This window comes from Pseudonaja textilis, chromosome 3 (assembly GCF_049901715.1).
Source record: "Pseudonaja textilis isolate UNSWEBS1 chromosome 3, rPseTex1.2, whole genome shotgun sequence".
NCBI classification, from domain to species: Eukaryota; Metazoa; Chordata; class Lepidosauria; order Squamata; family Elapidae; genus Pseudonaja; species Pseudonaja textilis.
Genome location: NC_141992.1, coordinates 25,397,688 through 25,524,381, shown reverse-complemented (window position 1 = coordinate 25,524,381; position 126,694 = coordinate 25,397,688). Strand labels below are relative to the sequence as shown.

General features: G+C 38.8%; 2 protein-coding genes across 4 annotated transcripts; both read left to right on the top strand.

The window, feature by feature from the left end:
* The first annotated feature begins 12,030 nt into the window (after positions 1-12,030).
* On the top strand, positions 12,031-19,077 carry MANBAL (mannosidase beta like). Of its 2 annotated transcripts, none has more exons than XM_026697575.2 (3): positions 12,031-12,127; positions 13,927-14,123; positions 18,369-19,077. In XM_026697575.2, the coding sequence occupies exons 2-3, from the start codon at positions 13,974-13,976 to the stop codon at positions 18,474-18,476; spliced, it is 258 nt and encodes an 85-aa protein (XP_026553360.1). In that variant the 5' UTR covers positions 12,031-12,127; positions 13,927-13,973; the 3' UTR covers positions 18,477-19,077. The 2 variants fall into 2 exon arrangements, with proteins under 2 accessions (XP_026553360.1, XP_087785200.1); XM_087929074.1 differs by lacking the exon at positions 12,031-12,127 and adding an exon at positions 12,191-12,430.
* A 16,099-nt stretch (positions 19,078-35,176) lies between these two features.
* Positions 35,177-118,108, top strand: SRC (SRC proto-oncogene, non-receptor tyrosine kinase). 2 transcript variants are annotated; one of them, XM_026697568.2, is made up of 13 exons: positions 35,228-36,169; positions 83,602-83,847; positions 85,046-85,145; positions 89,880-89,897; positions 104,639-104,737; positions 106,608-106,711; positions 109,315-109,464; positions 110,988-111,143; positions 112,513-112,692; positions 113,357-113,433; positions 114,388-114,541; positions 114,867-114,998; positions 116,184-118,108. In XM_026697568.2, the coding sequence occupies exons 2-13, from the start codon at positions 83,610-83,612 to the stop codon at positions 116,390-116,392; spliced, it is 1,617 nt and encodes a 538-aa protein (XP_026553353.1). In that variant the 5' UTR covers positions 35,228-36,169; positions 83,602-83,609; the 3' UTR covers positions 116,393-118,108. The 2 variants fall into 2 exon arrangements, with proteins under 2 accessions (XP_026553354.1, XP_026553353.1); XM_026697569.2 differs by lacking the exon at positions 89,880-89,897 and having other exon boundaries at positions 35,177-36,169.
* The last annotated feature ends 8,586 nt before the right edge of the window (positions 118,109-126,694 follow it).

The window sequence follows — 126,694 nt, the reverse complement described above, 5'->3', positions numbered from 1 at the left end:
ATTTTTTTTATGTTTTCAATACAGGGATCTGATGAATGCAGATTAATAAAATTTTAACAGTTTAAAGCTTGGGTTTTCAGGCTCTGTGTTTTTAACCGCTTAATCTATTGAACTCTCTTTCCACCATCAATTCTCCTTATTTTATATTAAGGCTATAGAAATATAAATCATTCTGTGATCAGTTTGAGAAATCTAAGTAGCAGCATACAGCTGACCTAAGCTGGGCCTGTTTAGTACTTGGATGTGACACTATCTGAGAAGTTCAGGGCTATTAGTTTGACTGGAGGGAAAGACCTTGTCTCAGAAAAAGGCAACAGCTAGTCTAAAAAAGTGCTTTTTGATTGCTGTTGTAGACAAACAGTTCTGCTACAAAGCAAAACATTTTTGTAACTAAAAGGAAAACTGCACGGACGCAATCATCAGGTAGGGCATTTTTCTGTTTTTTAATTCTTTCACCCAGGGATATAGGCAAGACTGGGATGTTGAAAAGATACCCCAGAAGAAAATTATAGGAAATCTCTTTTGTAGTTTAGCCAAGAAAACTACACAGACATCTTCATAAAATCACCAGGATTCACACTTTTTAATGTCTTTTCATTTGTTCAGTTCAAGAGATAGGCACAGCTATGTCTGAAGCTCCCTCCTGCCCAGCCCACTCCTGCAAGCAATGTTGAGTTTTCCAAAAAGCAGTTAAATGACTTCTATTAGGAGGGAGGTTTGATCCAATCATTCTGCAATTTCAGAAAATAAAGAGAGGACTTTATACACTTCCCTTCCTACACAGTATTAACTGATTGTCTAACAAAATGTTATCAGCGTTCAGAACCAAAGATGCTACAGTATTGTTATTTACATTTTGAGAATTTAAAGTGGCAAAAATTGTAAAACAGTCATGTTTGTCCATGATGGCAAAAATCACAAGGAGTTTGGAACCTTTTCCAACTAATTGTATTAAAAGACATAAGCTTTCATAAGCTTCAGGTCCTTTCGTTGAAGGCATAATCATCATCCCACAAAATTAATAAAATGTTAGTTGGAAATGATGCTATCAAATTCCTTAAGCAGCAGAGAATACTGTGATATGAAGAGGGGAAAACAAAAAAAAATCCTCTTTTGAAATAGATATCCCAAAAGATAAATTTCTCCCTGTTAATTGATTGCACTTCTGACTTGCATAATGTAAACACAGAGAAAATAATAATGACGGGAAGAAAACATGATACAAGTCATTAAATTACCCATGAAGTGTGTACTGTTTTTGGATTGCATTATGAATAAATGCATGTCATAAGGAATATAGTCCCAAGTGTACCATCTAGTTTGAGATAAATGGAGATCTTTTTTTGTTTTGTTTTTTAATGTGAGCTACAAGAGGTCTACGATGCTTTGCCTATGCTTTTATGGACCTGATGATAGTATATTCACTGAAATGTCAGTTTCATGCTTTACTTTCTAAATAACACATAACTTCATTTTCTTTTTGCTTATTGGCATTTTCTTCTACATAATATAAAAGCATACATATTTACTTATTATCTGGAGACAAGTTTTATTTTTTTTAAAAAAAATGTATCTCTAGCTATAAGTAAGTCTAAATTGGAAAATAAAATTGTTCTGGGAAATGTTATCCTAGACTGTACATTAGATTTATCAGAATCCAATTATTAATATTGATATCTGCAATTTGTTTCCCAGTGTTTACAATTTTGATAAAATTTGGTTAATTTTCAGATCAGTAAAGCTAGAATTGTAACTTTACTCAGTCTACAAAATCTACAATTTCATTTTTACCCCATGAAATAACAACATTGATTGCATTAACTTACATTTTCCTTTGGGAATGATGTACTTTCAGGTCTATAAATCGTTGTCCTTTCTTGTAAATTTTCTGTTGTTCGTGATATTTGATGAAATGGAGGGAACTTAGTCCAGCTCTTTTGAACTCTAGGAATTTCCTGGTCTTTTATACTTTCATGTCTTCATCCAACCTGCAAATTCCTGAACGTCAGAGGATCAATTAGTTTCCAACCATTCCAATAAGCCATATTTAGAATCTCTTATCTTACAAAGAGATTTACAAACGGGCATTGGTAGAGGGGCTGAAGTGTCTGACATGCAAATAATCATCCTCACCACTAGTTAGAATAATGCTACTGGTAAATTTTGCATTTCTGAAAAACACCCATTTTTAACATGAAAGCCAACTATGGATGGAAAATTAACCATTAGTATCACCTCCTGCCTTTTTTGTAAAAAGATTTGTTTCTAATAATATATTGTATTGCTCAAAATCATCAGAATTATCTTCTTTGCCTTGGTGCTGTGGTTATATGAAAATGCATTAGTTTTTTGCAAATATCAACAGCATATGATTATCCAGTCCAACTTTCTAGAATAGTGAGCATCTAACCTCTCCTTCCCTCCTCTCCCCTCTTCCCCCTCCTCTCTCTCTCTCTCTCTCTCTGTGTGTGTGTGTGTGTGTGTGTGTGTGTGTGTGTGTATGTGGATCTTTGGTTATTCGGGTTTTCTCCCGCGTAAGATTGGAAGTATCTAGGCAACGTTTCGATGAAGTCTCATTCATCATCTTTAGGCTTCTGTCTTCGGCTCTGTGCTTCTCAGAGATATATATATATATTTGTTGGGTATATGGATACACCAACTAGTTTTGGGTGAATGAATATATAAACCTAGGTCTAAGTGTTTGTAGCTTTAAGCACAAAAACTCCAATGTAATGTGATAATTAAGGGTGCGGTTGCAAGCAGCAGTAATAAGGCAGTGAGAGAGACGTAACACTTCCTGGTCTTCCTGGTTGCTGGTTACTGGTTTGCTGGTCCCTGGTTACTGTTTTCCTGGTGTTACTGGTCGCTGGTCTCCTGGTCTCTCTGATCTCTGCTGCCTGCTGTTTTACTCCTGTATGAGACGTCTGCTTGTTGGCTACTGTGCAAGATACCTTTTTTTCTACTGAACAAAAGGACTGTTTACTTGGTGAGCTGTGCATACTCAGCGTTGTCTTTGAGAGAAAGGTATCGGGAGGAGAAGATTTACAAGCAGATAAAGACATTGTATTTATTGTTAATGGTCTAGGTAACTGGATGGATATACTGGATAATGACATATGGACTGAATGACACTTCTTAATCTCTGTGAATTAAATAACTATTTTAAAACTACAAACAGTGTTTTTGTCTCCAGTGTGTGTATACTCTTGGGCCCAGCCTCTCTCTCATTTGGCTGCCTGGCTTGACTGCTGCTGTGCACTCTGCTTGGGGGTTTGTCCCCAAACACCTAACATTGGTTATGGGCCCAGCAGTGAGCACAGTCTAGCTAACCAGGTTATAGCAGTGAGAGTTGGAGTGAGTTGCACATTACTGTACAAAACTGTTTGTTGAATAGTTATTTATCTGAAGAGCAATGGCACAAGTAGATTTGCCAAATCTGTCCATGATATCCAGATTAGATGGAACAAACTATGTTTCATGGTCAATGAAATGTAGTTTACTTCTACGAAGAGAAGGTTTGTGGGACATAATAATAAACCCACCAGATGTATCTAACTTAGATCCTAATGATGAAGAGGATGCCAAAAAGATACAAGACTATGAACGAAAAAATGAGCAGGCTTTGTGCATCATAGGACTGACTCTTTCAGACCAGCAACTGATCCATATCCGTGGAGAGTTAAATGCTGCAAATTGCTGGGAGATTCTCAAGAAGATTTATGTTCAAGACAGTGTAGGAGCTCATATCAATCTTACACGGAAGCTGTTTAGAACACATCTTGAGAAGAATGGAGACATGTTAACTCATTTAAACTGTATGAAAAGCATTTTTCAAGAATTACAAGAAAAAGAGCTTATATTTAATGAGTTGCAACAAGTATACATCATACTGTCTTCTTTGGATCGAAGCTATGATGATTTTGTGACTGCTTTAGAAGTATTGCCAAAAGACAGTTTATCAGTAACTGAGATTACCGGCAGGCTATTAGAAGAAGCCAGAAGAAGGTTTGAACGTGACCAGCTGAGAGAAGATAAGCCTAATGAAGAGAAATTATCTTCAAAGCTTGAAAGAAACCAGCTATGTAAAGCAAAGCACCCGGAAGAAGAGAATTTATCTTCGACGGCATACACAATTAAAAAGTGTTTTAATTGTGGAGGCAGAGGACATTTGGCAAGATTCTGCAGAAAAGGAAAAAGCCAGAATGTAAGGAAGCCAAAGAAATCCTTTGAATTAGCCACGTTCAGCAACTGTGATGTGAAGAATGATATATGGGTGGTGGACAGTGGTGCATCCCACTGCATCACGAGAGATAAGACAAAGTTTATAAAAATGTCTACAAGCTCTCAGCATATATCACTCGTGAATGGCTGGCACCTCAAGGCCAAGGGTGAAGGTATTGCATACTGTCCATGCTTAAACCAGAATATAAAAATGTTGTATGTACCACAGTTAAAGATGAACTTACTTTCTGTAAGAGAATTAGCTAAACTAGGTTATGTAGTTACATTTAAGGATAATAAGTGCATACTGGAAAAAGATAACAAAAAGGTAACTGCAGCTTTAAATGGAGCATTATATGTCTTACATGATAGTAAGAAAGGGGAGGCACAGACTGTATTTAATAATATAAAGCCTCATAATGAATGTATCCATTTATTGCATAGGCGTTTGGGGCATGTAAATTTTAAAATGCTAAAACGTACAGTAGAGTTATCTGAAGGAATAAGGTTAAAACCCTGTGATAAGTATTTGCGTTGTAATGTCTGCTGTGAAGATAAGAGTAAAATATTGCCTGCAAATAGGCTAAATGGTTTCAAAACTAAAGAACCTTTAGAAGTAGTATTTGCAGGCATTATAGGTCCAAAGAAACCCAGTATGGGGGGTGCTCGATATATACTGAGCATTATGGACCATTACTCTAGATATGGGTTTTGCTACCTAATGAAAAGCAAAACTGAAACATATCAACATTTCTTCAACTGGTTAAAATTTGCAGAAAGAAAGACTAAACGGCAACTGATAACCTTGGTGACAGATAATGGTACAGAATTTGTTAACAGCAAATTCCAGAATAGATTAAAGGTAGCTGGAATAGAGCACAAGAAATCTGCACCATACAGACCACAACACAACGCATTTATAGAGAGAAGAGGCCAAACACTACAGGCAATGGTTAGAACAATGTTAACTGATTCTGGATTACCTGATTCTTTGTGGGGGGAGGCTGCAATGTGTGCTAATAACACATTGAACAACGTTGTTAACTCAACTACTGGTGAAATACCATTCACCATGTGGCATGGCAGGAAGCCTGATCTGAGTTACCTGCACACATTTGGTGCACCAGCATGGGTGCATATCCCTACACAACTCAGGCGTAAAGGGCAACACAGAGCTAAACAATTCTTCTTCGTTGGTTACCAAGCTAACCATAGGGCATATAGATTTTGGGAGAAAGGCACATCTAGGGTGTTATGTAGTGCTAATGCCCAATTTCTAGAGCACGTAGGATGGGATAAGTTAGAACAGGATAACAATAAAGAAGTGATTATTGAATCCTATAGAAATCCCATTAATTATCCCTGTAACTTTAAGAATAAAGTAAAGAGAGAAGTACAGGAAGAAATTGTGCCCATAGAAGAAGAAATAGAACCAATAGCTGAGAAAGATGAGGAACAGGAACAGGTAGTAACACACAAAAGTCCTCATACAAGCCCTGTAATTCCCAGAAGAACTACACGTATATCTAGACCGCCTGATAGATACCAGGCTAACACAGTGTGCCAGGTAAATAGAGTTCCATATACTGTGGAGGAGATAAAAAAGTATCCTTCTAAAGATAAGGAAAGTTGGTATGCAGCAATGAATAAGGAATTGAAATCCTTGAAGGATATGAAGGTGTATGAAAATGTGAGATTACCTGTAGATATAAAACCCATTGGCTGCAAATGGATTTTTAAGATAAAAACTGATAAAGATGGAAACATAATCCATAAGGCAAGATTAGTAGCCCAAGGTTTCAGACAAAGTGCAAATGACTATGATGAGGTATTTGCACCTAGTCTTAAAGCAGCAACATTAAGGGCAGCTTTAGTGTGGGCAGCAAGCAAGAAGTATATAGTTAACCATCTAGATGTGGAAACTGCTTACTTGCATGCTCCACTAAGACATACTGTATATATGAAAAAGCCTAGTGGATTTAAAGGTGAAAATAATAATGATTGTTGGTTGTTAAAGAAGAGCCTCTATGGTCTTAAACAATCTGGCTATGAATGGAACCAGTATATTGTAAAGGAACTGAACAATATAGGGTTTAAAGCTGGTTTAGCCGACCCATGTCTATTTAAAAGGGAAACAGATGGGAAAATATCATTATTATTATTGTTCACTGATGATATTGCCTTGATTACTGAGACTAATGATGAAGCAAATAAAATAATAGCATCATTAGCCAAGAAAATAAAAATCAAGCAATTAGGGGAGATAAAGAGATATCTAGGTTTGAATATACTGAAAACACAGAAAGGTTTTAAGATATCTCAGGAAGATAAGATATCTAAATTGCTAATAGATTATAAGATGGAACTTTGTAAGCCTGCAAAGACTCCAATGAGTCAGGATATTTGCAAAATGGATACTCAAAGTCCCAAGTTTGATAAGGTATTATATCAATCTTTGATTGGTAGCTTATCATACATTAGCAATTGGTCAAGGCCAGATATAGCTTTTAGTATTAATCAGCTGGCACGACATAATAATGATCTGCTTCAATGTCATTGGATAGCATTGAAGAGAATCTTAAGATATCTTAAAGGAACATTACACCATGCACTGTATCTAGAACCTAAAGGTGATCTCATATTGAGTGCTTATGCAGATGCTAGTTTTGCATCAGAAAGAGACACAAGAAAGTCGACTTCAGGAACAGCCATAATGCTGGGTAAGACATTAATAGGTTGGAAGTCAATAAGACAACAGCATATAAGTTTGTCTACTATGGAGGCAGAATTCTCCTGTTTATCACTATTATGTACTGAGTTAATTATGTATAAACAAATGTTGAATGATATGGGTATAACTGTAAATTACCCTATAGTTGTACATGAAGATAATCAGGCAGCAATTCAAATGGCCACAAATATTGCAGTAAAAACTAGGAGCAAGCATACAGATTTAAGGTATCTAAACGTTAGACAATCTGTACAGAGTAAATTGATACAGCTAGAGTACTGCATGTCGGAGGACAATATAGCTGATAATTTTACTAAAGCCCAAGGTGCCATTAAGCACCTAGAGAGTTGTGAAAAATATGGGTTTAGAATGTAAAGGTATTATATATTTATATCACCCAAAAGGGGAGAATGTTGGGTATATGGATACACCAACTAGTTTTGGGTGAATGAATATATAAACCTAGGTCTAAGTGTTTGTAGCTTTAAGCACAAAAACTGCAATGTAATGTGATAATTAAGGGTGCGGTTGCAAGCAGCAGTAATAAGGCAGTGAGAGAGACGTAACACTTCCTGGTCTTCCTGGTTGCTGGTTACTGGTTTGCTGGTCCCTGGTTACTGTTTTCCTGGTGTTACTGGTCGCTGGTCTCCTGGTCTCTCTGATCTCTGCTGCCTGCTGTTTTACTCCTGTATGAGACGTCTGCTTGTTGGCTACTGTGCAAGATACCTTTTTTTCTACTGAACAAAAGGACTGTTTACTTGGTGAGCTGTGCATACTCAGCGTTGTCTTTGAGAGAAAGGTATCGGGAGGAGAAGATTTACAAGCAGATAAAGACATTGTATTTATTGTTAATGGTCTAGGTAACTGGATGGATATACTGGATAATGACATATGGACTGAATGACACTTCTTAATCTCTGTGAATTAAATAACTATTTTAAAACTACAAACAGTGTTTTTGTCTCCAGTGTGTGTATACTCTTGGGCCCAGCCTCTCTCTCATTTGGCTGCCTGGCTTGACTGCTGCTGTGCACTCTGCTTGGGGGTTTGTCCCCAAACACCTAACAATATTCATTCATTCATTCATTTCGGGGGTATTTCTATGTATGGTATTCAGCTTTGTTCGGGTATTTTCCCACATCATTATAGTTGTAGCGATGTAGACATACATACACACACACACACACACACACATATACACTTACTATATAACTTACAACCACAATTGAGCCCAAAATTCATATTGTTAAGTGAGACAGTTATTAAGCAAATTTTGTCTCATTATACGACTTTTGTTGCCACAATTGTTAAGTGAATCACTGTAGTTGTTAATAAGACAATTTGTTGAGTGAATCTAACTTCCCCATTGACTTTAGAATAGAATAGAATTCTTTATTGGCCAAGTGTGGTTGGACACACAAGGAATTTGTCTTAATGCAAATGCTCTCAGTATACATAAAAAAGATACATTCGTCAAGAGTCAAGCAATCAAATCATACTAGGAAACAGTCAATATAAGGATACAAGCGGCAAAGTTACAGTCATACAGTCACAAGTGGGAGAGGATGGGTGATAAGGAGTGATGAGAATATTAATAGTAATAGTAGTGCAGACTTTGTAAATAGTTGGATAGTGTTGAGGGAATTATTTGTTTAGCAGAGTGATGGCTTTCGGGGAAAAACTGTTCTTGTATCTCGTAGTTCTGGCATGCAGTGCTCTATAGAGTCATTTTGAGGGAAGGAGTTGAAACAGTTTATGTCCAGGATGTGATGGGTCTGTAAATATTTTCACAGCCCTCTTTTTGACTCATGCAGTATACAGGTCCTCGATTGAAGACAGGTGGGTAGTAATTGTTTTTTCTGCAGTCCAAATTATTTTCTGATGTCTTTGTCTGTCCTGTTAGATTGCAGAACCGAACCAGACAGTTATAGAAGTGCAGATGATAAACTCAATAATTCCTCTGTAGAACTGTATCAGCAGCTCCTTGGGCAGTTTGAGCTTTCTGAGCTGGTGCAGAAAGAACATTCTTTACTTGTCAGAAAATCTCAAAAGGTGGTAACATGACACCAACACACTGCAATCATCACAAATATGAGTCAGTTGCCATTCAACTTAATTTTGATCCCTTGACCACAGGGATGCTGCAATGGTCATAAGTGTGAAAATGGTCATAAATCACTTTTTTCAGTGCCATTGTAACTTTGAGAAGTCACTAAATGAACTGTTGTAAGTTCAAGTGCTACCTGTATATTGGTTTTTGTTGCCTCTACAGACCAAGGTTATTTGAACTGGATCTGTCCAGTTGCTCTGACAAGTTCTGTTGATTAAGCAATGACATTTGTTTGGACTCCAGAAGTGTAACTTCTCTGTGGTTCTGCCTAATTAGTGTTTTCAAGGCCTTGTAGACTTGACTTTTTGCCTTAGCCTTTGGGTAATTAAAGCCCATTCTGAGTAGTGCGTGTATGATTCTCAGTTGTCTGGTTTTGCTATCTTGTTGTTTGTTAGTCTTTATTGTTCTCCTGTTTTATTGTTATTTCCTATGTTTTTACTTTGTGAACCACCCAGAATTACTGAGACTGTGATAGTATACAAATTTAAGAAATAAATTAACTGTCCCTCTAGTCTTCTGATTTCTATTTAATATGCACTCAGACAAGCTATCTGAATGAGAAATTTTAATAACAGGGATATAGACAGGGCTGTGCAACTCTTTTAAAAGATAAATATAGGTATGAAAAAAAGAATAAGTTCATTGTATCTATAGTTTTGAGGTATAGAGAAAGTGGAACTCTAACAAACCTGGAGCTTTTTTGTGTGAATAATTGAGCCAAAGTCAAAGGTTATTCTGTATATCTCTGTTTTAGCTATAAACCATTAGCTTATCAGTTACTGAACCACATTCCTAGATTCTCATGCCTTTCTGAGGTCTTGAATACACAATGTTTATCTTTATACAATTATCTGAAGGATTTTTCTCTTTTTAATAAAACACAAATCTGTTGCATTTTAAAAGAGGCAAAGAAATGTTAATTTAGGATGGGACACTTTTCATAAAAATCAGTAGCATATCACGTCATACAAGAATTGCTTGAAATGCTGGAAGTCATGCATAAAAAAAGGAAGATACCTGTTATTTTGAATACCTGAAGCAGTAGATTCAACATAGATTCTCCCGTTCAGCCTTTATAATCTATTAAGAGTTATGTCTCATGTTTGTCATATATTGATGAAGAAATAATCTGTGATAACACAATTTTCTTGTTTCTGTAATAAAATGGTCTTGGGTCAAACTTTTTTATTGATGTGTGTATTGTATGCTTCCGTTAGTAATATAAATATCATACAATATGAAATATCTATGTAATATATTATTCTGTCACTTTCCAAAGACTTGCCTTTTTAGAAGACCTATATAGGACGTTTAATGGACCTCATGCTATAATCCTTGAATTCCACAGATTTGCTCAAGAATTGAGATCAGAATTAGGCTATGTAATGTAAGTTTTGTTTGCCAAATTAGCTTGTCTTTTCCAAGAATCATTCTTGTTTCATGGCCATTTTTTTCTTAAATGTTTTCTATATTCTCCATAATAAATGTCCAGCATCTTTTTTTAAATACTTGAGTATAATTTAGCAAAGGTTTATGTTATTATTTTGATTATTGTTGTCTGATATAAGTCTTCATGAAGTCATTATAACTATAATTAAGTAAAACAGAAGCTTCTATTACCTAAGTAAGAAATGTTTATTTGGGAAAAATAGCAAAAAATATTAAGAATTAAACTTGTGGAGAATAGAGTGGTTATTGCTGTTCAACAGCAGATGTCACTGTTTAATAATTATTTAACCATTCCAGCTGTAACACTTTGTTTAAGCTGTTGTATTAGCTGGATCTTTGTATTGTTGATTTTAGTTATTATTGAAGTGATTGTATCACCTACCCAGGATTTTGCATTAGTCACAACATCTCAACCACAGCTGTCAGCAAAATCATAATGATGTCAATCTCTTACAAACTCTTATTTTGATATCCTGTTTTTACCAGATGCTTTGAAGACATTTAAAGATATAATTTGTCAAATTCATGACTGGCCAGATAAAATAAGATTTGTTTAAAACGGAATTCCTTCACATGCCATAAATATATCTATTGCAACTTATAGCCACTTGATAGTTAAAGCTACAAAATACATTGGGTCATGTATATGTATTTATGTTTCTCTTTATAACTTTTTATCTCTTATGGATAAATCCTGGACTTTTGTGGTGTCTGGATATAAGGTAATATTTGAATAAACATAAAAAGAAAAATATCATTCTTGACTGATTTCACAATTTGCCTAAATATGTCTAGCTTCACTATGTAGAATTCCAGAAACGCAATAATTCTACTTCCAAATCTCATCGGAAGGATTTTAATGTGCCCTCTTTCTCTCTCATAATTCTGGAAGGGGAAAGGGTGCAGAATAAGGAAAGCAGGATAACATTCCACCTTCTTTGCAAGCTCCTGCTTCTCTGTTTCCTCCATTTCCCCCACCCAAACCTGTCAAGAAGTAAAAGAGAATCATTGGCCAGAGTTCTGGCTTGGTAACCCTCCATCTATTCTAGAATTGTATTCTCTTCTTTGCCGCCGTTTCATTGCATAGGATCCGAGTTCCCTGCTTCAACCCAAAATAACGCCTTAAGACAGAGGTCTCCAAACTTGGCAACTTGTAAGACTTGTGGACTTCAACTCCCAGAATTCTCCAGTCAGCATAGCCAGCAGAGTTGAAGTCCACAAGTCTTAAAAGTTGCCAAGTTGGGGGACTCCTGCCTTAAGGTCGAGCAAGCAAACAGAAAGGCTATTCATAGGGCGGGTGGTTCCACGGCTCCAACTGTCTCTCCCCCCCACCCCAAATCCGTGAGTGTAGGAGCCCCAAGGACCCTGGTTTCATAATATTTGGGTCGGTTCTTCCCCTTAACCGCTTCCCCTGGTTGATGATGCTCCATCGGGTCTGAGAAGTCAGTCTGGCAAAAAAAAAAAAAAAACTTCGCAACGCCAGCGAATGACGGGAAGATGGAATAAGGGGCGGGGCTATCTGGGCAACGCGTTGCTACCGGCCGTTGCTAAGGGAGGAAGTACTTCCTGGGGGATCGGAAGTGCTTCCTGGTAACGAGGTTGGATTTGAGTGGGAGGTAAGAGGGTCGCTGGGCGAGCTTAATAAGATTCCTGGAAGTCTGGGGCGGCGGGCGTGAGAGATTGTAGCCCCTCGTTTGAGAGGGAGAAAAATGGTGGCTTTTCTATAATTTCTGTCTATTCTGGCTCTAGTCCAGCCAGATTTTATTGATCTGTGCGAGATCGCTTTTCGCTTTTCTGATGGGTTTTTCTTTTTCTTTTCGTTTAACCGCCTGAAATAAATCCTGAATTTCACCTAGCAATTAGTCTAATGCTTTCCCAAAGGGGAAAAAACTCTTAACGGCTGTAATTTTACTGGTAGGGTATATATATTTTTAAAGTAACTTCTAGCAATGGGTGGGATTGAAAGTAAGTGAGGAGAAAATCTATCCTTTCGTAAATAAATGTCTCCAAGAGATTTTTTTTTTAAGAAAATGCACTTGGCATTTGGGCAGATAACTTAATTGTTGGTCGCATACAGTTGGCTCTGGTCTTCCTGTTTTAAGATTTAGAAGATTTAGAATAACAGAGTTGGGAGGGGCTTTAGAGGTCTTCTAGTCCATCCCCCTGCTCAGGCAGGAAACCCTATACCATTTCAGACAAATGGTTGTCCAATCTTTTCTTAAAAACTTCCACTATTGGAGAATTCACAATTTCTGGAGGCAAGTTGCTCCTCTGGTTAATTGCTCTAACTGTCAGGAAGGATCACTTTAGTTAAACTATTTAAATTGCTTCCATTGGTGGAGATTTAATAGTTTATTTTTAAAAATAATTCTGAGGGTTTTTTATGTATATAATACTTGGGTGGCAAAACACTACAAAACTAAAAGGTATAGACCCTGTGGTGAGTGCTGAGCCTAGAAAGATGCTGTCGAGCCTTCAGAACAGGAAAACATGAGAAGAGTCAGCATGGAAGGCTTAAATGTTAAATGAAGCTTTTGGTGCCATTTTGACTGTTCTCAAATTCCTATTTGATACCGTCCAGTTACTTCTTGTACTTCTGTGATGTATTAGTGTTGTGCTTGAGAATTCTGCCTTATCATCCCAGCTTTATTCACCCTCTATGTTTGGATTAAAATTCCCATATCTATTTTTAAGCAGATATTCCAGAGAAGCTTGCTCTTTGTATAAAAATAGACACAGATATCATCCCTCTATATTTTTTAATATATGCATTGAAATGGTTGCCTCAGAATTTGTATTTTGATAATAGGAGTTGTATTGACAAAAGGCAGGCCATTATACAATTTACCAAATGCAATCCATTTAAACAGGAATTTAAATACAATTTGGAATTAAAAACCAACAATTAAAATAAGCATCATTAGAGTCAGTGAATTCGGATCAAAAAGTCACTGCAATGGCAAAACTTTTACCTCGGTAAAGAGAGAATAAAATTAATATCTTAGGGCATATGTACTATAAGACAAAAACTGTAAGTATCCTAATCCTAAATAACTCAGGAATTTGAAGCTTATAGCTGGTTTTTTTGATCACTCCCAGTAATGGACTGATAGTAACCAAGGAGGAATAGGGTTTGCCAACCTGACTTGTTCCACATGTTTGTTGGATTTCCATGGAAATAAACTTCAAAGTGCATGCTAGCTGAGATTTCTAAAGCCTGGAGTCCAACACATCTGCAAAGTACCCAATTAGTGGAGTACTAATCAGTATTGGAGTACCCAATCAGTATCACACTCAAATAATCAACACTATTCTGACCGTTGTCTCATCATTTTGCGCTTTAAGGAGTACCTGAATGAAACTTATGGCTTTATGGAAAAAATGCATATTTCAACAGAACTTCTTTTCTTTGCAGAAACAAGGCAATCCAATTTTGTTGGAAGTGTACTTAAGGACTTCACTATGGCTGCTGAGTTGGATTTTTCACCTCCTGAAATCCCAGAGCCCACATTTATGGAGAACATCTTACACTATGGCCTTTTCTTTGGTGCCATTTTCCAGCTCATTTGTGTTCTGGCAATAATCCTTCCTGTTCCAAAGACGTATAAAATGGTAAGCATTTCTTGTAACTTACTACCAGTTTGGCAACAATCCGATCTTTACCTCTCCCCCCTCCCCCTCAAATATGCTGTTTTTTTCTTTTATTCTTTAGTGAACAGAGACGTCCGTTGAGAGGTATTTCGTCTATTAGAGTCTTTCTGTGCATAATAGGAAGCTCATGGCATCCCAACAATTGCAGCTGTTTCCTTAGAACAGAAATATGGAAAACCTTTTTTAGCTGAAGGTGACCACACTTTTAAATGTAATTTTCCAGAGAAAGCACATGGCAGAAGTGGGTATGACCAAAGTCAGTACAGGCTTATACTAAAACTGAGAGTAGTCAGCATTTCCATTTCTTCTTGCTTCCTTCCCCTCCCCTAATTCTCTCCTCTTCTCTTATTTCATCAATCATCTATTTCCATTTTTTTCCACCAAGCTTATTGCCATTTTTATACTTCTGAAGGCAGATACTTTTATTTCCTCCAATACTTTTATAAGGTCTCTCATCCACACTCTGACCTCTTTTGTTCTTCTCCACATCTCTCTTTTCTTTTTTCTGGGAAGAAAGGAGGGGAACAAAATTAAGAGATTTAATCCAATTCAGTGACAATCATAGTAGAAAATTAACATAAGGAAAGAGATGGCCAGGCTACATACAGATATCTGGCAAACTGAGAGGACTGTTCTTAATTTAAAACATCTTTTAGCCAGGAAGTGATATAGCAAATGATTCCAGATTAGGGGAAAACACAAGACTCTAGCTGGGCAAAAATCAGGGTTCTAATCACTAGGCAAGACTCTGGTCATTGTTATGTTTTCTTATATACTTCTTGTACAAAAATTAGTTGCATATCATGAATTATTTGTTATTGAGATTATAGTTCATTTCCCAAAATATCACTGACAACATCACGATTCTGTAATTGTCACTTTTATTTGGTTTCAAAGTATGAATACCTAACCAATCTCTGAGCCTCCTCTTAAAAATTAAAGCAGGATTTTCAGAATTCAAATTTTGAATAAGATTAACCTTGTGCACTTGATGGCTTGATGACACAATTATGATTGTAACTGGTGATTTAAAAAATAGTCTCCCTCCCTCCTGTTTCAAATTTATTCCAAATATCCATGTTTTTAGCAGGACTGTTTTTCTCCCTTTGCACCTGTCTTCAGTAAGCATAAATTGTTTTAATTTAGTCCCAAATGCTGAGTATTATGCCAACTAGCTGAGGAGTTTGCAATTATGAATTATTTAGTAGCAAAGAAAGCAGTTTTATTGTTTGAATGTAAAATAAGTCAACTTTCCAGCAAATAATAAAACATTAAATTTCCCCATTGAAAAGAATATAATGCAGCTATAACATTTTTGGCAGGAATTTATTCCATAAGTTACAAATTTTCACATAGAAATTAACCGTGTAATTAACTAATATGGAGTTCCCACAAAGATTTATATTTTATAAATGTATTAATCTTTCACATACTAGTTTACATTTCCTTCCCTTTAAAGAAATAAACCTTGTTTATTCCCCCCAACAAAACCCACACAGCATACATAAATGTATACCCACTCGAATTGTTTAATTATGAGGTGCTTGAAACTTGGTTAACTGTATATTGCTGAGTTAGCAAGGTGCCTGGCAGAACTGTTGGATACATTCATGGTTTACCCAATGTAATGACTGCATATTAAAAAGCTTAATTGCCAGAGAGTAGGAGAGCCTAAAGCTGTTTTCTTGTAGTATAAATTTTAAGAATAAAATGATATTATTAGATATGAGCAATTGGATCCAGTGAAGGACATTCGAAAGTTACAATCAAGCTAATACCTCAAAAGATATATTTATTCTCTGTTGGGGTTGACATTACAGTAAATATTAATTTGTAATTTTAAAATATCCAAAATTGAATTCCTTGAGATTGTAAGAATCAGTGGGCTGCAGAAAAGAGGCAAATAGAATTTTCATAGCACCTGATTGGGGCTTAAGTTGTCCTGGGAATCTCCTGGTGATGAACAATCATCCTTTGCCATGCACTATTTCCAATTTAAAATTCATTCTGATTATTAAAAGGAAGCATGGATATTCTTTAGTTAGCATAGTCATTTTATCTGTTTCCATATTTTCTTTTCTTTATTCAGAAGCATTTAAACTTTGCACTTTTAAGTCTCTGAATGATAAATGCTTTTGCTTCTGTTTGTCCAAAGGATTGGTGTTTCCTGTGGGTGATTCACCTACCTTGGCATGCAAGTCCACTATCCTTTGTTGGAAGGACACATAAGCAAATTGCCCTAGCCCTGTAACATAGGAGAGATTTCAGTCAAATCCATAAAGATAAAGATACTGGCAGGTTTTATCCCCTTTCCAGCAAAGTAAAATTTGCATTGCTTTCTAACAGGCTTAAAATCAGCAAAGAGCCCTCTGCCAGTTTTTATGCTTTGTTTCCAGTTGGCATACATTAATTGTGGATATCTTTAGAATCCCCCCAAAATTTATATCAAAATGTGTTTAATGAGGAAAAACAACCTGTGAATTTAGCTTCCTCTAAAAATGTCATGAATGTGTATGAGTTTTTCTTTCTTTCCTTTCTTTCTTTCTCAAGATGATACTTTGATTTCAATAAAAACTCTTCTCCATATGTTTCCAAAAATTTCCCACCAGGTTTGTAAACTTATCAGGCATTATGTACCAAAGTAGGCTAGACAAAGGTTGGAGGAAATATTTAAAATTGAAGCTGATACTGAAGTCATAAATTTTGCATAGATAGAGCCTAAAAATATCATTTTCAAATGAATAGTTTGTATTCAGTGTTCTGCTAATTTTGGACACGTACTAATCTTTGTTAACACAAAACAAATAACGCATCATGAATTACTAGATTATAATCTATAAACATTTTTAAAGGATTTACAGAAAGCCAACACAGTCAGGATTACTGAATTATCTCAGGTGATAATGCTGTTCCAAAGGGCAGGTGCTAGGATAGATAAGGCATGCTTCTTTGGACTCACTAGGTGGCAGTGTTTCGTAGAGGTGATCCAAAGCATGTCCACCCTTCAAATCCGAGGGTCAGCCAGAAACAGAGATAGGTGGCAGCACAAATAACAGCGCGTCTGTCATGAAGGGCTTTTTGAGTGATAACCATGAAGTGCACCAGGAACTTGTAGATCCCTAATGCAGCTGTGTAGTACTGATATTGTATAGGGTACTTTTGAGGATCCATAACTATACACACCATTGCATTTTGGACCAGTTGCAGCTTCTTGATGGTGTTTTAAGGGGAGCCTCATATAGCATGAATTACAGCAGTCCAGTCAGGAAGCGACTCAGGCATGACTGACCATGAGTAGGGCTTCCGGATCCAGAAATGGGGGCAACTGGTGCAAAAGGTGGATTTGTTTAAAGGTCTTTCTTGGTCATGACTGCCAGCGCGAACTGCTCTTCAGGTGGGAATAGAAAACCCAAGAGGACTCTATCCAAAAAGATAGATAGTCTCTAGATTTAGGGAGCCTTAGAACCCACAGCCTTTCAGTCTTGTTTGGGTAAAGCCATTTACTGCTATCACCTATTAATCCTCCCCCGCTTCACTTTGTTCTGTTGCTCTTCCATTATTATTTATTATTACTTTTATTTGTCGAGCATGTATTACATAACAGATATAAGTAGCGTTAGGACAGGGACAGTAGGCATGTTGCTTATGCACACCCCTTAAAGACCTCTTAGGAATGGGGTGAGGTCGACAATAGACAGTCTAAGGTTAAAAGTTTTGGGAAGAAACCATAAAGTCAGAGTATTCCAGGCATCGACCACTCTGTTGCTGAAGTTGTATTTCCTGCAATCGAGTTTGGTGCAGTTTACCCTGAGTTTGTATCTATTATGTATCTATTATTATTTTATATGTAATATGTACCTTATTATTTTCCCAGCTTGGCTAGAAAGCTGTGCTGATAGGCACTCATCACCTCAAAATACAGATGTCCAATGTTAAGACTGTAGGGTTTTTGTTGTTTTTAAAAAATGACATTCATAAAAGCTTCTTCCAAATAAAAATATCTAGGGTCAGCCTGAATAAACTTTTTAATTACATTTTCTGTGTAAAAGATATAAAACATGCAGTACTTAGAAGTACAGTGCATTTGATTTTATAAATGATTCATGAGCACGTTTCTCCAGCATTCTTATGTACCAGCAAATAAAAAAGATCTACGGCCTATCCACAAAATCATTAATGTTCTGTTTCCCTTAATGAACTTAACAGGATACTGAAAGCTTTGAAACGAAAACTGCTGAAGTAGTCAAGAAACCCAAAATTGCTGCTATCTCAGTGAACAAGAAGCTCAAAAAAGAAACAAAGAAGAAACGATAAAGTGATATCATGATGAAATTTTCATAGCAACCTTATGGCAACAAGTCAAATTGCAGTGAAGAGGATGTTGGCGAAAAATGAACATCCAAATATATTTGATAAAGCTGTCCTTATTCTGGTTTTGAGGAAGTAGATAACACTTTCTAAAATGGCTTCAGGTTTATTGTTTCATCTGATCTGTAATAAATAACCTGTAAGGTTATAGTGAGAAATATCTTACAGTTTGGTTCAGTAACAGGAAAACAGTCTTTTCTTTGGGCAATGTTTGAGGGACAACTGGATGATAGACATGTCTCATCACATCACTCTTTTCCATTTTTTAAACAGAGGGATCAAAGACTCTACTACTTTTGTATGTTGTTAATATAATTGGTTATATTATTCTTTCATTTTGTTTTATTGAAAAACAGTCCTAATAACTGTCTGGATTTTTAGCTTTCTTTGAATTTGAGAATTGTTTGGCATTTTATTGTTTCCCTATTCTTGGGTATAATTAAACCAAGTTGTTTAAATTCTCCATAAGCTTGTTGGACTGAATAAATGAAAACTGTGACACGAACAAAAGATGAACATTTGTCTGCCAATAAAATACATCTCAGAGCCAGTCTGGTGTAGTGGTTAAGGCATCAAGCCAGAAACTGGGAGACTGGGAGTTCTAGTCTCACTTTAGGCACAAAGCCAGCAGGGTGACTTTGGGCCAGTCACCAAATCTCAGCCTTAGTAGGGGACAATGGCAAACCACTCCTGAAAAACTTTGCCAAGTAAACTGCAGGAACTTGTTCAAGCAGACTCGGACAAGTGGACACAATCAGAAGTGGGGGGGGGGAACCTTTGTAGTGATATCAGCAAGTCAGTTGCAGATCTGCTACTAATAAACAAAATGTACCTCTAAGTGAGATAGCCTCTGTTGTGCTGTTGCTAGCAAATTGAAGACAGAATTGTGGTGTCTGTGTAGCCAAAACAGCTACTGAGAACCTAGAAGCATCTGTTCACATTCCTGGGAAAATTTCCAAATCTGCAGATGGGAAAAAATTAATTAGATAGAAACTAACCCTGAACAAAAAAATATTCCATGCTGCCAAATATATATATTTATGTTAATATCAAAATATACAATCTGCTATGCTAGGTGTCTGCCCCACCATCATATGATGTTCCACAGGCAAGCTTGCTTTGGGCAGACTTTATTATGCAATAGGTCAAATGTGTCACGTCTGCCATGGGATCCATGAAGCTGGATCAAACCAGTCCAGTGAAAAGTAGTGCCTTCCATGGGATAAGAGAACAAACCCTTCTATGCAAACATTATGACGTATCAGTAGGAGGAGCCTGAGAGTTCAGTCCCAAGCAGATGTTTCTCTCGTAGGTTGCAAAGAAAAGATATCTGCTGCAAACTCCACATAGGCATCAGGAAGGGCATCTGACCAGTAAACAGTCAACTCAATTCTACCCCAAATTAAGGGACTACATGGTCATAAAAAGTAGGAGTGAGAGAAAGTTGGGTGACCTGCAACCCCTTCAGGATGACCCCCTCTGATTCAGCCATGGGGCTGTCTGCTTCCACAGCCATTTCTGTTTCAACTGCCAGAAAGTTTTTTTTTCAGCCCTGCTTATGGGATTCCTAAATGTTTCCTTTATGAAACATTTCCCAAGGCCACTATTCCTACTGATCTCAGACCTAACAAAAAGGTTTTCCAATACCATTTGTGTCAGGAGAGCAGGTGACAAAGACTCTTCACCTTGTATCCCACTTTAAATTCAAAGTTCAGGATGGAGATACTGAGCTTAAAGTAGTGTTTCTCAATCTTAGCAACTTTCAAATGTGTATACGTCAGTTCCCAGAATTCATCAGTCTTACTGCATAAGTGCAGTGAATAGTCCTTTGCCAGGGTAGCAGCATAAAGGAAACTGCCAGGAGAACAAAATGCTTGAGGAACAAATAATTGCCAGAGAAGTGGGAAAGAGCCTGTGGAAATGCAAAAAAAAAACCCACCTCAATTTATTTTGTAAACTGCATAAAGAAAAGCTCAAAAAAGAAAACCTGGCATTAAACTAACATACTAGAACTTGTACCTTACTTCATCAAACACATAGCAGTTTATCCACTAGATATTTGGTGAAATGAATAGCAATTCATGAAATCTTGTGCCTTTTATAAAATTGATTAGGCAGAAAGGGTCCTTATTAATAAACTGATTTTGGGACTCTTGTGCACGCAAATATAGCTGTTGCATGTTCAGTCTCTTAAACATTCCTTTGGCTTAATTATTTCTTAGTATTTTCATTAGCAGAAGTACATTAGTATTTTAAAGAATAATTGTTATACCTGATACATGAGCGATGGTGGAAAATTCCAGAAGACACCAAAGTTGTGGGCTAGATTTAAAAGTTAAAAAACATTCTCTGAAAAAGGCAATAGCAAATGAACTCCATGTTCTTTCCAAGGAAAGCACATAAATAGGCCACGAAATCATCAGGATTCAGATTCCACAAGAAGGATATTTTACTTAAAATACAATGGAACCTGGAACAAACTGAAAACACATTTTTTTTTAGCTTCTCTTTGTCTGCTTATAAGATAATCCTCAAAGCCCCTGAAATCCTGCTACTCATAAATAATTGAAATTGACAAAATCAGGAATATCATTTCAACTCCAAAGGCTGAGAAGTTTTTATGTACTGATTAGTACTTTCCAGCTTCTGGTCTTTTTAATTGAGGACATTTTAACCCTCTGGGTAAAATAGTCACAGCAGCTAATAAAATCATCCAGATTCTATAGCAAAAGTCAACTTCCAATCTTCTACTTTGTGGCCCACAGATTTTAGAGGCTTTTGCAAATCTTTCAAGGGACATCATCCCCAGCCAATATTCTCAATAATAGCAAGACCAGATTAATTTTTCTTTCTCCATGGGATAATTGTATTCTAAGGTGAGATGAGAGCAGTAATTAAATGCTCCTGGAGGAGTGCTCTCTTCTATTAAATCTCTCCCCACTCTCCTTTTGGAGGACCTATTTTGGAAGTTCCCAGTAGACAATGCCCAGATTTCTGCACTGGATTCTGGTCGACTTGACTTTTCTCCCTCTCAGCAATAACTAGGATAATGGCATTTTCCATTAAGAGAAAATATATTTGTGTATTGAGGATTCTTCCCTTCTCTTCCCTTTGCAATCTGCTTTTATTATGTTTCATTACATTGCTTTCTGTTGGCTGAAATTGATTATGTTAACAGCATGTCTTTATGCGGCTCTTGTTCTGGCCATAAGGTCCCTCAGGAGGCTCATGACCCATAACCCTAGGGGCACAGTTCGTTTAAATCCTGATTAATCCTTTTCAGACCTTCTTTACTTTTGTTTTGGTGCACTTACTCCCTGCCTTGCATGCACCCAGGCAGACAGTTGTTCCTGGAAGAGAGAGAAAGCAGCAGCTTGGGGCTGTTTTAAGGCAGGCAGATACCTGCCCTGGCTTCTTCAGGACTCAGAAATAGATGGTTTAGAGCTGTTTCGTGGCTGCTTGATTGGCTTCTTCTGAAGCAAGAACCCGAAGCTGTAAACAATTTATGAAAATAAAAATATTCTCCTGACACAGATGTGTGGTTTTAAATTCATTCATTTGATTTATAACCTACCTGATTCCCAGAAGTATTAAAAAAAATTGTCTGGACAAGAGTAAGGGGCTTCCCATGTGAAAGCTCTTAGCAAACCTCAGCCATCAATGTAATAATATTGGGGAGCAGTTTCACTAATGAGATCCATACTGTAGTTCAAAATAAATATAAGAGTTTTCCTGGATTAATCCAATACTATATAGCAAACCATTATGTTAGCACCAATCAAAATATTCAACCTTTACTAATGGCTTTATTCACAATTCCTGTTTTGCTGAGTTGCTGATGCTTTAGTGTCAATTCATCTTGTCATTATATGATATTGAGAATAATGGTGCTTATAAGACCCAATTTTAATAAATGATTTATATTAAATAGTATATCCTAGTATGATTTGATTGCTTATTGTACCCTATGACTATCATTAAATGTTGTGCCTTATGATTCTTGACTCTTGATGAATGTAACTTTTCTTTTATGTATACTGACAGCATTTGCACCAAGACAAATTCCTTGTGTGTCCAATCACACTTGGCCAATAAAGAATTATATTAAGTTTTACAGGGAAGTTCCAAATAAGCCATCATATATCTTATATTAAATACATTCCTTTGTTCTTCATGAAATCACTCATATCCAAAGGTCCAGACAAGAAAATGGTATATCTATAAAATTAAAATCTCTGTTACCTTACATAAACAGACTAGGAGGTACTCCCTCATTATGGAAGCTCTACATTTATCAGGTGAAATTGTATGTTCTCCTGTTATATGCAATTATTGTGCTCAACAACACCACTGTCTAGTGCTTTGCACTAAAAGCAAACACACACAATTTTGCTTAATAACTTCTAGTTTTAAAGGCTGTTCCCTAACTTGTAATATCCAGGGTTCTTAAGACATTTATTTAACTTTGTTGGTGTTTGATATGTAAACTAAATCCTGAACTGAATCACTGAATTACTGCTACTTGTATTCAATTGAATCTTTTCTGGCTTTAGTATTTGAAATCATTTAGTTAGTCCACCTGGAATCCTTTGGGCTAAAAACATGTACAGCACCATAAGAGTTAGTATAATTCTGCATCTAATAATTAAGGGCACAATGACCTCATTCACATGGTATGTTAGGCCAGGGATTCTTAATAATAATGGTTTATTGGGGAAAAAAAACTATTGGGTAGTTTCAGGTATCACACTAAGGAGATGTTATGAATTTCAAACCAAATTAAAAGTTAATGAAAAGCTGAGCAACACTCATTTTGTAGTTCCCTTTGCACTACTATACTCAGGTTTTCAATCACACAATTATTCCAACACAATTATAATTTGGAAAGAAATTATATAAAGGATCTCAGGATTCTGTCCATCTGTCCGTCTGCCAACAGAATAGCTGTCCAAAACTGAAGGGGGTCAAATTTGTTGAGGTTACAGAAGCCAACAAAGGAACAAGTTTGAAAATGGGGCAAGTCAGATAGGGAATTCTGAAGGAAAATGATCCCCTCCTCCAATGCATCTCTGTGGGAAAGGCAACTAGGCAGCCTCTTGCACTCTTGGTGATTTTGTTCCAGGTCACCAAAAATTGAGACTAAGGTAAATGATACATACTGTAATAAATTAAAAAATGTCATGGGATATGGATGCTAAATTCCTTGCAACATGGTGAAGATGAGGTTGATCATTATAATATGTATGGGTGATGCAATGAAAGGCAATTAAATGGCTCTGCCTGAAGGAGGTAGATCTTTGTTATGTAGAATAGACTGGTCCAGGCCTTATGGGCCATTAACAAAGGTGGGAAGGACTGAGTTTCTGTCTTCCTTTTAGGGAAAATATTCTGCTGTTTTAATATTTCCTAAAATACTTTATTTTCCTAGGAGAGGGGTGGGTGTTAACTTCCTACAATATGACAGAAAGCGAGGCAATAAAACCTTCTACCCAAACTAGATTGGCTGGATTTAAACAATATTAATAAGCCAAAATGAAACAAACCACCTAGTGCAATATACCCCAACCCTCTTTCCATGAAGAGAATCGTCTTTGCTACTCATTTCCAAGTTATCTTGGAGCAGGGTTTCAACCTTGGCCACCTTAAGCTGTGTGGATTTCAACTCCCTGTTTGGAGAATTCTGGGAGTTGAAGTCCGCTCAGCTTAAAATGGCCACGATTGAGAAACACTGTCTTGGAGGAATCAATGCAGACTCACAAGAGAACAACCTACAGGCTACTGTTGACAGAGGGAAAACTATGATTAAATGCCAACCTGCCCGACATTTTTCTATTGTGTCCATTGTGCATTTACCAGAGCAGGTCCAGGCCAAACTAATGAGTCATGACTCATGACTGCTAGAGCCAATGAGAGAACAAACTTCCTTTTCCTCTGAGCCTTCTTTTAGTCACCTTGGCTGTTTCTTGAGTCATAGTTATCCAGGCATGTAGGTACATCTGCTGTTTGATGGTAACCTCTTTGATTCCAGAATTACATTTTTGTACTTCTTAAACCTTTAGGATGTTAAAAAATCAGAGGGGCACATGGCATACTACAGCATACAACAAAATCACCTCTGAATTTGTTCATTGGAAGCACCCTATATTACACTCTGTTGTGGGAAAGCTCTGACTTCTTCCAGAAGAGAACAATATGGTAGCCAAACATGTGATAGCCAAACATCACCAGAGGTCTGGTGGCATCTTTTCTGACTAATAAATTTCATTTAAAAGGCACTCTGTACATTCCTGTAAGCCACAGCTTACTTCATCTGAGACTTCTGATGAACTGCATTTGATGAAGTGAGTTTAGCGCACAAAGGTTTGTTCCTTTTAATAAAATGTGTTAGTCTGAAGAAGCGTTCCCTGAAGAACTGACTTGATGACACATAATCAAAGTTACCCTCACTTGAAGAGCTATTTAGTCTTGTGAAGAAGGGCAAGAAGGGAAAATAAGGCACCTGAATTTGCTCATCAGAAGGTAAAAAAATCATTTGACTAAGTGTTCCTCCCTATCTGTTGCAAGATGTATTTTTCCATATTTAAATTACAGTATTCATTTACAAACATGCACTCATGCATAGAAATGGATATATGCAGATTTTATGCAAAACTGCCTCTTGTCATTTTTGCCTCTTTGTTGATATTATTGTATTGACATGGCATTGGCATGGATTATGAAATAAGTCACTACCACATTCATGTGGCACAAGTAACTATTGTTTCTCTGTCCAACTCTCATACAACACACTCATCAGTAAATCTACTGCATAGATAGAATTTGCACTCCTCACTGGTCTAAATATGGGTGAGTAGCTTTAGGTTCACTACATATATCTTGCAAACGCAACCTCTCCTTCTTTAAAAATGGTTCAGGAGGTCCACCTTATGTAAAATACTTCTGGACGGCTTTTAAATGAAGATGGACTGCTGACAGCACCCACCTTTTACTATAAAGCACATAAGTTGATTATTTACTCCTGAGCTCAGTATTTAGTGATCAGTTTAATAAACACCAAAGAGTTTGGAAGTGCATATGATATGCAGCCCTCCAAAAACTGGTTTTTTCCAGATGTATGGGACTAGTACACTCATCATTCTCAATCAGAATGCCTAACTGACATGGTATTTTACTGGACAGCATATGAACATTAGAAGCCCTGCTTAAACTCTCATATCCTAGAGAGGGCCGTGATGGCAAACCTATGGCACGTGTGCCGGAAGTGGCATGCGGAGCCATTTCTGCCAGCACGCAAGGCATCGCTTGGAAGAGATGCACTGCACATGCGTGCACCTCCCGACAGCCAGCTGATTGTCAGGTATCTGCCATGCATGCACGGGGGCAGTGCACGAGAGACATGCATGCATGCACAGAGGCACGTGGTGCGTGTGGGGGTTGCACCTGTGTTGTATTATGGATGCAGGCCTGCGTACTTTTGGCATGACAACGAAAATGCCCTATGGAGATATAGCTTATGAGCCATGGTGGTGCAGTGGTTAGAGTGCAGTAATGCAGGCCAGGGATGGGATTCAAATTTTTTAACAACCGGTTCTGTGGGCGTAGCTTAGGCGGTGGTGGTCCTGTGACTGGGTGGACATGGCTTGGTGGTCATGTGACTGGCTGGGCGTGGCCAACTCAACATCACTCACATCAAGACACGCATCTCCTTGCCTGGCCTCTCATGACTGTGGGATGCTGCAACAGTGGTAAGTGTGAAAAACGATCATAAGTCACTTTTTTCAGTGCCATTGTAACTTTGAATGGTCATTCCACACAAACGAAGTACCAGGACAGGAGGGGAAAAAACTCCAGAGAAGTTCCAGAGACAGGAAGTCTAGTCTTGCCAAGAATGTAATAAGGGTTAATGGAGAGGCAGTTTCTCTAAGCAACACCAGAATGTTTCCTTCCTGCCTTCCTTATAGGATTAGGGCCAGTAATTGCTGTTTACAAATACTGAGCCAAAGAATGTGTTAAAGAGGTTGGCTTTAATAGTGTCCTCGTTGCAGTCTTTACCATTAGGTCCTTTCAGGGGTGGGATGGACCTTGAGTCTTTTAGTTTGTTGTTTACAAAATTGTAGAAAGCACGGATGGAATTGGTGCGTAGAAGGTTTTCTTCTTATGTAATGTGATAATTGGTGCATTCCGTTTTTATTTGGTGGCATAAATTTTTGTATCAGCTTTTGAAGTTGGCAACGTGACCAGATTTGTTTTTCCACCAAAGTGATTTCTTTTTGGATTGAAGCTTCCTTATTGTTATTGTTTTTTCTGGTTTGAGGAGTTGTTAATGGTACTTACAGTTTGATGACTCTTTTGACTCATCTGGCATTTCATTACTTTTCCATCTTTGGGCAAAAGCTAACCTCGCAGCAGTGGTGACATGGACTATTAAATATATAATATCTTTATTATAGTCTCCCACATTAATTTCCAGTAAGAAAATTTCAGGTCTAAATTCTATTTTAATTTTTGAAAAAATTATTAAACAAAAAAGAAAAAGAAAGACATTTAAAAACAATCCTTCAGTCTTTCTTCACAGGGCTTTGTTCGGTTCCCTGTTATTCACAATGCCCTTCTCTGAAACTATTCTTCAGTGGTCACTCTAACTTTTCTTAAAGAGCGGCGGGCAGAAATAGATACAGTATCTGTCCACAATAGAATAAAGGGATACAATTGCTTCCCTTTGAAAATTATACTTATGCTAACGAAAGGGCACATTTACAATTCATATCAAGTTGAATTCAATGCCTGGTGACTTCATGGACCACAACCAGACAGTTTTCTTGACAGAACAAAACCGTACTGCCATTGCCTTATCCTGGTGTGTGTTTATGACTTCCCAATCTAGCCCACAGCCTTTGAATTCCCTGGTGGTCTACCATCTATGTACTAATTAGGCCTGACCTGCTTAGCTATGCCAAGGAAATCAGCAGAACTTGAAATCGGGGCAAAAGGCAATGATGCTTTATTTTAAATTCCAGAATTGGGAGACATGTAGGCACAGATCCAGGGGTGGGCTGCTGAGGGTTCGCAGGGGTCCAGGAGAACCTCTAGCTAAGATTCTGTGCAGTTCGGAGAAGCCCCAAATCCCACTCCTGGCTGGCCCCTCCCCTCCCAGGAGTCTCCACATGGCCTGTTTTGGATGCCGGTAAGAGCAGAGGCTCGGGGAAGGTGAAAAACGGGCCTCCTGGAAGTTTGGGAAGGCCGGAAATGGGCCTGTTTCTGGCTTCCAGAGAGCCTCCAGAGCCTGGGGAGGCTATTTTTGCCCCCCGCTCCGAGGCTCGAAGAAAGCCTCCAGAGACTGGGGAGGGCAAAACTGCCCCCCCTTGGTGGTGCAGGAAGCCGATTAGGCCATGCCCACCATGGCCACACCCACCCAGCAACCAGGCAGTCAAACCTTTGCTACAATTTTTGAAGCCCACCCCTGGAATAGATCTCTCCCCTTCCCTCTCTCTCTCTCCCCCCTCCCTCCCCATCTCTCTCCTACAAAGCTGATACAAAATGCTACAAAGTTTTGATATAAACTTTTAATACATATTCTTCTGCAATGAACAGGGCAATACAAATGAAATTATAAAAACTATGGTAGGAAGAATATCTTTATGAAATGTAGCAGGGAACCTGGCAAGGAAAATCACAATTTGTGGTCATGTCATGCTTAACAATCACGGGGGGGGGGGGGGGGATGTAAAATTGGGTGTGGTCATGTGATGCCTCATTTAACAACCGCACTACTTACCAACGATTTTTATACTTACAATTGTGGAATATGTACCTGTATTAAAACGATCATTCGCAGAGGGAGATGGGAATGTTAAGGAATATGAAATATAAATAACTAAAAACAAACAGCTATTAAAAATAATGCAAATCTCATAGTGCTTGCTGTAATATAGACTCTTCACAAGTCTTGAGCAGTGTACATTGGAAATTTTTTAAACGAAGTATGTTTGAGGTCAGGTAAGAGTCAATCTCGCTTTAGTGATGGGGGGGAATTCTAGATGAAATCGAATCAAACAAAGCAAGTCTTTTTTTCTGGTCATAGACAGGCATTGGAAAACTCCAGTAATGAAGATTTATAGGAATGACCATGCAGGGAGGCAAATTCAAAGGTAGCAGAATAAGAGGGTAGAAAATAGGGAAGCAGACTCGACTTTTTCTAAAATATTGGCTAGTCACTAATAAAAGAGAAGGAAAGGAGAAAAGGCTTTTCTTCTTAAAGTCAGAGTCACATGAAGTATAACAATACAACAGGAACACCACAGGAATATAAATGTTTCATTAATAGCTTTCAAGCCCAGACAAGTCAGGCAGGTGCTGCCCCTGCTGCAATATGAAAACGACTAAAACGTTTTAACCTGTAATGTCACACTAACCTGTAATGTCACTACAAGACAAAAAAAGCAGCTACAGATGATCCCAACCTCAATGCATATCTATTCCATGTAACCCTTTTCAACTGATCTAGGAAATATTATGATTAGTTCAGTTACTGTGGCTTTTGCAATCCAAACATGGAACTGCAGGTTGAATGGAATGCTATTTTGAAAACAGGGATTAGAAAATGAGAGGTGTTTTTATAGTGCAATTCCAGCTATCACAATCTGCCTGCTTTTTCAATCTTCAAGCAGAGGCCTCCTCCATCAACTCTTACCTATTGGGGGTAAACTCAGGGGTTAAATCCTAGACCTAGACCATCCATCGATAGGCACATGCTCTGCCACTGTGATGCAGCTCTTCCAGCTTTAGGATAGCACTGGAGGACAGGCAGTCTGCTGCAGCAGCCAATGCATAAGGAAGTTACCAAGAGAGTGTCTAGCATGAATAGCTTCAGTGAGTAGCATGCTGGACTCTAATAATGGGAATAAAACTGATTGTTTTCCTATGATTGCTCCTTCCTGATGACTCAGTGACACATCATTGGCTTTTGGCACTGTTAGGAGCAATAAATAAAAGGGGCTAAGTAGTGAAAACAAGGAACCAATGTTTCTTTTTCATTTTTCAGGGGTGGAGTGGAGTGGAGTGGAATAGGGTAGGGTAGAGTAGAGTAAGGGTAGAGTAGAGTAGAGTAGAGTAGAGTAGAATGCCAAGTGTGATTAGACATACCAAAAATTTGTTTCTGGTGCAGAAGGTCTCAGTGTACATGCAAAACAACAGAGCAATTTAAAAAAAAAAATTATTTCCAGTATGTATCTTGCTCTCTGTTTCCTCCAGAAATCCCTCCTAGCATACTGGGATTTGTATTACTGGTCTGATAGAATAACAAATCTATGGATCAAGGATCTAATCAGAGGTTAGTTATCCCAGTTTGTTCTTTTTAATAGACAGGAAGTTAAAAAAGGAAAATATAAGATTGAGGCTAAATTGGGGAGTAGATTATTGCAGAGATTCCCAAAAGATGGATTGGCTCCACTTCTATACACCACCTGCAGCTTCTTAACAACTTCTGATGTTAAGAATAAACCTACAATGTTGAAACAGTCTTGAAGGACAGAATAGCCCTATGATTAAGATGTGTGATAAGTGGCATTTTTAAATTTAGTTTTAAGTGTAGAATGTCACAAATTCATTTTCTGTTCTCTTTTCAAAAAGTTACATGTGAGTAAAAAAAATTGGGAACTAGTAACCAGCTTCAGCTTTATCTCAATCCTACCTATCACAAAGCAATGAGATAAGAAATATGAGGAATCTCTCTTGGGAACTGAATCTCTGATCCAATGCGGCAAGTTGAGAGAATGGCAGAAGGCAAGGAAAATTCTAAACCCAGATTCTACACTCAGACAAGGAAGACTTCTTCTGTTTTTTTGATATGATAGACACCCAAAGCTACCTTTCCTTAATTGGTGTGGGGATTACAGTGTTTCTTTATTCCCTGAAGTGACATCTATGATTACATATAATTTTTTTCTCAGCTGTCATAAATATTGAATTTTGTAGTATACTGTAATTGTTTTCAATTGGTATCTTCCCTTGTCTTTAGAACCAAATTGGGGGTCTGACCATCTAACCTTAATATAGAGACACAAAAGAGCCTTGTTTCAATTTAAAAAACAATTTCCCAATGTGCTGTCCTCTAGATGTCTCCATGTGCTATCACCGCTCTCCAACGTGGCTATGCTGGGATCAGTTTTAGAACCCATTTCATCAGGTCAATGAAGATCATGAAATTGTATCATAATGCTTCAATAAGGCACCACACGCCTCTTGTTGCTGAAATTCATATGGCTGCCCCTTTGGGAATATCTCTTACTGAAGAGTTAACAGCTCACAATAGATACTAGAGAAGCATCTATTGGGAGCAAACAGCACACATACAATCTTATTCTATGTATACTGAGTTCAAAGAGATCTTCTGCTACATAATTATGCATAAGATTCTAGTCTTAACATGAGAAGGAAAGGCATTTTTGTTAAGGCAGTTTTGAGAATCATCAGGCGCTTCAATAAGCTACACAGCATGTCTGTAACATTCTGAATCAGAAACCTGTAAATCTGTAAAACCACTGATAGAGACATATAACACATTTCCAATTATGATAGCTATTTCATACAGCATTTCTGACAATTATAACTGTTTCAGGCACTGGTTTTTAAGCTCTGTCATGTGGATTCGTGTGGTATTTCAGAAGCAAGAGTCAGAAGGTGGAGAGACATATGGGATTCCTGCACTTGTAGCTTAATAAATAATACTAAAACTGTGGGAGGGGAATGGGAGCGGGACATATGCATTTTTATAAAATTTGATACTTGGTTGTTATGATGGCTTCGGCTTTGTTCTGCAATACTCAAAAGCAGTTTAGTATTTATGTTTCAATTCTATTTTAGCATGGAGGTTTAGGGCAACTTATATTTGAGGTCTCAAATAAACCAATACAATAACCCTGTATGGTTTTCACTCATACAGAATGCTTTCCTATTTTTCATACTTTGAGATATCCTTGATGCTCTTTGAGTTTGGTAGTTTTCTTGCAGACATTTCATAACCCAAACTGGATAACACCATCAGTACTAGTAATGTTATCTCATTTGGGTATTGAAATATCTGCAGGAAAACAATCAAGCTCAAAGAGCACCCAGAACCCCTCATTTCAACCCTGAGCTACAAATATTCTCCTTTATTGTTTTTCATTCTTTGCCATTCACAATATTAACCACAATTTGAAATTCCCATTGAAAGAATTGGGATGTCAGAGCCTGGATTAAGACATGCAGCTGCAATTTTGCCCATCCTTTCTCAATAAATTTGATAATACAGTGTATAATATACTGTATATAAGAACATAACAATACCATTTGATCTAACCCTTTGAATATGGAAGCAAATGCTTAGATGGAGCATAAGAGCAGATGTCCCAAAGGTGTTTTTTCAGGAGGCAACTGGACTTTCTTGTTTTTTCTTTTGAAGACATTTTGCTGCTCATCCAAGAAGCTTCTTCGGCTCTGACAAGATGGTGGAGAATGGAAGGATTTACATTCCTTGCAGACAGCTGGTAATTCGCCATCTTTTAGAGGGTCTTTGAAGCACTTGGAGGTTTATCTATGTCCCCAGGGTCACCTGAGTTCCTGTGGTCTGCAATTTTTCTCAGGGAATCCATTCCTATTCCCATACCATTCAAAGGATATTCATCCCAAATTGTATAGCTAAAAGTCTGTAGAGTTGCCTCCTGAAAAAGCACCTTTGGGACAACCATGACCTGGATGACTGAGAATTTCTACAGACATAAGAGCAGATGCTGTTCTAAGAACAGTGAGCCGCACTCTACTAACCTTAGTAGACATGCATAGAAAAACAATGTCTTTTGTTCATCTATGAATAATACTATTTATGTATCCATGAATAACAGAGAATTTCTCATGTTATTGCAGAACTCAGAATTATAGGTTATAATATAGAAATTGTTATTCCTATGTCACAGATGGGAAGCTGTGGTAAGAAAAAAATGAATTGCCTTAAGCTATCTAGCAAGTCTGTTACTCATCCTGTTAATATGCTGTTTGTAATTCAGTCTCTGACTGAACTACCGGCAATATATTAGGTCAGTTCAAAAAAGCTTTCCACTTAACTCAGTTGCATTGGCTGCTAAATACAGTTAAGTTTTTAGAACAGAATTTCATTAAAGTTCTTACAGATGGGGTGTGGAGGTCTTATACTTATTTAATCATAAGGTTGCCAAGGAGTGTGTGGGAAAATCTTTCCCTCTATAATAACCTAGTATTCTGCAGCTTTCCTGGTTTCCCAGGCTTGTTGAAATCCAAAGGGAAGTCAAACCCTTTGAGAGAATTCCCATTGGGGCTACTTAGACTGGGAACTGTAGTCAGGAGCGTTATAGAAAAATATGCATCCCAAAAACATTACCAACAGCTGCAAACTCTGCATCTCCAACCATCAAGCCAGTTTAAAATTTTAATTCAGAGAATTTTTAAATGCACTATCAAACCATTTCCCCCAAAGCAAGAAAATTGAATTTGGGAAAAGGACATTTTCAAACATTGATAGGCAGATCCAGCAAAATGCAAGTATTGTCATCCTTGTTTAGCAACCTCAGATGGGATCAGCAATGCAGTTGTTAAGCAAATCAGTTGCTAAGTGAAACATCATGATGCTATGACCTTACTTCAGGTTTACTTTGCAGAGCAGTAAAAGTCATAAATAGAAGGACGGTCACAAAATTACTTTTTCATTACTATCTAACTTCAAGCAACTGGTAAATGAGACAGCCATTAAATGAGTAGTATAGGTACTGGGGCATAACTTTTGTTTTAAATTGAGGCTTAATTCCTCTTGAAGTTTTCTTGGAAATATTTTATGCAAATTCTCTTGCAAAGCCCGGGACTAAACAGGAGACTTTCTACATGTAAAGCAAATGTTTTATTGCTCCTCCTATGCCATTTAACCTGGTAAGAAGAATCTGAAAGTGCCTGAATTACAGGTAAAGGGTAGTTTCTTTACTTTTTCAGTAATTGCTCCCTCAACAATTCTTTTTAAAAGCTCAGGAGCAGAAGATTTAGTAACCTTGGAACAAATCAGCCAGCCGAAGTTGTAGTTTATTGACGAATTATAATTAGATCTGTTGTCTTCAAGAGGCTGCTGAACCACACTCCCAGAGGTCCCAATCAACAGAGTTAGTGGTTGAGGAATTCTGGGAATCGTCATTCATCATCTGGGCAGACTGAGGTTCCCATCCCTAGAAGGTTATATGTAATTGTATGGGATGCAAGGCATCTCTGCACACAGCTCTGGACGATCTATTGCCATCATCTCTTTCGGATTCAGCTCTGGTGCATCCAGAAAGTACATAAGGTGATTTCTCACTAGGAATACTGCGTGTCTATGGGGCTTCTGACAGGCAATTTCCCTAATGATGACACACTTACTTGTCTGTTTCATTCTCAGCCTCTCCCATCTTTCCATAGCAGTTCAGTCACGGTGTTTTGCAGATCTGTAAACGCAGTTAAGATGAACTATCCTCTGTGGTTTTGTATCTGCTGTTCTGCCCTTAGGGGGAGGCAGGGATCACCAGTAACATGGACAGAGACAGGACTAACAATGTGGGGAGTGATTGAATAGTGTTATGCTTTCCTATTGCTCATCTGGAGGAGCAATGAAGATGTTATCAACACCACAATAATACCATGATCCACACAAAACGTTCCATCACCATAAGATAGGTATTTCCAATCTGCTATGGAAGTTGTGGGTACGTCAGCCTTATAAGGTAGACCAGACTAAAAACCAGACACAGTGCATACCTAAAGTTATTTTTATTAGAAAGAGTTACCGTAACTGAATGTTGCAAGCCTGGATGTGCTTCCCTTCCCCCTTTTTATATCTTCATTAGAATTAAGAGAGCATTGGGGCTGACTTTCCCATAAACCACTTTCCCAGCCTGGGCTCAATTTTCCTTTATCTGATTGTTGCCTTGGTAGCAGATCTTCCCTCCATCCTTCAGGGCCATCCTTCTTGACCCACTCCAGGAAGTGAGACAAGAAGGTCAGAGCATCAAAGAGCTGCCCATATTTACCTGGAGCGTAAATGCAAACAGACCCTCCCATCAGACAGATCCGACTTGGAAGTCAAGCCCAGAGGGGCTGTGAAATGGCCCAACTTCCTGGAGGAGTGACCCTGAGGACAAATAAACCTCCAAGTGCTTCAATGATCCTCTAAAAAAAAAGACTGCAAAAGTCTGCAAGGAATGTAAATCCGTCCATTCTCCACTATCCTCTCAGAACTGAGGAAGCTTCTTGGATGAGAAGCGAAACGTCTTCAACAGAAGAAACAAACAAGAAAGTCCAGTTGCCTCCTGAAAAAGCACCTTTGGGACTTCCTGGCTGACTTAGCCTGGAGAGCGGAGGGTCTTTAGGATTCCAAGAAGGCCGCCCGCCAGCCTCAAGGGGGAATGGGGGTCACCCAAGTGCAACATCCAGGCGCGTCCCCGACCGCATCTTCAAAGGCGGCTTCCAAGCCAGCTTCCTTCGCCCTTTCCGGCAGCCGCCGGCCCACAGACACAACCACCCCACGCCTGTATTTGCGGACGTCTGTGCTTGGGTCACAGCTACGTCATACATTCACTCCAACTCAACTCTCCCAGCCACCTCCAGCCGGAGGTGGAGAGGAGGAGGCGAAGGATAACGGAGGAGGGAGGGAGAGGTTTCTCTCCCGAGCCCCCCCCCCCGCCCCTTTTCTTAAAAGCTGCTTCCGGTTCTGCTGCTGCCATCTTCTCTCTCTCTCTCTCCCTCTTTTGAAGGCGGGAGGGAGGCTTTTGAGGACTTACAAATGAAATAAAGGCGGGCAGCCGAGGGAGGCGGGGGCAAGGAAGAGGAGGGGAACGGGAGAAGCCCGCGGTGACGCGCCAGCGCTGGGTGCCGCGGGGCCGGCCGTCAGGAGGAAGCGCTCGGGCTTTCGTTCGGGAGCGCCGGATCCTTCTTACGTCGGAGAGGCGCTGGAAGGACTTGCGGGGCGCGAATCAAACTCAAAAGGGGACGGCGTCTGGGCCGCGGGCGGGCGGGCGTGGACCTCGCGGGCTGAGCTCACTTCTCGCAACCCGTCCAAGTTCCAATCCGTCTGGTTGTCAAGCCAGCCGCCCGCCCGTTTCTGGGCTGTGAGTCGGGAAGAGGTCGGGGCAGCGGCGGCGTTCAAAAGACATCTCCAACCCGCCCCCGGTGTCCTCGCCGGCAACGTTGTTTTCTGGAGGCGTTTCCCTCGCTTTTCTTCCTTCCCGGGCTCGCTCCGCACAAAGCCAGCGCTTGGGTTCCGCTCTCCCGGCTGCCCCCGCCCTACCGCCTCCCCTCCTCTCCTCCCCTGCCTGCCTTCCCTTCTTTTTTTGGCTTCTTTTCGCGCGATGGGCCAGAGAAGCTCCCGGAACGACCCGCGGGCCGTCGCCTAGAACTCCGGCCGCCTTGCCTCTCCTGCCGGCGACTGCGCCTTTCCTGCCTCAGCCGAGTCTCCCCCCAATTCATTCTTCTCCGTGGCCGAACCGGACTCGGCAGGAAGAAAGGAGAGGGACACAGAGAGAGAGAGAGAGGCGAAAGGCGGGGAGGGAGAAGCCGCCCTCCAGCTGAGCTCTTGTGTTCCTGCTTCCAGGAGCCTGGAAGAAGAAGGGAAGGTAAGCGACAGCCGGGGAATGGGGAGGACACACGCCGTTTTATCCGGAGGGAGAGAGCGGGGCCGCCGCCTTTCGCTCGGTTGCGGAACGCGCTCGGACGAAACCGGGCTGCGGCTGACTGAGCGATCTTGGTTAATAGCCTGTTCGGAGAGAAAAGGGACGAGCGAAAGGAAAGAAGATCGGAGGCGAAACTCGAAGCGCCAAGCGGGTGTGTGTGTGGTGTGTGGTGTGTGGTGTGTGGTGCTCCTTGGGTGACTGTCCTCCTGTGTTGAAACGCCTCGTTTCTTTTACGGTAAGCGAGCGAATCTCTCTCACCGCGGGGGGGGGGCAATCGACCGCTGAAACCTCAAAGGGCTTTTTGAAAAGGAGGCCGGGGGAGGGAAGGGGAAAACTAGCGTTTTAACCCGTTTGGACTGTTGTTGTCGTTGTTGCTCAGCGCCGGGCTTTTGTCTGGAGGGGTTCCGTCTGAAAGAATGTCGCAGCCATCCGAGAGAATTGCCGGCGGCCGCTCGATCTCAAGTCGGCGGTGACTTCGATTCCGGTCCACTTTCTTTTGTTACGATTCCGGTGTGGAGCGCGGTCCCGCGATAGATCAGGTTCGCTTGGGTCAAGGAGCGATTTGGTCTTACGGAAGGGAGAAAGAAAGAGGGGTGCGGGGGGAGTTGGTAGCGGCGTCTGAAATAGGAAACGACCATCAAATTCGTCTTGTTCGGGTTTTTTGTTTGGTTTGTTTTTGAAAAGACTTTTCCCGGGGGACTTCGGATGAAAACATTCGTTTTCGCAGGGGCTTTGGAGAAGGGGAGCCGTCTTGCTCTCTCTATGTTTATGCAGTCCTAGGATCACCTGGGAGCACGGCTTTCTCCTCCACCCCCACCCCTTCTCCCCCGACTTCCTTGTCTCTTAACCTGGTCACGCCTTAAACCGGTAGGTAAGATTAAAATCTGGTGGGAAAGGAGGGAAGATTGCTTTTAATGCAGCCGTGAACTGGACGAGCGCAGCTTTTGAACTTCTGCTGCTTTGTGTCTGAAGCACGCCGGGGTCTCGTTAATTCCGGGCGACGCCGAGACGGTTTCTTGAGCCACGCAGGTTGGGCAATGGAGCCTTGGTCCAAGACTTGGGGAGGGTGGGGGGGCAGAGGAGGACGAGCGGAGTGTGCATAGAAATGGCAAGAATGGAAGGTGGGAGCTCTGTCGTTTCTTTGGCAGCTTCGAGAGAGGAGAGAGAAGCTGGCAGGTCCGGCTTTGCTGGGAAGAGTGCCGACGTTGGATCCCTCTGAATCGTCTCTTGTCAGAGCTTGAGATCTGATTTTCCTGGAGCTTTCTTTGAGGCTTTCATATTGGCTCCTCTTCTCCCTCCCATAACCCCCCCGGTTTGGTAGACAAACCTTCAAAGCTTCCTGCTCTAAAGTGTGGCTTTGCTTCTCTTTATTAAGGATATGGAGGAGGTTGCCTGTAAATCCTTAACCATACAGAGATGAAACAATACATGAAGTGTTAATACCACTTTATAATGCCTTGGTAAGGCCACACTTGGAATAATAGTGCATCCAGTTTTAGTCGACACAATGTAAAAAAAAAAAAAAGATGTTGAGTCTCTAGAAAGAGTGTAGATAAGAGCCACAAAGATGATTAGGGGACTGGAGGCTAAAACATATAAAGAACGGTTGCTGGAATTGGGTATGTCTAGTCTAATGAAAAGGAGGACTAGGGGTGATATGATAGCAGTGTTCCAATATCTCAGGGGCTACCACAAAGAAGAGGCAGTCAAGCTATTCTCCAAAGCACCTGAGGGCAGGACAAGAAGCAATGGGTGGAAACCAATCAAGGAGAGAAGAAACCTAGAACTAACAAAAAATTTCCTAACAGTTAAAACAATTAATCAGTGGAACAATTTGCCCCCAGAAGTTGTAAATGCTCCAACATTGAAAGTTTTTAAGAAGAGATTGGATAACCATTTGTCTGAAATGGTATAGGATTTCCCTGGCTAAGCAGGGGGGTTGGACTAGAAGACCTCCAAGGTCCCTTCCAACTCTGCTATTCTATTCTAACGCGCACCACTTGGGGTGTGGCGGTCTTTGCACTACTTGGCTGTTGTAAATACGACTGACATAATATATATATACTTATTTATAAGATTTTTTAATCTTGCATTTAATACTTTTATAATACAGAGTACTGAATGTATCTAACACTCCTTCCTCCTCCTATTTTCTCAAATCTTTGCATTGTATTGGATAATCTAAAAAGTAGATTAGTTAAAAATACATGTTTGCTTAGATGAGCGGCTGGTTACTCTTTTTTCTCAAGTTCACTTTTACTGCCTTCAAGAAAAGTTACCTGAGAGAGTTAGGAACACCCTAGGATGACATGATAAGTGAGGTGCTCACTTATTGGAGGGAGAACTGTCAAAAAGTTAAAAAGAGGCATACAGTAGAAGCCCTCCATTCATGGAAGCTTGGATCTAAACAACTATTTTCTGTAATAGAGGCTTCCTTGTATGCTTACATGTACATGTTTAGATGCCAAAAGAAGGCACCTTTTGATGCGTCTTTGGTCTGGTCAAGCTGTGGCTTAGAAAATAATTCTTATAAAACTGGAGAATTCTGTTTAGATATATGACATGTATCTATGTAAATTTGTGTAGGTGCCTTGGAGTCAGTATTGACTCCTGGTGATCATCTGGACTAGTCCCTGAAGTTTTCTTGGCAAGATTTCAGAAGTGGTTTGCCACTGCCTTCTTTCCAGGGCTGAGAGAAAGTGACTGGCTTAAATCTCCAATTGTCTTCATACCTAAAGCCGTTCTAGGTGGTTACTCCACAATGGGCTTAGCATCCTCTTGTCTTATATAACAGCCTCCTATCACTAGCCATTGTTTAACTGCTGGAGTTTATGAAAATTATTGTCCATGGGATCTAGAAAGCGCCAAATTTGATATTGCATAGTAAATTGCACAAGCACATTGGCTGAAGTTGGGCATTGGCCTGTCTTGAACTTATGGGTCTTCTATTTCTGATACAAAATCAGCTGTCCCATCCTACATTTAAAAAATGATAATGAAGATGGTCTGAGTTCACATACTATAAATGTCATGTGTTTGATAAAGAGCGGCACATGTTGGAAAGAGGAAGTTAACCAAAGCTCTAGTATTTTAACTACTGACTTTTAATTTAATCTGTGAACTTGGATTTGCTTTTATAAAACCACTTAGAATAAGACCATTGTAAAAACCCTGATCTGTAAACTAGACAGGGAATAGAAAAAATATCCCCAAAGTATGCAGAGGCGAACCATTTTCATATTATTGCTAATAAAATTAATTGGCAATTGCCATGAAAACACCAGATCAAGGTTTTTACATAAGAGGGACCATCAGACTGATGAAGTGTCATAAATCTCTGTAAAGAATATTAGCGATATTGAAATAAAAGGCTGTTTGAAATAAAAGTTTGTTTCAGTAGGCTGACCCAATTGTGCCATCAGCTAATAGAGTCTGATTCACACATATATTCTACTGTCTGATCAGAGCATTGCTTAGCTGCCTATTTCTCCTAATCATTAAGTCAACTGGTTTATTGTGAGATATTATATTTGAGGTGTTTCTAGAACCAACCTAGCTCCAGACAATAGGACAATCCAGTAATAGGACTTGAAATTCTGCACTTGAATAGAGTGATATGATGCTAGCTAAGAAAATTCCTCATTTACATGTCACCTCCTCCAAGTTAGAGGAGTTCACTGAGAGTACATAGCACTCTGGAATTGACACTGGATATTTATTAGTTGAAATCATTACATCATGAACATTGTTGGCCACCTTTGTATAAATAATTGTATAAACCTCTTTGAAATGTAGCCACCCAGAGTCATTATTTGAGATGTGCAGTATGTACATTGAATGGATGAATGAAATAATAGCTTGATTGTCATTACGTTATTTTTAGGTAGGTAGGTAGGTAGGTAGGTAGATAGATTAGATAGATAGATAGATAGATAGATAGATAGATAGATAGATAGATGATAGATAGATAGATGAAGTATTCCCTTTAGAAATAATTCTATGCTATTCCTAGCTAGCTCTGGTTTTCCAAGATTCTTGAGAAAAACAAGGGATTGAGAATAATTCATGATTGTTCTAGCTATATTGTAGCTAGTTGCAAAGTTACCAAACAGCTGAAGTTTTTTTCTTGGCTTTAAATCAAGAGTGAAGAAAAGTTTGTCTTGTTCATAATTGTATATTCAGCTATATGTCTAAGTTAGAAATACAGATCCAAAATTCTCTATTCACTATAGTCCCAAAGGTGTTTTTTCAAAAGGAAACTGGACTTTGTTTTGCTTGAAGATGTTTCACTTCTCATCCAAGAAGGTTCTTCAGAACTAAAGCTTCTTGGATGAGAAGCAAAATGTCCTCAAGCATAACATAGTCCAGTTACCCTTTAAAAAAGCACATTTGAGACCACCATGACCTGGATGACTGAGAATCTCAACAGAAATTTATTCACAATAGTAATAGTTAAAAATAGAGTGTTGCTAATATTTGCTTTGGAGCATCAAGATTGATTTTAAGCATTGAGTTTAATTGGATGCCTCAATTTAGATACATATGAAGAAATGCCTTTCTCTAAAACAAATTGATTTGTTTGTCTATTTGATTTGAACATTTGAATTGAATTCCTGAACCAGCCTTAGGGTTTCTTCCCCAAAAGTCCATAGTTAATATGTCAATTCTCAGACATCCGGGTAGCATAGTCATGGCAACTGGATTTCTTTTCTTCTTGGTTCAAAATATTTTGCTGCTTATCTAAGTAGCTTCTTCAATATAAGCATTTTAATTGTTGTTTATCCACCTATATTCCATTATTATATTTGATTCATTTGTATTATCACCTTTTAAAGTATAAATAACAATAAAATGGAAATATATTAAAATATGTCAATGAGAAATTTGCAGGCACATCGAGTGAAATAATAGGTTTTTCCTGCTGGTTTTTTTTTTTGTTTGTTGTTCCAGCAGTTGTAATAAGGAATTACCCTCAATTATTCATTATTTGTCATTCAGCCAGTGGTATCTTGAGGTTCCCATATTAAGATATGGGGAGGAGAGAAGATCACTAATTGTTATAGCTTCAAGGATTGGTAGGGTTCTAAAAAGAGACAAAACTATTACCAAATCAACAAGGCAACTGTTAATTTTCCAGATACTTTCTTGGAGCAGTCCATGGAAGAGCTCGCTTTCATCTCCGGGGGAGAGACTAGAGTTGCATCCGTATAAAAGTTTATCTAAATCAATTTTCACAAATCCTTGCCATTTTCTAGATATGGTAACTCCCAGAAATTCCAACCAGCATTCCTTTAAACCAGATTAGCAGGGAATTCTAGGGCAGGGGTCTTGCCATATCTAAAAAATGCCAGATTAGAAAAGTTTGATTTAGAACAGATTCCAAACTGCCTGGAGTTATTTGTTTTTCATTGTCCTCTGTTTCAAATGCTTTTGAAGAAATTTAAGCATCATCTTCAGAGAACAGGCCCTAAATTATTGATCTGATTAAGCCATAGCATTATCTGGGCTCTTTCTGTATAATTTAAAGATCTATCTGTCTAGTAAGGGAAAGTAACGGAAGATGAATGTTTACAATATGATTTATCTGCTGTAAAATGATTAGCTTTTCCTGCTTTTAATACTTCAATGATAAGTACACTGACTATTGTTTGGAATTCTTTCTGTATTTGCCTAACTTGACAAGTGGGGAAAAAAACAGTTTGATCAGTAGAGGTACCAAAAAAAGGTTACAACTTTTGGTCTAGAATTCCAGACATTTATTGTTCTTTACATTTCTCATATGAATGCTCTTTGAAAACACTACAGTGATACAGTGTGCTGCAAACTATTTGCTTTTGGTGCCATTGTTGAAAAGCAAATGCTGCATTATTCTGACTCAGAAACAACTGAAAAACAGATGACCACTGGAAAGTCCATTCTGATTTTTCACAGATGAATTCTGGAATTTCCCTCATCAAGAGACAGTTTTAAATGGTCTAGAAGTGTTCATTTACAATAATCAATTATATGCTTTAATTGTGGCTGTTCACCTGTATGTATCATTCAGCTCTGGGTGGAGTTCATCCATGAATCCATAATCTTGTGGATAAAGAGGAAAAGATGCAGAGAAAGATGCAAACATTTACTGTATCTGAATTAGAAACATTGGAAGTTTGCATTAACTTGTTTTAAGTATAGCTGCAGTACAGAGGCTGTTTTTACACAGCATATTTAGTAGAGTTAAAGGCCTATTAATTATTATTATTCTCCAAGAATGGACATGATCAAACAGAAGGGGAAAAAAAGTGACATTCACATAATATAGTAAATTGGGTTAGTCTTTAGCTTGCTTAGGTTTTTCTGAAAATTTGGCTCCTCTTCTTTGTTCAGGATATAATGTATTGTGCAAATACAAATAATGGGTTAATTAGTTTAACCTGTTGTGTAGATACAGCTAAAATGCTGCTCCAGTCTTAACTTTGGATTAAGTAATTTAAGATTTTATATCTGGCTTGTCTACGTGCAAGTTTGTCCAGAAATATTTCCACCAGTCCAGTTTAGCTTTCCTTGACTTGACACCCCTGAATATGCATATTGGTTATGCTTGCTGGTGGATTATGGAAATTATATCCAATAGATTTGGAGGGTTGCCCAGTTCAGAAATGTTGATCTGGTTTATCTGTAATCTAGTTTATCTATATAATATAGTATATCCACAGTCTTTGCAGTATTGCCCCAATTCTTGAATTGATTAATTACAATCCAGAAATATGGTTGATCGAGAAGAATAATGTAATAGTGGTAATTCCAAACTGAACTTCTAATTACAGGTAGTCCTCAGCTTACAATAGTTCATTTAGTGACCATTCAAAGTTACAGTGGTGCTGAAGAAAAAGGACTTATGGCCATTTTTCAGACTTACAACATTGCAGCATCCCTGTAGTCACGTGATCAAAATTCAGATGTTTGGCAACTGGTTCCTATTTATGACCATTGCTGTGTCTCGTGATCCCTTTTGGAGACCTCCTGACAAGCACAGTCAATGGGGAAACCAGTTTCATGTAACAACCGTGTTACTAAGTTAACAGCTACAGTGTGGTGCACTTAACAATTGTGTCAAGAAAAGTCGTAAAACAGGGCAAAACTCACTGAACAAATTTTTCACTTAACAACATAAATTGTGGTCATAAGTCGAGGACTATCTTTAATTTCTGCTCTTTGAAAGAATTTTTACCTTCTTCTCTAGCTTGATGATAGAATACATACGACTGAGTCAACATACAAGTTGTTTTGCATTGCTCTTGCAGAAGTCTGATAATATTTAACCAAAAGATGATTTGCTGACCAGTTCTTTTGCTTTTCATGCATTCTTTTTTATTCTGACTTTACCTTGTTATTTGAGATACCTCAGCCAGAAGAGCTTTCTGAGGCATGTGACATGACATGGAATCATGTTCTCTATTAGCTTCTATGATGGTTCCTGGGCTTCCACATTAGCAGAAATATCATTGTTGAAACTCTTGCTGTGTCGTTTCCGTTCACTTCATTGAAGCTTCCTACTTCATAAACTTCAGTTTAGCCAATAACCAATAAGTTTTTCTTCTGCTCTAATTAATGACCACAAAACTATAAGAAGTACCTTTTTTTAACCATGTATTTGTATATGGGATGGGGATGGTGGAGAGTAGTTCTCGAATTAAGCTGCCTGAATTTCAGTGGAGTTTCTTTTTATATATATATATATGCTTAACTTCTGCCTCAGCCTCTCTTTTAAAACTGTTCCTATTAATGGCTGCAATGTTTTTACCGGCATCACTTGAGGAAACTTGAAAAGCTATCTAAAGATCTATTGCTTCCTCTGCACTCTCCATTGCAGCTCAGTTTTCAAGTTTGTGCCTTATCTCAGAATTAATTCCCGGTAGAGATTACGTCCGCAATTCAGTTCTTCCGGACTTCTTTTACAAAGTGTGGCAAAAATGCTTTCTTCATGCTCCCTCCTTGAGCTGGTGTTAAAAACTACTCAAGAATGCTCTTCAAACCAAGTCAGTGTGTGTGTAATGTAATGTGTGTGTGTGTGTGTGTGTGTGTGTGTGTTTATGTGTATCTGTATTCACTTTGCTAGAATGAAACAGTAGTAAACATTCCCATTTTCTGGGAATGGACCACAATTCTGCGGAAGGAGTTAGAAAATTGCCTGGACTCTCATTCTAACAAAAAAACATCCTTCTCGACGATAATGTAATTTTTTTCTAAACAGAAAGTTTTGGCTTTGAAGGCATCCAAGCATGCAACTCTGGACTTACTGATGAAGGAGCAGTACAGAATATTCCCTAGGCTAAAGTCATCTTTATTAGCAATAGTAGACTTATATACCGCTTCACAGGGCCTTACAGCCCTCTCTAAGCGGTTTACAGAGTCAGCATATTGCCCCCAGGGGTGGGCTTCAAAAATTTTAGCAATAGGTTCTCTGCCCAGTTTCTGGGTGGGCGTGGCATGGTGGATGTGGCCTACTTGGCCTCCTGCACCATGGTGGGGGGCGCATGTTTGCCTTCGCTGAGTTCCAGAGGCTTTCCTTGAGCCTCCAGTAGGGCAAAAATGGCCTCCCTGGGCTCTGGAAGCTCTCTGGAAGCAGGAAACAGGCCCGCTTCTGGTCTTCCTGAACTTCCAGGAGGCCTGTTTTTTGCCCTTCTTGAGCCTCCGCATACACCCTGCACTTACCTGCATCAAAAATGGACCGTGTGGGGACTTTTGGGAGGCGTGGGTGGGGCCAGCCAGGAGTGGGATTTGGGGGTTCTCTGAACTGTTCAGAATCTTAGCTAGAGCATCTCCCGAACCCCTGCGAACCCCCAGCAGCCCACCTCTGATTGCCTTCAACAAACTAGGTCCTTGTTTTACCTCAAAAGAGTGGAAGCCTGAGTTAATCTTAAGCAACTCCTGGAGTAAGGAGTGAATTAGCCTGCAATGCTGTATTCAACACTGCGTTACCACAGGTCTATTAGATACAAAATGTCATAAAAACTGAAACCTTTATGGCTTTTTGATATTTTTGATGGCCCCAGTTTGATGGTGTTGCCCATCCTGTGCCACGAAGTTCTCAGTTGCCAAGAATGCAGTATTATGGCCCAAGTAAAGCTTTGCCTGTGTATATAACGAATCTGGTGATATATTGTAGATAGAGTATAAGCTAATAAGAGAGGTTTCTTTCTATGGTGGTTGTTTTCAAAACAATGTTGCTTGTTATTTATACATCTTAGAGGAGTTGTTATTGGCTAGTAATTCTGCTGTTTTTATTCAGTCAATTAGATTTCTCCCATCACCAGAAGTTGCGGCATCTGAAATTTACTCAAAAATAGTTAGGCCTTACAGAAATGTTAACTATTTATTTGTTTCTCACAATGTGGGCATCTTTTAAGATTTGCAGAATCTAAAGCAGTATTTTTCAAACTTTAAGACGTAGTGACCTTTAAGACATACGGACTTCAACTCTCAGCCAGGCTTTTTTCATAGTATTCTGGATTGCTTTTAAAAAGAAAGCTGGAGAACAGGGAATACAGAGGAATAAGTAAGGCCATGTCCTACTTCCTGGAGATCTGTTTTCAGTTCTCTAAAATGTGCACTGATTGCATAGCAGATTACTGTAGAACAGTGGTAGTCAACCTGGTCCCTACCGCCCACTAGTGGGTGTTCCAGCTTTCATGGTGGGCAGTAGGGGTTTTTCCCCCTACTTTATAAATCACCATTACTGTGGAACTGGTGGGCGGTTAGAAACAGAGATACAAAAGTGGGCGGTAGGTATAAAAAGGTTGACTACCCCTGCTGTAGAACTTCAGTGGTCACATGCTGATAGGTGGCCAAGTTTGCTGTGTTTCTAAGGTTGCTGTGTTTCCAAATTTGCTTGAATTGTAGGGAGGAGGAAGTAGCATGGAGGTGGACATGGGAGGGAATATCTGCTATTTTCAGTGTACTACTGTTGCTGAGTAGTGAAGGAGTAACTGGTAAATCAGTGATCACTGATTTACCAAACAGTTAAGAAACTGAACTATGAATCATAAATCCTGAGTCCAAATGTTGCTTCTGCATTGAATGTAGCTCATCTTGGATAATCCTTTCTTGCACAGAGCCTGGCCTGAAGGCGTCTTTTATTAATGACCCTTAGTCTACCATTTTAAATAACTATGCAGACATGATTCCTTTTTACCACTCCAGGTGTATTCATTTGAAGGATTGTCTATGATCTTCCATCCCACAACCATGTTTTCTGGAGCTGATTAAAGGTCTCCTCTCTAGATTTATTGTGATGGCAAAATTATCTGTTAGTATTCAGTTCCTTATTTGCAGGACAATTCAAAAGAGGGACCGGTCAATTAACTGAATAAAACACTGCCTTGAAATCATATATGTGAAACAATCTGAATGTGTTCAAAGTACTCTTTAAATTGAAATGAATATTTACTGGTTTAGAAGCTACTTGAGAAGGGCTCAGAACATTCCTAGTAGAAAAACAAAACATTAAAAAAAAAGATTGTTTGCATTTTGAGTCTGTAGACCACCTGGTCAGGGTGATAGAACAAAGTTTTGTTCTGATAGAGAAGGTTTTGTTTTGCTGAAACTGATTTAGATTTTTCAGCTTGCTTGGATTATTTTGTCTGGATGCTGGTTTATGGTTTTTAGACTTAGTTATTTCCATACACTTCACATATGCACTGTGTAAGAGATCTTTTTGGCTTTCAATTTCATGTTTTTCACATTCTGCTCCACATTTGACCTGCTGAAACTAATCTTCTATGACCTTGCTGCTCTAGTAATAACTTTAGTGTTCTGCATGATACTTTGAAGAAGGAAAACTTGGATATTCCTATTTATTTTGTTCTTGTTATTGCTTTAACAATAACATCACTTGAGACTTTCAAGAGAAGATTGGACTGCCATTTGTCAGAAATGGTATAGGGTCTCCTGCTTGAGTGGGGGATTGGACTAGATGACCTATAAGGTCCCTTCCAACTCTGTTAATCTAATCTAACCTCTGCTAATTATTGGAAATGAAACAGTTGTGCCTTCCATAAATATATAGTGTTGACTTATCTAATTCATTGCATTTCCTTGTAATAGTGGTATTATTCAAGATATTTGTACATAGAAGTATTTGGCATGCAGCTACCACATATCCTAAAACTAAAAAATGTCAGGGATTGAATTGGGATTTTTACATCCAAACAGGCAAGGTTTAGTTCTTGGTTTTTTTGGATATTTCATAATGGCATTTCGTTATTACCTGAATTTGACATCGTCTTAAATGGGAATTCATTCAGAAACCAGAAACCATTCAGAACAGGTTTAATATCCATGCAACCACATATCTCCATATCAACAAGTTTGAAATACCAAATAATGGAAAAGACTTCAGGTACATGAAGTGTTATATATATATTACCCCTTCATCATGTGTTTTCAAGGCTAAATATACTAAGATTATTCAGTCTTCATAGAAGTTAATTTCAGGTCCTCGGATCATTGTCATTACATTTTTCTAACCCTTTCCCCAATTTCTCAATAATCTGCTTAAAATAAGGCTCAGAACTGACTCTAACCGTAACTCATCAAGAGGAACAATTACTTTTCATGATCTGGAGATTATACTTCAGTAGAGGCAGCATAAGACTGGGAAAATTTGGCAGCCACATCCCACTTCTGCTTACATTCAGTTTTCAGTTAACTGCTCTACCAAGATCCTTTTCACCCGTATTACTTTCAGGCAAACTTTTTCTATCCTATATTTGCACATTCAATTTTTGTTTCCTAACTGATAACCTTTGTATTATATGTTTCTGCTGAATTTCATTCTGTTATTTGCATCCCATTTCTCTAATCTTTCACAACCACTGTGAAAGTTCTGACTGCCTTCAAAGGTGTGTGTTCTGCTTTTTCATTGTTATTTGGAAACATGTGGGCTATCTTCACTAAAACAACTGGTAGACTGCTTCTTTTCCTTTATTTTTTTTTGTCTGTCCATTTGTAAAGGGGAATTTCTTAACATCCTTTCCCAACCTCAGCTCATTCTGGACTTTTCCTTTTCTGACACCAGATTCACAGTTCTGTACTACTGTTGTGCTCTTCCTTTGTGAACTGGTCTTTTTTAAATTTTCTTCTTTGAGTGCTTTTTGTTTTGGTTGTTTTCTAAGCTTTTTGTGTAGCCACATTGTTTTCTTCTGATGTCCTCGTTTTTCCTATTATAACTGCTTTCAATTTTTCCTTTATCCCATCCTTTCATTCTTTTTCCCTTTAACTTCTTCATCTTCTATAATCCCTTTGTATTTATTGAAATCTGGATTTTAAGCACAGGATACACCAAATCAAACATATTTATCTTCTCCCACGTCCCCGGTGAAGGAGAGATAGATAGATAGATAGATAGATAGATAGATAGATAGATAGATAGATAGATAGATAGATAGATAGATAGATAGATAGATAGATAGATAGATAGATAGATAGATATGGCAATGCAAGGAGTTTAGAGGAAATTTGGAGTAATTTCCATGGAGTCCCAAAATGTGAAGAACTGAAAAAGCTTCTTGGATGAAAAGCAAAACATTTCAAAGAACAAACTAAGAAAGCCTAGTTGCCTTTTGAAAAAGCATCTTTGGGACAGCCAAGACCTGGATGATTGAGAATCTCCATACACATTTCCATGGATTTCCACAGATTAAGAAGCCCCATTATGCTTAGTGAAGTTTGTTGGCTGAGCCACCTTTTACCCTAGCAAGAGCATAAGAGGCTATAGAAAGCTCTCCAGACGCCTCACTTGACTCTGGAGTTCACCAAATGACTAACCTTGCATAGTATATTAGACTAAAGTGGAGATAGTAAGAAATGCTAATTTTTCTTATTGTTATTCCTTAATGTAGTTAATACAATAAAAAATAGGGTATGTGTATTCCTTAGATTGATAGTATTTACCAAATCTACTCAGCAAATCAATGAGGTGAAAGTTTAATGGTAATTTGAGTTATTATGCCATAATTTGCACAACCACCAGGACCCCCATATATGTCATGGACATAAATCAAATATGTAAAAATAAATAGTTGCCGCATGCTTCCCTGGTACATATCTTACTTATGATGTCATTTGGAGAACAGCCCTGAAGGGCTTTCTTGCTACACCCACACATGTATATCCCAAATCCCAAAAGAGGCACTAGGACTTGTGACTTTCCCTCTTCAGCCCAAATTAATTGCTTAAATTGCATGCTTCTCTGCCTTTTCCTGCCAAGAATCTTGTAATCCCTCTATCACTCACCGCAAACACACATACTACTCTTGTGTGTGCACGCTCACATAATTGTCAAGAGCTACGCTGAAGGGATGCTCTTTTCTTCCTGTTATTTCCTACACTGAGCAGGGAGGGTAAAAAGAAGAAAAAAAACGATGTCAAGGAATTTTGGAATGGAAGTGCTTCATTATGTTAGCAGTTAGCAGCACATCACATTCGCTCTAAATCCCAGAGCTGCCTTATGGTCAACTCCTGAGAGAAGAACAAAAACAAGAGATTCAAGGGAAGGGATATTAATTAACTTTCTTTCTTTTTCTTTCTTTCTCTTTTCTAGAATATGTGTTGCATACAATTGTATTTTAGCATATTTTGTTTAATACATGCAAGATTATTTTATGTTGGTTTATCAAGAGATTGTTTTGTTGTTCAATTTAGCCCAGTCCACCCCACATCTTCAGGTTTTGTGAGGCTCCATAGGAATATGGAAATAAATAAATAAGAATTGTTCTCCAGCTCTATGATTTCAAGATAATCTGAGATAGATGATACCATTATTTTAATAAAAAGCTAAAACACTGTGAATTATGTGCTCTCCAATGTTTATTATGGCTGATCTATAATCCTGATTGTTTGATACTATTGATTTAACATAGCTGTATCTTTTTCGTTATCCAAGAATTCAGAATCTTGTGTTTTTATTACTCTCCCACTAGAAACATTGCTACTTTCAGAACAGCCCACGCAGAAATTATCTGCTATGAGACCCAACCTGGACTGAAAAAATTCAGAAAACCTCTAGAACAAGGGTGTCAAACTCACATCGTCAGGGCATCATCACGTGATGTATCACAACTTTCCCCTCCTTCATTGAACCGGGAGTGGGCGTGGCCAGTGCGTGATGGACTGCGAGTTTGACAGCCTTGCTCTAGAAGGTGGCATACAGGTACAAAAATCTTTTGCTGTCATCTAGAGGTAATTCAGATTTTCACAGCCCAGACAAAGGGCTGCTTAAGTCAATATTCCAGGCAATAAGTAGTTTAGCCGGTTGACTTTTCCATTGTTCAAAGTGTGTAATAGAACAGGGGTTCCCAACTTTTGGGCCATGGGCCACTACCAAGCCTTGAGCTGTTCGGAACTGGGTCCTGGAAGGGGTGGGTGAGCATGCGTGTGTGTGCATCCCCACTTAAACAATGGGCAATGAACATGCAGCTGCATTTGCATCAGCAATGGGTAAGCATGTGCCTGCCCCTTGCAGAAATGCAGCTGCACATGTGTGCTTGCTCACCCCTCACGCGGAACCATCCCCTCTTCCTCCCCCTCCAGTCTACAAAGTCAGAAAGGTTGGCAAATTCTGTATTAGAACACCAAACATGAAGGCTCCGCACTCACTCCAAATCTAAATGAAGATACTTGACACTTGACAAAGGTTGAGAGGAGATATAAGTCCCATCAAGAAGAAACATACTTACATTCCAGTTTAAACAAACTCATCTTAAATAGAAATGGTAGGTTTACTTGTCGGGAACATTTGAAACTTTCCATTAAAAAAATAATAGCAGAGGTCAGAGGGAAAGAAGATTATGCTCACAAAGTCTCAAATATGGAGAAATAAGGATATATACTTTCCAAGTAAAAGCCGGAGGCTTAGAAAAGATTTTCAGCTTATTAGACAGAACATCAAAAGGGTGATTTTGACTCATTATGTTTCCAAAAATCTCATTGCTTACAACATTTTAGGAAATGAACCATTCCGATAGAAAATGCTTTTGATTCTGTAAAATGATACAGCATTTATTGGAAACTTACATTATGAAGACTCCTTAATATGGCTGCTTAGAAACTGCTTTTTAGCAGTCAGTAATTTTACATAGTTGAACCATATGGTGGGAAAGTCTGAACTGGCACTAATAATCAACTGTATGAATTTGCTGCAGAGATGAAGCTGGCATTAAAATTAGAAGGCTCCTAGCCCCATCAACAACATATGGCTGTGTGTTAAAAGTTTGGCATTCATTGAGTCAGTATTGTGGTTTAGGATGATCACAAAAGCCTAAATATGTGTTGTATAAAATTATATTTTAGCATATTTTGTGTAATAATTTTTTTTTCAAGGGTTTTACTGCCACATAGCAGTCTTCACTAAAGCTGTTTCCTCCAAGTTCAACTCCCATAATTCTCAGTTAAAGAGGTATTCAGGGCCATGGTATAAGCCCAATTGAAAATTGTTGAATATATATGAGAATCATGGGAAGTTGCCTTATATTGTGTCATGTTTTTGTTTTATTGAAGTTTGTTTTATCAGTACTAAGAGTCAGAAGCACCTGGTTTTGTATAAACTGATACAATGGTAAACCTATACTTGAGGTGCCATAGGAATCTAAGGTTTAATAAAAGAGCACATCTTAACTCTACTGTGAACTACTGTATAAACAATATATTTTTCTTCTTTTGTTTGCAAAGCATACGTCCTAGGTCACTTCCTCATAAATATATTTAAGAGAAGTCTAAACATCAAAAGTTGTTTTTAGATACTTTGGTTATTGAAAACATCACATGCCTTTATATTTTCATGATAGTCAGAACAGAAGGGATCCATTGTCTTAATATGAAGCTGTGAATCTAATTGGTCTTTCTAGAAAACAGGATGTTGACCTTGATGTATCCTCAATCCAGTAAAGATATTTTAACTGCAGAGATGTAGTAGTAGACAAAACTATGCTGTCTACTCCAGCTTGATATTTAATCCAGGAAGAGTTTCAAATTTGAAGCTTTTTGAAAAATTATAATAAGCCAGTAAGAAAGCGGTCCCCGACCTTTCTGGCTCTGCGGACTGGTGGCGGCAGTGGGAGGAAAGGAAATGGTTTTGCATATGCACACACCTCTTGTGCAAATGCAGCTTTGTGCGCTCACATGTCACTTGTACAGCCCAGTTCCCAATGGCCACAGCCCAGCACCGGGACCCTGCACTAAAGTTACATTTTTATGACAGCAAAAAAAGAGTATAGGCAATCCTGGTGGATATTGCAACCTTGTAATCTTCCAGCTATTCTATTGAGTGGAATAGATTCGTTTTTCTTACTGCTTACACAAATTGCAAAACAAAATGTCAAGCAAGATTTGCATGCAGTTTTTAAATCTCAGAATTCTGATTCTGGATGAAGATGAAATCCTAAAGTTAAGACAATTAAATGTCCTCAAGTCTAATGCCATAATACTCTTGTTTTGTGGAATGGCCTGGGATTTTGAGAAAGAAGGTTGAGATCAGACACTCCAGGTTATTTTTTGGCACATATAACTCAGGACGATCTGCCCTTAGACTCCCTGCCTTATTATATGTGCTTCTCTCTGCATTCCTTTCTCCAATAGCAGTGCTGCTTGCCTCCTGGAGATTGTTCTAAGAACATCCTTCTGAAAGGCTGTTTAGGCCAGGACAATTTTGGATGGCCCGACTAGCTGCTGCAATCATTTTATAATGTATCACTCTTGAGGACCTCTCTTTGTGGGTAGGGTGTGTCCAAGGTGTCAGTGTTTTAAAGAGCCACCTTAGGCATGTTAGACACAACAAAGTGCCTGTTCAGGCATCAGACCAGAACTGTGCCTCAACTGACTGCCTACTTGATGGAGCAATTGATGATAGGACTGAGAAAGACTCTCGTCTTAAACTCTGGGGAGATTTTGCCTGTCATTCTGGACACTAAGGAGCTAGCTAAATCATCTATCCTGGCTCAGAATTAGGAGCTGCTGAGGCTTTGTATGAAATATGGTCAGAGCAAACCTCTTCATGTTTTATACAAAGGAAGCCGTGCCATGCTCAGTAAGCTTGAACAGGACAGTACCCTATGCACATTTGTAGTTAGGTGTTTTGAAGGATTATTCTGAAGTGGATAATACAACAGATGATTGAGTTTTAAAGCCCACAGCACGTAGGAAGTTAGCATGTGCAAGAGCAAGCAACTACCAAGGCTGTTCTATTTTGATAGATGTTTGTGGGTGGTACATGAAAGAAATGAGCACATGTGGGGCAGTTGTCATGTAAGACAACTGCATCCCACCTAGCTCTGGGTATTTGTGTACAGCAGCCATCTGTCTATCTCTGAATCAGACCGATGGAACACCAGTTGCCTGCTGTTAGTGAGTAGACTTGTGGGACCTCTCTTGAGTGCTTGAATCTTAGGATACCCAGCAGTAGTCCTTGTCAGGCAGCAATCCAAGGTCAGGGAGAAGAATTAGATAATATATTGCTGTACCAGCCTATCAATAACTATCAGTGTCATAAGAATAGCTAGTGTGCATTTTCGTATTTGTCCTTGTTTATATTTGAGAACTGTTGTTTTGGCCTGAAGCATTTCAATCTGTTGGAATAACTGAACATTTTGCAGCCATCATCTGCTCTTTTTTCTTTTTTTAAAATAATGACAAGATGCTGAACAAAACAATGGAAATGATCTGCCAGGGCTGTGAAAAATCACCTGCCCTTTTCTGCCCTGTAGTCTTTTGTTCTCCAAACCGCTGAGGTGAAATTCAACCTCATTTTAAAGTCATGAGTCTTACAAAAAGGAAGACTAGAGTGATGTGCTTGAAAGTAAATATGTGTTGTTGCCTTGGAACATAAAGGTAAAACATTCTTAGCTTAAATAAATATGTATTTATGTAAAAGTCAAACACACTAACCTTTATATAGAAAGTAAAGCATAGGAAAAAAAATGTTCCTATGTACTTATAAGTGCCTTTATCCAACAACTTCAGTAAGATTGTTTGAAGGGCCCCAATTCCCATGGCAGATTATAAAAATGTTGCTGTATTCAAATAAAATGTTCATCTACTTATATACTATGTTCACCCAGAATTGACATCATTAATTTCCTGTCAGAACAGCTCCTCCAATTTGGTAGCTTCTAGCTCCACTAGAATGGCAATCTTTACTGATATTATATAGAATCTCTGGGAATTGTAGTCCCAACACATTAAGGAGGACTGTAATGGATCAAAGGCAGATTCTGGTATAATAATGAGGAATCAGCTGGGTTCCTGCCAAGATTTCCATTTACTATAGAAATATCAAAAAAGGGGAAAGATTTCTGAATGCTATTGTGAGGAGAGTGGATTTCTTTACTGATACTGGTAAATTACCATAGATTGTATATCTGAGAAAGTTGAGAGTTAGACCTTCCTAAGCTAAGAGTATGAAAAAGTAAGAATGTAATTCTGTTAGGGATTAAGTGTACAACAGAACCAGAGTCTGTTGTTAGGCAAAGATGCTATATTTATTCTACCATAGCACACTATCTCCTATAGAAGGATGCAAACTCAACTTAATGGCAGTTTTTGTTTAAATCAGATCCCAGAGGGGATACTCCATTCTTAGAGGAATGCTTTTTAACTCTGTTATCCATTTAAAAGTCAAAAGGACAATTTGCAAAATCTAAATGTCCGGCTCCCATCTTGAAAATTCCTGGAGAACACACTTCGTAGGTTTCAGCCCTTGGGTAGGCTTACCTTGGCCATTTTCCATTTTTTCTGGACTAAATTTATACCCCTCTCAAAAAGAACAAAGATTCAAGGCAGCTTAAGTTTACTGTTGTTATTATTCTCACACAAGTGAACAGACAAAAATGGTAAGGTAAACAACAACAACCTGGTGTGTTATGATCTAGTCAGTTGTGTTCTTTTAGCAGATGCCAGCATATTCTCAGTCCTGGCAGCAGCTCCACAGAGACATGTTCTGCAGGCATTGGTTTGCTTTCTGAAAAGACTATAATACTTTACTGTAAAACAAAGTTGTATATTCTTTCAACTCCAAAACATTCCTAACTGGTAATAGCAATCCGAAGAAAGATGTCGTTTTGCTGTCCTTTGTGGCTGTCATTCCAGGTCAAGTGGCCTTTTCTACAGTATATGAAAAACAGGATAGACATCCTGTTGCTTCAAGTGCTGAATCCCCCTGTCTCCATACAGATGTGACTGGTATCGAGCGGGGCAAAAAAGAAAAAGCAATAGGATGCACAAATTTATGCTGCCTTCTCCAGGGGAACACTTATACCAAGGATCTTCAAACTTGGCAAGTTTAAGACTTGTGGACTTGAACTCCCCAAATTCCTGAGCTAACATGACTGGGGGAGGAATTCTGGGAGTTGAAGTCCACAAGTCTTAAAGCTGTCAAGTTTGAAGAGCCCTGATTTATACCTTCCAGATGTATTGGATATTCTCTAGAAGAAGCAGTCCCACCTCATATGGAGTGCTCAGCTTTGGGAATGTGGATTAAAGGTTATAGACCAAGGGTGTCAAACTCGCAGCCTGGAGGCCAGATGCGTCACGTGCTGGCTCTGCCCCCACCCAGTTTAGTGAAAGGGGAGGGAAGTCCCAATACGTCATGTGATGCCGCTGTGACGCTGCGACTTTGACACCCCATTATAGACAGTGTAGATCTAATGAATGAGGAGGAATATGCTCATCCTGTTTCCCCTCTCACTCAGGGAAGGCTGTACTTATGGGTTGGGATGAGGGGGTGGTGGATTGCAGGAAACAGAGGGAATGAATGGGGAACGAAAATAATGTCCTGTAATTTTAATCGGGGAGAGGGATGCTTGGCCTTTTCTTTCTCTTAGGACATGTGCTCTGTGCCTTAATATTTGGCTATTGCATGGGAAGAACTCATTGCACATCTCCACTGTTGTCATTTTAATGCATCTCTCTGTAGCTGGAGTAACAAAGGTGGGTGTGTCTCTCTCCTGAGAGCCTCAGCTGACATTTTGCACATGCTGCCTCTTTTCTGTGCTGCTTCCAGTGACTTAAAGTGGATGCTCTAATAAGGATTAACCTCTTCCTTTTAAGGAAAGAGAGAGATAAAAAAAAATCTCTCAGGCTTTTCTGAGTATTAGTTCAGTTAGGAGCCTAGTTAGAGAGGGTTAAACCATCCTATAGGAATCCTAATGAAGATAGCTGCTTTGTCTGAATGTTTGCAGCATTATCTCTGCCTTCAGTAATTGTACTCAGGCATGTTAATGGCGTTATCTGCCCTCTGTGCACTTTTTAATTTGAAAATAATGGATCAGGTCAGTGAACACTCTGTTGTCTAAGTCTCACATTACACTAGCACTGAGTGCCTTTCCCCTTGCTGCCATCTATGAGACGCTGTTAAGGTTTACTGGATCTGGAATTTATAGAGTGGGAATCAAATTAGGGAGGTGGATATATTAATGCAAATATTGGGTTGTGGTATCTGTCTTTGATCTGGGTAGTTTTTAATATAGGCACCCAATGCAACCTTAAGGCTTACCTTTATTAGACCTGCTGTCAGTTAGCAATGCTTGGATTTGAAACACCTATAATTGGGATTGAAATTTGGGCTTTAATTCTGCAAAGGAGCATGTTAGAGAAGGCAGACTGTTTTTCATGCTAATGTTTGAAGAGTGCTAAATTTAACAAGATGGATTGGAATATGAAATAAAATAGGGAGTGGCTGTTAGGGCAGAAAACAGTACATTCATTGGACTGCTGGCTTGAACTGGGATGTATATCTGTGTTACCTACCTTCTCCTAGTCATCAGGACCATGAAATATACAACTGATACCCAGATATATAAGCACTGGCATCCATATCATTATATATGAAAAAAGAGTCAAATTGTTTCTAGTGGTGTGTTCTCTGGCATGTCCTGTAGCCCCATAGGATGCGCCTTCTGACATCTCAACTTCCTTTTCTCATTTTTCTGGGCAGGTGAGCTCACTTCCGTGATTATTATTACTACTACCTTTATTGTCAGAGTATAGCATGTGTTCGAGATTGCTTAAACCTCCCTTTGTGCACCCCACCCAACACAACTTACAGTGAGGACAGAAGTTCCTAACCTAGTCCCAATCGTATTACACTATGTGACCTTGTTGTACAACGCACCAGCCCTGCAAGTCTGTCATACTATGTTGACATGAAGTTATTTTCCATTTAGAAGTCTGACAGCCCATGGGTAGAAACTGTTCTTTGGTCTGTTGGTGCGGCTGGCTATGCTTCTATATCTCCTACCCAATGACAGGAGAGTGAAGAAGTGCTGACCGGGGTGTGAATTGTTCCTGAGAATTTTCCTCACTCTTCTAAGGCAGCGAGCCCTAGCGAGGTCATCTAGTGGTATCAGGGAACAGCCCACAATGTTTTGTGCTGTGCTCACCACCCTCTGTAATGTCTTTCTATCCTGGTCAAGCTAACAGACCACACCGTAATGCAATATGAGAGGACGCTTTCTATAGTGGACGGGTAAAAGGAGGTCATCAGTCGTTGTTCCACTTTGTTCTTTTGCAAGACCCTGAGGAAATGGAGTCTCTGTTGGGCCTTTCTGGCCACCTGGGTTGTGTTGATTTTCCAGGTGAAATCTTCGCTGAGGTAGACTCACAGGAATTTAAAGGAGGAAACTCTCTCCACACAGCCCCCCTTGATGTAAAGTGGGGCAGGTTCCTCTCTCTTCTTCCGGAAGTCTAGCACCATCTCCTTTGTCTTGCTGATGTTTAGGTTCAGGTTGTTTTCTAGGCATCATGAGGATAATTTTTGAACCTCCCCCCGTACGCTGTTTCGTCTCCACCTGTAATGAGACCCAATACCATCTGTGAATTTCATGATCACAGTTCCAATGAAGCTACTTCCAATTTATTTATTTTTTATTTATTTTTGTCAATTGCTTACAAGATAATAGGTATAAGTAAAAACATAGTTATGAATACATGGATACATATAAGAAAAATAAAAGAAACAACAGGACAGGGACGGTAGGCACGTTGGTGCGCTTATGCACGCCCCCTACAGACTCTTAGAAAAGGAGTGAGGTCAATAGTAGTCAGTCTAAGGTTAAAGTTTTGGGGGTTTGGGGAAGAAACCATAGAGTCAGGTAGAGTATTCCAGACAATTGATGAGAGTGAATACAATGGGGGAGGACACCTTGTAAGGACTGAAGACAGTGAATGCAATTTGAAACAGGAAGATACAGTGCAAGGATTGCAACTGCCACTATGTAGCAGAGCACATCCATGAATGTCAACTAGCAATCAGAAGATAGAATGAGAACACATTAATCTCACATGGACAGATTCAATCACAGTTTTGACTGTGAGCCTCCTACACAAAGCTAGGGAATTTGGGAGCTTGGCATCCAAATAAATCAGTCATCAATAGAGACATAGAAATAAACCATATTTACATACTATTCAAAAGAGAGGACAAAAAGCTAAGAAGGGACCAATAAAAAAATAAAACATCAGAACACCAATACACCAATACAGAACACCAATCCAGCAGCCAATACTCAGAGAAGCAAGGATTAACACCAGACAAACAATAAAGCAGAAAACAATACCCTGATCAAGGAATAACCAAGGGAAAACAATCAGCGCCATTCTTGGAAATAAATATAATATTAGTGCTTTAAAGTCTTTTGCTTTAAAGCATGCCAACTTTTTCACATAATTGTGTTAAAAAGTAAAAAAAAAACATAATAAAGTAGGGAAAGGAACCAGGCAGCTGCCACAGGGAATTTCTTGAGCTTATTGTTACATACATAAACTACTAAATTTCTTTAAATGTGTACACATATGGCTTGTAATTCCCACTCCTTGCTCTTGGTAGCTGCATAGCCATTTTCTCTGCAGGACTTCAGAATATATTCTTACATCGTCTTTCTTTTCTTTTTTTTGTCAGCTTTCCATCCTAATCTCAAGAATCTTGTTTTGGATTTGTTTTGTTTCTTTTCTCCTTTGACACTAACCAGCAAAGGGGTTGGAGTCTGGGCTCATGTCCTAAAAAGCAGATTTCTTTACATCAGGCTCAGTGTCAGTGGGTGGTAGGAAGCATTAGGAAGAAACAGGAACTTGTGGCACAGTACTGTAAAAAGGAACAATCCATACTTCAATAAGGGTATGTTGTTTACTTAGCTTTGTGTTGTGTCTAATAGTCTTTTTTAAAGAGCTGTTAGGAATGGTATGAAATGGATGTTTACAATTTTATTTTAAGAACTGGCCTACTCTACTCCTACTCTATTCTGCTCTACTCTATCCTGTCCTTCCCCTCCCCCTCCCCAAATTTTCCCATGTATATACTGGTTCAAAAGGAAAGTAATGTTGATGGCAATGAAGTGGCCTGCAGATACTCTTGGCATCTGTCAGCCAACTGATGCTTTAAGTTTAAAACAAACAACATTTAAACAGGAAGTTAGTATACTGCACAGCAGATAGCAGCCTTTAAATAAGTTAATGCCTCTTTCAATATGAGTTCACTTTTATGAGACATTCATGTCATTTTATTGGCAGAGGCTTGGAAATAGTCTGTCATGTCTTCTTTGGGGATATGTTTTCTACTTGCCATTGAAGTATGTAGCCTTCAGATTCTGTAATGCTTTCCCATCCATGAACAAATCAAACCCCAACTTCACTTAGCTTCAGGATCCAGAGAAAGTTGATCAGATGCTATTCTCTGTGTAACATAATGTTTATTTCTAAGAGTGCCCCAGAGAGGCTCCATCAATAATCTAAGGAAATAATGATTGGCATCCCCCCCTTGTAAGACTAATACATAATTTATGAATTGATAAAATATTTAGTCCAAAGTAGATTGTCAGAATCCAATCATAAAGATGGAATCCTATCACATATAGCTTCGTGTAAATCATAGGATAAATGAATGTCTAGCTTTATAATTGCTGGAGTTTACACAATACATTAATCCAGAAGCCCTGACTGGCAAACCACAATAGTTGGTTCACACAAAGCACTACGACCAAAGCAACCACATGATGACTTACTATAAACTAAGGCACTCTGTAAAATGACCGAACCACTCAGAGTCAATTTTAATCAGATCCTAATAAATGGATAAATAACAAAAACCTCCAATTGCAATAAATCATGTTAATGAATTTAGCTTGCACAGCCTCTTCTCAGCTGGAGATCAATGTACCTCTGTTCTCAGAAGATGGGGCAGATTGAAGCCCAAGAGGAAGAAGATACGAAGGCTGTATCAGCCTCTTCTTTTCAGCTCTAGGAATAAACCAAGGCCCAAAGAGCTTCATTCTCCATCCCTTCAGCTACAGGAGCAGCTTTGATTGCCCACAGCAGGAATTCTTGGCTGAGTAATGACCTCCGAGTGTGGCTATGGAAGGAGTCCTCCCCCCTTAATATTAGTTCAGAACACGTTCTACTGACAAATCCTTTACTTTCTACTAAAATAGCTATTGGGGGGATACAAAAAGAGGCTTTAATAATTGAATTGGAGGCACCCAGTGTCAGGGAAATGAATCTGCACATTGCCAAATAGTGCAAATGAAGCCAGGGTACTGGCAAGTGACTGGCTTGTCTTTCAGGGCTCATAAACAAACTGCCTTGGCACAGATCTTTCATCCCCTTAATGTGCTGCTTGAACTATTCCTTTTGTACTACCAATCAAGGCAAGTTACATTTGCACAGGCATGCAAGTGCAGATTCTGTCTCCAGTGGTCCTTTTTAACCAAAGGCAGGTCCAATTATCTATTACCTATTTTGTCTCTGCACTCCCTTTGGGGGAATGTTCAGAATACTTTTAAAACCTATTTTTCAATAGAGCATGCTAATATTTACACACACACACATACACACACATCCTTTGTCTGGAAGTTAAATTTCCAAGCAAATGGGAGAGGTCATATTATATATGCATTGTTACTCTCATAGGAATGGAGGATTTATACAATGAAGGGGTTAGCTAATGATTTGCATTCTTTTAGCTATGACTGATACACACACACACACACACACACACACACACACACTAATTTTACTGAATGCTGCCCTTACAACATAAACTGAACATGACTTATTGTGGAAGAACAACCTTGGGCTGCATCAGTTATTTAATTTTTGAATGATGGGAAAGAATTATTCCACTTTATTCTGCCATGAGACTGGCTGCACTTTAGACTATGGAGATGGCCATGTTGGATGTAATTACTTTTCAGCAGCCTCTTGTCAATCATAAATTCCAGGGTATACCTGGATTTGCTGAGGAGCTCTGGGAAACGAAGTGAGTGAAGAGATGGCTAGAGTTGATGGTGGTGAAAGACAAAAGGTTATTATGATCGGTCTCATGAACAAGCCTGTGCCGAGTCTAGATTGTGCTTGAATGTCTATGCTTCTGCAGAATCTTACCCAGCAGCCTTTTCAGGATAACTGATTTTTTGTTGGGGATGAGTATTATTCTAAACCACCAGAAATTATTTGAATTGGGCAGTATAGAAATACCTGTAAATAAAAAATAAAAAAAAATCTGGACACTGCACTAAGACAGAACAACAAAGAAAATGATTAGACTAAATACTAATGTTTATAATGAGAAATTGAAAGGGAGTTCGGTAAATTTAATCCCGAGAAGAGAATAATAATGTGATGGCTCTTTTCAATTATTTCAAAGGATATTACACAGAAGTGAAAGCCTGTGTTTTTTATACAAATCTTGTGCAATGCACTAATAGCAAATTTAGATTATAGGAAAGCAGTTTCCAGTTGAAAGATTAGGAAAACATCTTAATTAAATGAGCAGTCTGACAGTGGAACCAATTATCTAAAAAGGCAGTGCCTCTCTCTTTGCAGGATGCTTTAAGACAGCCTAGACAGCCATCTGTCAGAAATGCTTTAATCTGGATTCCAGAGTTAAGAAATGAGACCCACTGACCTAAATGTCCCCTTCCAGCTGTATGGTTTTTGCTTGTTCTTTTTGCACAGTATTCTTTGTGATGCTTAATATTCTTTTTTTTCCATGTGAGTTGCCTTAACCTCTAGAAGAAAAGATCAGAAGGCAGGCTTAAAAAATACAATAATTAAATAATTTCCCTCCCAACTTCTTCTGTTTGGATTCTAGCTTTTGTACAGTATTTGATCATTTTCCAAATTGGTAGTTACTCTACACAGGAGCTGGCAGGAAAGACATAAGATCTTTTAATTCAGAAATTGGTCTCTGCGTTTGCAAAGGCACGCAGTTCAGGCTGTGGTTCAATGAAAAAGCCATCTTTAATAATGTATTAATAAAGCAGTGTTTCAGAGAGTGATTTGAAAATATGGGGATGCTGCTATAAATAAATGACCCTATGTCAGCTGTTAAATGTCAAAGGATATGTATTGGATCTGTGTTATTGATTGCTGTCCTGACCATTGGGAAGTCTCATTTCCACATATCAATCTAATGTTCGGATTGGCTGGGAGATCCATGCTTGGGTAGATTGTCCTGTCCAAAAACACCCTTAAAGAAACCCCCATTTTCACAAAAGGGACTTGGCAATTTTTCACATACCTCCAGGTTAAAACATCAGTAGCTCCCTAGGAATCCATCCTAGCAGCAGCAGTGAAAGCTGCCCTGGCCAATCAGAATCAGGATAGGGAGGAGAACATGAGCCTGCCCGCAGCAAAGTCTTCCCAGGAAGTATATGCATCAGTCAACCATTTATTTCAGTCGTGAAATTAAGCCAGCGTGGTAGACGTATAGAGTCAGGTGGACTAGAGAGAGTGAAATGGGCCATTTGCATGGTTGGATCCATGCATGGGTTTGTCAGAAGGCTGCTCCCCGTTTATTGAATCTGTTTCTTTACAGCTTGAGAGGCAAATGAATGCAAAAGTAGAAATAAAACATTTTGTATCCCTAACTCTGTTTCTGAGCCTTGGCAGAAATGCACATAGCTCATGTGTAAAAGAACTTGAGGTATACAAAAAGCGAGGTGTGTCTGTAAGGACATTGGTGCCTCCAGGCACATCTGGTTGCTCCTATATAGGGTGCTCCAATGTAGGGATAGGCTGGTTTTGGGCAGTTTCCTAGATTAACTGGAAAAACAATGTTTATAGGAGGGGGGTAAGCTTCATCTGACTAATTCTTACTCACTTCTACAGAGTGGATAGAAACTTTGATTCTCTTTGGTTTGATCAATTTCTCTTTTGCTCTCCTGCTGCATCTGGACAGGTTGGAAGCACCCTGGGGCATAAACCGGCAAATAATGGGCTCTATAGGCAGAAACCATATGTGAGCTGTGTATGATTTTTGTTTTGAAGTGTCAGGGGACTCTTCTTGCCCAGATGGTGGAGCACCCAGGGGATGAACATAGAACTGACAGTTGCTCTCCCTAGCAGATGATTTAAGTCTCCTGTATTCGGTTCTTCTCCAAATGTCAAGCTACTGTGCTATGTGCAGAGAGTCAAAACGGGTTGGTGGGTACTTGAGATAATTACTGAAAAACAGCTTCCCCTGTTGAAAGCCGTTAATGAACACTTTTGGAAGGACTTTGTTGTCTACAGCTGACCTCAGCTGTTGATGAGAGCATAGAATTAAAGGGGGAAACACTCATGTCTAGACAGAGCTTGTTTAAAAGCAAGGAATTGGGCATCTGAGACAAGGATGGGATACTTTGATCACTCCAAATTATTCCATGGTGGAGGTGACTCATGGATGAACATAGAGACCTTTTAAGGTAGCTGGTAATCCCAAGACTAGAATAGAACAACAGAGTTGGAAGAGACCTTGTAGGTCATCTAGTCCAACCTCCTGCTCAAACAGGAGACCCTATACAATTTCTGACAGATGGCAGTCCATTCTCTTCTTGAAAGCCTCCAGTGATGAAGCTCCCACAACTTCTGAAGGCAAGCTGTTCCACTGCTCCCACTGTCAGAAAATTTATCCTTACATATTTCTAGGTTGAATCTCTCTTTGATCAGTTTCTTTCCATTATTCCTTGTCTGGCCTTCAGGTGCTTTGGAAAACAGATTGACCCCCTCTGCTATCATGTCACCCCTGGTCCTTCTCTTCACTGGACTAGCCATTCCCAGTTCCTGCAACGCTTCTTCATATGTTTTTACTGTTTTGCTGCAATATCTCCTTCTCTGACCATCAAGCACCTGGAAGAGGGAAGCTCCTCTTATTAATCAAAGCATATAGATAGATCCTCCATGCTCAGTTCTGCTTTCTCTGCTATCAGGCATTAGCTGGGTTCTATGAAAAATGTGTCATTTAATTAAATAGAGATGAAAGTTTACAAAGTGGAGGGGTAGGAAGACATAAAATCTGAGCTTCGAATTTTCTCTCTGACTCCTAAAATAATGTTACTTTCCAGAAATGTCTGGTTCTGCATTTTTTTTTGGAAAATGAAAGTGGGGGGATTATGGCAACTTTGTGAAACAAAAGAACATATTTTACTTGTCGTGAAATATATTTTATCCTAGGAACAAATTGCTGGGAGGTATAGTCATGCTGTGAGCTTAGCATGGCTTTTAAAGGCATTAAGCAAATTCCTGGTGGGTTAAATCTCCAACAGCCTTTTTATCCCACTTTTCTATTCAGAAGGCCATTCAAGGTGCTAACACATTTTTTTTAAGAATGCAAAAGCTAAGAACATTAAATTCATGTTAAAATCGGTAAAGCCTGTTTAAAATAGAGACACCTGTAGATTTTCTAAGTGCTGAGAAAGGAATGAGGGGATGCATTCCATTGTCAAGAAGCTGTATGGGAAAGGCCTTCTCCAGCATGATCACAAAGTCTTCCCTGCAAATTGTAAGAAGTTCAGACCAGGAAAAACCACATTCACATTCAGGGCCATTTGGGATTTTATAGAAGGGCTCCTTATGTGAAGATTTAGTTCTTTTCCACCAAGAATTCCCATCTTCTTCCTTTGTTGCTATTATCTGGTGATGTTCCATTGCTTTGGTTTTAAATTCATATATCACCTAGATTGATGAAGAAGTTGAGATGACTTTAGAAATGGGTATAGCAAATAAACGCATACTAAGACCAACCTCTTAAAGCCTTTAAGCAACTGGCAACCAATGCAGGTTTTCAGTAAAGGCATTATTAACAGCTAAGCTGCTGAATTTTGCAACTTTGAGGCATTTTTCAAAGATGTTTTATAGTTGTTAAGTAGAGCTGTGTTCAAAGGCTAGAAATGGCTCTCATTTTTTATGAGCCCCTCAAGTGCTTCCTAGGCATTTTTCTCTATCTGGCCCAGATTCCCTCAACTAATTTCATTCCTTGCAGATTCCATAATTAATTAGCCCTGTCGTCTCTATCTGTTCCTCACCATGACAGACATTTTGTAAATGGGATTTTGTGGGTCCCATTCTCCCTGGGAGGCATAATGCCAATAGGCAAGCTCTGAAAATTCCAGATGTGTCACTAGGCTAAAAAGGCTAGCAAACATTGAATTTTTCTTTCTGCTTCCTCTATCAACTTCCCTTCCCTTCGTGTGTGTGTGTGTGTGTGTGTGTACAGGTGCATACACGCATTACACATACCCAATAGTCCAACACTTAGTGGCAGGTTGTAAGATGCAGGCAGTAGCAGCATACATTAAGTCAGTTTTATATTCTAGTGCAGGGGTGTCAAACTCGCATTGTCACGTCATCACATGATGTATTGCAGCTTTTCCCCTTCGCTAAAATGGGAGTGGGCGTGGCCAGTGCATGACGCATATGGCCCATGGGCCATTTGTTTGACACCTGTTCTAATGGCTTGTCTGTCAGTGTTGGCAGTTGTTCTCTTAAAGATTCTTTGATTGGATTTTTTTGCTGTTGGCTTCTTTGGCAGTTTCTTGATTGGGGTATTGTTTACTTGATTGTTGATCTGATCTAACCTTGGAATTAATCTACGCTGATCGAGGCATTGATTGCTAGTGAAGAGGTTCTTGGGTCTTTTTATTCCTTTTGTCTCTTTTGCATGGTCTATAGATGTTGTTAATGTCTGTGTGCCTATTGATTCCTGATGTGTCAGAGTGTCAGGCTTCTAGACATTCCCTGGCATTTTTGGACTTGCCTTGGTATAGATAGAAAAAGGTCTCCTTACAAGTAATCTTTGACTTTGAGCATTTGCTTAACAATAATTCGAAGTTATGACAGTTTTGGAAAAAGTGACTTATGAACCATCAAAGTTATATCTGTGGCATCATCTTCACTGACATGGGCTCACAATTCCAACACTTGGCAACTGGTTCACATTTATGATGGTTGCAGAGTCTTGTTTTGATCCTGTGATCGTGATTTGTGATGCTTCCCAGCCAGCTTCCCACAAGCAAAATCAATTTGGAAAGCCAGATTTGCTTAATGACTGTGGGGATTCACTTAGCCATTGCAGTAGAAATAGCTTTAACACTGGGTCTGGTCATGTGATGACTTGACCATACTAGTAGTATGGCTAGTACAGCCAAACTTATGATGGAAATAGAGCCATGGTGGCACCATGGTTAGAATGCAATAGTGCAGGCTAATTCTGCTGATTGCTGCCTGCCAGAAGTTCAGGCTGATTCAGCTTTTCCTCCTTCCGAGGTCAGTAAAATGAGGACCCAAATTGTTGGGGGCAATATGTAAACCACTTAGAAAGGGCTGTAAAGCACCATGAAGTGGTATGTAAGTGCTATTACTATGGAAATTCAAGTCTCTACTGAGGTTGTAATTTGAGGACTCCCTGTATAAGAAATGGAAGGAAAAGTGTATAATTAGGGAAAGATTCAATGCTCTACAGAAATTATAAAGAATATATTAGGCTTTGACAGAAACTGAATTGAGGCTGGCAGGAAATACAAAAAACAACAACAAAAAGCTTTGTGCGGGTTCATGTGTGTGTGTGTCTGAAACAAAAGAAAAGGCAAAGAGGATGGTGGTTTGTCAGCATAGTTTGTCACAAACAAACCAAGTTAGAAATATTTTTAGTCAGAGTTATCATTCAGCAAAATGTTCAAGCTATTTTCACTAATAAAATGGTAAATATGGTAAATATGGGCTGCTGATTTATAACTTATTGAATGACTGCACCAAAAAATATTCATAAATGGTTTCACATCAATTTGGAAAATGATATTGGATAACCTTAATGAAGGGATTATGGAGATGGTTATCAAATTTGCAGATTGCACAAACCTTGGAAAAGTGACTAATACTTTCTGAAGAGAAATTCAAAATGATTTAGGCTTGAGAAGTGGCCCAGTGTGAATCAATGCCTTGGGAAAGGAGAGGGGAACAATGACGGTTAAGGAGGACAAAGGATTACTCAGTCCTGAAAAAGAGGAAAGCGTGAAAAAGAAACTCAAAAGAATCCCATGTTGATTTTGTTTGGTATAAATTGTAGAAGAGTAACTTTGACAGGCATTTCAAGATTCTGTTACTTTACACTTCAACAAAGAGCATTCCTAAAATCCCTGCAGTTTACTCAAAATCCCTTGCCTACCTTGAAGGACTGATAGTTGAAATGAACAGGGTAGGAGGAAAAAAAACACTCTGTGACATGATAGCAATATTCCAATATTTGAGGGCCTTCACAAAAAAGAGGGGGTGAACCTATTTTTCAAAGCACAGGAAAGCAAGACAAAAAAACAACAACAACGAATGGAAACTAAACAGAGAGAAAATTCCCAACAGTGAGAACAATTGACCAATGGAACAACTTTCCTCCGGAAGTTGTGGCTGTTCCACCAGTGGAGGATTTTAAGAAGGAACCCATTCCCACTTCTAAATGACAGCTTTAGGTCTGAAGGCTGCTATGATATTCCACCTCACTATTCTCTTCTGCAGTTGTTCTCCACAGTTCTTTCAACTGTTTCCACTTTGGTAGCTTTCCTCTAAATTCACTTTAGTTTGTCAATGTGCTGTTTAGATCTTGGTGCCCAGATTTTTAATGCCTAGACTGTGGAAATGTCAGTAAATAGAATGCCAATTCAGAAGTTATCAAGGCAATGTACAGTGGGACAATTATTTCTGTGAGATGTATTGAGTAGTCCAATCAATACATCTGAAAATAACATTTGCTTTTATAGCAGTAAAATCACAGTAATCACTCATGTTGAACTTCTAATTACTAAAATACTCAGTTCCTTTGCACCTACCCTATGATAAAGCGAGGTCTTCCTTATATGTGTCCTTTTCATTTTTTTCATTCCACATAGCAATGGCACTTACATATATATGCTGCTTCACAGTGCTTGACAGCCCTCTCTAAGTAGAGTCAGCCTATTGCCCCCAACAATCTGGGTCCTCATTTTACCCACCTTGGAAGGATGAAAAGCTAAGTCAACCATGAGCCATTCAGAATCAAACTCTTGGAGTGAGCAATGAGGTAGCCTGAAATGCTGCATTCTAAGCACTGCGCCATCATGGATCATTATATCCAAGACTTTATACAAACTAGATTTTAACATAGTAACAAGAGTTGGAAGGGATGTTGGGGGTCTTCTAGTCCAACTCCCTGCACAAGCAGGAGACCCTATACCATTTCCAGACAAGTGGCTGTCCAGGTTCTTCTGTTATCCCAGAGAAAGCAGGACAAAAAAACAGAGAGAAGTAAATTCAGGTTAAATAAGAGGAGGAATTATGGTGTCGTGGGTAAGGCACCTGGCTAGAAACCAGGAAAGCGTGAGTTCTAGTCCTGCCTTTGGCACAAAGCCAGCTGGATAATCTTGGGCCAGTCACTTTATTTCAGCTCTAGGAAGGAGACAAAGGCAAACTACTTCTAAATAACCTTGCCAAGGAAACTACAGGAACTTGTTCAAGCAATCAGAGAATCAGACATGATTAAATAAAAGATTAAAAAGACTGCCAAGTTCCAACTAATAATGAAACAAATTGCTTCATCAAGTGCATTTTCCCTTCCAATAAAGAGTTTAGCAGATCCAGCACTGAGCAGGCGTTTGAAGCACCAGTTTCCTTCTGATGTTGGGCTATCATGAACTAATATAACTTTCCTCCTAATGCCCCGAGCAAGAAGTTAGCCTAGATGATCTTTGAGAACTGTTCCAATTCTATGATTCAAAGGACCATGACTGAAATAGACCACCCCTCCAAAAAACCCTGAATTTTTGGTATCATTATCCTAGTGGAGGTGAGTAAATTGTTGCAGTTCTTTCTTCTTCTCACAATTCTGGCTTGGTGCATGCATTCATACTCTTACAGCAGCTTTCTCCAACTTGATGCCATTGAGACCTGTTGAAATGGCAAATTCCAGAATTCTCGGCCAGCCTCATCTTTGACTGGAAATTCTGGAGGCTGGGTATCCTAACATACCTCAACAGCACTAGGTTGGGAAAAGCCATTTTATTCCTTACATACCCCGCTTCTTTTTCCCTTTTACCCTGTTGAGTAGCTGATAGTAATCTGTTGCTAGGTGTATACAGATCAAGTATGTGGAATGTTGCTTGTCTTAGCAAGTTGTTCCTGTCTTGTTTGCCAAGCACAAATACAACTGATGGTGACAGCCAATTGTCTGTAATCCCATCAGAAGACTACTTGTAGTTTGTCCAGTAAAGTCACAGTTCCAGCTTGCCATCTAATCACAGAGCTGAGCTTCGAGAATTATGTTTATTCAAGGCATTCTTGGCTAGATTAAGTTGATGGTCCTTCTCTATAACTATTTCATTTTTTTTAGTTGGTTCAAGTAAAGCTATGCATCCTGGTGTTTGGCCTCTCTTCTTTGTGAAGAGGGGAGTGAACATACCAATATTTCATTAAACTATCTTTGTCTCCTCTGAATACCACTTGATCTGCAAGAGCTCATTTTGAATTAAGTGGGTTTTTAAAGTGGTGTATGAGCGGAGAATCTTGTCTGCATGTTTCTATGTCTTCTATCCCTTGGAGACATCTGTATAGATTTACATTCATGGATGGATATATGAAGTTTGTTTGGAAGGGGGGGGGTGCTGTTCCTCTGGCTTGCTTTTAGTGTGACAAAGATCGCACCCTTGTTATTTACTGATAAAATGCAAGGCGTTACAGGTGCCAGATATTGGACTGGCAGTTGTAAGACTCAGTTACCACATTTGTACCACATGCCATGATTTAAAAGAGGTGATCGGTAAGAACAAACAAATTGTTTTCTCTCTTAAACAAGTTTAAACAACCAATCTGAAATTGTCTTGTTTCAGCTATAGTTAACGTTGACCATAGTTAGTATCTATGTCACTTCAGGTACATACTGTAAGCAAAACATTTTTCTTCTTGGTTATTCAGGGAGAGATTAAGGGACTGGAATGGAGAAAATACAAGCCCAAGATTGCCACATCTTGTTCCTACTTAGGTACATCCTATAAAACCAACAGTAAATGTACTCAACTTCTTCCATCTTTCTTCATGTAGCAAACTTTTACATTCTCTTAATTATCCTACATGCTCTTTTCTGATTCTCTTCCAATTCCAAGTTTAAGCACTACAGAACAAAATGGAGCAATTTCTCCCATGCTTTTAGAGGCTATACTTCTGTTCATAACAGTTAAATTTGTATTTACTTCTACTGTTAGTTTATCATATTGCTGATTCATACCCAATTTATACCCAAGTCCTATTCCAAGATCTTTTTCACAAGGGCTATTGAAAAGTCAAGTATTATTGCTATTCCCCAAGCAGAATATTTTGTGTTTCCCTGTTGGTTGTCATCTTCAACTTATTTTTTTAACTTATTAGAACTAATTTCAATTTCATTTCTGTTTCTTTCAAGCTATAGTAAAACATTGAAAAATACTGATTTTGTGATATTGCATTTAGCATCTCCTTCCAGTTTAATTAGGAACTATTGATGAGTACTTGTGGAATATAATTTTTGAATGAGCTGCTTACCCACTTAGCTATTGTGCTATACCATCTAGCCCTTATTTAGCTGCTTTGCCAAACAGAATAGGACTGGATATTTTGTCAAAAGCTCTAATGTTAAAAAAGCAATTAAAAGATTCTTCTTTGAAGACAATATCCTTTTGGCTGTTGTAAAGGCAGCTACATGGTTGTTGTATCTGGGCAGCCCCTTTACAATTTTGATTGTCTTTGCTCTACTTTCCAGAGAAGCTGTTGCAATTGCTCCCATCTATTCTGCTACCGAGGCTGCCAAAAGGAAATAAGGAAATCACCACTTTGGCTAACTTTCTTTTGTTGTTCTCGTTGGCAGCTGTTTTTGTCTGCAGTTGTAAGAGGGGAAAGGTGGGGGAGGTAGACACACTGATTAAAACCACAGGGAGGGAAGATCGAGAGCAATATTTTTTGGGGGGGGTTTAGGCAGTATTACTGCAGGAATAAGTAGGCAAGAGTTCATTCTCCACTTCAGCCTAGTATTTTTCAGATAGGTTGAACTGATTGGCTGTGTGAGGATTGTAGGTGTTGAAATCTCAAAATGTCCATCTGGAGATCACCAGGTTGGGAAGCTATGGTACCTCCTAGAACCTTCTTTTTCTAATCTGGGTTCATCAGGTGGAATTGGAAATCATCACCGGCCACTGAACATGGTCAGATATGGTTGTATAAATCAGGAAACCTATTGAACAATGACAGATTGAAGGCAGGATGCCTTCCAAAACTGGATCCTCATTCATATTCTCTTTTCATGAAAAATAGTTTCTAGATATAAAAATGACAGTTTAGGTTTTTTTCCCCCTTAATCAGCTCTCTTTGTAAAAGTGCTTTGAGGCAACTGCAAGATCGAAAGCCTTTACGAAAGTAGCATCGGGCCATTGTGCTGCAAACTCCCTTTCATATTTGCATGCAGTGTGCAGCTTATGTGATGTCAGTATGGTTCTGCTTTTGTCAATGCCCACTTCTCTCTCTCTCTCTCTCTCTCTCTCTCTCTCACACACACACACACACACACACAGGTTTGGATCAACACCAGAAAGGCCCAGATTCTAGTTTGCCCTCATACACAAAAGCTCACTCAGGGAATTTGGACAAGTTATTTCTCTCACAGCCTGGCCTATTTTACAGGGCTGTGGGGAAATACAAGAAGCCTGGATATATCCATAAATTCTGAACAAAAATATAAGGTATAATTTGGACAAATGTGTAACTCTGGTGTGTGTGTGTGTGTGTGTGTGTGTGTGTGCGCGCGTCAGAGCGGGGAGGTAGGTTTTGAATCCTGGAGACTACCTGGACTAGTCTCTATTTTCTTGGCAAGGTTTTTCAGAAGTGGTTTGCCATTGCTTGCTTCCTAGGGCTGACTGGCCCAAAGTCACTCAGCTGGCTTTTTGCCTAAACTGGAAGTAGAACTCACAGTCTCCAGGTAACTAGACTGGTATGTTAACCATTGCACCAAGCTAGTTCTCCAAGTAACAAATCATAAACACACTGTAAAACATTCTGCTACTATCATTACAGTTGATTGTGGATTTTTTTTTAAAGACTCATCCACCAACTTGGGAAAAGCAAAAGATGAGAGAAAATTGAGAAGCTAATTAAAACACGGGAGTGGTGCATACTTTTCAATGGAATGCTTTCTTCTGACCATTCCTGGATTTACAGGCAGTCATTGTCATTGGAGGATCCATCATGCAAAGGCCACAATATTAAGCTAGGTTTAGGGACAGTCGTTTAGTTAGGAAACTCAATTTAATTCCCTACCAGGAGTTGTTATGATGCTAACTGGATGCAGAAAGATGGGAAATTTATATATCTGATTAGGTTTGTTTTCCTTCCCTCCACCCATTCTTATTAATTGAATAATTTTCTTATTATGACGTACCTCGGTTAGTAAGGTAATAGTGCTTTGATGTTTGTGCTAGAAGAAGCTTATATTCTATCATAAACTGGCAAAAAGATACTACACAGGTAGTCCTCAATTTACAACAGTTCATGTAGTGACCATTCAAAATTACAGCGCCACTGAAAAAAGTGACATGACCATTTTTCACTGTTATGACCTTTGCAGAATCCCCATGGTCATGTGATCGAAATTCAGATGCTTGGCAACTGGTCCATATTTAGGACTGTTGCTGTGTCTCAAGATCCCCTTTTGCGACCTTTTGACAAGCAAATTCAATGGGGAAGCCAGATTCACTTAACAACCATGTTACTAAGTTATCAACTGCAGTAATTCACTTAACTGAGGCAAGAAAAGTCGTAAAATGGGGCAAAACTCACTTTAAGAATATCTCACTTAACAACAGAAATTTTGGACTCATTATAGTTGTAAGTCAAGGACTCCCTGTATTTTGCTTGGATAGAAATTGAAATGTGACTTTCCACTCTACTTTAGTCCAACAATTCTTGACTTCTTTTTGCTTACATGGAACTACAATAAATTGCAAATATTGGCAGAAAGAAAGCACACCCTGAGATCATTTGACTTACTCCATGCAATTCAAGATGCACAATCAGTTCAAGTGATAGAGGCGTGATGGCGCACCCCTGAGATATAACTTTGCATCCAAAGCTAAATCCTGGATGTCCTCTGAAGCCTAATGTTTTTGGCCTGCACTTCTAAAATAGATCTCCTTTTTTCTCTTGGCTTTTATATTATTTATTTCAGTTATTTCTTAATCAGGCAAGGATTCTCCTTTGCGGCCCAATGCTATTTCCTTAATAAATGTGGCTTCTAAGTGCCTGATAAAGCCACTTGGACCCATAGATTACATTTGTATCTTCAGCTATTGTTCATACAATTCAGCCTTGATTTAGACATCAAACTTCTGTCAATACCAGACCATTAATCAATGTTCTTGCTTAAATAAATAATAATAATAACAATAATAACAACAATAACAATAATAATAATACCCAGGAGCTCTAATTTTGGGGGTGACTGAAAAAGCCTTTTATAGCTTGCTTCTCACTCCCCCCCCCCTTTTTTTAAAGGATTTTTTACAGGGATGAATAGGCAGATTTTGATTTAGTTTGGATTTCCCCAAGGTCTTATATTTTGGGTTGATATGCTAATTTTTGGAGTGAACAGAAAAATAGCCCTGAGGGGATCAGGCTGAGCCCCAAATTAGTCATTATATTTTTTCTACCAAACCAAATGCTTCTCTCAGGGAGGGGAGATGGGGACATATCCTTTTGAGGAATCCTTGGTGTCCTCTGAGCTTGGTTGTTTTCTTGCAGCCATTTCATTAACAAAATTAGGCGCTGATGATGTTACCTAGTTTGGGTAATGAAATGCCTGCAAGAAAACAACCAAGCTCAGAGAGTACCGAGGTTCCCTCATTTCAACCCAGAGCTATTGGTAACGCTTTTCCCAGCGGTTGATATTTGGAAGCCAGTTGACCAGTTAAAAGATAACATTCAGACTTCAAGACAGATGTCTCTGCCATCCGTGAATTGATCCAATCCTCTTTTAAAGCCATCCACACCTTGCTGAAGTTCTTTCTTTTGCCTCCTCTAAATCCCTTACCTTTCAGCCACCTAATGATTATAGATACTGATTAACAGAGTTGGAAGGGTCCCTGTAGGTCATCTAGTCCAACACACCACCCAAGCAGACCCTACACCATTTTTTCCAGTGTCTTCTTGAAAGCTTCCAGTGACGAAGCACTTACAACTTCTGAAGGCAAGCTGTTACATTGGTTGATTGTTCTCACTGTCAGAAAAATTATCCTTATTTCTTCTCTCTTTATTCATTTTCCATCCATTCCTTTTCTGGCCTTCGGGTACCTTGGAAAATAGCTTGATCCCTTCTCTGTGCCAGCCTCTCAAATATCGGAACACTGTTACCATGTCTCCCCTGATCCTTCCCTTCACTAGACTAGCCATTCCCAGTTCCTGCAACTGTTCATCATATGTTTTAGCCTCCAGTTCCCTAATCATCTTTGTTGCGCTTCTCTGCATTCTTTCTAGAGGCTCAACATCTTTTTTATAGTGTGGTGACCAAAACTGGATGCAGTACTCTAGGTGTGGTCTTACTAAGGCTTTATAGAGTTGTATTAGTACCTTACTTGATCGATTGTGATGATCTTTTTCGGCATTTTTCGTAACTATATTATATCCTTTCTTTTTAGAATTGGCAACCAAAACTATATCCCATATTCCACATGAGATATGTATAGGAGATTGCAACATGGACACTTTTATTTTCCATCCCTTTCCTAATGATCACCAGCATAGAATTTGCCTCTTTCACTGCTGCCACATATTAAATCAACACCTTCACTAAAGCGTTCACTATCGTTTCAGTAATTTTTAATTATAGGTAGCTCAGGTAAATTATAACATTGCAACATTATTCATTTTCATCAGCTTTAAGGAAATCATTTTTAAATTATTGCAGAATGTTCAAAATGAATAGAATTTATCTCTCAGGGCTTCTTGGTAAAAAATTTCCTTCCTATTTCTCCACCTTGCATTTATTCCTAGTCAGCATGTTAGAGTCAGCATTTAATGCACCTGAGCACATCAGCTAGAGAAAGACTTATATATTCATACAAATATAGCTCAATTCATGCGAGTTAAGAATACAACTCCTGTTCCTCATTGATAGCTGGATGCTGTGTTTTGGAGATGAAAAACAACAGTTTCTATTTTCCCCTTTCACAAGATGTTGATTGGCAAAGGAGGTCTCTTAAAAGACCCAAGTTATATCCCCCTTTTTTTAGTTTTTAAGAACTAGAGTGATTGTCTTCCATCCTTTCAGTATGTGTTTTGAAAGCCAATAATCATATATTTCTCGTCCCTAGGGTAAGTGATTATATAGTGGGGAATTTTGGATAAGCTGACACATGCATTTTCCCCCCTCAAGAAAGCACCCCTTAGTGTTTTTAAGTGAATTGCATCAGTGGATATGCAAACAAAGCACCAACACACAAAAGAAAACAACCGCATTAAGGATTAAAATGAAACCAAAGTGTCCTGTATTTGGTGCAATTAAAAAGGCTCTCCTCTGGCAACAATTTCCCCTTCCACTGGAATAGGACAAAATGGGGTAGATGAGAAGTTGGATGGCAGAGAAAAAGAGGCTGTTCCCCCACTTATTTTGTGCAGGGTCTGGACCACCCTGCCACTAAGGCAATGTTGTTCTTGAAAAAAGGGTTCCTTCCTGCTGGTCTAAGGGAACATTTTTATGGAAACAATGGCTAAACCAAACTATGCCAGATTGAATAAAACCTCTCTGGAAAATTAGCAGGATAAAGGTATAAATTAGCCTCACCCGTTTTGCTTCTTTCCAAATTAGTTGGGTCCCAACATCTATTAAACCAAGCAAGAACAGTTAATGGTTTCTTAAAAAATGGATGCTGCAGTCCAACACATTCATTCCCTGTTCCTTTATATTAGTTGCAGATCCAAGGCAAAAGTTGACTCCAAACACAGAGTTTGGCTATAAAAAAACATTCTTTGGGGGGTTGGGATGTTCCCGAAACAGCATCTTATATAAAGAAAATACAATGCAATGTCCTAAGTTTCTTAAACAACCATCTTTTTTTCACAGTATATATCTTGTGTGATGTTTTCAGTTATTTTGATCAACATATTGATATATTGATCATAATGATTGAACCATGGTGGCACAGTGCTTAGAATGCAGTATTTTGCAGGCTAACTCTTGCCAGGAGTTCGATCCTGATGGGGCTTGAGGTTGACTCAGCCTTCCATCTTTCTGCGGTTGTAAAACAAGGACCCAGATTGTTAGGGCAATATGCTAATGTTGTAAACTGCTCAGAGAGTGTTGTAAAGCACTATGGAGCAGCATAAAGGTCTAAGTGCTATTGTTATTGCTATATATTGACCAATATAACAGAAAACACAGTCCTGGACACATTCTGTGTCAAAATAAAAGAAATTGTGTATGAAAGTCCCAAATTTAGGCTCAGGTAAAGTGTCCTTTCTTTCCTTGTTGACTAGAAGATCCCTATGGTCAGGCTTAATCATTGCTCATTTTCTTCATGGTGCATCAGAGAAGGTTTATGATAGCTCCCAGCCTATTAGGAAACTTTACAAGATTCGTCTTTAAGAATACTGCAATTGTTTGGGGTTATTGCTTGGCATACTCTCTATGCAAAATATATTGTACCCTAGTGCCCTTATAGTTCAAAAGATTTGAACTATAAATCTTTTATTCCCAACTAGCCTAACCGCAAAACATTTTAGAGTTGAAAACTCACTAGGGTACCTATTTGGGATAGGTTGCTCTATGACATTCCAGATTTTAGATTGGTTCCCATACAACTAAGTATGCTTACTCAAGTTAGAGCTTTAGGAACAAATATTATTAGATAAGCTAATGACGATCTATAAAAGGAAGAGGGAGACCTGTCTCTGAATTTTTCTCAGGTAAGGTTTCTTTCTCAGGTAAGAGAAAATGTAGTGCTGATCCATTTGGGTATTTATTTTCAGATGAAGTCTGGGTATAACCTTCTGCTTTAACCAGTTCTGAGTTTGTGTCCTTTTCTAGAAATCCTGTAAGGTAGATCAGTGGAGATACATATAGTTAAGGCAAGCTTATACCAATTATAATGTGTTACAGTATGCTATTTTTAGCTTCTCTTAATAATGTAGTCTATTCCCGAGAAAGAAAGAAGAACTTAATTGGATCCAATTTATTTTATGATTTGAAAGCATTGTTGTTGGCAATAAATTGTTTATTTTATCCAATATGGTTTGAGAAAGAGAAACCGTGGGTATTCTGGCCATTTTAATTCTTTTCTCATTTCTCCTGGGTGCTGGTGAAAACAAACTAAGGATGACTAAAAAGAGTCATAATTGCAGTGCTTAACTGCAGAGGAACTGAAACAAATAATCACATAGTTTTATGTTTAAAATAACATAGCCAGAGGAAAGATTCAAATCAAATCTTTCTAATTTATAACCCTGTTGTTGATTGCAGTTTTAGAGAGAGTGCTGATTTTATTGACTCTGTCCTCTGGCTTACTATGAAGTGGATGTATGTTTGTGTGTTTGGAAGGAGGGAGGAACGCAAGGAGGACAATTTCTTACATGGAAGATGTTATTTTAATTAGAAATAGCTCATAATGATTGTCAGGGCTAAGTTCCTAGTGACAAATCCATATTAAATAAAATGATTCCTTTCAAACACAGCAGGACCTACCACCTATACACCCACTGAAATAAACAATAAAATAAGGCTTAAATACTAGAGTTCTTTTTCTTCTAATATATAGCTACTTGAAGAGCTAGTGTTTTTTCTAATTGTTATAAAAGACACAACTGTTAGGAATATAACTAGTAAAACACGCAGTGTGGAGGAATTCTGTGGCAAGGTAAGACTCAGGCAATTTTGACTATTTTTTTTCCAACAGCAGCCAGTCAAAGGCTTTGGAAGAGCATATAAAAAAAATTAAGGCAGAAGATCTACCTTATTCTTCATCTTGTAGGCTTATCAAGAACGAATGTGCTTATGGAATCTTTTTAACTCTGATTCTTTGTACAACACAATTTTGTGCATGAATTTTACTCACAACATTAAAAATGCTGGCTTCACTAGATTTCCTTTTGTTTTGATTTCTCCCTGTCAGGATGACTTTGTGGGTTCTAGATAAAATGGCATTATTTCTTTATCAAAGACTTTGCTGCATAAGCTGGGTTGATAGCCATGGGCTACTAACAACCTTCACCTCCTTTTCTTGTCCTACTGACTTAGAGAAGTGGAGCGGAGAATTGTCCCTTCTTCATGCATGAAAGGTCACAAAAGCAGTCAGCCTCCTCCTCCTCCTTCTGTCAGTGATTTACAAATGTGGCCTGTATGTGTAAGGAGCTTATGCTCTATCTTTTAATTCTAGCTCTAGTGTTAACATGGTCTTTTAAGAGGGAATTGGCAACTGTTTTAAAACTGATGAAAGAAGCATTGAAGAAAGTTGGCATTGTTATGACTTTCCTAGGTTTATTTTGTTGTGCATTTCTTCCTCTAAGGGAAGACATTTTGCATTATTTTTCCAAAGGGGAGATATCAAAATATGATACTTCTATAATCCTATTTTCATAGTCAAACATTGGGAACTCTTCTATTCCCTCCCTCTCTCCCACCCCTCTCTCTCACACACACATGGGGCGGGGGGGGGAGGTGCTGTCATTGATGGAAAATAGAAGGAAGAGTCCATCAGGATAATCTGTTAGGAAATATTAGATATTGCTTATAGCAGCATTAGGATGAATTGTTCCGAATGAAGGCAAATATATGTGTCCCAGGATAATGTTGAGGATCCAATCTGGGGTTGGTCCAAGACCAGAGATTTAGAATTCTGAACTTTTGAAATCTACCAGCTCACCTACATGGATTGCCCCTGTGACTATGTAGGACAGATGGGGAGGAAGCTAACCACTAGGTTGCAAGTATGCAAGTGAGTGGTCAGACGAGAACTCATTGGTAGCCTCACATTGTAATAAACAAGGGCATACATTCAGTTTAGCAGCTACTAAGATTGTTGGCCAAGAAGGTACAAAAATAGCCAGGGAAATGATTGAGGTCTGGGAAGCAGGCTCTTTGTCAGTCAACAGGTGTGCTGGTTTACCACCAGCTTATCAGGTACTTAGGAGCCAAAGATTTGGTAGAACAAGGAAAAAAAACAACTTACTAACTGGCAATCAACACCCCAATCAAAAACTAAAAAGCCATACACAACCAGGCAGTGCGTAAACCCTATGCATAGAATAACCCAAGGCATTCTGGTGAGAGAGAAGAGAAGGATACGCTTCAGCATAAGTCTGAAAGTTTGGAAAGACCGACCCAAATTGGGTCCTGCATGAATTGTTCCTTTTCACTAGCATAATTTGTATACTGCTTTCAACAAAGTTTCGCTCATTTTCATTATGTTTAAAATATCTTCACAACTCTAGAACACAGTTCCAAGTATCATTTGAATGGCAAAGTGTCCAGCTAACGAAAAGATAGTGCTAAAAATACCTTGAGGAGGGTTGGAAGTAAGCTTTACAACAACCGCAAGAAGTAAATGATTAGAGGTTTGGGACTAAGAGCAACAGGAAGAAATAAATGCAGTCATAGATACAAATTTGCTTGATTCTGAAGCCCACTGAAAAATCTATCTTACCCTACTTGCATGCGTAAGACGTAACTATGTCATATAATCGGACTTTGATTGCAGTCCTTCATTTATACCAAGGGAGATTCTCAGTCATCCAGGTCATGATTGTCTAATAGGTGTTTTTTCAAAAGACAACTGGACTTTTTTCCCCCTCAAAGACATTTAGCTTTTTATTCAAGAAGCTTCATCAGTTCTTACTAGATGGTGGGGAGGATGAAAGGATTAGTTCTGACAGAATGGCAACCGGGATGGTGGGGTGGGGATGAAAGGATTATATTTCTTTGCAGGCATCTGAAATACAGAACTTAATATTTATTTGTTTACTCCTTGTCTGGGCAATTCTCATTTTTTATAGAATGTGGGAGTTGAATGGAAGCCAGCTTTGGGGGAAAGAGAGTTCTTGATATAATTACTGATAATGCTCACTGATGTCCTAAATCTAGCCAGCAAATTGGAAATTTTCTAGAAGTTAAACCAATGTTCCTCATTATTCTATACTTTTCCATTATAAAGGTGAAGCTTGGTTTATGCCCGCTCAGCCTTTATTTGACTGAAATTACACAGTAGAGTCTATTTTACAAAACATTCCATCCTTTCAGGCATTCATCAAGTGCTTTTGGGGACACAAAACTAGGGATTCTCCACAGAAAGTACAGGGTGGAGCCATTTGGTTTCTCTTAAAATTTAGCTGGAGGTAAAATGTGATGCCGTGTTACTGATTCCTTCAACAATGGCTAAGTTTACGAAACAAATCCCATTATTTTTCGCTTGTAAATGCAGTTAAAGTAATATAATAGCCATGTTTTTATTAATAAAGAGTTCATACTGGGGGCCTTACTATCAGGACAGAGAACATCTAACACATCTTGTCCTTTTGCAGTCCTTCTCTCTGAAGACTACCAGTTTGGACTTGTCCTCATTAGTAAATCAGCTGCAAGAAAGGCTCCATTATTATGCCATGTCAGACTAGTGAAAAACCAGACTTTGGGATGGCAGCTATTCCAAAAGCACTTCATCTCATTTTGATTAAAACAGACAAGCACACGGAGAAGAGAAATCCTTCTCTCCAGTCAAACATTCATGTTTGATTCCCATCACCAGCAAACCAGGTGTAAAATCAATGGGCAAGGTCATTAAACAAAGTGAAGATAAATATTTAAAACTGCTTTTAAAGCATATACCTTGGAATATGCTTGGAATAAGGAACCTAGAATGGCTGCATTCACAGAACCATGCTTAATCAGATCAGCAGAAAAGTCCTAGTGGTTTAATTCTTCAGTGTCCTCTAAGCTTGTTTAACTGGAATCTTATTATGTGTGTGGCTTAGCCTGATATGCAAACCTATGACTTTGATTAGGCAATGGTTCAATGTATTATGTAAATCTAGAAATTTCAATACCCTAGTCAAGTGCATTGTGCATCCTTAGCTAACACAAAAAGATAGAGAAACAGGACCAGAAATGCACAACATATGTTTAGTGCAGTTGTTAGCATGGAAATTCTTGTGTGATTGGGGAGCAATCTCTAATAAAAGAATTAAAGTATCTTTGTGTACAATGTCTCCTCCACATGAAGGTTCCTCCACCTAAACCATCTGTTGAAATAATGGGGTATAGATTGCATGGTTTTTTTTATCATCTTTGTCAATCATTCATCTCAAAAGTACACGACTGAATTCGTATTTTGTTTTACATCATTGTTTATTTAACCATGGTTTGTTCAATAAACCAAATGGTTTGCTTCTCACATTACATTCCAACCATGCAATTCGCAAAAGATTATGTATAAGTTCAATCATCATGCTAAGCCAAGTAGAAACAAACAATCTTCGGTACGGCTTGGTTGATGTTTGAACTCAGCCTATGAATTAGATCACTATTCAAAATGCTTAGGGATCTCTTCAAAGCAATGAAAAATGGACATGATTTCTTGGTGATGTTCATTCTTGCATCATTAGAAAAGGTATAGTTCTTATTCAATTTGTAGCCTTAGATATTATGATGTGGTTTGGGACAATATGTTTGATTTAATTTGCTGCTACCTTGGGATGGGAGTATAATTCTTGTCTTTTATTCTTTGGAGGAACTGATGTGACTCCTACACCACTGTTCTTTTTGTTACTGTGTATATTTGAACCAAAGTCCTTGAATACATGTCAGGAAGAGGTCAAATTCATCCCTTGTTACAGTACTATATAGGCAAATGTGCTTCAGCAGCAACCCTCTGGGAGAGATGCTTTGAATAATATGCTCAGTCAGGCCTAAGCCTGAACATACTTCAAGCTTTTATCCAGAGCAGCTGAGCTTTAGGGCATATATAGATTATGAAGCTAAATGGACCGTATGATTATGCTGGCATGTTTTGAAAATCCAAAGGAAGATTTAAGTTCAGGGGTGGGATTCAAATTTTTTAACAACCGGTTCTGTGGGCGTGGCTTAGTTGGCGGGCATGGCTTGGTGGTCATGTGACTGGCTGGGTGTGGCCAACTCAATATCACTCACATCGAGGCACGCATCTACTTGCCTGGCCTCTCATGACTCTGGGGATCCTGCAACAGTCGTAAGTGTGAAAAATGGTCATAAGTCACATTTCAGTGCCATTGTAACTTTGAATGGTCACTCCACACAAGCAAAGTACCAGCAAAGGAGGGGAAAAAACTCCAGAGACGTTCCTGAGATAGGAAGTCTAGTCCTGCCAAGAATGTAATAAGGGTTAACAGAGAGGCAGTTTCTGTAAGCAACACCAGAGTGTTTCCTTCCTGCCTTCCTTACAGGATTAGGCCTGTAATTTCTTCTGACAACTAGTTCTCCGAACTGCTTAGAATGTTAACAACCGGTTCTAGCGAATAGGTGCGAACCTGTAGAATCCCGCCCCTGTTTAAATTCCTTCTTCTTGTCCTTGAAACCCTTTTCTTTACTATTGGAGCTGAAATTAAAGCCTAGAAAATCACGGGGAACCTGGTTATTTCGGTAAGCATTTGTAAGGATCTCTTCATGGAATAACTGAGGTAGCTTCTGCTTTTGTGTTTCAAGGCCCAGCAATAAGACCAAAGCTACAGTCCAAGTCTATCAAACTGGTGGCCTGTGGGCTAGATGCGTCACGCACAGGCCACACCCACCCTAGTTCCGCAAAGGCAAAAAACATTGTGCTACATCATGATACATCACATGACACAATCAAGTTTGACACTCGTGCTATAGACAGTAACCAGAATAAAAGCTTTCCCATGTCTATTCAGGTTGCTCTGAGCAAATGATTGCCAGAACAGAGTGTGCTTCTTTTAAAGCAGCCACTTCATCCTAATTGCTTAATTTTTGATCTGGCCATCCAATAAGCCAGAAAACCTGTTGCATCTTCCAGAATCGAAGAACCTATCACCCATAGCAAAAAATATAATATCGCCTTTGCTGTCTTCTTCTCTTGCAGCTTGGACCATGGGGAGCAGTAAAAGTAAACCCAAAGACCCTAGCCAACGGAGACGCAGTTTGGACTCCACAGAAAATATACATGGCAGCTGCTCTACCTCTCAAACCCCCAGCAAGACCACCGTCCCAGAAACTCATCGTACTCCTAGTCGGTTATTTGGAAATACAGCTACTGAACCAAAGCTCTTTGGGGGGTCAAATACATCAGATATGGTCACTTCTCCTCAGCGCTGTGGTGCTTTAGCTGGTCAGTATGTCACAGGAGGGACTTTTAATCTAGAACATCTGAAATATATATGTCTTTTATGTTTAAAACTAAGGGTTGGGGTTAAGAGGATGCAGTGATCAAAAGTTCACACGATTTACTCATTAGGGCTGGGCAAGCCAACACAGTTTGTGGTTGGGTTATATCATGTAAAGCAAGACTATATTATGGGGGGAAAGCAACTTGCGCTTCCTCAGCGCCTCCAACTGAAATGTGGCAAACCCGTTCTCTTTGCCCAGCTTGCTTTTTGGGGGGAGTGGAAATGTCTTCTGTGCAGATGCCATTATTAGTAGACGACAATTGAAACCACTGAAGCAGCTGTTTTGATATAGTGCACTGGATCTACTGTAGTGTCCAGAAGAAGAAAGATGTTCATTCTGTAGAACTGCATCTAAGGGTTTCTTTGTTGATGGCTGAATTAAAGTGAAGTGCACTTTCAAGGCTTCCCCGTGGTTTCTTCAATTAACCCAGTTTCTAGGCTTTCATGGAATAGTAAATTATAAATTACGACACAGCCTGGATACATATTACATAATGACTGCATTAGCACAGTTCACTGAGATATTAGGTAGCCAAGATACTAATTTAATATCTTTATGAGGCCAAGTGTGTGTTGTGCGAATATAGTCAACCACATTTTTAACTTTTTAACTTGCGGAATCTATTCTTTTGTATCTCCAATGATACAAAGTTCCAAAGTCAAAATAAGGAGGATTTTCCTGACCAGGAGAGCTGTTAAGTTCATCTCCTGGAGTTGAAGGTGCTCCATTACTACAGTTTTTCAAGCAAACGTTAGATAGCCATTTGTCTGGGATGGTCTTGCTCTGGGCAAGGAGTTGGTCTAGAAGACCTTCAAGGTACTTCCCAGTCTCATGATTCTATAATATAAAATTGTGAAGATAATATTTAAACCATTTCCAAAAATTCTTATTGAATAATGACCACATTAGAAGGAGAAAGAGAATACTCCATTTGCTCATGAATTCATTCATTTTATTATCTAGAAAAGGAGAATAATCAAATACACAGAAATGGTTCCTCTACAGATAGAGCTCAATGTACAGAAATGCTTTCAAAAATGATTCAGTATATTCACTACTTATCCTTTCATAAGGCAGTAACAATGTTGATTAATTTCTTGTGGACTGGTGTTTAATTGTGTGAGTGTATATTGTTCCAGGTGGAGTCACAACATTTGTGGCCCTCTATGATTATGAATCACGGACAGAATCAGATCTTTCTTTCAAAAAAGGAGAACGTCTCCAAATCCTCAATAACACGTAAGTACTTTTTGTCACTTTAAGAACTATTGTATATGGTATAGGTGTTGAGACAGTTTTCTCTACTGAAATGCCACAGTGGTTCAAATGTAAAGCTTCTCGCTCTCTGATATATTATGTAGGAAGTACTTATTATTCTAATCTGCAGCATGGGTGGAGCAATTTTCAAATCCATTGGAATTGGTCATCTTTGAAATAGAACTTGCTGAGTTAACTTTTTGTTATCCAGCTTAAATTCAGGAGGAATTCAGCAACTGCAGATTTTTTTTTTAAATGGTGGACCATCTATATATCTTCTGATGCTGCTAAATTACAGCTTTATTCTTCCCCGTCCAGGGTGAGAAATGCTGAGAAGTATAACTCTGGATGATTTGGAAAGAGACAGGTTGTCTACCCTGATTTATGCTAATAGACATTTTAACATAGGGGGAAAAAAACATTCTAAGGAATACTCTGTCTAGATTTTTTTTTAAAGAATAGCAAATATAGTCAAATTAAAAGAATGGTGCATTGTCACATGCAGCTGGTGTACTATAAAGCATGATGTCAGACTCAACACTTTCCAATTAAACAGATTCCTGGGACTTGTAGTCTGATGGTATTTGGAAAGTGGCCACTTGGTGAAGGCTGTCCTAAAAACACTATGAAGATAGGCAGGATAAAGACTGAAGAGGATAGAGTTTATTTAAAACATTTTATGACCAATTAGTGGTATTATTTGCCATTTAATAGAACAGATAGATACAGACTTTTCAGGGCAAATGTTGGTTCCTCATTCTGCTTCCGTGGGAAATATTTCTCATTCATTACTCCTCTATCTAAACATTTCATCTGCCCTGTAACCTATCTGAACTTCTGCTTGAAGCCTTCCTCTTTTCTTTCTTAAAGTTACTTTGAACAACAAGAGATATTTATGAAAGACAGTGGATTAATTAATTCCCCCTTTTCCTCCTTTCTAGTAAAGAGACCACTTTAGCAAATGTTATATTTCTCTATTTTAAGTGCTACCGTGTTTCTCCAACAATACGGCCTCCACCAATAGGAAGGCCCAGCATGATTTCTAGGCATGACGTGAAATTAAGCCCCACCCCCAAAATTTAGGCCTATTTAAACCATGCGTTTCCCTGCCATTTCTCACATCGTTTGTTAGAACTACACGAGGTGAAGAAAAATGGGGGGGAAGGGCGGGGGAGTGGGGAGAAAACTTGCCTTTAGGAGTGCCCTGCAGGTAGCCTAGGCTAGAATACCCCGATAGCCGATAGAAGCTCCCTGAAGGCAGAGTCCCCAGCCACTTCAGGGCATGGCGTGGCTGCCCGTGTCCCCTTGCCTTTAGGCACTCTCTTTCGGATGATGGAAACTCCCCAAGTGCAGTCACCAGCCACTTCGATCGGCTGGGAGAAGCGGCCTCGGGGCGAGGGGAGTGTGTGTGTGCGCACTCATCCCAGGGCCACTTCTCCCGGCCGATCGAAATGGCAGGTGACTGCACTTGGGGAGCTTCCATCGCCAGAAAGAGACTGCCTAATGGCGAAGGGACATGGGCAGCCACGCCACGCCCCGAAGCAGCTGGGGACTCTGCCTTCGGGAAGCTTTCGTTGGCCGATAGAAGCAGCCTCATGGAGAGGTACGTGCGTATGGGCCACTCTTGGTGGAGGCGGAAATTAAGTCACCCCCAAAAAGACGGCCTAGCCATTTTTTCGGGGGTCAAAAAAAAAAGACCTGGCCTTATTTTGTGAGAAACACGATATGTTGCAGTTCTTTCCACAATGCCCACATTGAGAAGTGCTAGGATTTTAATTAATAGCCAAAATTTATCCAGATTGGATGTTTGATTTGTTATTATTGTATGAAGATGATCAATAGCACTGAATTAAGAAGGAATGAAGCTAAAGAATAGGAGAACTGAGGTAGGTAGTGAGTTCTCATTTAGTGAACAGCTTTAAGCAGAAATTGGCCAGATATTTAGTGGGAATGCTTTAATTTCAATTAGTATGCTGAATGGAAGAATATTGGATGAGATAGCCCATACCCTCTCTCCAAATTTACAATTCTGTGATTCTACAATTCTGAAACAGATTTTGTCATCCTATGCTAAGCAGATTTGAATGTCTTTATTCTCCATTTCATAACCACCAAATCAGTATCACGAAATTCTTCTAACCTTTTGATTCACTATTATTTTGAAACTGTGTCATATTACGTTATCAATGATTCCTAAAGACGCAACCTTTGGGAGGCCTTTTCAGATCCATTAAGGGAGTATTGTACATAAGATAAGCAACTTTATGGACTCCCGTTCACCAGGCTGACCTTTAGATGCAGGAAACAAACTTTTAGTTTGGATTTCATCCTAAGCTAAAATATAATCCTCACTGTCTTCAAAGCAGTACAAACAATTAAGATGAATTATGTTAATACCACTCCTTCCCCTCCAATGGAAATTGTGCTTTTATTATACTTCTATTTAATTTATACATAGCTTTGATTGATTTTCATCTTATTAAAGATAAAGACTTGTCCAGTATTAGGTTTTTGAAAGCACTCTGCAGTTCCTAGGAGTATAATTTAAAAGCAGTTTTAGGATTATTTTTTTTTTTAGTAGTCCTCAACATACAATCATTCATTTAGCAACTGTACAAAGTTACAATGGTGCTGGAAAAGGTGACCTATGACTGGTCCTCAAACTTATTACCAACACAGCATTCCTGCCATTATATAAAAATCCAGGCACTTAGCAACTGGCATGTACTTGTGACAGTTGCAGCCTCCTGGGGTTGCCTGATCACCATTTGCAATCTTTCCAATCAGTTTCCAACAAGCAAAGTGAGATGAAGAATTTGCTTAATGACCCGTGTTTGACTTAATGACTGCGGTGATTCATTTAACTTCCATGGCAAAAAAAGTTGTAACATCAGACTTCACTTAATGACCACTTTGCTTACCAATGGTCGTTCTGATTCCAGTTATGGTTGTAAGTCAAGGACTACCTGTGATGTCAAGTTGGAGCATTCCATTGTTAATATTACCCACTTTTTTTCTGGAGGCAGGTCTTGAATGTTCTGATATTATTTCCTGTGAAAGGGATTAGCTCCATCCCAGTTTTGAAACCAGCATTGCTTCAGCTCTACCAAGGAATGTCTTCATGTTCTCTTTTTACTTCCTTTCTGTGCCATTTTTATTTACATGTTTTCTTTAAGGCTTAATACTACAAACTCTTCCCATAGGTGGTCATAGACTTTCCTAACATTCTCATAGTGGATGCTCCTATGGAAACTCTGACCTCAGGGCCAACTTTGAAGGAGATGGTTGGTTAGGAAATATGATAAATCAATCAAGCAATACATGTAAATAAAGATGGGAAGAACAGCTCATCAAGGAGACATCAAAATGGAAATTTTGCAAGGCCAGATGAGCTATAGCATTAATCTAGTTTATGGCCTCTATATTATGGACAAAGCACTTAATCTTGCTTACTACTTACAGGTCATAGATAGGGGCCCATAGTTGGGTCTGTCTCTTTCATTGTGGAGACTAACTTGGGTAAAATCCATTTTTCAGCCAGAGGCATAGTAGCCAATGTGGCCATTAGGGGAAAACTTTCATTGAGACACTGCAACATGGACTCAGAATCAAAGTCAGTCCTTCTATCAGGTCTATTCAGTATTGGCAAAGTATTTGGAGAGGGCCTGAATGATATCCTGAGACTAAGGACTAAAAGGGAGCTTTATATCTCATCTGCAAAGGTGAGAAATAGTCTCAAGCAGTGGTTATCAGAAGGTGCTTCAAGGTGAGGGATGTGGCCTTCTGCTCATCAGTCTGAACCTGGACCCAAACTTTATGTTTTTCAGCAGGGCCAGGAAACAATTGTGTCTTCCTTTGGCTACAACTGCAATATCCAGCTAGAGAAAGAATGACACAAATTAAACGTTAGATACACCATCAAGATCTGCCTGAGAATTGTCTCAGACAGTCTTATAATATCTGTAGGCTTGAAAGCTTCCAACAACTATAGTCTCCAGAGGAATCAAGACCAGAATCGGGCTAGGTTAAGCAATATAGAATAAGCCTATTCCATGAGAATTGTAGCCCATTTCACAAGAAGTACAACCACTTCAAATTCTTGGGCATAATGCATCACCCTTCCCTTCAGGATATCTGTAGAGTGGCCAATAGAACCTCCATGTTGTCCTCTATTAAACAAATATATTGAATTCTTATACCAGTTGAAGCATCAGGGAGCAGTCCTCTCCTATTTTGAGATGACTTCACTCTACTGTTAAAAAAACCCCAACATATTGGACTTAACACAAAGTTCCACTTTGTACCATGGAGATAGATCATCCATCCACACCTGCAAAATAAGAAAGGGAAATTAAAAATGTATAGACAGCCCATCAATATTGGCAGCCAGTTCCACATAAACATTGTTTCACGCATCTGTCATGTTCTCCTACTTTTCTGAAGTGTTTTTTTTCCTGGATTGTCACTGTGAAATTGGGATGAAGCTGGCTTTTCTGAGGGAAGCAATTTTAAAACTTTCAAGAGCTGCATTGAAAATGGGAGGGAGGGAGGGAGATGCCCACTATGAAATGCCTTGTTTCTATGAAAGAAAGGGGAAATGTTCAGTCCAATATACTCTTCTCACTTTCAATACTGTTCCAAAACTGCACTTCTAATCTAAGCTCTGTCTATTTGTCTTTCATTCTCTTTTATCCTGTTCCTCATGCTTTCATTTAGGCGAAAAGTGGATGTCAGGTGTGTATCTTTTCTTTGATATTGGGGGGAGGAGAAGTACTAATCAATGTTTTCATCATGTCTGATGTATGAAAAAAGGATTGAATGTTAAGGACTGTTTAAGATGCTTGATTTTGTAAACTTGATCCTAGCCTTTTAGTTTTATACAATATTGGTTTTATGAGTTCTTTCTTCTTGCATTCCAGCAAATTATGAATTTTTGAAGCACTGTTCCCAATGAGTTTTTTGGCCTTTGGGTATTCTTATGGTTTCAAACAAGAGTGTGGCAAATATGTGGTAATTGAAAGAAATCATGAGCATCAACTTAAATATTTTAAGAGTGGGGGGAAAATGGGTTTCACACCACATAAACATACAGTGTTGAATATTCCTCTGCCAGCCAAGGGGTTAACTATAGTTGTGAATATTATTTCATGTAGTTTAATGAAAAGAAATACACCAAATTGGATCTCTCAATTTCTGAGTGAATGGATTAATATATTCTAGAATGTTTGTATGTTTGTACATGTCTAACGAAGCAAGCAGACATTTTCTTCAGGATATAGATATGGATATAGGTGTGGTAATGACATTTCTTCCGTGTGTGTGTGTGTGTTGTGTGTAAAATAGAGGTGGGATCTGGGGTTTTTTGTACCTCCTTCCTATTATGCACAATAAACACCAGAAGAAGTTGAATATTGCTTTTTTTTTTTAAAGGAGAGTTGGCATTTCTGTGATTTTATTTCCTTGGTTCCTCTACGGATAAAACAAATTCTGCATTACTCTACTATATTATTTTTTCCAAAGTGAAACATTTCATGTTTCTGGCATAAGGAATGACTGCATAGAAATTCCCTAGGGAGCCGAACTACAGTTGTTTTTTCTTTGCAGGTGACCTGTATAGGTAGCAGTTGAAAAATGCAGTGCTTGCTCCTGCCTCTGTAGTCTGAATGGCCTGGCTTGGCTCAAGAAGCATCAGGCTGCATCTACTTTCCTGACTGCATTGTTAGGCTCTCTCTGAATGTGTGCATTATTAAGCAATGTTAACAGGATGGAGTAGAACCTACAGGTTGGGTTTTGATGTACAGGTAGTCCTTGACTTATAGCCAGTCTCTTTAGTGACCATCCAGAGTTATAATGGACCTCTCTGGGGTTACTTATGACCCAGATTTGAAATTCCAATGACTGGCCCCCTCATTTTCACATGACTGGCATGCATTTATGGCCACTGTTAGCATCCCACAGGGATAGGACTGTGTTTTACAATGGTTTCTCGAAAACCAGCATTTACTTTTGTTTTTTGGCAAAACCAGACCATAGCAAACCATGAGTTCATTTAATGACCACAATATTGTTTAATGACTATGGCGGTTGCTTAAAGACCACCACAAAAATGATATAATCAGGTTGATCATGTGGGTGACCTGATTTACATCCATCACAACTTATGACCGTAACGAGCATTACTGTTGTAACTTGAGGTCTACCTGTATGTCAGTGAAAGGAGGGAGGGAGCATACTTCTTGTGTTGTTATTCAAGCTAGCTAGCAAAGATCACCAAGATGAAAACACTTCCAAGTCCATGTTACATACTATATAATTTCATTTGCCCCTTTCCTATTTTTACTTCCTTATTTGGTGCTATCAACATCTGCATGCTCTGTAACCAAATAATTGGTTAAAAAGAAGCCAAATAAAAAGTGCTATTTTTGCATTTTTCCCCAGGGAATGAAAGTATTAGTGCTTATCTTTTTCCTGACAAACACCTGCTTTTTCGTCTATTGAGGTTCTTCCCACTGACCCAGCTGCATGCTTTCTATGTATAAATTTAGTGTACAGCCATGTAGTACACCACAGAAGGAAAAAAAAATACTGCCTACACACACACACACACACACACACACACACACACACACACACACCTGATAAGATGTCTATTGCAGCTTTTTAAGTGTGGAGGCTGAAGAGGTTTTTTAAATTATTATTAAGAAAATATGCTGATTGTCCCAACCAGAAATATAAATCTTGACTTTTACATGGCCTTGGCGTTCTTTTTTTGTTTTTTTATTATGGTATTTCTTAAGATTGAAGAAAAACATTTTAATAGCCAACAATGTCAAGGCCATAACAAGTTCCCAGATATAGTTTCTCTTGCAGCATTACCATTCTGAAATAGTAATAAATCAGGAATTGTATTTTTAAAAAAAATACAACTATGACTTTTGCAATACATATATGGATGGTACAAATAAAATAAATTTCTGAATATTTCTTGCTTACATTGGTTGGAAAAAGTTCATCTGAATGTCTGTGGAGATTCTCAAACATTCAGGTCATGGTTGTCCCAAAGATGCTTTTTCCAAAACGCAACTGGACTTCCTTAGTTTTTTTTTTTCTTTGAAAATGTTCCACTTCTCATCCAAGAAGCTTCTTCATTTCTGAAGGTTCATCTGAACGTAAGAGGAATGTTCGATCCCATTAAGAACTCAGGTCAGGAACATATGAAGTCAGAACAAATAGAAAGTTCCAATGAGTGTGTGCACAATATCATAGTGTGGAAGAAACTAGTTGATTCCAGTTAGATGGTTAAAACATGCAGAGGTGGTGTGTTGTTGTTTTTTTAAAAAAAACAAGATCTGTTTTTTAACACCAGTGAGCAACTATTGTTTTCTCCAGTTTTCAGAGATATTTCGGATGCTTCTGCATAACATATGAATATTTGTAGCTTCCAAATGGAAAATATCTGTAGGGAATTAAAGTTTCTGAGTTTTGGAGGGCAGCTGTATTAAATGTTTGATATGTGGGTCAACAGTCTTCCCTATAAATGCCATTCATGCAATCTAAATCAAAATTGTAACTAAGTTTAAGCACCATTGAGATAGGCATAAAGGAGATATAGTTTCTATTGATCTCTCAGGAAGTTACACGAGATCTCTTACAATAAATGGCTGACTAGTCTGATCATTTAGCTGTCTTCCTATTGATGAGTCCCTCAAAAGTGAACTATGGGAGCCATTTGGCTTTTTCCAGCCAATCTTCTCAAGCTACTGGGCAAATATTGCATTTTGCGGTCCTCTCAATCTTCGAATGTAAACATCACTGTTAATTTGCTAAGCCTTCGTTTTCTTTTATTTAAAAAACAGCAGCAGTTTTCACTGGAAAGTTTTACAGATTTTTTTAATTGTGTGGTTTCCCCCCCCCCCCACACACACACACACTTGGATTAAATGTAATGAAATACAGTTGATACACTACTGCTAATATAAATAATGCCGAGAAGAAAACAGCCATCACAAGAAAATGAGTTTTCCTTTAAACAGCATTGTTGTGAAGCCTGTAGGAGGGAAATTAATGTTAAGCCATATAGTTGACACTATCCAATATCACTTCACTGTTGGAACTGCAGATAAATGCTGGGTTCTCACAGTGATATTGTGGCAGTAATGAACTGCAATTTCTTGGATGGCTATGGTGCTTGGCCTTCTGCCTAGCAATGTATTGCAGAGGGAGGAAATTTCCATAAGAAAAAGCACATTCCATTGGCACATTGTGTTGAAGGAGCAGCAAGATTTCATCACTATGTTATAGTTAACCCCAGGACTTAAGCAGATGTAGGTAAAGGAGTGGAAAACATTTTAAAGTCTCTGTGATTACATGATTTGATAAGAGATAATAATATTTGCTTCTTTTAAAAACAATAACTGTTGTCATAGGATTATTTCAACAACAAAAACAATTCTCTATTATACCTCCATTATAATCAGTACCTAGCTTTTAAAGAAGTTGACATTCCAAACCTCTGGAAATTTGGCAAGGCTGATATTTCTCAATTTTGAGAGTTGATTTGTGTTCTTATTAGTGCAATGAATATACTTAGAAAACTTTTCAGTTTGATTTAGACTTATACACTCAACACAGTTTCAACTGAAAAACTGTGAACATCCTAGACTAAGCTAAATGAAAAAACAATAGGGAATTCGTGGAAGTTTGGCATTTAGACAAATCAGCCACCAACAGACAGATAAACCATATTTGCACACAATTAAAAATACAATAAAAAAGCTAAGAAGGAAACAAAAAGATCACATCACATCCTCTCTAGCAGCCAACATCCAGATAAGCAGGGATTAATACCCGATAAACAATCAAGCAGAAAATAATTCCCCAATCAAAGTCCACCAAGGAGCAAACCACAGCTCCACTAACATGCTCAGGGCAAGGTACTCTGTGTAAAGAGGGAAGCAAAGAGCCACTTACTCAAACTGATTATGTTTTTTGGGGGGTGGGTGGGTAATAAAGCGCCTGAAGCAAGCAACCAAGCTCAAAGACCAACAACAACATCACAGTTCCACCCTAAACTAGATATATTGTCTTCTATAGGAACATCCATATTTCAAAAGAAATGGCATCCCATTAGCTCCCTCATTCTTAAGAAAGTAGAATAAAGGTTAAGCCGAACCACAGCCAGCTGTCCATGTAAATTATCCAATTAGTTTCAAAATAGAGATTCGTATGTCGTCTTATTAAGTCATTCCACTGAAATGGAAGGAAAAGTAGTTATTGGCAGGAAATTTTCCATATTCTACATATGGTAGTTACCAGATTGGAAACAGATTATGAGTTCAAAACAAAATAGATAGTTGAAGACAGTTCTATCATCCTCTCCTCTTCCTCATTTACCTTACCTTTATTCCATGTCACAATGTCTTCCGAGAAATATTTTCCTATCATGTTAGAGCGGCTGAAATTTGGGGAGTTTCCTGATGCTTAGAATTTTCCTTTGCTTACCATTGCCTCATTTGTTTTTCAGCTCTTTTTTCTACTTCCATGTTATTTAGCTTAAATTAAGGGAACTAGGAGGAGATCTTAGAAAAGCACCTGATAGTCTATAAGTGGTAGCTGATATACAGTATTATGACAAAACATCATCTCAAATGTTTTTGTCAGTGCTGCTATCTATACATTGAGACTTTTATCTGAAAATATTGCCATGTTATGGAAAATGTTTGGTAGCTAGGCAGTTTTTCTGCGATCATACCATATCTACAGTATATAACATATATTATTTCATGCCTCAGTGATTCTACTTTGCCTGCTACAAATATCTTTCTGAGCTGACATGTAAGTGTAGTGAGAGCTGCATACGTGCCTGAGTTCAGCCCTGTATTTTATTAAGTTCTGTGATTCCATAAGATTCCAGTGCTGGTAGAAAATTCTGGAAAGTGTAGTTCAGATTGTCTAGTAAAATTTGGAAAAGACAAAGTCCATCCTCTGCTGAATTGAAGAAGTCCAAAAGGATATCATCTCAAAAAGATAAACTGTTTTCAGGATCAAATTGCTTTAAATAGCAAGAGGCTTCTATTCTTCTGAAACCACGTTTCTGTATTTGAAACTCAGTAATTCTAATGGGGCTATCTGAAGAACCAGAAAGTAAACGTTTATTGTCTTTTATGTGAGAATGCTTGAAGTACAGTGTTACCTCGGTACTCATCATTAATTGGTTCCGTGAGGTGTGATGAGTACCAAAAATGATGAGTATCAAACAATATTTTCCCACAAGGAATAATGTAGTGAGTCACAAGGTAGCCAACACTGACAACACTGAGTGCTGGCTGATGCAATATTCCCAGGCCAGGTGGTGAGGTTGGTAGAGGCCTTTGTTATGTAGAATATTCTGGCCAGGCCTTAATGGCCCACCCATTAACAAAGGTGGGGGGGTGAGCTTCTGCTTCTGAGATGAGTTTCTGCTTCTGAGTTTCTACTTCTCTTTTAGGGGAAATATTCTGCCTTTTTAATATTTTTTAGGATATTTCATTTTTCTAGGTGGGTGCTAACTTCCTACACTAGGATAAAACGTTCACATCAAAATATGTTGAGTATAAAATACAATGAGTTTCAAAGCGGTTGAGTACCAAGGGACTACTGTATTTGCAAAGACTATAATCTTTGCTGTAACGTTTCCTGTGTTTGAAGGCATTATCTGATTATATCCCCAATATTTTATTGAATCTTTGTTCCTATACTGTTTCCCGAGATGGGTTTGATTATACCTTCTGCAAAACTTATTTTATTCATCCCATTTGTGTCTCCATCCTTCCTTTGAGATCTCAAGACAAGTTGAATGTTTTTCTTTTCATTCTACCAATTTTATCCCCAGGGAAACCCCGCAAAGTGGGTTATGCCCAGAAAGGATGTAACTGACTCACAGGCATCTAACCTCTATTACATCTGAAAAGAGCTTTGAATCTAGGCCTTGCCGGTTCATTTAGGTAAAGTTATCTTTTCCATATCTCCTTCTCCTAAGTGATGTTATCTTGCACACTTGTTCTTAGAAGTTTCCGATCTTTTGATATATTCCCTAAATATTATGTTAGAAGAAAACCTTTCTTTTTATAAAAAGTATAAAAATTAGTTTCTCCCTATGGGAAAATCAGACAGACACTGATATGCCACGACCAGAGGGAGGACATCTCCGTTTCTAATATGTAGGGAATCATCTTCAGCTTTTCTTCTCAAGTGAATACTATTCTGAATCTCTGATTCAGTTCCTCCTACTTCTGCCCCAATTTTAAGAATTTTCATGGGCTTCAGCTTTGAAAGCCTGTGTATGGAAAGAGAAAAAAAAATTGACAACTTCCTTTAATAGATGAGTTTCTCTGGGCATACTGGACTGTTTTGCTATACCTTCCCAACAAGTCTTTTTTCCCATAGGAGCAGGTATTGAGCTATACAATGGGGCTGAGAGCATAAATTGAATTTTGGCATGATTAACAAGGCAATCTGTTTAACAGTAAATTAAATGTTTAAGTAGAAATGTAAACAACATCAGCTTAAAGGTCTCCACAGATGCTGCTTTCAATAAGGTGGAGAAAGTCAATTATATTTGAAATATTCATAATAGCTGAGTAGGTCTTTCCTTAAGTTAAATTTCTACTATAAGAAAATGTAGGAAACAGCAATATGTGATTATTACAAACAAAGATTCTTCTTCTTTTGTTGGCATAGCAATGTTGGACTTTAATTCCCATATATCATGGTTGTCAAACTCGATTGTGTCATGTGACATATGATGTATCATGACGTGTTGTTTTTTTTTGCCTTTGTGGGCATGACCTGCAAGTGATGCATCCGGCCTGTAGGCCGCCAGTTTGAAAGGCCTGCCATAGATGTTCAACCAGCATATCTGGAGGACACTAGACTAGAGGAAACTGATCAGCACATGGTTGTGAGGATATAGCTAACATTTATTGTCTAAGCACCATGTCATTTGAGGATGAAAGTTCAATTGGTACATTCTCTTGACTATTGGTACTCTGAGCATGCAGCTTATGTACGATTTTGCAGGCTTGGGAGCTCTCTGTTTTGTCACATGAGCACATCCACTTTGTCATCATGGCCCTATGACTTTGCACTTGAAGGATATTGCAAATATGCAACTCCCACCTTCCATCCATTCTGTAATCTTAAACCGTACCTTTCAATGGCTAGCTGAATTTTTACCAAGCCTCTGTGTAAAAAATGATGACCATGAATCAAAACGTCTCAAAAGAGACTATGTGAACACCTATGTGGTATTTTCTTGGCAACAGTACAAAGGTACTTGCCTTTGTCTTCTTTTAGGATGGCTGTCCAATTTCCCAGTCTAGATTATAGACTTAGTGGTCTGAATTCTGGTAGGTTCTGAATCCAAAACCAACCAGTCCAAACTTGGGTTTTTTCAAAATCCTATGCTGTTCTGGGAGTTTAACAAAAGCTGTTCTGAAGACTTGTAGATATTCCTTCTACAACTATTGAGCACCAGAATCTGGATATGTCCTAAATCTAAAGCACTAGATATAGTTATCTAAAAGTGTGATGGTCTGTAAGTTCAATTTCCAGTAGAAAGTTTGAACCCGCAGTATAATATCTTGACGATTCCCAATAAGGATAAAAGTAGAAATGAAATGCATCCTGGTGGCCAATGTAGCATCAAGATCCGTTAGATGCTGCCATCAACTGGACGTTCTAGTTATTCTACAGAAATAACTTAAAATAGTCTTTGTTAGCAGCTGTTGCATTGATGTCCAGGGTTCTTGGAGCGTGAACATCTGCTTTTAGCACTGTGTTTTCAGTATTTTGCCAAAAGTAGTTTAAAATATTTTGCTGCCTTAATTGGAAAATTCAAAATGGTGTTATATAGTATGTCATAACAAGTGGTGTGTTTTTTTTTTGCTGCTGTTGCTTTTTAATTGCACATTAAGACCATCCTTTTTTCCTCTGGCCTTTCAGGGAGAAATAGTTCTTAGGGTTAATTTTCTATAATAAGCATAGATGTCAGAGTGAGAGATCAAGTGACCAAATCTGTTGTGACATTGTGACACAAACTCTACCCCTTAAATCTTTCCATCAATCATCACAATACAAGTACAAAAGGGCAGCACTTGCATTTGGCATCAAAGCCCATACTTTGTCATTTCAGCATCATGATGGTTAGTCCTCTGATAATTGGGGCAATGCTATGTTTTTTTTAAATTTAGTTTGTAGGAAAAAAAGATAAGTTCATGTATTTCTCCCAATATGAAAATAAAAGTTTTTAAAGCAATGTTACTCTACGGATTATGATGAAAAGCCTTTGTTCCCATTGTGGCCATCACCTCACAATAGTTATAATAACTCAGAGAAATCTGTTGTTTCATCCAGAATTACTTCTTTTAAAAAAACCCTATGCTTCTTCTGTTTCCTCTTGGGATATTTTTCAATGTTATCATATTTGAATGACTATTGTGTTATTGTGTGTGTGTTCAGCTAATCAGTATTCCAAAATATATCAAAAGTAGGGAGAGAGGAGTAAAGGAGAGGAACAGAACTCCATTGTGCATGATATAGGTAGTCCTCAAATTATGACCACAATTGAGCCCCAAATTTCTATTGCTAAGTGAGACATTTACTAAGTGAATTTAGCCCCATTTTATGATGTTTCTTGTTAAGTGAATCACTGCAGTTCTTAAATTAGTAACACAGTTGTTAAGTGAATCTGGCTTCCCCATTGACTTTGCTTATGAGGCGGTCATATAAGGGATCACATGACCCCAGGACACTATAACGGTCATAAATATGAACCAGTTGCCAAGCATCTGGGTTCTGATGGTGGGGATGCTGCAATGGTTATAAGTGTGAAAATATTGTGGTTCGCCAGCAGCAGATGTGGAGGGCTGAGGGCCTGCGTGTGATGGGGCCAGGACCATCAGGGAGTGGAATGCTGCCTTGGGAGATTGTGGAGGCTGGCAGCAGTGATGAAGAGGCCCCCGAGGAGCCTGTGCCCAGTGCGCGCAGGGCTGCTCGAAGGAAAGAGCAGTTGCAGTAGCATGGGCGACTCAGGAGTAAGGCTGCAAGTTAATGGCCCCTCCCTTAAGAGATAAAAGCCAGCTGAGAAACCGGAGTTCTTTGCAGGAAGCAAAAAAGTTTTTGCACTCAAGCCTTGTGGATGTTCGGAATATCTTGGTTGGTGTTTGGAGACTCTTTGTGTTTGAAATATTTCTTAGTAACTTTATCTAGTATTCTTGGCAGCCTTGCACAATCTTGGCAAGACTCATTTTTATCAGAGACAATTAGTTTGAAACAGCCTTTTAACCGTGAAGGAATGGAATTCGTAAAGAATCACTAAAAGGTTTTGCTGTTACCTCTGTTTCGTGTTTGTTTTCTTGGAACAAGGTTTGGGTCAGAACAGAAAAACTGTCATAACTCATTTTTTTCAGTGATGTAGTAACTTTGAATGGCCACTAAGAGAACTGTAGCTTTCCTACCTGTTGTTTTCCTCTTCCTGACATTTCCAGATAAAAGACTTCTTAAATAAAGGATCAACACAGAGAGGACAGGACTGAGCAGAATGGAGTAGTTCTCATGAATGCTTTAACATTGCGCTTCCTATATCAAGCAAGGATCCATCCTAATTGGCATCCAGAACCTTCTTTTAGATTCTTTGCATGGGGATCCTTCTAAATTCTGACATCTCAAATAGCAGAACATCTCTGCAAGGTAGCTGACATTCCCCCTCAAATTTGCCTCTTCCTTTTTAAAATCTCCCTACTTCAGTCACAGCATGTTAGTATGTAATGCATAATAGCAACTTTTTGCTGTCTTATTAATAGGCTTTCCCCAGTCAGTTACCTCCTCCCCTTCCTGGAAGAATTAATAAAACATGAAACAAACAAAAATAAAGCAAAACAATGATAGCTCACTGCCAATGTAATAAAGGCTAATACGCCATCTGTAGAAGAAAAGGACCCATACATTTCTGTTAATTGTTATGTTGACCCTGGTATCGACCAGGATTAAATTTGTTAAGTTTGATTTAAAACACGGGTGTCAAACTCAGTTACACCATGTGACGTATCGTGAGGTATTGCAATGTTTTTTGCCTTTGTGGAGCCAGGGTGGGCGTGGCCTGCATGAGATGGCTGCCAGTTTGACAGGCCTGGTTTAAAATATCACAATAACTATACAGCAGCTGCATATAATTCTGCAATCAGTGTTAAGCAACATAGTACATACTTTCCAGCTGCTATTTAGTTTGCACCAGACGAACACTAGGGGAAAACATGGGGGGTGGGAAGTCTCTAAAACGTTCTGCAATTCTTCCTAGAACACATTTTAAGAGCAAAACTGGGTGGATTTACACCGATACAGTCAGTAAACTTCCCAAGACTTTGGAAACCTCAGAGAAATTTGAATTTAGAAGCCAATATTGTGGTTTCCAGGGATCTGTGGAGGATTAGACTGAATATTTGCACCAGTGCCTTTATGCTAGTGGCTGTCTCGGGGCAATTCTGCATGATAGGGCTATTCCCAGACACCTGGACATTCTGTGAATGCTTGTTGGCTGGGTGACGAAGAGCTAGGAGCAGAATGAAGCCCTGGAGGGGATCCTGGCCTCGTTCCTCGCCTTTGACCTAGTTCACTTTTAGAAGCATAGCAAGTTCTTGCTGAAGCTCTTCTAGATATTTAAAGTTTTCTCATTTTGCTTCGCTTTTACTGGGTCTGAAGTGCAAATCAGATACTGAATTCTTTTAATGGGATTTTGTTGTGCTCATCTCAAGGCCAAGAAATTTGCAGTCTTTTTTTTTTTACCCGAATGCTTTCTAAGATGCATTGCAAATTTTATTTAATGCGATACTTTCACTAGCAGAAAGAAGAAATGGCCTTTAAGGTCTCTCCCATTCTAAATTTGTTAACCTGTTTCTCTAAGGACTGGACATTACAGCTACTGGATTTCCATGTGTGAAAACAACGTTACGCCTTAAGGGATGGTATGAGCTGTTAATAATACAGATATTGATAACTTCTGCGTTTAGTCTACTAAGAAATCACTATTTTTCAGAGGTTAGATAACCCAGGAGAAATCAAAATAAAGCCCAACAAAACACAGTAATCAGCAGACAAGGTTGAAAAATATAAACCGTAAATAATAATAATCATTCCAATACTTGTAAAATATCTTTGTAGGAAGAAAATTCCTTCCAAGAGGAAAGGAATACAGGTAGCTCTTGAATTACTGTGAAGTTACAACGGCACTGAAAAAAATGAGTTATGACTGTTTTTCACACTTACAACTATTGCAGCATCCCCATCAGTGGTGGACTTCCATTTTTTTTACTACGGGTTCGGTGGGTGTGGCGTGGCTTGGTAGGCGTGGCTACTGTAAAGGATACTGTAAAATCCCCATTCCCTCCCCATCCCACAAACCTGCTTTCCAGCTCCGTTCTCCTGCGCAGGGCAACAAAAGAAGACCCAGCCAGTCAGCTGGGACTCTAATCAGCTGAGACTCAGGAGGCAGCGAATAGATGGGATGGGGCCAACTAGAGGTGGTATTTACCAGTTCTCCGAACTACTCAAAATTTCCGCTACCGGTTCTCCAGAACTGGTCAGAACCTGCTGAATACCACCTCTGATCCCCATGATCATGTGATTAAAATTTGGGCGTATTTAAAACAGTTGGAGAGTTCCGGGGTCATGGGAGGGGTCACCATTTGTAACCGTCCCAGCTGGCTTCTGACAAGCAAAGTAAATGGGGGAAATCAGATTCACTTAACAACAGCAGTGAATCACTTAACAACTATGGCCAGAAATGTCGTAAAATGGAGCACAACTCACTTAACAACTATCTTGTTTAGCAACAGAAATTTTGGGCTCAATTGTGGTCATGAGTCGAGGACTCCCTGTATACCACCTCACAACTAGCTCCCCATCTCTAAATGGTCTTAAGTGAATGCCTTATGATATCACCCTTGAAATACATAAAATGAATTGATTTCGTATTTCTTTTCTTTTATACCCTGCCTAACGAATAGCATTGTGGAAGACGGCATCGTTGTGTTAACTCAGCTACAAACACATGTATGAAGCAGATTGCCTTCCCTATTTTCTTCTTCCTAGCCTTTGTGGCTCTTCGGATGTGTGAACTTTAAACTCCTTGAATTCTTTAGTCAGCACATTAGGAGGGGCCCAGACAGAGGAAGGCTGATTTTTTTAAGTTTATCCATTTAGAGGCGTTTGTTTGTATGGTTTCTGGGTAAGCATGCTTGTTTCCTCTTCTCCAGCATAAGGGTAGTCCTCAACTTACAACAGTTCGTTCAGAGACCATCTGAAGTTACAGTGGCACTGAAAAAAAGTGCCGCTTATGACCATTTTTCACACTTACAACCATTGCAGCTTCCTCATGGTCACATGATCAAAATTGGGACGCTTGGCAACCAGTTCATGTTTAGGGTGGTTGCAGTGCCCTGGGGGAGGAGGAAGGGGTCACCTTTTGCGGCCTTCTGGCAAGCAAAGTCAATGGGAGAGCCAGATTCCCTAAACAACCATGTTACCAACTTAACAATTGCGGTGATACTGTGGCAAAAAAGTCGTAAGATGGGGCAGAACCCACTGAACAACTGTCTCGCTCCGCAACATAAATTTTGGGCTCAGTTGTGGTCAAAGACTATCTCTGAGTTTCTCCCCAGCTTTTCTCTCCTCTTTTTTGAACGGCACAAATGAGTCAGTGGTGGGATTCAAAAAAATTTTTTACTACTGGTTCTGTGGGCATGGCTTGGTAGGGCATGGCTTGGTGGGCATGGCAGGGGAAGGATACTGCAAAATCCCCATTCACTCCCCCCCACCACCACTAACCTGCTTTCCAGCTCCATTCTCCTGTGCAGGACAACAAAGAAGACCCAGCCAATCAGCTGGGACTCAAGAGGCAGAGAATAGAAGAGAGCAGGGCCAGTCAGAGCTGGTATTTGCTGGTTCTCTGAACTACTCAAAATTTCCGCTAGCAGATCTCCAGGAACTGGTCAGAACCTGCTGAATACCATCTCTGGAATGAGTGATAATATTAGGTTCTTAATGCTATTCCATGGCAGCCTCTCTCTCCACTGGGGTCTCTCCAAAGGAGTGGGATTACCGTAATTCCCAAGCTGTGCAAGCGGCCTAAATCATTGGCGGCTGCTTTAAGATGCTGCACATTTAAACTTTGCTTTGGCTGTGCCTGCCCTTTTTATTATCACAATGTTTCTTCTTATGTTTGTATGCCTATTTCCTTCCTGATCCTACCTCTGCTTTCATGGACTTCCAATGCTTCCTTCAGCAACCAGATCTGGTTCAAATTCAAAGGGCTGCAAAGGTATTTTCAACAGGGCGTTGACCCTTCCCTTTTAAGTAAGGAAACACCTTATTTAAAAGGACCTTGTGTTGGTTTGTCACTTAACCAGACTAATCAAATACCAATTCCAGTCTAAACATCTGGCTGACTGTGTGACCAACCATAATAATAATAATAATAATAATAATAATAATAATAATAATAATGATGATGATGATGATGATGATGCATTTCTTCCATGAGCTTTGTTACTTAGAGCAGGCATTCATTGACGCTTTCTGAAAAATAGTGTTTGATGGACAATGGGTATCCTGCAAAATAGGCTGTGGGAGTTTCTGTTTCTATTCTGTGTCAGTTCTGCATATTCTTACCCCTCATTCCATCCAAATTAATTTTCATATGTATGCAATGCATATTTAAATATGAATATGTCCCAAAGCATAAATGAAAAAGGTTATAATAATCCATTTATGGCATGGAAAACTGTGTGGTATTGTTTGAAGATGTAGGAAATTGAATGGATGGCTAAACCACAATCTGTGCCTTGTTCCAAAAATAATTTTGAAAAATAAATTCCTGTTTCATTTATAGGAATGTGTTTGGCCTCAAGGATCCATGCTGGAAATCTGAATTGCTTCCCAGCAAATCTGAATCACAGTGAATGTAAAAAATCATTTTGCTTTGGCAATCTCCATAAATAATTCTGCCAAATTTTGTTGTATCTCCTTTTCTTGTATTTTCTACAAATTCAAAGGAGCACAGTGTAACTATTGCGAGAAAAGAACCAAGACTGTTAGGGAACTTTTCTTTCTTCTCTTAACAATGTGCTACTTTTGAGATATCTTGGGATTGCAATTCCCAGAACTCTAGCCAAAGGTCATGCTGGGTTGAAAATTCTAGAATTAGGCTCCACACTTCTAGAGGACACCAGGATTGAAAATACTGCTGGAGGTCTGAGCTTTCATGAAGTTTTCTGGCCAACATCTAATACAGAATGTGCCCCCAAATAGAGATTTGGCCTAAGCCAATGGGTAGAAGGAACGGAAGCAAAATATTTTTGGAAAACTAGTAATAATGATAGATAGAGAAGGTAATTTGATCAATGTAATCTCATTGATGTCTTATTTTGCTTTGTGTTTTCCAGGGAAGGTGATTGGTGGCTGGCTCACTCCCTCACAACTGGCCTGAAAGGCTACATCCCCAGTAACTACGTCGCACCTTCAGATTCCATCCAAGCAGAAGAGTAATTAAAATATTATAAATAGATTGAAAAGAATTATGCTAAGTCTTTTGCCAGATATTATTGGCAAAATCGTTGTAGTTATAACCTTTTGAGGGCAACCGTCAAATCATCTCGTAATTCTCTTAAACAGAATTCCCGAGTATGTGACTTTCGGCTAGTTCACAAATATGTATATTCTCTAGATAACATTCAGTGTCAAATGGTATGTTTACAGATGGTAGAAAGAATATTTAGTTGCCGAAAACACATTGTGTTTCAAGTGGATGAGTTCCCACATTTAGATTCACTTCAGATATAAAAGAAAATAGCAATAATCAAGAACTTTAGCATTTTTCTGGCATTTACTAAGGTGCAAATTTATCAGACAGCTTAAGCCATCCTTCATCTCAGGTATATTCTCTACTCATTTGTTAAAAACTATAAAAACCATATAACCTTCTCAATATCAGAAATGAGACTGTTGATCTTATTTGTGATGGGAAGACACTCCATAGAAGGAGAGTTCCAAGCTGACTTTGTTAGGTCAGCTTTGCAAATAAATAGCAATAGCACTTAGACTTTACAGCCCCCTTGAAGCAGTTTACAGAGTCAGCATATTGCCTCCAAAAATCTGGGTCCTCAATAGCAAATCAGTAGGCATATTAATCTAGGGAACTTTTACAAGCTATAGGAAACTGATATATATTATTGGTCTCTCCCTTCAGGTCTAAGATTGAAGAGATTCTGGAAAATTGTGCTTTGTTTTTTATTTCATTACTAACGTTTTGTATAGGGAGAATCTTGAATGCTGAACTGGAGGAATCCTAGACACTTGGCGACTGGGGGTAGCTTCCAATGCAGATATATGCAGAGTCTGAAAGAAGATGTAGTTGCTTTAATGATTGGAAGAGAGATCTTCATATATGCTTCTTTGAGATCTTCATATGTGCTTCCTTCTTTCAACGGAATGGTGTTGCCTCCGCATTTAATGACATGCTGCCTGAAGAGAGACTACCTGCTGATACACATAATAAATTGATTTAGTTTCTTTTTGTAGTCATCTAAATCAATGGCCATCATCATAGCATCTTGTACCAGTGAGATAGACAGTCTTGATTTTGCATTATTATTGCCTTTCATCTGGCTGTATTTATGGATGGTTAATTTCAGAGCAGCAGAATGGCTTCTTCTACTAGGTTATTATATTTTATAGCACTTTGGCGTTTACTGCTTTCTCATTTAATGCTTCTGACACCAACTGGAAGGTTTAGAGCTTAATGTAAACATTGAAGTGCACAGTACAAAGTGATTAGATCAGATTAAAATATATTTGAAAAACTGCAGCTGGAACCTGAACCTATCAAAGAAAAGGATTCCTAATATACATATAAAAAAGGAACTCTAATGTATCAGCTTTTCAAGAATAAGAATATTTAATGAGCGGGACCAGTTCAGTGTTTTCATGCTATCTTCTACTTGAATTCAGAGATCTTAGAATCTTATAAACTTTGGCAATATGAGCTCATAGAAATTCTGTAATGTTAATCCATCCTAAAACCCATCCCAAAGTAGCATTTAATATTCTTCCACGTTAAATTAAAATAATTTAAAATGTGTAAATTCTCAAAACCTGACATTGTTATTAATCTTGCTTTCAGATGATGCAATGTTTTGAAGGGGCTTAAATCTAATGAGATTTTTTAATCATTGCCAATCTAGATTTTTGCTACTTAGAATGTAGCTGGAAAATACTAGCATTCTTTTCTGTTGACTAACATTATTTTTGGAGGCTACATATTTATAGGAGAAAATATTGCAGACATATCTGCAGAAATGTTTGCAGTGATTTAAATGGGATCTCACTACATTTATCTGTATTCTACTATTGCAGGTGGTATTTTGGCAAGATAACCCGCCGAGAATCTGAACGATTACTGCTCAATCCAGAGAATCCCCGAGGGACTTTTCTGGCAAGAGAGAGTGAGACCACAAAAGGTAATAATCATTGGGAAAGAAAAGGATACTTACAGGAGAATGTATTAGAAACTCAGTCTTCCACTTCAGTGGAGACAAATAGGATTCTCTCTCTGCCTGTAGAAGGATGTTTCCCAAACTTCTAAGGGCTAAACCACACTCTTCACCTACCCTCCACTATATTCAAACTGGGGATTATCTCTCATTTATCCTAAAAATTGGCGACTTCTTAGAGGTCATGGGTTGTAATTAACATTTTAAAAATATTTAATTATGCAGGAACTCAGCATGGATGTGTCCACATCATACACACTGGGGGAGCTCGCAGTTTCCTGTTGTTTTCTAGAGATGAGGAAGCATTTGGATTCTTTGTCTTTTAAAACTTGTATTAATGCCTGTGTTTACATTACACATTTTGCAGCTCCCAGAGCTTCCTGTCATTTTAAAGCAGAAAATGTAATATTTTCAGACTGCAGTAACTAGAATTGTTAGCTTTGAAGTATGAGGCAAAGGAACCCCATGGATCTCTCTTCTCTCTTTCTAATTATGCCATGTGCCTGAGACAATGAAAAGCAATTATCTGCAGCAGCTAATATGGGTTATCTTAGTTTAAGAATGATAAACTATTGCAGCTATGTAAATAATAGTTAAACTTGTTTTTAAATGTAGACAGAAGTAGAGTAGAGGAAGATTTCAGACTTGGGGTCTTGGAGCATGTATTGTCTCTCCAAGGGTCTTTTTTCGTGCCTGACATACAATATAATGGCAGGCAGTAATCACCAGAGGTATGCCGTTTCTTATGTTAATAGCATACTTATTGTCCCTGCTTGTCCATTCTATCTACAATACATGCAGTTGGTTCTGTCAAGGGGACTACATCCTCTCTATCTCCCTCTTGTATACTGGTGTGAAGGGTGGAGAACTGGATGGGATTTAAAAGTAAACAGAGACTTCAATCCTGTACTTCTCTTTTTTGTAAAAAAAAATACTGTAGAAACTAGGTCATTGTATGGGGAAATAGCTGGGTAACTAATAGCAACAGGAAACTCTGGTTTCTCTTTCTGCCCTGTCAAGGAGTGTTTGTTACATTTATGAAACAGGTTATAGAGACTGTGTTTGTGAGTAAAAAAAACAGCAACAAACAATGTGCATGTACTAGCCACAAAAGCTGCACAAGCACAGAGCTGACTTAGCATTATCCATATATTGCATTTTTCCAATAGTGAAACACACCTGGAATTGTAAAGTGTGCATGTATATCATGGTCTCACATATGAATTTTCAGAGAAAAATAATAACGGTGGCACAAATTTCAGACTGATGGGAATCTCAGCTTTTGGTCTGAGTGTTTTTTAAAATCAAGTATTGTTTGTAGCTGATGTTGATTTGGCACACGAGATCATACAACATTCAACATAGAATCTTCAAACCATTCATTTGCCTGAAATTATTCATTTACAGTGAGTTGGATCCAGACAAGCTAGTTATAGGACTCAAAGGTATCCATGAGTGTTTTGTCTTATAGATAAAAAATAAAATATGCCTAACTCTGTATTTAATCCAAATTCCCAATGAAAATTATTCAAAATGGATATTAAATATCCTTTTACAAAAGAGGTCACAGAATACGAGTGTTGGTATGATATGAATAAAAAGATTTTGCCCATTAAAAAATTATTTATAAATGCTAAACAGCAGTATTAGAAATCTGTTTTACTAATTATTTCTGAGACCTTTAAAAGTGTTTCTAAGCATTTCAATGTTAATAATTTAGATCGCATTATTAATTGTGGTCAAGGTGTTGCTCACGGCTAGATTTTGAGATGACAGTACAAATCATTGAGGAAACAAGGATCTAATTCAGAATTGTATAGGTTTTACAAACCTTTTAGAATTCTGAATTTTGTGTAATACGCTAAAACTGATACCACAGTCATATTAATAGAGCAGCACTTTTCCCATTTAATTGGAGCACTGAACTAACAGCAAAGGAGAAAGTGGTTTTCCCTATAGATATCTTCCGCTTAAGAGTTGTAGCAAAGACCTGTCATCAAGGCCTTCACTGTCAACCCCATACAAATTAGCTGGTGAGGTTTGATAGGATCAGAATGAAGACTGATTCATCTGCAGGCCATAATTAGATCGGATGGGGTTTCTAGGTTGCTTTCTTCAACAATGTCCCTTCTGCCCCTTCCCCAGATCTTAATCCTACTGTGAAGCTGCTATCCTGGTGACTGTAGTATTAATATCTGCTTTTATATAACTGGGATCAAGACATTCTGCTTTGACAGATTTGCTTATGTATGCATTCAGTATTTTCCCTATTCTAAAATGGCATTGTGACATGGAATCAGCAGCTTGCATTGTATACAGACATGTAATATATATAAAACATATGACCTAATTGCATGTATGCTTTGATGTGAAGCCTTGAGTTATTTGGAGATTAGTGTTTTTTCTCCAGGATTGATAATTTTTTTAGGAAGGAAGGAAGGAAGGAAAATGCACACATACTTAGATACAAAATATAGCCTTGTCATCTTGGGTTAATCAGTCTTAATAAATATTGATTGCAGATTATCTTTAAAATTATAGACTGAAATAGATCTCACTTTTTTTAACAGGTGCCTACTGCCTCTCTGTCTCAGATTTTGACAATGCCAAGGGCCTCAATGTGAAGCACTACAAAATTCGCAAACTGGACAATGGTGGCTTTTATATCACATCCCGTACACAGTTCAGCAGCCTTCAGCAATTAGTGGCTTATTATTCCAGTAAGTGTCATTTCAGCTTCTAATGAGGGCTCTATTTTCTGCAAGGATCTCTATCCAAAATACCTCAGAATAAGGAAAAGAGTGAATATATTTGGACTATATTTGAAAGACATTCCATCAAGTAACCAAGTTTTAAATATAAAATGAACAATAAAAGATTGCATCGTTGGATCCAAATTTAATTGTTCTAATGCTGGCAGTGCATGCCTTTTCTACTTTGAACTGTCACTGCAAGCAATATAAGATTTCTGTTCATTGCTCTTGAAAAGAAAATAAAGTATGCATTTTGTGATTAATATAGTGATACACTGAATAATATATATTCAATGTATAGACATTCCTCTACTGGCAAACAGGCTACGTTCCAAAATGCTATTCATAAATCTGCTTTATTCATAAATCCAAACAAGCATAAAAATCACTCTTGCACTTAATTCCAAACATTCACAATCACTACAATAGATCCCACACACAATCACTACACAACTAAACAACAAACGGCATGCATGAAGATCAGCAACCAATATGTCAGCAGAAATCAGGAGAAGATGGGAAGAGTTAGTTATAGTGTAAAGGTAAAGGTTCCCCTTGCACATATGTGCTAGTCGTTTCTGGCTCTAGGGGGCAGTGTTCATCTCCGTTACAAATCCGAAGAGCCAGCACTGTCTGAAGACGTCTCCGTGGTCATGTGGTTGGCATGACTAAATGCTGACGGTGCACGGAATGCTGTTACCTTCCCACCAAAGGGGTCCCTATTTTTCTACTTGCATTTTTACATGCTTTCAAATTCCTAGGTTGGCAGAAGCTGGGACAAGTAACGGGAGCTCACTCCATTACGCGGTGCTAGGGATTCAAACTGCCAAACTGCCGACCTTTCTGATCGACAAGCTCAGTATCTTAGCCACTGAGCCACCGCGTCCCTTTAGTTATAGTGTACCTTTGCCCAACTTCCAAGAGTTACAGAGGGATTTATTTGCATGAGTGAAAGTTCATAACTCAAACGTTTGCAAGTAGAGTAATGTCTAAACCAACGTATAGTTCTCATTTAGTGACTTATCTAGAGACTATTTACAGGTACAACAGTGATAAAAAGGAACCAATCTGCAGTTAGTAAAGCAAAGGAAAATTGAAGAAAGATCATAAAATTTTGATGTTTCACAACTGCTTCATTTAATGGCCAAGCTGTTGGTTCCAACTGTGGTTACTAAAAGAGGACAACCTATAGGAGATATTCAGTCAGAGGTGCCTAAGCTGCTCTGAATTGGGGCTCACTTGTTTGCCAAGCATCCTATATTGAAACATGAATTAGAGTAAATATAATAATTCCAGTCAAGTAATGGAAACTTAAAATAGAGATAAGGCTGGTTTAAAATAAATAAATAGCAATAGCACTTAGACTTATATACCCCTTCACAGACTTATATATCCCTTTACAGCTCTCTCTAAGCAGTTTACAATGTTAGTATATTGCTCCCCATGGGTCCTCATAGGTGTTCTTATGTTCTGATTTTATTCTTTCATAGAACATGCTGATGGTCTGTGCCACCGTCTTACTAATGTTTGTCCAACCAGCAAGCCTCAGACACAGGGCTTGGCAAAAGATGCTTGGGAAATCCCCCGGGAATCTTTGCGGCTAGAGGTCAAACTTGGACAAGGCTGCTTTGGAGAAGTCTGGATGGGTAAGAATTTCCAAGAAGAAACACAATCATTTTATCTGATGAACGGTGCATTTCTGAAAATGTATTTTCAGGCATGGAAAAGCACTTAGAGCAAACTTTTCACTTTTGACTGTCCTATGACTTTGGAGGTGTTCGTTGAGTTTCTAAGGAATCAGCTGCATTGTTTTATGACTTGCTATAGCAAAAGGTTTAAGGTCAGTTATAACAGTTGTTTTAGTACTGTAATATGATATCAGCTGGTGGACTTGCAACAAATGAATGTGGGATCTTGTACTAAACATGCATTAACTGCTGCTTACTATTTCATTATTCAATGGCTATATTAATCCAAACATGTAAGGTGCTTAGAGTCACTTCAGTGACTGAGGTGACATGCAAATCAATAAACAACGAACAAAAACAAGAGTATTCAAACACACAATTATCAAATATGAAAGATTGTTTCCAAATGTAATCCTTTGAGCAGACTCATTGAAATCCATGGAAATGAAGATAATAACAAGGATAGTGGGACCAAACTCCACATCTCAAACAGATATTGTCCATCTTCTAAATACTATTACCTTTCAATTTGCATAGAGTATTAATATTACGAATATTCTCAGGCAAGATACAGAAAGTCTAGTTACAAGTTGGTTCAGTATGGATGAGCTGAGCATTCTGCTATCTTGAGAGCCATTGTGTAAGATTTCTGAGGAAACAGATCCAAGAGGATCTCTTAATCATTTTAATTAAGAGGGTTGATCCTGTTTGATACCAGACTGGAGGACTGTTTTGGCTTTTCCATTTATATCACAGAACTGCATGTGGAATCAGAACTCTACCTGCAGTTCCAACTTGCTAGGAGAGGGATACAAAATTTAAAATTACCTTGACATTCATTTCTGTTACATTTTGACTCTACTTCTTTCTGAAATTGTGGGAGTTTTGGAAGCAAAACATTTATCATCAAATTCACAAGATTATTGCTTTTGACAGTAATTGTATTCTGCATCAATTCTTTATCTGTACTTGGATGTGCAATAGCAATAGCACTTAGACTTATATACTGCTTCATAGTGCTTTATAGCTCTAAGTGATTTACAGAGTCAGCATATTGCTCCCAACAATCTGGGTCCTCATTTTACTATCCTCAGAAGGATGGAAGAGTGAGTCAACCCTGAGGCACTCAGAATCGAACTCCTGGAGTGAGCAGTGAGTTAGCCTGCAGTACTGCATTCTAACCACTGCGCCACCATGGCTCCTCATGATTGTGGCTTAATATATGGTAGTTTACATGTTTTAATATCTGAAGAGATTGGTACCTGACAAACTAGGCTTGTACAAGTCATGCTTCTCGTTGAGAAAACTAATTCTGTTTCTTCTCCAGGGACCTGGAATGGTACCACCAGGGTGGCAATCAAGACTCTAAAGCCCGGGACAATGTCTCCAGAAGCATTTCTACAGGAGGCTCAGGTCATGAAGAAATTGCGCCATGAAAAATTGGTGCAGTTGTATGCTGTGGTTTCAGAAGAGCCAATTTACATTGTAACAGAGTATATGTGCAAAGGTGCTTGCATTTGCTATTATTTGTTCTTTCTATTTCTCTATATCACAGGTGTCAAACTTGTGGTGTCACGTTGCTGTTACGTGATCTTTCACAATGTTTTTCCCATTCGTGGAGGTGGGATGGGCGTGGCCTGTGTGTAACTCATTTGGCCTGAGGGCCACCAGTTTGACACCCCTGCTCTGTATGTTTTCTTCTCCTTCAAACTGAAATAGGCAAAACGGAGGGAGGGAGAGAGAGAGGGAGGGAGGGGGGAGAGGGGAGGGAGGGAGGGAGAGAGAGAGAGAGAGAGAGAGAGAGGAGAAATGTGAAACTGGAAGGAAAACATAACTTCTCCTAGCTATATTTATAATTTCTGTGTTACTGAATACAATAGCATGCGAAACATGAAGCTGACTGCTAAAAATGCATTTACACAACTAAAGATGTAATGTTGTAAGTTGGAGTTGAATGAATTCATATGCTGTTTAGCAAGCACTGAAGTGTGATCGCTTGGCACATAGGCAGTGCACAACTCAGTTCTTGCTTAAGGTGTCATAACAAAACTCAAGGAGTAGAAAATGACACTCCAATTTACAAGTGAAAATAGTGAAGGGTTTTAGAAAGCTTAATGGCTTTGTGATTTCCCACTATGTGAATTTCTTGACAACTCTATGTTCTCTTGTAGGAAGTCTCCTGGATTTTTTGAAGGGAGAGATGGGCAAGTATCTGAGACTGCCCCAGCTGGTGGACATGGCTGCACAGGTGAGTGCAGAAAGCTTTGCATAGGCTGCAGATAACTTAGTGCATCTTTTTCCACACCTATATCATGACTCAGCATTTGGAAGGTAGGTTCTGAACTGATATAGAAAGCAATCTACTGTTTCTGTGCTCTTCCTATTTGAATATGGACATGAGGAGCTTATCCATAAATATGTGAATAAAAATATAGAGCACTCTGTTTGGAATCACCATATTTGGGGCACCTCTTGTGACAGCTGCGCAAACATTAAGCTCTACCATTAGGAAGAAGTGTATCAAGGAAAAATTATTGTTTCCTCAAACTTTTGGATCTCAGTGATAGGAGTTTTAATACACTGGATTTGTTGGAGCTATGTTGTTGTTTTGTCTAGTTTTACTTGATTGCATCTTATCTAAGATTTATTTATATAAAATGAAATATAGCCATTTTAATAAATACATTCACATCAGAAGATTCTTCTTCTTGTAATTTGAAGTGAGTCAGGCCAGGGGAAAATATATGTTGGCTGCATAACATAACCTGCTTATTGAAGTAATCCATTTTTTTTAAAAAAATTGCAAGATATATTAAATTATAAATTAACCAAATAGCTTGTGCATCAGGCCAAATCACAAAGAAGCATTAACATTAATTAAGCTTTATTTGTTGTGCAGATATAGTTACATAATCGTAATTGACTTAGATAAGTATCTTCTGCAAACTCATGAAATTCTGAGTGCTTCCAAGTAAGCTATTTAGTCTGCAGCAGTCAGCCTCATCATTAACTATTATGTAGGCTGATATTTTAAGATCACCATCATACAAGACTATACAAATGACTATAACCCAGACTTTCCCTTGATATGAAGTAAATAAGGCTTGATGATTTGACGAATGCTTTAAGGAGTAAAATGTGTGGAACAAAAACATTATTTTAAGCTACCTCAGACTTTAATTTACCTTTGGAATAATGTTAGATTGCCTCTGGCATGGCCTACGTGGAAAGGATGAACTACGTTCACAGAGATCTCCGAGCTGCCAACATCCTTGTGGGGGAGAACCTGGTATGCAAAGTAGCTGACTTTGGACTGGCACGACTGATTGAGGACAATGAATACACAGCAAGACAAGGTATGATGACTCTTTAACCTGTTCAGGTAAAAAAATACCATCTGCTTCAGGGGGGAAGAAGGTAGTATCAGTAGAATGTAGGCATCCTCTTGCTCAGCAGATACTAGTAAGAGGTTCATTTGCCAACAAAATGCATAATTAGGTATGTTTCAAATTACTATGGTATTGCTTACAGTGGATGAATGATAAAAAGTAGTTGGTAGACATGGCAGCACATATGAATGTAATTCACCTCCATTTGTCCCTTCTTTTTGTGGTCCCTAGACAAGAAAACCTGAATGAGAGTTTTCAACCTTTTAATTTACATTTCTGTTTCCGTGCTTAGGTGCTAAATTTCCCATCAAATGGACTGCCCCAGAAGCTGCTCTGTATGGTCGGTTCACTATCAAGTCAGATGTTTGGTCCTTTGGAATACTCTTGACAGAACTTGCTACCAAAGGTCGAGTACCATATCCCGGTAAGTGTGTGTTCACTTTTGGTGTAGGTGCCAAGAGCTTCAAAAACATCTGTAGGGAACTATTTCCATCTGCCATGAGTTCCTATGGGATAAAAATCTAATGAAGGAATACAATCTGAGTAAAACCAGATAATTCATGAAGGAGGAGGCTAGAGTATGGCTGGCCATACTTAGCTATTGGCTCAGACTACATTTCTTTCCCGTTGAAAGTGGGGGCCCTACAAGCCATAAGTGATGAAGACCAATCCATGTGTTGTGGTCCACTGACAGCCTGCGGAGATGGCAGCAGAGTCTGACAGTGGGAAGGAACATGGGCCAGTCCGGGAGTCTGGGAAGGACTCGTACGAGGGTCCTGCATTTGATACAGAGATGGGGCCAGGGCCACCTGGGAGTTATATGCTAACTCCGGAGCCTCTAGAATCTGACAGCAGTGAGGCAGAGGAACAAGGGGAGCCTGTTCCCCATGCACGCATGCGCAGAGCTGCCAGAAGACAAGTTTAGTTAAGACAAAAGGCTTGGAGGTAATTGGCCCTCCCATAAGACATAAAGGAGGGGCAAAGGGACAGGAACCTTTGTAGGAAGCATCTTTGTTCGTACTGGGCGGTTTAAACCTGAAGCTCTGTGTTGAATTTGTGCTCCATTTGGCCTTGTATAACTAATTGGAAATTTAGTTGTTGGGAGCATTTCAAGGATGATAAAGGTGCATGCTTATCAGACTTATCCTGAAGGACTTTGGCAGACTTCCAAACTGTTTGAGACTCATTACGGGCTGTGAATGAATAAAATTCACGGCTGTTGAAATAAAAAAGGGGGTTGGGGACTAACGTGTTTGTTAGTGTCTTAATAAGCCTTGGTCAGAATACTATGCAAATACAGGCAGTGGCAACTAAACCTCATATCTCCAGCTCTTCACCCTCTCAACTTTGGATGGGTTATGATCAGGCTAAAACACTTATCAGATAGCATGCAACAGACATAGAGTGCCAATATGACTAATTAGGAATGCCTCTGTATGTTTTGATTGGAGAGTATACTATTTGATTCCAACAAAATAAAGGAGAACAAAAATGTGAAACCAGGAACAATTTGCAAGTATTTTCACTGTCGTACCAATTACATTAAACATATTTCTCTCTCTTTCTTCTTCTTTTGTCTCTTTCTTTCCCCTTTTCTTGTGTGTCATAGGCATGGTGAATCGGGAAGTCCTAGATCAAGTGGAACGAGGCTATCGGATGCCCTGTCCACCAGAGTGCCCAGAATCTCTACATGATCTGATGTGCCAGTGCTGGAGAAAGGATCCTGAGGAAAGGCCAACCTTTGAATACCTCCAAGCTTTCCTGGAGGATTACTTCACATCAACAGAGCCCCAGTATCAACCAGGAGAAAATCTATAGGTCTGAGGACCGGACCAGTTGCCAGAAGATTTTATGCTGCTCCAATGGCAAATGTGCTCTAGAGAGGAACTTTTGAGTTATATTAGGATCCCTGCTGGAGTATTAACCAGGGTGTTTTTATCATTCTGGCAATTTGCCCTTCTTTTTAAGGATTGCACCAATCTACTTTGTTTATGGTTAACAAAAGCCTTGATGGATTGTGAGTGAACAAAGTCTCATTTCAATATGAAGTTGGTTGTAGTACAGCAGAGGCGTTTCAGGAACACCAAAACTTTCTGCAAAACAAATAAATAAATAAAAAATCAAGAGCAAGGATCCTACTCCTGAAGGCCACTTATTTTCAGGACTGTGTCCTCCATCAAAACCATTCTTGACTATGATTAGAAGGAATCGCAATCAGGACAATCCTGCATTTGATGCAGGACCATCCTGCATCAAAGCACTTGAGTCATTTCTGATTGAATGTGGATGCTAAGCAAGAATGCCTTTCAGATTCTCATGGCTTTTGTTCTTCTTTATGGACAAAACCAGCACAATTTCCCTACTTGTATTCAAATATCTGGATCCAGGCTGACTGAATCCAAGAGAAGAAAAACAAAGTAGCTCACTTCTATTGTGGACACTGCACATTTCGTGTGTTTGTAATCCTCTCCTTTTTTATTTTTGATACCATTTTCTTCTGTGCCACTGTCTATCCAGTCTTGTCCTGTTCGTGGAGGTGCCCTTGCCAATCTTAGCCATATAATAGGTTGAACTGGATGTATTGGGCTTGTTTAGAAAAGGTGTTGTTCTTTGCCTTCTGGCTGTAAATGAAGTAAAGGACATTCTTGGGGAAACCGTACCTGGCATTAGTGTAAGATAGAACATATAATGTCATAAAGCAAACAACGATCCCCAAATTGTTCAGGACAGTGAGCTAGATCTTGGACTGGAGGCTTGTCTTCCCATCTAGCCCTTTTATTCAATAGACAGCTGAAGATTATCAGTTTCTTCAGCCTGTAAAAAGGGGTAAGGTAACAGAATCATAACTCATTCTTTTCTCTACCTGTACTGAAGTGCTAAGCTGTTGATACCAGTTTCCTGCCTAGGAAATATTAGTCTTCCACATAGCATACTATAAATTCTTTAAGCACACACTCAGCTCACATCACTGCCTTTTAATTTTAACCCAGTCTGGGATTCCTCGGTGCCTTGGAAGCATAATACTGCAGCAGGAAGTGGCCTGTTGTGTTTACTATCTAGTATTATAATCATGGTCTAATCACTGCTTCAATGGCCACCCATTTTCTTTGCCATGATATATGATTGAACAACATACACTGGAAGAACGGAAATAAAAATACTCAAATAAAATTTAAGAAAGCCCATATAATTCTGCAAAATCTGGTATCCCTACCCAACTTTCCCTGTTCAGTCATTTTAACTGTCTTCCCAATTTAAGGAATATAATTTCAGGAATTTAAATCCAGTCTCCTGATCCAAAAAAACACACTGCAAGATCCATGTGGGTCCCTTTCAGAATGATTCTTAGTCTTCCTTCTCCAACCCAATGCATTTCATCTACTTTGGATTAAAAAACCCATCTGCCAGAAGGTGGATGGTGATAACTGGTCAAAACATTTGAAGAGTATTGTCTTTGAGGGAGGTTGCTATAAGAAACTTAAAACCCTGTTCTCTTATGTTATTTTCAATAAAAAATTTTAATAACATTAAAAACTAATGTACTATGTAAAGTTTGGCAAAGGGATTGTGAAGAAATGATTACTTAATCTTTTACTTTTGGAGAGTAAGGTAATTCTTTAATTTTTAAACATTCTTTTAGGGAAAACCTACAACAATTTAAATAAAATTTAAAGCATAAAAATAAGGCAATACAGTAATGCAAATCCTATTCCAATGAGAATATGCCATTAAATGCCAAATACTTTAGCTAATCTTTAGCCTCTGTATAAAGATGTAATGATGGTGTTTGGTAAAAGTCATTTGGTAGGTAGCTCCACAATTTGATAATGTAGGAAATGTACCAAGAAGGCCCTGTATATATACAGGAATACTGGCATACTGGCCCAAGTTAATTGTCTGGACCAGTATGCCTTCCCAAGCAATTTTTTTAAGAAAAAAAATGAAGAAAAATAAGTAGAATCTTATATTTACTGTGAAAATAGCCAGGAAGGTTTTTACCTACATCTCTGTATACTCTTACACACACACACACACACACACACACACACACACACACACACACGGATGTTCCTCTGCTTGTTAGAAACATTACAGTACACATACACATAACTGCATGTACAGTGCGGCCATAAGACTTTTTATTTGTGGATACTCACACTTTACTCGCCTCTTTCTTTTGCTAATTTGTTACTTTCCATGACCCCTAAAGACTTTCATGTTCAAACATATTTTCACAGCAGTTTGCATCTGAGTAACAAGATGTAGCTTGCATTTAGATTTGTACATACACAGTAGAAATTGACTTACATCTTTGTTATAGGCCTATTCCATCCTATTAAAAAAAAAGCATAGGTAGCAAACTGAACATGGTCAATATTTCTAAACCAAGTGTCATAGTGATTTTGCTCAATGGCATTTACCAAGAAGAGAAAAATGAACGGAGTTCCACTTAGCTTGCTACACCATGCCTGTTACATCGTATTTGCTAAGAAATCTGCATCTTGGAACAGATGTAAGAACAGCAGCTGGTAGGACTAGCCTGAGACACTGTCTGGGACCTGTCAGGTATGTTCAGACCCAGTAACACTCGGGCAAACAGAACTGTGCATTCTAGATTCATATCACATGACTTTTCTGTAGGTTAGGCCTCAAGCATAGGCCAAATAAATGTTTTAAAATAAACCAGTTCTATCTTAAACAGGAAAAATTTCATCGGTGAAATGTGGACCTCCATCTTTTTCCTCAAAAATGATCTTATGCTGTAACAACAAACCTAGATTTATAGAAAAAAACATATTGATGGAAGAGACTTAAAGTCCCTCTAGTTTCTTTTGAAGCAGACATAGCAAGACTCACACTTAGCTGTCTACACTGGCAGAACCAGATGAGTATCAACTTTGTGTAAACAATATTTATATTGATTATCACTAGACTAGACTGGACAGTTTTGTCCTTCATGAAATGTGTGAGTCATATTTTGTACTGCTGATCTCATTCTCTAGAATAAGCGTTTTGACAGCTGAGATCCCAATCCTACAGTCCAAGAAACAGCTCCTTCCCTATGGAGAACAGAAATTGGAGGTGGCTTTGGGGCAGTCTTTGGAAACCTAACTGGCAATGCATACAACTTTTAAGTGAGAAAAAATGCAAAGAAAGCCAGTCCAGCAATCTTTACTGATATGTCTAGCTAAGTCCAGTGAAGATCTCTGCAAAGAATTAAATCCAAGGACTAATAGCAATCCAAGCCATATGTAAACATATCTGCCTTTTGTTGCAACAATTTTGTTGCCAGTGTGGTATAAAAAACTCTTGCAGTGCACCAGCTTTGTCTTACTGGGAGAATTTCTTACCAGCTGTAAGATAGCCCTGTTTTGTATATAATCCTTGAGTCAGCCAAGCTAGTGTTGCTTGGTGACTTTGGATGTCAGCTTAAGTGCATGGTTGTTTTTTTTCCAAAATAAGAATGTTTGTTGCAATTGTATTTAGCTGGAAAATATTGTCAGCCTGCCATCACTTGATCTTATTTTTCCATGTCTAAGTTTTTGATGTTCTCTAATGTGCCAAAAACAAACAACAACAACCCTCCAACAGCAAAAACTTTTTTATTCCATTTCACCTATCCTTCATGACCAATTTATGTCAGAACAAAGAAATTACTTCCAAAAGTTTATATGTTGTTTGCTCTAGTCTAGTAGATACCTGACTTGTTTCTTCTTCCATTCTTGTTGATGTCATCTTGTATGTTAGAATGATAAGGTGTGTTGCCGGGGGAGGGTGGGGGTTGTTGTTGGTAGTGTTTGCTTAGAAAGGTCCAAAGTTGAGATCTCACACCTCTGCCTTATGCAGAAAAGTGTGTCATTCTCACAATTATGTATTTAGAACATAGAACCTCTATCAGTGCTTCTGTTAATATTCCAAAGCTTCTTTCGTTTTCCAAGAGATTGTTTTCATCAGAGAACTAGAGAGCATAGCTGAGAAAGCACCAAAAATGATTTGAATTGGTGACCAGGTTAACTCAGTTTCAAACTGCTCTTTTTAGAAAAAGGGATCTGAGACAAGGTATAGTTCCTATAGTTTGCACAAGCTCTTTCCCCAGATAGTTCAAATTCAAGTTTTTTTCTGACACTGAGGATGTCAATATCCTTTCTAGATAATTGAGCCAAATCTGTTTCTTATGCCAAGGTGTGTGCGTACCTCAGGACCTCAAAATAGTCAACGACTGCAGCAATAGGTATAAACTTTAGCAATGGCTTCTCATCGGTAGAACAATGGGAGGGGCCCATGACTGTTCTCTTAGTTACATGCCAAAATGCCTCTCTCCTGCAGAACGAAACTATTTGCATTGTGTTGAGAACAGGGTACAATTTCCTTTCATTAATATGACCAGGGTATGATGCTGTGTCAAACTATCAAAACTTTTTCTTGCCTTTGTTTGTAAATATGCCTTGCCTGTTTTTCTCTATTTGTACTTGCAAAATTCAATTTAATTTTTTTCCCTGCTCCTTTTTGAAATCTCTGATTGATTGATGGGGCATTCTTGTACAATCTCTCATCAAATGAGAAAGCAGTTTAATCAGGAACGGAGACTGTGCCTTTCCACATCTCTAAACTTTTCCAATTTCTTTCCTCCTTCCAAACAGAACACATCTTGCTTTCCACATCTCCTTCCATCGTTGGGACCAGAATGACTTTCTGACTTTAGCCATTTTTTTCAAAATTGCAATGTGCTGACATATATACTAATTACCATTTTCCTTTGTTAAAACAAAATTGTTCGATCTAAAACACTAGTTATGTATTACGAGGCGGTTTGGTTAAAACCTTCTCTGGTGTCTACTGTAGTTCTCTACATTTAGGATTGATTGGGAAGTCAGTTATTTCTAGCAACTCCTACCTACAGTCTGAAAAAGTGGGAGCCGGATGATCTGGCCCCAAAATTAACTTCATAAAATCTTTGTTCCATTTCCTTGTGTATAAACTGTGGTTAAAAAAAAGTAGAGCATTTTGTTAGCATTTGTGTCTTCATGTTGTATGTTCTGGGGTTGCATGGGCGTATTTGGTAAAAGGTGGAACAATTCTTTTAAAGGGGATAATTCTTCTTTCCAAGGAAATCCCACTTGTGTTACTATTGCTGTGTAATTAAATTTGGAGATGAGCCTTTTTTACCAATAAGGAACAAGGGTATTGCTTTTTCATGCCAATACCTTTTATATACCATACTTGATTAAAGTCTGCCATCATGGAGAAACAGCTTCTTAACAAATGCAAAATGGAGCACATATCAGCTTTCGAAAACTTTTACAGTGGAGCTAAAACCAACGTGTGCATGTGACTGTACATGTATAGATACTAATGTGTAAAAAAAATGATGATTTTCCAAATATGTACCTTTTTTTAAAAGTCAAGGTTTAGGTCAGTTTAAAATAGCAGATTTCTTTCCAAATTTTGGTGTAGCAATAATGATGATGAATACTAATTTAAATGAACACCATTTTTTAGTTTTGCTTTTCTTCTTTATTAAGGGCAAATTTTTGAAAGAAAGAAATGGCTGCTGGTTCCCTTTTGTAAAATCATCACTTCCTTTATTCATGCATGATGTAGTCTTTGACCCAGAGGCAGGAAACCAGACCCTATCTAAGAATCGGAGCCTGGCTGACCTCTGCAATTAATTCATGAACTGAAGAAAGCATTAAACAGACTTCCTGTGTTGGCTTTGTCATTCCTTATTAGTTTTGCTTTTGAAAATGCCTATCAGAGAGGAATCTTGGGATGGGCTCTGCTGTGGCATGAAGTTTAAACACGTCTGAATATGGATTTCCTTTGCTATTATATTTTTTTATGAAAACACACACATTTTGTAAAATCTCAGTTACTATGCAGAGAATGTGATGATCTCTCTCCTACCCTTGCCTTCTTAGTGTCTGAAATCTAACCCTTTAAAAAATAAAATGTTTTGAAATATTAAAACTCCTAAATGTAGGAAGGTGAAAGTCCTCTTTTTAATTCAGTGATGTACTTCTATTTCTTTTTCACACAGACATAAAAACACAGTTTTGTTGAATAAATGACACCACTTAGAAATGAAGAAAGTCTGCAAAAGGCAGATATTCTAGTTTAGGAATCGTATATGGAGGATGTCTCAGGCACATTTTCTTCTAATTGGACAGCAGCTACATTTTGATAAAGTCACTATTTTGGCATGTAGCATAATAGCTATAGCACTTAGACTTATATACCGCTTCATAGTGCTTTACAGCCCTCTCTATGTTGTTTACAAAGTCAGCATATTGCCCCCAACAATCTTGGTTCTCATTTTACTGATCTCAGAAGGATGGAAGGCTGAGTCAACATCAGGATCAGGATCGATGTCAGATGTGCCTCATTCAAAACCCAAGAAAAAACTCCCTCAACTCCATTGTTGTTGTCCATTGTTGTAGAGAAAAGGTACTTTTACTGAGTTTGAAGTGATAGCAACAAAAGAAAGCAAGATCTGATGCAAATAGGTGTGGAAATTACATATTGAAAGTTATCCCAAGTCCCCCCCCCCCCCAAGGGTCCAGGCTGGCTATCCAATCTGAAGTGCTTATAGTGTCATGTGGGGTACATCTTCAGATGGATATTTCATCATCTGGTATGCCAGGATAAGCAGAGATAAGTCCATGCAGCTGCACAGGGAGCAGGAAAGCATCCCCTCCTTTTCACACAGAAACCATCTTCGCTCTCCAGCAAAATTCCTCTCCCAAATACCAAATTTCCCCTCCCATTTCTATGACAGCCGACAGGAAGCAAGCAGCATGAGGTGTCAAGAAAGTGTCGTGGAGATTGACAGTTGAACTCTGTGGGGCAGAATTAGCTTGCAATTGCGTGTTCTAATCACTGTGCCACCACTGCTTCACATGATTGTGGCTTAATATAGTTTGAGCCTAATCTCTGCCATTTAGAAATCATGGTTTATGGCTTAGTTTCATGTGGGAATCCAACCAATGCAAGGCTTGGGAAATATTGTATAACGGTTAAACAAAACAGCATTGTATAAAAGAGGACTGCATATGCTTTATTCCTATCCCTTCCACAGACCTTAGAAGATGCAAAGCAAACAAGACTAAACATTTTGGTAAAATGGGTGTGAGTTAAGGACAAAATTGGGTGCCTTAACTTTTGTTGAGTTTGAAGACATTGCATCCCAAACCTCTCTGGTACAGTTAAACTGACTCCATCCATTCACCTGAGATCCTCAACAGTTACTTTTTTAAAATGCAGCATCTGATTTAAGAAAATTGTACATTTCTGCCTTAGTATGATGTGACGAATCAGTGAGTGCCACTTCTTATGTTGTGAAAATAAACACAGTGGATATTGCAAAAATGACTAAAATGATAAGTCATAGAACTGGAAGAGATCATTCAAGTCACCAAGTCCAAGAATCTATTTTGTAATCCTAACTTTAAATGTGCTGAAGAGAATGGTGTAACTTGAATAAAATCTGAATCTGATGCAGGGACAAATAGACAAAGCCTTATTTAAATGCATTCTTAAACTGAGGCACTGAAATTCAGTGTAGATTGTTGTCTAGAACAGTCTTATTCTACTATTCCATGTAAGAGAGAGCTAAACTGAGCTATGAAAATGACCATTTGCCTGCTTCAGTTTCTTATCTTCCCAGTTTTGAGCTCTAGATAATCCATACAAGGTCCCTACACTGAGCTGTACATCCTCTTTTAACCATCCTCTTTTAACATACCCATAATCCCTTGCGGAGTGGTGTCTGGGCAATTGAATGGAGCTGAGTGTTTACTGGTCGGATGCCCTTCCTGTCGCCAATGCAGGGTTTTTTTCAGCAGATATATTCTCAGGTGTCCAGAGAGAGAAATACCTTCTTCTACCTAGGATGGAACTCACAGCCTCCTGATTGTGAGGTGAGAGCTCCACCTATAGGCCACTGCATCACTCACCTACATTGAGCTGTACAGGTTGCATGTTTATTGCAGCTCACAGTTCAAAAGGGTTTGGGAGTTTTTTTTCTGAAAACAAAGCACAACCATTGTGATTTGTGAACCTTTTAATACTTTTGTATTATTTGTGAACCAGTTAACTACAGGGTGTTCATCACACCACTAACAAAACCATGGCTTGATGCAATATATGAACCCACCCATTTGGAAATGTTCCCAAGACCAAACAATTCAGAACCGTTACTTGATGAAAGAGAGCAAAGGCAACCAGCAGCCAGAGGGAGAGACTTGGTTACAGCAACAATGAGTGCACCTTTGGGAGGTTTAAAAGAACAGGTTAGAGATCATTGTCATGGAGAAAAATCTATGTGGCTGCTAAGATTGGAAAACAAATTGATGGCACTGTGAGATAAAGATGTAAACAAAGGCACAGAGGTTTAAAAAAGGCTTTTAAAATAATTAAATCTACATTGTCAAAACATATGCCAACTTCCCATAAGCTGGAGCCATAAAAAGATAATAACCATCACTTTGAATTTTCAGTTAATTCTCTATTAAGTAAAAATTAATTCCTCATCTTTTACCAGTGAAATTCAAAAGATTAGAATATCATGCAAAAGTTCATTTATTTCAGTAATGCAACTTAAAAGGTGAACCTAATATATGAAATAGACTCATTACATGCAAAGCAAGATAGTTCAAGCCGTGATGTGTCATAATTGAGATGATTATGGCTTACAGTAGCTCATAAAAACCCCAAATCCACAATCTCAGAAAATTAGAATATTGTGAAAAGGTTCAATATTCTAGGCTCAAAGCATCCCACTCTAATCACCTAATTAAGCCATAACACCTGCAAAGGGTTCCTGAGCCTTTAAATGGTCTCAGTCTGGTTCAGTCGGAAGCACAATCATGGGAAAGACTGCTGACCTGACAGTTGTGCAGAAAACCAAGGTAATTGCAAAAGAAGTTGGATGTTCCCAAAGTGCTGTATTAATAGAAAGTTATGTGGAAGGGAAAAGTGTGGAAGAAAAAGGTGCACAAGCAGCAGGGATGAGTGCAGCCTGGAGAGGATTGTTAGGAAAGGGCCATTCAAAAGTGTTGGGGACTTTCACAAGGAGTGGACCTGTCATGCCCCTGGTGGAGACGGACTCTGAGGAAGAGGGGGAACAGCCAGCAGGGAGTGGGAGTGTGGCTCCAGAGGTGGCGGAGGAGGCTGGGGAAGGGCAGAGGCCGGCTGAGCAATCAGAAGAGGATCCAGGCCCATCCCCTATCCATCCCAGGGCACGCAGAGAGGAGAGGATCAGGGAAAAGCGAGCTCTACTCAGGAGGAGATTACCATGATCCTCCTCGTGGCCTGCAGCTGGGAGTTATGTATATAAGTTTGTAACTATGTAGTCAGAATTGCTGGAGTCAAAGTTTAGCGTTTCCTTTGAAAGAGGTTTATCTTTGTTGGCGTTCTTCCCAGGGACTCTCCCCGTTATCTTCCTGGAATGTATGATTAATTATCTTGGCTTGCTTCAGAACTCTCATCAATGCGGTTTGTTTTGGTTTCCTTTTGCCTCATTATTTACTTTTGTGACTTTAAACTGTGCCTAATAAAACAGTGAAGTTGAAGGCATTACTGGACTTTAATGTATGTTTTGGGTTTTGGGTTATTTTGAGAGACTATGGGTCATCACACTGAGGCTGGAGTCAGTGCACCAAGGGCCACCATACACAGATGGATCCTGGACATGGGCTTCAAATGTCATATTCCTCTTGTCAAGCCACTCCTGAACAACAAACATCAGAAGTGTCTTACCTGAAAACAGGAAAAACAGAACTGGTCTGTTGTTCAATGGTCCAAAGTCCTCTTTTCTGATGAGAGCAACTTTTGCATCTCATTTGGAAACCAAGGACCCAGAGTCTGGAGGAAGAATGGAGAGGCACACTCTTCAAGATGCTGGAAGTCCAGTGTGAAGTTTCCACAGTCTGTGTTGATTTGGGGAACCATGTGATCTGCTGGTGTTGGTCCACTGTGCTTCATTAAGTCCAGGGTCAACACAGCCATCTACCAGGAGATTTTGGACCACTTCATGCTTCCTTCCACAGACGAGCTTTATGGGGATGCTGACTTCATTTTCCAGCAGGACTTGGCACCTGTCCGCACTGCCAAAAGCACCAA

What these genes read in the sequence shown, in the direction of transcription:
- MANBAL (XM_026697575.2), top strand. Translation starts at nt 13,974, where the DNA reads ATGGCTGCTGAGTTGGATTTTTCACCTCCTGAAATCCCAGAGCCCACA. An exon ending in TTCCAAAGACGTATAAAATG is followed by an intron (nt 14,124 to 18,368) that starts GTAAGCATTTCT and finishes TGAACTTAACAG; the next exon opens with GATACTGAAAGCTTTGAAAC.
- SRC (XM_026697568.2), top strand. Translation starts at nt 83,610, where the DNA reads ATGGGGAGCAGTAAAAGTAAACCCAAAGACCCTAGCCAACGGAGACGC. An exon ending in TGAATACACAGCAAGACAAG is followed by an intron (nt 114,542 to 114,866) that starts GTATGATGACTC and finishes TTCCGTGCTTAG; the next exon opens with GTGCTAAATTTCCCATCAAA. An exon ending in AGGTCGAGTACCATATCCCG is followed by an intron (nt 114,999 to 116,183) that starts GTAAGTGTGTGT and finishes TGTGTGTCATAG; the next exon opens with GCATGGTGAATCGGGAAGTC.